The sequence below is a fragment of the Panicum virgatum genome, chromosome 7N (assembly GCF_016808335.1).
Source record: "Panicum virgatum strain AP13 chromosome 7N, P.virgatum_v5, whole genome shotgun sequence".
Classification (NCBI taxonomy): Eukaryota; Viridiplantae; Streptophyta; class Magnoliopsida; order Poales; family Poaceae; genus Panicum; species Panicum virgatum.
The window spans coordinates 212,072-337,500 of record NC_053151.1 but is presented as its reverse complement, the minus strand read 5'-3'; the positions used below and the strand labels follow the sequence as shown (position 1 = coordinate 337,500).

The window sequence follows — 125,429 nt, the reverse complement described above, 5'->3', positions numbered from 1 at the left end:
AGCCGGTGGAATTAAATTTAATGGTGACGATTCTCGTACAACTTGGGAATATGTTAGTCAATATGTCTTGCAGTTAGAAGAAGCCCGTTTTAATGATGCTTTACGTGTATGTTTATTTTCTTTATCTTTGACTGGAATGGCTTTCTCTTGGTTCTTCTCACTTGCTCCTAATTCTATTCGCAATTGGGCTCAATTGGAGCATAAATTTCATGATCACTTCTTTAGTGGGAAAACCAAAGCGAAATTGTTGGATTTAACATTGATTAGGCAAGGACGTGATGAATCTTCTTCGGATTATTTTAAAAGATTTAAAGAAATTAAAAATCGGTGTTTTAGTTTGACAATTTCCGAAAAGGATTTGGCGGATTTGGCATTTAATGGTTTACGTTCTTATTTGAAAGAGAAACTTGAGGGCTTTGAATATCATACCGTGAATTTCTTGCAAGTCAAAGTCATGGGTTTAGAATTTAAACTTAAAAATGCTAAAGATACTTTTAAGCCTCATCGGTCCAACACACACATTCTTGATAATGATTCGGATGGTTCGGACAGTGATAGTAAGGAAGTATATGCCGCTGAATTTGTTTGGTCGTCAAAGGCCAAACCCGGTTCGGTTACGTCTCTCAAGCCGATTCAAAAGAATCGGCAAGAGGAGCCGAAGTTTACTTTTGATGTTTCTAAGTGTGATCAGATTTTTGATGAATTGCTTAAAAATGGTAACATCCGATTGTCACATGCTATTCCAACTCCCGACGAGCTTAAATGACAAGCATATTGTAAGTGGCATAACTCTACATCTCATGCTACTAATGATTGTAATGTTTTTCGTCGACAGGTACAATCGACCATTAATGAAGGACGATTGGTACTTTCTGAGATGCAGATTAACAAAGCCCCTTTCCCTGTTCATACGCTGGAACTGAATAATCCAAAGGTGCTCATTCAGCCGGAACAAGCCGAAGGAGCTAAGGGAAAGCATGTTGTCATCAGTGATCCAAGACCGATGAATACAAGTGATAAGATCCTTGCCCGAGAAGTTATCAAAGAGAAAACTGATGATGGAAAGAGTACACTGAAGATCATTGTCAAGAATCCCAGACTCGGGGGGCAAGAAAGCTCTCCACCAGAAAATCGGTCTGCTGATCAGGCACGACTGGTCAGACCGGTGTCTCCGACCGATCAGACCGGTCCAACCGGTCAGACCGGTTCATCCAACCGGTCAGACCGCCCTGGTGACCGTCCCCGGACCTTCAAACCAAAACGTCCGGAAGTGGGTACTTGGAAGACTAATGAAGTGAAGGTGCAAGGAAGAGCTGCTAATCAGAAGCCCACCTTCAACCAGTTGTTAAACAAGTACACAAAGGCCGTTCAAAATGATCGGCCGCTAAAAAAGAGCACGCGTTGACCACCGCGCCAAGATCGTCCAGCATCCCCAAGGAGGGAATCCAACAGGCGCAGAGGTGATGTTGTCACGTTATATCCTCCTTAGAAGATGTATGCTACCATGCCGTGGATGCCACCGGCTTCAAATGCAACAAATCCGGCATGGGAGCATGGGGGGATATGGATGCAGTGTTTCCCGATGCCTTATCCTCCACATTATCAAGGGGAAAGCTCCAAGATGCCAGTGCATGACTGATTGGGACCACGCCAATCCGGTCCAGTGCAGCAGGCTGCACCGGGCAGACCGGTACACACCGACCGGTCAGACCGGTCTCATCAGAAGCCGGGTCAAGCTCCTGTCCCAAGGTTTGAATATCGTGTCAAAGAAAGGAAGGAGGAGCAGAAAACCGTGGTTGATACAGAAAAGCCTAAAGCCGATGTTGTTCAAATCAGTGAAATCAAAGTGCCCATAAAGGATACGGGTAAGAAACCGATAGATATAGATGCATCGGTTGATGTTCCTTCACAAAAGCCGGTCATGGCCAATGATCATGAGGCCGGTAGCAGCAAGGGCGCAGCGGATAAGTACCATCAGCCTAGGTGGTGCCCTTCGGGATTAACTCATACACAAAAGAGGAAATTGCAGCGCCTTCGCAATAAAGAAAAGAAGGAACAAGAGAAGGAGAAGATGAGGGATGAGGAATTCAATAGATACAGACCTTTGTTCCCTCAAGGCAAGGTGTGGAAAGCTAAGACAGTTGACCAGTCAGATAGACCGGTCGAACCGCCGCAGCCAACCGGTCAGACCGGTCAGGAGGACCGGTCAGACCGGTCGAGCCCGGTGCAGAGGCAACAGCCGAATCGGTGCCAACCATTTCGGTTCCTTCTGTTGATGAAGCCCCAGCAGTTCCTCCGACAGCAGAAGACGAGGAATTGGTGAATTATGAAGCATCTCCAGAGCGCACCAATTTGGAAATCAATGTGGTGCATTTATCTTCTGATTACTTTGTGGTTCCGGAAGAAGACATGGCTCATCTTCAGTTTGGGCCCCGTGAAGCTGTGTTCCAAAAGCCGAGTGAGAAGGACAATCACCTCAAGGCTCTTTACATGAGGGGACACATCAACGGGAAGCCGGTGACTCGCATGCTAGCAGATGGTGGGGCCATTGTGAATCTTATGCCCTATTCATTGTACAAGAAGCTCGGTGGCCAAGACGAAGATTTGATCAAGACAAACATGACTGTCAGCGGAGTTGGAGGGAGCGAGCCCCTTAGCGCCAAAGGAGTTGCTTCCATGGAGCTTACCATTGGGAGTAAGACACTTGCTACGGTTTTCTTCGTCTCGGAGGTGCAAGGTAATTACAATTTGATTCTTGGGAGGGATTGGATTCATGCAAATCAGTGCGTTCCTTCTACCTTGCATCAATTTCTTATTCAGTGGATCGGCGATGAGGTTGAGATTGTCCATGGGAACACTTCATCCTTTGTTGCTTTGGCCGATTCGGATTCCATTAGTGCACACGACAACGTCAAGTGTTTATCGGGCGTGGACTTGTCCGATTATGACTTGATCAGTTGCACTAAGGATGGTTTTGTTTCTGCTGTACTAAAGCCGATGGATAATCGGCTAAATCATTTAATGTAAATCAGATGAGTACAACAGAAACCCCAGAGACGACCGGTCTTTCCGCCAGTGCCGACCGGTCAGACTGGTCCTGTCCCATTCGGTGTACAGGGCTGACCGGTCAGACCAGACACCCCGACCGGTCAGACCGGTCCAACGTAGAGTGGCTGCAGCAGAGGCTAGATCAATATCGGGCGCGTACGAACGATATGTGTGAAGCCATTGAAGATTCTGGTGATCTAGATAAGCTGGGCCAAGGGTTTACATCGGCTGATCCTTTAGAAAAAGTAGATATTGGTGATGGAACTATTCCTAGGCCGACCTTTGTAAACAAAAATTTATCGGCTGAATATAAAGCCGATTTAGTTAATTTATTAAAAGAATATATCGATTGCTTTGCTTGGGAGTATCATGAAATGCCTGGTTTGAGTCGTGATCTTGTTGAACATCGTTTACCGATTAAAGCCGGCTTCAGACCATATAAACAACCGGTTAGGCGTTTCAATCCCATTATTTATGACCGAATTAAAACTGAAATTAATCGTTTACTTGGTGCTGGATTTATTCGGTCTTGTCGTTATGCTGATTGGATCTCTAATATTGTGCCTGTTGAGAAAAAGGATTCGGGGAAAATTACAGTGTGCATTGATTTTAGAGATCTTAATAAAGCTACTCCCAAAGATGAATATCCTATGCCTATAGCCGATATGTTGATCAATGAGGCTTCCGGACATCGTGTCATTAGTTTTCTTAATGGTAATGCCGGTTACAATCAAATATTCATGGCTGAAGAAGATATATCTAAAACGGCCTTTAGATGTCCGGGATTTGTTGGTTTATTTGAGTGGGTGGTTATGACTTTAGGTTTGAAAAATGTGGGTGCTACTTATCAAAGAGCTATGAATTTAATCTTCCATGATTTGATTGGTGTTATCTTGGAAGTGTATATTGATGATATTGTCATTAAATCAGCCGGTTTAGATCATCATTTAGCCGATTTGAGACTTGCTCTTGAGAGGATGCGCCGGTATGGTTTAAAGATGAATCCACTCAAATGTGCTTTTGGTGTATCGGCTGGAAAGTTTCTTGGCTTCATTATTCATGAGAAAGGAATAGAGATTGATCCTAAAAGAGTTGAAGCCATGAAGAAGGTTGAAGCCCCTACATGTAAGAAGGATTTACAAAAGTTCTTGGGCAAGGTAAATTTTTTGAGAAGATTTATATCTAACTTGTCCGGGAAGATCGATACTTTTACTCCTATTCTTCGGTTAAAAGATGAAACCGAATTTACTTGGGGGGCAAAACAGCAAGAAGCGTTTGAGAAAATCAAGTTTTATTTGTCTTCGCCACCCGTGCTTGGAGCGCCTAGAAGAGGAGTACCTTTTAGACTTTATGTGGCTGCTGAAGACAAAGTTATTGGGGCTGTTTTGACTCAAGAAACCGAAGGGAAGGAGTACATTATTACATATTTAAGCCGACGACTTATTGATGCGGAGACAAGGTACACGTTCATTGAGAAATTATGTCTGTCTCTTTATTATGCTTGTACCAAATTGAGGCATTATCTACTATCTAGTACTTGTATAGTAGTATGTCAAACCGATGTGATCAAGCATATGTTGCAAAAGCCAATTTTGAGTGGTCGAATCGGCAAGTGGGCTTATGTTTTGGTTGAATATGATTTGGCTTGTGAACCTTTAAAATCTATGGGAGGCCAAATTGTAGCGTATTTTATTGTTGAGCATCGGATTAATGACAAGCATGATTTGAAAATCGGCTATATGACTTGCACACCATGAAAGTTGTACTTTGATGGATCGGTTTGCAATGATGGTCAAGGGATTGGTGCTGTTCTTATTTCTCCGAATAGTGCCATTTTTGAATTTTCAAACCGATTAGAAGAAGAATGCACAAATAATCAAGTTGAATATGAGGCGTTTCTATTTGGCTTGGAATTTTTGCAATCCATAGGCGTGAAGCATGTTGAAGCCTTTGGAGATTCTCTTCTAGTGGTGCAGCAAGTTTCCAAGGTATGCCAATGCTATAATGGTTCTTTAAATGCGTATCTTGATAAATGCCTTGATATTATTTCCTCCTTCGATGAATTTATTATTAAACATATACCGAGGGAAGAAAATGAAAAGGCAAATACTCTGGCTCAGCAAGCATCTGGTTACAATGTTATGAAAAAATATTTCAACATTCGCAAGCCGATGCAAACGAAAGCTGAGTTTTTGGTTTTGGACACACCGGTCCGACCGGTTGGTGATACCGGTCTGACTGCCCAGATCGGTCTGACCGGTCCAGAGACCGGTCTGACCAGTGGAGCAGCTGTTGATTCTGATTTGGCCAAAAAAGTTGATTTAGGATTGGAGGATCCCTTTTATATTATATTTGAGAGATCCTGGTCGTGGTGCAGAGAGAAATATTCGGCGTTTGGCTTTCAAATATGTTTTAATTGACGATGAACTTTATCGTCGAACTGCCGAAGATTTGCTTCTCAAATGTTTAGACTCGGATCAGGCTCGGGTTGCTATGGGTGAGGTTCATGAAGGTATTTGTGGTACGCATCAATCGGCTCCCAAGATGAAGTGGTTGCTTAGAAGAGTCGGTTTTTATTGGCCCACCATACTATCCGATTGTTTCAAATACTATAAAGGATGTGAAGAATGTCAGCGGTTTGGTGATTTGCAATTGGTGCCTACTGCGTTGATGCATCCTATTATTAAACCATGGCCGTTTCGAGGTTGGGGGTTGGATTTCATTGGACAAATTAATCCTCCATCTTCAAAGAGACATCGCTTCGTGTTGGTTGCTACGGATTATTTCACTAAATGGACCAAAGCGGTTTCTTTGAAAAATATGACACATAGGGAGGTAATTGAGTTTATTACTGAGCATATTATTCATAGATTCGGTATTCCATAGACTTTGACGACGGATCAAGGTACTTCATTTATATCAAAGGAAGTGCGTGCTTTTGCCGAATCTTACAAGATTAAATTGCTCAATTCATCTCCATACTATGCTCAGGCTAATGAACAGGCCGAGTCTAGTAATAAGATTTTGATCAAACTTGTCAAGAAGAAGATAGAAGAAAATCCTAGGAGGTGGCATGAAGTGTTATCCGAAGCATTATGGGCTCATCGTATATCTAGACATGGTGCTACTAAGGTTACTCCTTTTGAGCTTGTTTATGGTCAAGAGACCATTTTACCCGTTGAGGTAAATCTGGGTGCATATAGATTAGCAAGACAAAACGACCTTTCTGCTATTGATTACCATGATATGATGATGGATAATATTGATGAGGTGACCGACAAGCGTTTGAAAGCTTTGAAGGAAATTGAGAAGGATAAGCATCGGGTGGCTAGAGCTTACAACAAGAAGGTAAAACTTAAATCTTTTCAGGTTGGAGATCTAGTTTGGAAGATAATTTTACCTCTTGGGATGAAAAGCAACAAGTTTGGCAAGTGGTCGCCAAGTTGGGAGGGTCCGTACAAGATCGTCAAGGTTATCTCCGGTAATTCATATATGATAGAGACATTGCAAGGTGAGCATCTACCTAGAGCCATCAATGGGAGATACTTGAAGAAATGTTATCCTAGCGTTTGGCAAAGTGCATGAAGACAAAGATGGCCGGTATTAGATATCGCCCTTAGTTTTGTTTTTAAGTTTGTATGCTCTGCGTAAACATGTATATCAGGATAGTTCTTACTTTTTGTCTTGTGAAACTCACCAAAAAGCAGGGGGGGCATATGTTGACAGCCAGATTTGGCATCTGCTAAGGCCGACCGATCAGACCGGTCTGGTCCGTGCAGTCCGAGTAGAATTAGGGTTTTTGTAAAGAGTTCTCATGTAATCCTACTCGTGAAGGGGTACGTCTTCCCCGGCCTATAAATATAAAGGCTAAGGTTGATTGAGGGTATTCCCAATCGAATCAAACAAAATATCGCATTACTTTTGTCTCTCAAACCCTACTCTTTTCCAACCCTAAATTGCTTTCTTCTCTCGTCTCGGCGGCGTTTGAAGACGTTCTGAGTGGACTGCCGACCTCAGAGCAACCCTACATTCACGAGCTCCGACGGGGTCCCTCCCGAGCTCGCTGTTCTAGGCCTTCGCGGTTCTCTACTTCACACCGGTCAGACCGGTCCGCGCAACCGGTCAGACCGGTCCGCCCAGGGCATCGTTGGTTCGGATCGTTTTGACGATCTCCCGCGCGTTCTAGCGCACTCGAGTGTGTTGGCGCGATTCTGTGTCAACATATTTTTTTGCGACTCCGCTGGGGATAGATTAATCTGGTTTTGAAACCGATCTAATCTACTCCATGAAGAAGATGGGCTCTTCTTAAATCAACAAGGAAAACATCATCACGGCTACCATGGAGGAGCTCACTGAGGAGGAACGTTTTCAATTATTTTCGATCTTTATAGTATAGATAGATGGATGGATTCAGATGATTTATGTCGCCTCTTGGCTTACTTGAAGCTCATTTTCGAGTATTTCATTGCTTTTGAAAATTGGACCTTCAGGGCTATCAAATAAAATGAAAAAGAATAAAAAAGCCTAGAGGTACCAAATATAAAAGGTGGTTGAAACATATGATTCGGTGCCTGGTCATCACTACAGCAATCCTAACAATTTTCGGGGGCCAAATACCACTGTAAATAGCCATTTCTCGCCGAAAATAAGCAATTTTTGACGGCTTTTCTTATTTTCGGCGATGCACGGCCGTCGTCCAAAAAGTGCCGAAAATAAGCTTATTTTCGACGGTATACCGCCACAAATTAATTAATTTTCGGCTGCCATGTTCAGCCGCCGAAAATAAAATAATTTCTGCGGCTAAAGTCCAGCCGCTGAAATTAACAAATTTTCGGCGGACACAAAAACAGCCGAAAACGGCCTTCTCAGGTCAATTTTCGGTGGCCTGATCCAGGCCGCCGAAAATTAATTTGGTTAATTTTCGACGGCCTATCCCATGCCGCCGAAAATTATTACGACCAGGGGCTAAAATTTTCTCCAAATTTCATTTTAATTCCAAATTTTCATACAAAATACATATACAATCCATTTACATCCATAATATATCACATGCATTCACATATCTATTCCACTTAAGGATGGCAGTCGGACCCGCGGGTGCCCGCACCCACGGGTCTCACACCCATTGGGTGCAGGTGCGGGTGCGAAAATGCACCTGTGGATTTGCACCCACCCACATCCATACTGTGGCGGGTGCGGGTGTGGATTTAGACCTGTGGGTGACCCATGGGCCCCGTAATTTCCAGCAATTAGGTGTCCTAACAGCACACAGCCCACTTGAATAAGTAGAATCATGTAATAAAGCTTGGCTGTGTATTCAAATGAGTGGTGCTTGGCTGCAAAAAAAAATTCCAGTGACTGGTGCTTGGCTGCAAAAAAAAATTTCCAGTGAGTGCTGCTTGGCTGCAAAAATTTTGGCAACTGAATGTGTGCTTGGCATCTCCTGAAAGCTTGGCTGTGTATTCAAGTGAGTGGTGCTTGACTGCAAAAAAAATTTACAGTGAGTGCTGCTTGGCTGCAAAAATTTTGGCAACTGAATGTGTGCTTCGCATCTCCTGATAGCTTGTGCTTTGTATGTTGTATGCGTGTGTGCGTCCCAGCAAAGCTAGGTTCTGTTCAATTGGAGTGTCCAGGGGGCATGTGTGTAGATGTTACTGACATAGGTTGTGCTTGTTGGATCATATGTCTCCTCCTTTTATCAGTGCTTGACAAGGTAGTTTGATCATGTGCTACTTCTCTAGGATACTGCATCTCCAGGTAGTTGGATTATCTTGTGCTGCCCTATATCAATATCGATCAAATCATAGCAGATAAGTATGCTGATGCTTGATTACAAAAGGTGCAACTGTAATCAGATCGGAAGTTGCTGCCTAATATTGTCACAAGTCTCTCACAAGTATCTCACAGCATTTTACATTGTTCAATAATAAACAACTATCCTAAGCAAATGCGAAAAATACAAGCCGAAGTAGAGGTTTCGATTAATTGCTGCTGCTGCGACCTCCACGGTTGAATCTTTTCTCCAGTATCTCCCTCTGTAGGTTGATGAAGTACTCACGTGCGACCTCTGAGCAAGTGTTGAGATCATCCTTCATCATAATAGATGCTTCCCACTGATCCCTCGCGAAATTGTAATGCTTTTCCTGTAACTCAAGCTGTCTCTCCTGCACAGTGATGAATGTTGATGCTTGATTTCTCTGTTCTTGGCCATCTTCTCAAACAACTCCAGGCAGGCAAAGGTCGATGATGCTGAGCCGCCTTGGCTGCGCCTTTTCTTTGCTACATCCCTCCCAATGGGCCTAGGTATCTCATCTGCACTTCGGATGGTCTGGCATCATCACGCATAAAGTCACCTTGGCTAGCAGCAGCATCTGCACCAGCAGCATCTCCCGAATTAGCTTCTTCACCTGCAGCAGGAACGTGACACTTGCTCTGCAATCGTCCTCCCACTTGCGCGTGTTCCTCAGAATTTCCCAACAAAATTGAACCTGTGTTAATTGCATCATCCTACTGCAATCCGGTGTTATCGAGTACATAAGTATCTTGTCAAACTCACTACTTTCAGCAAAATCAGCAACAACTTTAGGGGTTGCCCTAGCCTTTATGTATATTTTTTGTGTAAGATCATTATCCACAGTCTACATCAAAGGGCACAAGACATGATTAGTGAAAAAACTAGAAAAGTTCCATGTAATTTGGCAAAGTACAGTAAGATTCATGCAATCAATAATCCAGTTCGCTGCACTCCAACTTGTCTTCTGCCAACCAATTTTCCAGAAGATTCTTTTTGTTCTGATTGACGACGAGTGGAGATAGCTCAAGGGACTCGAAGGCATTGAGCTTCCCAGAGTTAGCAGTGTGCCGAAGTACTGCAAGAGCAGGGGCATTTGCCCTGCTTGCCCAGGAACCCTCTACAATTTTAACAAACATAACAAAAATTCAGTCAAACGAATGAACCTAGACTCCAAGGTGATTAACTATATGCGTTTAAATTAATCCTGATAGCAGGAGGCATATGAGAAATTAACTATAGTACTTTTCTACAGTGTCTAAAAAGTCTGAGGAATGGCCAGTAAGCACTAAAGGTTTCTCTTCCGCAATACACAGAAAACTCAACAACTTTAGTCAAAAAAATCCCATGAAATTATCAAGATCCTAGCACAGTAGTTATTTCACCAAATTAACTATGACTTATGAAAATGTCCAAAGGTGACACCTGTTGAAAGGAGGTGCACAAACCCACCAAAAGAATGTGCTGAACCCTCATGGAGCAGAACCTGAGCTCTGAAATTAGCAGTTAGCATCGCCCTCATGGATATGGAAATTTTGCTGCCTCAACCAACCGATGGACAGCCCTGTCGCTAGCCATAACCATCAACTCTTTCTGTTACTAGACTAGAGCTCATAAGATTGCTATGCAGCATAATCGTTTTCAATCACCGGTTGTGTCCGTGTCCCCAAGGCCACAGGTGCCTGCGTCCGCCCAACCTGCGCCATCCGCTGCACGACGACGCCGAACTGGAAGTAGCCGGCGAAGCCCTTCCGCTGCGCAGGCGGACCGCGGAGAGCGCAATGCCGGTGAGGTTGGCGGGGAGGGTGGCGTTGTAGACAATGCCGGTGCGCGGGCGCTCGAAGGCCCGGAACGCGTAGTCCTGCAGCGTCGCGTCGAGGATCCTGGCCGGCGACCCCGGAATCGGCGGTCGAGAGCAGGAGGTGGAGGAGGCAAGCGCAGATCAAGAAGCCCATAGCAAGTGGGGGCGGGCCTCAGAGCTGAGCCGCCGCCGGAGAGCCTGCCCGGGCAAGAGCGGTCAGGACGAGTCTGTCATGTCTGGCAAATAGGATTAGGGAGTGCTGAAATGCTCTTACTTGGGGGAAACAAGGACGGGATTTGGAGCGGAGAAGGCTGGGATCCTCTGCAGGGACGGGCATTTACGCCCCCGGACCGGTCCAAGAAATCAGGCGGCTTGAGCAGAGAGGGAGAGCGGCAATGGCGATGGAAGCGAGGAGGACAGTGGTGGGAGATGACGGCAACACATCAAATCAGGAAGAAGCAAACGCAAATCCGAGAAGGGAGGCGACTGCGAAATCCAAGTGCTAGCATATCCGCAATTTCAGTTGAGCGGGCGACCGCTCAGAACGAGCAGAGCAATCGATGTTAGGTGGGCCAAACTGCTCATTGGTGGTCGTTGTTTGTCTAGTAGGTTAGATGGTGATCCACATTTCCTTTTCTCCAGATTAGTTTCTTTTCAATCATTTTTATTTTATTTTTCTTATTTTCGATATGTTACATATGATGAGTACCTATTATAGGTAGTATACGCTATAATAGTTTTGTCCATTATCTATATAAGTTTGTCTCATAAATGCTATATACAAAGTTATGTGCATAAATTTTTTTTCTACGTTTGCAACGACAATTTTATCCATAAATAATTATGTCTAATGTTATACCAAAAAATTATGATAGTAAGTTTTGTTTCTCTTGATGAAACATATACATAATTTATCATGATATATAAAAATATAGTTTTACCATCTTGACTAATATTATATATATAACTTATGACGCTGATTAATATATTCTGTTGATGACTTACACCTTACGCACATAACTTATAATAACATTTTGTACGCTAAACTTATATTTTTATAACTTAATACTTCTACGTATAACTTATATTTCGTGAGCATAATTTTTGACAGACAAGCTTATAACGATAACTTATCAAACCATAACTTCTAGGCTTAGATACATAATATATTTATAATATACATAATCTATACTTCTAACACAAATACCCCGTGAAAACATAACTATTGCAAAAGGTTGCCCCACCCACACATTTCCTAATTGGGATGGTGTCGATGCCTCACTTTTTAGAAACTTGAAATGAAAAATAAAATTCCCTTCCTAATTGGGATGGTGTCTCACCGATGCCACAAGATAAATCCTTATTCCCCTTGAACCAATCTTCCATACCTAGTTTTCTCTTGTGCGCTAGTAGATCGATCCCTTCGCTAGCACTCCACTTCATGTTGTACTTTTTGTGCCATTTTGCATTGCAATATGTCAATTATTCCACTTCATTTTGTCGGGTGTTACCATGAAAAATTAACTTCTTTTACAACATGAAACAAAACCTTATTGCATCATCACCTAGACTTTCTATGTTTCACATTGACAAATGTACCGTACTATGTTATATCCCATGTGACACCTCCCTTCTATGCCCATGCCCGTGGCATATATTAGTCCATGATATTTTTCATCTCATTATGAAAATTCAGACGTCTCTATCGAGCGCCACTATGATGTAGCCTACTTAATAGCTAGACTTCCAACAAATTAAATAATCACAGATATATGGTCTCAGATTATAGTTAACCATGTACCCTAAAACAAAGATAAGATTTTGGAAAAGATAGGGTAATTTATAGTTGAGTAGAAATTAAATGTAAATGATACCATCCCTAGGCATCCCTCCGGGAGCGGATCCACTGGCCATGTCCAGATCTGGAAGGAGGTGGCGAGGGCTGACAACGAAAAGGTGAGAGAGTGGATGTGTGGAGGAACAGGTGGAGACCAATTTTTTCGAAGGAGGTGGCGGCGAGGGCACCGACACCGGCGGAGAACACAAGGGAATGGATGGCGTGGAGGAACTGGCGTCGAAGCTATCGAGGGAGGGAGGTCGGAGCCGTCGGAGAAGAGGAAGAAGGGGTTAGGGTAGGGCCGGGTCGGGGAAGAAGGGGGTTAGTATTTTATTCAAATACTAGATTTCAAATGTTGAATTTAAAATATTTTTTCAGGATTTTATAGCATTCGAACCGAGCCACAAAATTCTTGCAAAGTTCAAAAACAACCCTTTTGTTCTTTTTGTTGCAACCAATCTACAAAATATTTTTGAGTGATTCTTGTTGCATCATGATCTTGGTGATTTTATCTCCTTCCAGAAAATTTTCCCATGATTTTTGGAGCCCGGGATCATCTCGTTTTTGAATTTCAAACATTGCCCGTTGATTGCGTTCCCCGAGCCCACCTGTCAGCCACCCCTCCCTCCTTTCCCGCATGCTCGCCTGCCGATTGGGCAACAGAGGTGGCGGTGTCCCCTCGGTGGCTGCCAGTTCGGCCAGCGTGGCCAGGGCGCCGAGCCCCCCCTTCCCCTTAAGAACGTGCCCCCTCCCCTTTTACCCCCAAACTCTAGCCCCATTTCTCCACCATAACCGCCACCTCCATTGCCATCCGCCGCCGTCGATTTGGAGCCTCCGGTGGGCCATTCTTCGATTCATCACATCCCGACCTGGGCCAACTGAGAGGTCTGCGCACCCATGATGATGAGGCCCAGCCATAATTCAAAATAAAAGATTTGTATGAACAATCCAAACTCCAATTCCAAAGTAAAACCTGATCCAGTACGTAAATCATTTTGCCTCTTGCGGATGCTCAATTTTTGTTTTTTTTTCCATAGTTCCATTGCCTACTGGGTAGCCGTTAGTTTCACAGAATTTGTGTTCAAGGCATCCCGGTGTCTTGGGTTTTAGGATCTTCTCCTTGTTGTGCCAAAGCAGATCGATCTCGTTATCAATAAAAGCAGATGGAGTCTCTCTTGGCCATTCTCGCCACACAAACCAAAAGCAATTACCTGCGACGCACCCATTTCCTTCCGCAACGTCTGACTTTTTGGGTGGCCCTATTCCCATCAGCCAAGGCAGCAGACGTTGACAACCCCTGTCACGTTACTTTCGGAAAAAAACAACTAAAGGCCGTCGCAGCCGTTTAGCTGGATGCACAGTGCCCAACGACCTTTTCATATGTGTGTCGTGACTCGTGAGTGGTGGCAGGTTGGTGCCGAGCGCACGATCATATGGATAGTCCTTTTCCTCGTTCCATTTTTCGCATTCCCATCGCCTGTTCTAGCTCTTCCTCATCGCTGACCTGACTCGATTCGTGGTGCTTCTCTCCAATACCGGATAGATCCATGTGGTTCTCAAGTCTGAATCAGCTCGCGATCGCCATGGCATTCTCTCTCGTACGCGCTGACGCCCTGACGCTCTCGGAAACGAGCAGCGGGGCGTTGCCCGTTGCGTGCGTCCCCTGACGGGTCGCGGTCACGAAAGTCGCCGCACTTTGGCCCGCATCATTCGCGTGTTGACGCTTCGAGGCCGTGAGCCCGTGACCCCGTTTCTTCAAGATCCGAAAGGAAGAAATGGCCATCTCCGTTTCTGGGAATGGCGAGGCCAAGTGTAGGAGGGCAGATCTTACAAGTGTCCCCCGCTTTTTAGCCCCACTGCTCGCGGAAAAGTTGGTGGACGTGTTTGTTCTTGTAGAACCGATCCATCGATCCTATCATCTTAAGTAAGCGCATAGCGTATCCAGAGAGATGATGTCCGGTTCATGCCGGTAGACCATGCGTGCGAGTCGTGCTCGCCGTAGTGGGCGTTGTGGCTCCGGAAACCTTGCTGAAGGGCTTTGAATTTGAACCTGCTGTTCGAGTTGGGTAGAACGGGTAGCATCGCCCTTCGATGGGCAAGCACTTGTGGCGCCTGCAAAGTCCAACCAACAGGATCGCCTTGCATTGTGTCCCCTCCACCTCCAGATGGAGGTGGCGCCCTGACGCGCTGACGGCCCAACTCTTAAAACACACGGGCACAGCCCACCTCTCTTTCCCCCACAACCCACCCACACATCGCTCGCTGCGCGCGCTCTCTCTCTCTCTCGCCGCCGCCGCGCCGCCGGAACCGCCGTCTCGCCCGCGCCCGCTCCAGAAGGTGAGATCCCCGTCTCTCTCTCTCTCTCTCTCTCTCTCTCTCTCTCTCTCTCTCTCTCTCTCTCTCTCTCTCTCTCTCTCTCGGACTCCTTGCGCCGCCGCCCCTTGCGCCGGCGGCTGGGAGCGAGCACCTCCGCCTGGATCTACAACTGCCGGCCGCCGCCCAGGGGAATCCCAGGTAACTTGCCATCTCAGCTCCCTGACTTCCCTGTGCGAGAGGTAGATAAATGGATTTGAGTTGTTCATGTCTCGCGTTTCGTTGTAGATAATAATACGTAACAAGCATGGCTAGTTCAAGTGCAAGTGCAAGTTCACTTTCTCCGTCACCTAATCCCAGTGCTGCTGGTTTGATTATTGAAGCAGTGTACAGCAGCATCTTTTGGACTCCCTTCAATTGTAGTTTATCTTGCCTCATCGGGACTGCTTGCTATATTTTTGTCTTCCCTGTCTTGAATATTCTGTTTTGTTTATTGAGAAAAGTAGAAAAAAATAATTTATTTATATATATTTGACGTATCGGCGTATCCTGGTTTTTGGAGATTTGCCGTGCCCGTATCGCGTATCGGTGAAACATAGCTCTCGAGTGGGTTTCCACGGATTTCCGTGCAACGTTTCATGCACCCTGAATTTGCTGGGCTTGTTGCGATTGCCGAGCCCTCTGATGTGCTCTGTTTTAACGCATCGCTTTCCACTTGCAGGAAAGCTCAGGTGAGGAGCAGGCTACCACGAAATGGCGGCGTTTCTGAGGTCAAAGTGTTCGTCAGGTATTAGCTTCATCACCTCGGAGGTTTCAATTTTACAATGGGGGGACGTAGCGATAGCATCTGCCTTCAGATACTAAAAGCGATTCAGTTTAAGTAAGATTAGATTAAAGAAACACGCTTCTCTGCTTGTTTTATATACGTCTTTTCACTCTTTAGAAGATCAGAGTTGCTCATGTGCACTGTGGTTGATTTGATGATGTCGGTATGAGAAAAATCGTGCCTGATATTGTGTATCCTAACCTTGGTAAAATAAATAATTAAAAAAGAATTCATGACAACTAGTACAACCTTACCTGGTTCAAGTTCTGGCAATGCGTTGTGCTTGCCTTGTTTCTATATATATGATTCCCCCGCGGCTAGGCGCGCGGCCAGCATGGCCACGTCGGCCCAAATTCTACGTGCCGTTTGATCTGAATCTGAAAGCTGCCAGCTCATCTCCTTCCTCCGCGGTATGGTCGCCACCATCGTTTACATTGCCGGTTCCTTTTCACACGGTCCCCTGCCAAAGCCTGCTGCGTCTTCCTGTGAGCACCTTTCTATTCCTCCCTCCCAACACGACAGTGGTCCGCGCGGGGCCATGGAGCCGCAGGCCGTATTTACAGCGACTCCGGTCCGCCCTTTCCCACCACGCGGCTTCATGAACCTTCCCTTCCCTCTCTCTCTCTCTCTTCTTCTACCGCGTCATTCACGCTTCTTCCCCCGCAGCTGCCTGCGCCGCCACCATCCTCCTCCCTCGCCCCTCCACCACTCCTCTCCCTCTCACCTCCTCGCGCCGAGCTACAACGGCAAGGCCGGACAGGCTGCTCGGCTCAGCTCGGCTCCGGCGGGGCGCGCGAACGTCCTCGTCACCCTCCCGGCCATGGCGCCGCACGGCCATCCTCCCTCTCTCCCCGGCGCGCTGCCGGCCTGCGCGAGCTCGGCTCCATTCCTCCCCACCGCGCGCTCGCCGGCCATGGCGGCAAGGCCGTCCCCCCTCCCCGCGCCATCCCTCTCCCCGGTGGCCGGCCACGACATGACGGCGCACGGCGAGGCTGGCGCCCTCCTCCCTCCAAACGCGGCAGTGGCCCGCGCGGGTCATTGCAGCCGCCGTCGTGCCCCGGACCGGGACCCTACAGGCCGGCCACGACAGGACGGCGCACGACGAGGCTGGCGCCCTCCTCCCTCCAAACGCGGCAGTGGCACAGGTCGATGTTCTCTCCTTTTTTTTTTTGGCAGCGCTGGAGAAGCAGGAGGGTTTCTTTGTGATCTATACACGCTGCCAGTGCCGATTTGTTGGATGGAATTCAGGGAAGATTCAACTAGACTGGACATGCTACTCAGTAGGCATTGGTTGAAATACACTTGGTGCATTGTTTTAGGGTTGGAGACGTTACGATTTATTTCTACAACTGTTGACAGTAGTCATATACATTATCAACAAAAAATCCAACTTACCAATTGAGAATGGCCATTCAGTATTATTTCTATTGTAGATTGTGAGCAACGAATATGGTCTGGCAGCAACAAAAAAATCTTGATATTAGAAATTCATTGCTCACAGCTTATGCCAACAGTTTTTTTTTTTGTACGACTAGCTGCTTTGAGTGACAACAAGTGTAGTGCCTTATTCAGATTTTTAGTATGCTCCTTGAATCATATTGTTCTAACTTCAATTGACTTCTACTGAATCCTTTTTACACAGGCAAGAGTAGTACAAGACGTAAGAACCACTTCAGGGCTTCCGGCACTATCATGGTCCCGAGAACCTGGACAAATATTTGCCATGAAATTAAAGAGAGCTGCGTGTGCTTATTTAAAGTGGTTACCCGGAAATACATGTTAATCCTGCAAGCTGCAATTTCTATTTGATTACACAAAGATAGGCAAAAAAAAAAGTATGTCTTAGCTCTACCATGTTGCAATTAATTTGTGCGCAGCCCCTCTGACGAATCCTGCAAGCTGCAATTTTAATTTGAATGACCCTCTTTAGGGCTTGTACGCAGAGGACGAGGAACTGCATACAATGGAAATGGAACCTAAAGCAAGGCTACATAGAATGCTTACTACAAAGGTAGGGTGTCTGCTCAATGCTCATGGTGTTCACCATCCTTTTCAGCTTCATGGTGCTCAATGCTTACTGAAAACTGGTGCTTGATGCCTGATCTAATTTTTTTATCAACTGGGTATTGATGTCTGCAGATGTGACACCTACTGATATCTATAAACATTGATAAGGACTTTGAGTTTTTGGATACAGCTGCGTGCAATTTTCATTATTTGTTACATTCAGTGCATTGTAAGGGAAATTATTAACTTTACATTGTAAGCCTTCCCAGCACTTCAGAGCAGGCGGCAAGTCGATGCACCGGGCGGAGCGGCGGGCGGGTGGCTCGCGCGAGGCGGCACGCTAGCGGAGTGGGTGTCGGCGGGCTGTGCTGTAGGTTAATCTTACGATTCTATGGAATCCCAGTTTGTACTAGCAAAGATTTTAATGAGGTATCCCTACAAGTTCACCTATCAGTTACATTCATGAACTGAAAATTAGTAATGTACTAATGTGCAATGATTTATCCTTCCCCCGTTACCATATGTATCATTGGTAATTTGCTTTCCTGTTATGTTTTTTTTTTGTTTGTATACACAAGGATTTAATTCGACATGTATGCACACATCATGACATCAAAACAGAGTTGACAGCCAAAAATGTGTTCCTTTGTTCCATTTCCTGATCTGAACTTCATACATTGTGCACTGTTCAGAAGTTAATTAATTGTTTTAGATATTTACAAGGTATCATTCTACTGTGGCCATCCTTTCATCATGCATTCAATCAAATTGACAAAAAAATGCGTTTGCAAAGTGCTAGGTGTTTGTTGCTTGGAACACAGGATGTTTCACATCTTCTGTCCAGTCAAATGCATTTCGGAACTATTTCAGAGCTTCCTGTGTCAAGTGATCTATGGATAGGATATACAAGCTACCTGGATAAGAACTTGAAGGTTCTTATAGAAACTTCTTTGCCAATACATGTTGATTCAATCATGATGATATTCTATCTTTTTAATACCAAGAGATGCTTTTCTCTGCAGGTGCCTTCTGTACTTAGTAGTGTTTATTACAGAACCACAAGAAACTGCACATGGGTTGGTGAGCTATGGGTCCCTTATTCGCTATCTTTGGAGCGAATTCATTCTTCTGAAGAATAGGTACGCCATGTAAGCTCCTTAGTTCTCTCTGCTGACACGTAGCTGGAGATTGTGCATATTAGATTCTTAGATCTTATATGTGTGTGAAATAGATGACACATTTAGTTCTGCCACCATTGTTGAAAAGGTAAACTGATTATAGTTCTGTATAGTTTTTTTAGGTAGCTGTAGATGTTTACTGCTTTTATATAATGGTAGCCCCGTTATAAAGTTGCCAGATATCATATTGCATTGATATAATGAAACAATTCTCTTATCATAAGATTACCTAATATCTGCTAAATGTCCTGAAACATCCTGGCAGTCATCCAGCAGAGTACATTGTGACAGAATTGAATGCCAAATGTTTTCACTGCAGTTTTTCCCTATTTTCCTATCTATTTTGGTGTTTTTGGAAGTCTGTTATTCAGCTTCACCTATTTCTTTTATGTTTATTGCGAGCTAATGATATATTTGTGCCTGTACATTTCAGTTGTTTGAACGGGCAGTGCAGTGCTCTTTTCCAACCATGTAAGAGGTGACATAATTCAACTCTATGTGCATTAATGATAGGCATGCTAATTGAATTGTGCACATTGGAGTGTGCTTTGGCTGCTTAGGAATGTCACAAGTTAACAAAAAAAAAGTGTATAAAAAAAGTGAGTGTTCCTCCCCCCTCCACTTCATGTACCAAATTCTAAACCTGATCTGGTAGTGCTCACTGTGCTTTACAGGTATGCTTTAAAAATCCGCTTTTTAGTTCCTACATTAAATATGAAACGCGAAACAAAAAACTGATCTTTGTGGGGACCCATGCTGCTACTGCTGATTCATGTTTTCTAGGATTATGTTCAGAAAGTTTCTTTTTGCATAGCCACTACCTTTTGTTCAGAACTTGAAACATATTTGACACTACATGCTTGCAAGAGTGCTAGATTTAGACACAGGCATACACAGAAATACTGATGCTCAGAAAGTTAATTTCGCATAGCCAGTAGCTTATGTTCGGAACTTGAAACACATTTGAGACTACATGCTTGCAAGGGTGCTAGATTTACATGCTTGCAAGGGTGCTTGATTGACACAGCCATATATAGAAATGCTGATTTTGTTAGCGCCTTAAAGTGCACCACATAATAACCATATTAGTTCAGAGGCAGTATTTATTTCCATTTGCATCAATTCAAAATAATATTGCTTCTTCCAACGCCTTATTTTTAGTTGAGCCCTGCTACTTCCGATATTAATTCACTGCAACTCTCTATTCCCAAAAGTACCTACAATACTCTCTGCTATTCAATAGACATGACTGCTGTGATGATAGGATATCCTTCCTGATTGCTATAACAAAAACAACTTGCTACAGGACAGAACAACGTCCACAGCCTCCTACCATCAGTTAAATCGTCAACTTCTTAAACATCCTGAACTCAGGAAATTTATACATTTTCCACATGAAAAACAGTTGTTTTGAATACTCCCTTACAATTCTGTGTTTTGCTAACTTCCTTGACAACCCAACTTCAGGAACACCTCCGGCATGAGGCTTTGCGCCCGTCAAATGAATGCAGTCTCCAGCACCTGAAGAACATCCAATGCGGCTAGCTAATCCCTTAATTTTCGTTGTTCTCTTAGTATTGTAAAATATGTGATGGACAAAACTACTCTGGAAGGATTCTGTACTTCATGCATTGTAAAATATGTAATGGATAAAACTACTCTAGAAGGATTCTGTACTTCATGCTTAATTTCTTATGTGCTATTCTCTTTGGATTCTCTTTGCACATAGCATGTTGTCTGCCATCGTTACCTGCTCCATCTGTTAACCACGCTTCTAATAACCAGGTTGATGCCTAGATTGTTCCACAAAGTGATGGCCGTTTTCTAGGTCCGTTAATCCCATCCAGCTTCTTCCAAATTTCATATTCCTCAGATTATATTGTTTGCATTCTACTGAAACTAGGACCACATCCAAAAATACAACTGTTGCATGCCTGGCTCAACAAGACCACAAAACATTAAGTTGACAATAATTCCGTTTCTTTTGAGAGCTAGCTGTACTATAATGGGATAGCTATTTATTTAGGATTGAAATAACCTCATAGTCTGCCAAGAATTGCTCAGATAATGTGGTAGATTAGTTTTCTTATCTTTATAGGTGGCTAATTCATAAGCCTAACTAGCAATCTTTGGCGTTGGCTGTCTCTTATTAGCTACTGTAAGTCTGGTTAGCTCCTCTCCCCGTTTACTTATACTGACTAAAAATTCATGTACCCAGACACATTTGGATGGCCAAGTTCAGTTGCTTTCCGCAACAGTAATAATATGAATTAAGCTCATTGTTGCTTTTTGGTTCTTACTGTTACGACGACATGTGTCCCTAAACCATGTGAGCTATCTCCATGGACATGCAATTTTAAGTTGTAGCAGTAGGGGGAAACAAATCCTATCTGAAATGCGCACACCACATTAGGTTTCGCTTTTCAGCCCTTAATCGCCTTGGTGTTTTGAGCCCCCTATTTTTTTTATGTTACAACTGCTGCCTTCTGATGCCCTCATTGCGGTGTTAAGCTTAATGAGAACCTGCTGTTATTCTTTTTGGGTTGTTTTTCTTCTCAAATTTGCAACAGGCAACATTGTATGTCCTTACACATGAAGTTGATTGTGAACAACAGGAGCAAACAATTCAGTTCCTTTATTGTCCCTACAATACCTTGACATTATTCCTCTTTTATTTAATGAATGTGAGTAATTTTAGTTAGTATTGTTAATTGGGATCTGGAATTTGTCCACCAAATTTTGTTTAGTATGTTTGCACCTTCTCCATGTGATAATTCAGCAGGTTTGTGTTGAATTAAAATTCCATGCAGACAACAACCTTTACACCTGAGCTGCATGTAGATCTGCCTTGGTATCCTTTGTAAATGTTTAGCATTTTGCTAGCTTAACAAAATGACTGAACTGGCTGTTTAATATAAAGTATCATCGAACTATTGTAATCCTCTATGTATGGACCATTTAGTTGTTTTACCTATCTTTTGACAATTATAGCTCTACTACAAATTTATTCATACAGTTACTGTGCTTTCTAAAACAAAAACAGAGGTCATATTTGGCTTGGAACTGCCCCGGGTCTGACAAAAATGATGGCAAGAATTTAACTATTTGACGATTTCAAATACTTCTTGCGCTTCCTAAACTGCTTACAGTGTCATATCTCTGTACTCCTTAACATTTGGGTTACATTTTCTACTTGAGTGTGAGTCCTCTTTAATACTTAGGGTACATATGCTATCTGGGCTGTTTTGCACGAACTGACCCGTTACGATCTTATTAGGTTACACCTGGAAAAAAATAGAAATTTATAAAACTTTAACTCTGACCTTCCTTTATCCATTTTCCTATCAGATCTTACAAAATTTACATACTATTTTTAATTTCCCTACACTTCAAAACATCTACTACTACCATAATAATTACCAGTAAGATTACAAAGGAATTATGCGCGCGCAACACGCGCGTAATCCACTAGTAACCAATTATTGCAAGCTGAATAGACATGATCTAGTGGTGAATGATGATCTGGTCATATTGTTGAAATGCCTACAAAACTAGAACCGCTGATTCTGTGCAGCTGCAGCCGATGTCTAGCTCTATGAAACTGTCTAGTGTTGAGACCTTAGAAAAGTTTCTGATAATGTTTGAATCACTGTGATATGATGCTGTTCTAATCCAAATTGTCGGAATGCTTCTTGATCTATATAGTTGGACGTACTCTGATTGGAAGCCTTGGAAATAATTTGTATGGAGCCACCAGCTCATCTGTGGAGGCAGTGACAAGACCTTCTCATTGTGATGCTATCAGCCAGGTGAACTGAATCTACCATGCAGAAACATTTTATTGTCCTTAAACATATATTCGTTGTTTTGAATAAGCTTCTGGAATGCAAACTGCTGTTTTCTTCTTCTTCTTTAAAGTCATATGATAACTTGCACTGAAACTCTTAATTTCATTAAGGAACAATTGTGTGTTTTTGATTTTTCTCATTATATCTATTATCCAGCTTGTTTGTTTGGTTATCAGTGGTCTTGCTCCATACAGCTGAATACTTGATTAACTTGTATTAATATTAACCTGAGCCTTTTTTCATTGCACACTCTTCATGAGTGTGTTTGCCTGATGGAAACCAGCTAAATCTCTGGAAGGATTTACTGGGTTTTTTTGGCTATGTTATGAAGCTGACACAGGATAATTTCTGGAATATAAAGTTCTCTTGAAACGCTTGCATATATCAGCACTGATGTTTTCAATGAAGAAAAAGAAACATTTCTTGATTTCAGACATGTCGCATTGTTCCAAGTAACTGCTGGTCAGCAAATCAATTTGTTGTTTCTCTTAATCCATATATGGTAGCTTACACCGACATTCTAAGTTTTGATTTATGATCGATTGTTCGTATTTCAATTCTCCCCATGATATCCATGATCCAGTATGTTATTTGGCTGCCTGTAAATTTGCATCATATATCTTGATACTTCAATAACTTTCTTACTACCTGAGCCCTCTTCAGGTTCCTTATTTTTTTTCATTTTAATTACCTCAATTAGGATTGTAAATAGTTCCTAGGACAAGCTATATTGCTTTATGAGGCACTCTTCATATACTCTTCTTGAGAACGTTCAGTTTGATGGAAACCATCTGAGATAAAGTAATTAAAATGCTTTACTGAATGGGAAAGAAGGTTCTCTGTAAGCTGCTATATAGTGTGAAGCTAACAAAATAATTACTGTAATATTGACTTCTCTTAAAATGATTACACATCTCACTTTCTTTATTTTCCGAAAACAAAAAATTGAATGATAACATAAGCTCTTATCCCATTTTCAGCAAATCAGAACATTCATCCAGATGAGAACCAACCTCAAGGTCGTGGACAACTCTGGAGCGAAGCGGGTTATGTGCATTCAGGCCAAGAGGGGCAAGTATGGAGCAAGGCTTGGGGACATGATCATCGGATCTGTCAAGGAAGCACAACCTCGTGGCAAGGTCAAGAAAGGAGACGTCGTGTACGGAGTGGTCGTCCGGGCTGCCATGAAGAAAGGGCGCAGTGATGGCAGCGAGGTCCAGTTCGATGACAACGCGATAGTCCTCGTAAACAACAAGGGCGAGCTGATCGGCACTCGCGTCTTTGGTCCGGTGCCTCATGAGCTCAGGAAGAAGAAGCACCTCAAGATCCTGGCATTGGCTGAGCACATTGTTTGAGATGTCTTCCTGCTTTGGTATTTGCCTGATAGTTCTGCAGAGTGAAATGAATGTGGTGTTTCCCTTAAAGAATGTTTCTAGGGATGTTTTTGTTCTCTGTTGAATCGTGATATTAGTATATTTCACTTTTGGGTTTGGCCGTTTGTATTCGCAATAATGTATCTTGAAAAAAAGTTTGAACTATGGTGAGTCCTTATGTATCACGATTTGGACTTCCATTGAACATGAATAGTAGTGTCCCATTTTCATGACCAACGCATGCGTATGTATCATGTTCTCATATTACGTATGAGCTGGAGCACTTTCAGGGCCGGCCCTGACTTTTTGGTGGTCCGGTGCGAAAATAAAATGGAGGCCCCCCATTCACCATAAAAATATAAGAAGTTAAATTAGCAATCGGGCATGATAAACAGGCGGCGAATCGGTGATCTGCAAACAACGGCGGCGTCTGGCGAGGAAGTCAAATAGGCATTGAGGTACTCCCTCCATATTGGTAAAAGAAGACGTTTAGGACAGGGACACGGTCTCCAAAACACAACTTTGACCTCTAGTTACTAAAAAAATATTTATAGAAAAGTGCTACACGTATACTTTTATGAAAGTATTTTTCTAGACAAATCTATTCATATAATTTTCACATTTGCAAATTCAACAAGTTAAAAGTTATTGATGATTTACATTCCCAATGTTTGACCCAAACCATGTCCAAAACGTCTTCTTTTACCAATACGGAGGGAGTATGCACCTGTGTAGATGGTGCGGGACTTATCGATTGGTCTTCTTCTCTATTAGGTCGACTCTCTATGTAAACCTGCAAGTAGGCTTTGTTGGCACTTGCGACTTTTTTTTTATCCCAACATAGCTCGTTGTTTTATTCATCCAACTAGGCAGAGATGTCACGCCCAACAATACCCCAACAATACGGATTACAAATTTTGGGAGGGGATCATGCCAAATACTTGGTTGATTCAGTTCTTTTCAACACCTAAACAAACTAATTTATAAACATAAATGTTGTTTGTGATTTGACAGATCTTTTAGCATAGTATCTTTGGAGGCCCCTATTTTTTGGAGACCCGGTGCGGTCGCACCGTCCGCACCCCCTCAGGACCGGCCCTGAGCACTTTGTATGTTGTTATCAGGATTCACTACCCATGATTGATTGTGGGGTTTCTTGTTGCTGCCAATAATTGGAGAAAACTTTTCTCATGCAGATCTCCCTTGCAAATTACTCTAGTTTTTAATGGTCTTGCAGGTCAGCAGCAAAGCACATGAGCCGAGCTCAATTGGCCTTTCTGCTGATCCAAGTCTGAAGGCATCTAGTGTTGCCCTTCAACAATGTTTCCCGGGACGGTCTTCTTGTCTGTTTGAACTTTGAATAATGTATTCTGAAATGATAAAAGGGACCGTTTGACCTGCAGTGAGTCCTGGCAGAAAAAAAATTCATATTTTTTAGTTCCATTTAACATTGATGTCCCGTTTTGATGGCCAACATTTGGCACTTTGTTCTAAGTTCTTTTTTTTTTGCAGATTTTTCCCCCTCTGCAGATCTTAGCGAGAGAGGGCAGGAGTGGTGGGTACGAAGAGGAGAGGCGGGGGTAGGAGAGCAGGGTGGAATCGCCCACGCGGGCGCCGGCGACGCCGCCGAGAGTGCCGTGGGCTCTCATTCCTGATCAACAATGGCTGTGTTCGGCTGGCTGGTGCTGGTGGCTGGTGCTAATTTTTTGTGAAAGAAAAGTACTGCTGGCTGGCTGATGCTGGTGGCTGGTGCTGGTTTTGTGTGAGAGAGAAATACTGTTGGCTGAATGCAGCGAAGATGAAGCGAACAGAGTCAATGAATGTCTGTCAATATTGATGTCCCGTTTTGATGGCCAACATTTGGCACTTTGTCACTAGCCATGATTGATTCTATGAGTTCTTTTTTTTTGGCAGAAAATTTTCCCCTATGCAGATCTTCCCTTTCCAATGATTGTTTTTAGTGGTCTTGCTGATTAGTTCCACTGTAGCTGAGCTGTGGTGTATTTGCCACTTGCCACGCTGTTGATCCTGACCTTAAGGCATGGCATGCAGTGTCTTTTATGATGAAATGCTATGTCTGGCCAGGTCAGGGTTAGGACATGGATCCTAGAATCAAGCAGAGCCGGTGAGAGGGAGATGCTCACTGGTAATGCCGATGCATGGTCGCCTTGCGTCTCTCCTCACCTAAACAAAAACAAGGAAGAAGCGCGCCAGGTTCCATTTCTGCAGGAAGCGAGCGGTCTCGTGTCGTTGCATGGCCCGGCTCTGGCGCCGCTGCGGCTTCGGCGGCGGCGCGCGGCGCGGCGGGGGAGGAGGAGGCCGGCGCGGGCGCGTGCTGATGCGCGCGTGCTCGGGGCAGGGGTGCGTGGACGACCCCGCCGAGGCCTGCGCAGCGTTCGTGGCGCGCTCCGCCCGCAGCGTCGCCGGCCGCATCCACGCCGTCTGGAACTCGTCGCCCAGAGCGGTCCCCGCGGTGTACCACCACGCCGACGACTAGCGTCAGGACTCGCCGTCGCCGTTCTCGGCGGCGCGTTAGGAATGGTCCACCAGATGGTAGCACCTTCTCGATCGCGTACGCATACTGACATACTGTTGAGATGCAATCTTGTCATCTCAGATGTAAATGGAAACTGCAAAGTGTTTGTGCTCACTGGCAGCAGCTAATCGATCCATACCTACCAACCGCAAGCCTATTGCCCTATACTGGCTACAGCCTACAGCAGCACGTGCGGGGCCCGCCGCGCCGGGACAAAAATACCCTTTCCGTGGCCGGCGACGGGACACTGACAGCGGGCCCAGCCTCTGTTCGCCGGGGCAAAGCGGGGCTTCAGCCATCCCGCCGCCGCCACCTGGAGGACACGTGTTTCGAAAATTCCTCCCTCCCGGCCCAACGGTCACCTCCTTCCTTTCTCGCCTCCCCGTTCCCCTAATCCAATCCTCCCCCATCCTCGGATCTTCCCGCCCGCCCCCAACGGATCGCGCATTGGGAACTCTAAATTTCTTACGTACTGGGAGAACTCTCAATTTTTTAGTGGTTGATGGTGCTAGATCTGACTGTCAGACAGACCTGGCTCCTCAAAATCAGATTTACGAATTCACGATGTCTTGCGTTGATTTCAATCTTCAGAGGATTCCTATGGTCACTGAAAATTTCACCTACAGGATTAATAAAGATTACAGTGGCATGTCAAATGTTAACCTTTTTCTAAGCTAATCGTATATGCAAGGAGAGAGATGCACATCTAGGGCTATGATTCTACGTTAGGAAAATAGCGAAAACTGTTCAGCGAAGGCAACACGATGATGTGATCATGCGAATTGCCCAGTTAACATTTGAAATGGTCATTAACTTGTGGTCCAATCAAATCATGCAATCACATTGAGTTGCAAAACTTTGTTATGTATAATCGACGACTATCATACATTTCAAATGCATCCAGCTAATGTTTGTGTGCCAGATCTCCAGCTTCAATCCTTCTTTCACGCCCAGTTCTCTCATACCAAATCCGTTATAGGGACTAAACTAAACGTTACAAAGATAAGCACAGCGGCTCTTCAAAGATTTGCTTCATCATTCGCTCTTCACTTGAACTCTGCTACTCCTGCAAAACAACAGAGCCACAGGTCACATTATATGCAATCAACAGACTATATTTCACAAAAGGGAATTAAAACAAAAGAGAATTAACAAACATTTACTTGTAGAAGTTGAATAAAATGCATAAGATATCGTGTATCTTATTGATTTCATATAGGGCACCAATCATAAATGGAAACCTCTACCACTCTTTTTTATTAAAAAAACTAGCACTGTGGGGGGAAGTTTTACCTAAATTTATTTTAAACAACCAAATACAACATTTAATTAAAAGGGGAATAAATATATTGTCCTAAGAAACATAAGTGGAAGACTAAGCTAATACATGTGAAACCACAGCCTCTAACAGATAAAAAAGGATCGTCCATGCAAACTGCATACTATTTATTCTGAAGAAAATAATTGATTAAGACAATGATTTCATATCTTTCTAGCAAGCACAGGAATTATTGCTAACATAATAGAAAGAATAACAGTCAGTGAATGACAAAAAGGAATAAACTGACAGAATAAAAGGAATGTGTTTCCTCAGTAGAGATCTGAATATGAAAATCCAGATTAACATCGTCCTATAGTTTGGCTGTGTATCTAACTCAAGGCATACCCCATACAACATGATTATTTGTATCTTCTCGCTACAAACTTGAAAAGGTATGCCCCATACAACATGTTTATTTGTATCTTCTCGCTACAAACTTGAACAGGTTGAATATGAAGCTTTTAGTACTTACATTTCAATGATGTCCCGGCAAGACAGGTTAGCCTTGCTTTTGTGTTAGCCTCTGCCAATGGGGTAGGCTTTGCATTCCCAATTGTCCGAACATCCCATACCCTTATGACACCATCGGATGAAGCAGAAGCAATTAGATTGCAGAGCTCTGACCCATCCTTCCGAGTATCAAAAACAACAACCCCTTTTACACGAGTTGCATGAGCACCCTCAATGCGTGAGGAGACCTTGCCGCTGGACAAATCCCAAGCAGTGATACCACGGTCCTCTCCTCCAGTGTAAAGGACTCCATTCTGAAAAATACCCAAGAACATGTTAGCAATGTGCAAAAAGTAACTGGGTTTCAATGGAAGACAATAAGCCAATGGAGGTAAATCCAAAGACAAAGAGCTAAGATATGGGCACACAGAGCATCTGAGATGAAATTCAAGCTTACATATCAATCTGGAAATAGTGAGTGTCTAAAATCCTAGCATGAAGCCACATGAGATGTCAATTGAACATATTATGGACAATCAAAAAGCTGAATTTGCATTCACAAGATGTTAAATTTCACCAAATTTTCAGCCCTTGCACACTAATCCACTCGTTATAGCTCAATCCTCAGCATTCATATGACCAACTCAAAAGGATGCAGTGCGATGACAGGCAATGGCAGCAGTAATAGTACCTTGGCAGGCGCCATGGCGAGCACCCTCTTGCTGCAGTCCATCTCATGAATAATCCTTGCATCCTCGGAGTCGTGCACGGTCACCTTCTCCTCGGCGGCCATGACGAAGCGATCCCCGCCATCCTTGTCCTCAGCGTACGAGACCGCCGACGCGGGGCGCTCGAGGCGGCACGCGAAGCTGCGCCGCCCCCGGACGAGGTTGACCATCGCGAGAGCCCCGGCGCGGCCGACGGCGAGCGCGACCCGGCCCGACGGGTGCACGGCGAGGCCCTCGGCGGCCTCGTGGCGGGGGAACGCGCGGAGCGTGGCGAGGAGCGCGAAGCCGTCGGCGTCGTAGAGGTGGAGCGCGCCGTCGTCGCAGGCGGCGAGGAGGTTCCGCGGCACGGGGCCCCGGGAGTAGAAGGCGAGCGCGGAGACGGCGGCGGACGGGTCGAGGAGCGGGCCGAGGTCGGCGGCGGTGGGGAGGTCGTAGAGGCGGACGGAGTCGTCGGCGCCGCCGGAGGCCGCGAGCCCCGCACGCGGCGCCGCGGCCACACAGCGGACCGGGCCCGTGTGGGCCGGGTAGGAGAAGAGCGGCGCGAGGGTGAGAGTTCCGGACGACGAGTCGGTGGCGGCGGCCGGCGAGGTCAGGGTCTTGAGGGAGAAGCCCCAGATGAAGCGCTCGTAGGAGCCGGCGACGAGAGCCATCGGAGCAAGGCAGCAAGCAAAGCCCGCACGCCGCCGCCGCCGCCGCCGCCGGTGTGTAGGGGTTGGTTGGGGAAGAGAAGAGGGGAGGAGGGTTTTGGGGTTGGAGACTTGGGTGGCTTTGTGACGCCGACTTGTGGGGCCCACGACACTACGGTTGGCGCCGCACGAATCTTGACGAGCTCTTTCGCGTGCTGGTAAGCGGGCCCCACAGACCAGCGGCCGACGGTTCATTCGCTGGGCGTCGAGCACGAGAAGGTGGGCGCGCGGCCGCCGCCGGCGAATCTCCCTCAAGCCCGACCGGCACATGGCACTTGAGCTAGCAGAAGCGGATCGGCGTGGCACCCGCAGCAGGCTCCTCCCGGTCTGCTGCGGCCACCGCTGGGCTCAGTCCCCCCCCCCCCGGTTCCCGTCCTCGGCGCTCCATCTCCCCCGAGGCCTCTCTTTCTCGCTCGCGTCGTCTCGCACGGACGCACCATCGCTCGCCACGCCGCCGTGCCGGAGGAGGCGAGGACGGGGAGAAAGCAAGCAGGAAACAGGTGAGCATCTTGCCAGGTAGATTTTCTTGGTGTCCTAGAAATCAACTGTAGTCATGTACGGTTATTTTTCAAGCATTCAATAGAAGGTAGCGCGTTGGTTTAGAGAACCACTACTATTTTCAATTAATAAGAACCGATACATTCAGATCATAATTAGTTTTGGTTTTGTGTCCCTATTTTCCCCCACATTTACAGATTGTCCACGTCGAGGTTCTATTGTATTGTTGATGGAGATGAAGATGGGAGCTTAGAATGTGCCAAATGCTAACTAATTAGGCAGATTCATCCCTGAGCTACCTCTGGCCACCACTGTCAGAGCAGTTACCGACCCCGGTCTAATTGTAACAGCCATGTCAGCGCCATCCAGCAACACCCCGCTCACTGCGGCCAACAACATCCAGCCATTTCTTGTCCTTCACAAGGCTGCTGCATCCTCGCAGCCATCTTCCCGTGCTCGACGCCGGATTCAAACCTCAGAGCCATCCTCCCCCAACCCCTATTTGGCAGACAGATGCCATGATGCAGCCAGTGTGCATTGCGAGGATGAAGGGGATCTGGATCTGTATGAGCAGCTCCGCCTTGAGGCCTTCCACCAAACCTGATCCAAGATTCAGTCTACGATAGATGAGGTCCTCAAGGGCATTAACCTCAAGCTGTTTGACCAGGTGCTGCAGTGGGTGAAGGAGTCCTTCTCTTTGGTCCGTGCCATTGGAAGACCACACCACGCTGAAGTCCAGCAGTCGTACCCTCTCCTGACTGATGTGATCTGCAAAAGGATCCCCACAGCGTTCATTCTCACCAAGAATGCAGAGTTTGTCGATGACATCACGACATTTCGGGATCTTGCAGGGCATCTGGAGTCCAATGGATGTCACCTAGCCAAGCTGTCAGCAATTGAATTATCAGCAAAACATGGAGTTGGTGGTTGCTTTAGGAGCCTGTTGAGGCAGCTATTATCCGATGTTCCAGATGTTGCTGGTGTATCTGCGCTGGTATCTTGGTATTGTGAAGCTGAGAACTATGACCAGCCTATCATTGTTATAATTGATGATTTAGAGCAATGTTCTGGTGATGTGCTGGGAGAGCTTGTGATGATGCTGAGTGAATGGGTAATTAAAATTCCAATCTTCTTTGTAATGGGGATAGCAACTACCCTTGATGCACCAAAGAAGCTTCTCTCATCAGAGGCTCTTCAACGATTAGAGCCCTGTAAACTTACCTTGGGGTCTCCATCGGATAGAATGAATGCACTTGTTGAGGCCATCCTTGTTAAACCATGCACTGGATTCTGCATCGGCCATGAAGTCGCGAAGTTCCTCAGGAATTACTTTTTTAGGCATGATGGAACAATAACTTCTTTTATTAGCGCTCTCAAGCTTGCATGTAGTAAGCACTTCTCCTTGGAACCCCTGAGCTTTCTGTGCGTTGGAATGCTTGAGGAAGTTTGTGAGGAATTTTGGCGTGATAAGTTTGAAGCACTTCCCCAGCAGATACGGAAATATGCTTTTGGTTTTCCCTCATGTGCAAGTGCAAAGATCTCAAGCAATTCTAGCAACAATATTGTAGGAGGACTCTCTAAGCTGTTGAAATTGCAAAACGATTGGGGCTCTGTTCTCTTGTGCCTGTATGAAGCTGGAAGACATGACAAAGTTCAGCTTTTGGATATATTCTGCGAGGCGGTCAACCCAGATCTGCAAACTGAAAATGTCCTATTTGTCTCTGAAGTGACTTGTGAAAACTTGTCAGGATTAAAGTCAGGATGTGGTAAAGGATCTATAGCCCAAGTAATTAATACAATAAGGCACCTGCCAATGGAAACTTTATTACATGTCCTTGAAGTTTGGAGCAACCATTTAAAAGGGATGAGTGAGATCAACGACAAAGTGAAAGAGCTTCAGTCAACCACAATCGGTGCAGATAGTTAGGCCAGCAAAGGAAAAGTGGGCTAGGAGATCAGCAGCCAGTACTGGAAATGGTACAGTTCCACTGAATGAGAAAGCTGCTGTTCTATTACAGAATGTTACTAGTAAATATTTGGTGCCTATTGAGTGTTTACCTTTTCATGAAATCATCTGCTTCAAGAATGTTGACATTCTCCAATCTGCACTAATTGGAAATCCAAGAAGATTGGTTCAACTTTATCTGCTGAAGTCACAGAGCCATCTGAAATGCTCTTGTTGCAGGAGTGGAACTGCTGTATCAGGATCCTTGCATGACACATCAATTATGTGCAATCTAGCCCAAGAATATGGGGACGTAATTAACCTTCATGATTGGTACATGACCTTTGAAGGAATTATCAACAGCAAAAATTCAAAAACCAAACGGAAATCCTACAGTTCTCCCTCGAAGAAGAAATCAAAACCCTCATCTCCGGAGGGTAGAGCTATGAGCCAAGCAAGGTTCTGCAGGGCTGTTACTGAGATGCAAATCACTGGCCTTGTACGGATGCCAAGCAAGAGAAGGCCTAATCTTGTTCAGAGAATCGTATTTGGTCCTTGATGGTTCTGTGACGACGAGGTCCTTGGTCTAGTTTAGGCCTCAGCGCTTGAGAGATAGTTTTTCTAATTCTTTGAGTAAGAGTTTTTTCGTACAAGTTTTGCCCAAAACTAAAACCTGTGCTGTAACTTTGGGTTCTTTACACCCTTTTCTTCTTAATATATTGATACGCAGCTCTCCTGCGTGTTCGAGAAAAAAAAATGGGTTCAAAATGGTTCTGTGGAGATTGGGTTATACTGGTTTGAGGCCATGGTCGCCAATTACAAGGTGACACCACTGATGGTCCATTATGGATGTGTTGTGGACTTATTAGGCCGTGCTGGCCGTTTTATGGATGCCATTCAAGTTATAGAGAGGATGCCCTTCGCGCCCGATGCTTCTGTGTGGGGTGCTCTTCTTGGGGCTTGCAGGCTCCATGGAAATGTGGAGCTTGCAGTGGAGGTTGGGAAGAAACTGATGGCCCTTGGCCCCCAGCAATCAGGTCGATATGTCACTGTTAGGAATGTTTTTTTAGAAGATGGTAATTGGCAGGCTGGTGTGAGAATCGGAGAGGTGATGCAGGAGGCTGGAATCAAGAAGATAGTAGGGCAGAGCAGTGTGGTGCTTCATGGTCATGCCATTCTTTGATTACCGTACATTGCAAAATGCGTTGGTCAAGAACAGATGCTCATTAATGATTCTTAACATATGTTTCTTCACATTGGACCCGTTCCACATGGGTATAATATAGCTTCAAAGAGATGTAAGTACCAAAAATTCATTGCTTGGGTTGCCCTTATTCATGCACCTTATGCCCTTAGGCAATATAAACCATAGTTCTACCGTGAAAATGTTGTGGAAATTTTTGCAACACAGTCATACTTGAACCAGTCTACTGATTATTGAATTTGCAGTATGCATGCATACATTTTTGGCACGCATACATTTTGGAAATGGATGCATGAAGCATTGAAGCTATTGAAAAGTTTCTAGCCACCCATGCGAAGAAGAGACAGATGTGGTGTCAGTGTCTGGGAGCTCCGACTCCAAGCATTGTGACTCCAGGAGTCCATGTGGGCCAAGGAGCTTAAAGAATCACACGCTTCAACCTTCAAACCAGGTAAATTTGCTCCATATGTCCAGATAAACAGTTCCTTCTGTGGTATAGAACTGAAGACATTTTTACTATTTGGAACATTAAGAGTTCCCTACTCTTATTTGCTTGAAACTAAAAGGCTTTCTTTTTGTTATAGAATAATAGAATTGCCTTGATCAGGAAAAACAATCCAAGCTCAGTTTAGTGCGTAGACTGAAGAAACAACCTCCCTCGTGTTTCTACAATTCGCAGATGATAGGGTCTTTGCTGGTTTTCACCTAAAAATGTGTTAAAACTCAAGCTGGGTATCTATGTACAAATTACATACATGTAGATATCATTCATGAATGACAAGTTGACAACATATGCAGTTGTAGGTCTCCAATTATGAAAATGTTGCATTATATCGTAGCGCATTGTTGAAACAGCTTAATAGATATGTACCACTTATATACATCACCAAGTATCATACACAAGTATCCAGTGTAGAAGTATGTTTCAAAAAAATAAAATGTGTAGAAGCACCATCAATGTTGCAAGAGCTATGCAAGGATCAGTGTAGACACCTCCACGCTGCTGTATGTCATTTCATCCAAAGGGGCAGCCATTGATGGTGATCCTGCATGTTTTTTTACATAATAATTGTCTTCACAGTCATTAATTGCATCCATGTGGAGCCGCCTCAACATTTGTAGGCGCTCTGCTACTTCATTGTTGGCCTGTCATCTCCACTTGGGCATAGGCAGTGCACTGCTAGTTGGGCTAGCTTCTCAAGCACCGCCATGACCGCCTCATCTATAATTTCGATGTCCAGCATCAGTTGGTGCTTATTACGTCGAAACATTAAGAGAAAGGTATGCGCCAGTGATTTCTTTTCGTTGAACCTATCCTCAAACATAGCCCTTTTTCTTGTGATCAACTCCAGAAGAACTACTCCAAAACTGTAGACATCACTTTTCTCTGTCAGCTGATGACTGACAAAGCTCTCAGGGTCAAGATAGCCAAGTGTTCCTTGTACAAACATGATGAACTCATTTTCGTCCATTGACTTCTGTGCTGATGCTCCAAAATCTGCAATCTTTGCATTGTGCTGATCATCCAACAGGATATTGGCAGACTTGACATCTCCGTGTAGAATTGTGCAAGATATCGATGAATGTAAATAAGCAAGAGCTTCTGCTGATTGTGTGGCAATCTTCAGACGGAGATCCAAGGGGATTGGTGATGTACGATCAGCACCATGAAGGAACCTGGATAGAGTTCCATTGGAGACAAACTCGTACACCAACATTGGGACATCTACATCCAAGCAACAGCCTAGTAACCTCACGATGTTTCGGTGGTTGATTTGAGACAAAATTATTATCTCATTGACAAATTCTTCCCTACAGTCATCATTTATTACCTTAGACTTTTTTATGGCAACCTCTTTGTGGTCATCCAAAGTTCCTCTATAGACCATTCCATGACCACCACATCCAAGCACTCTATCTTCACTATAGTTGTCTGTGGCTTTCTTTATTTCCTTCTCTGTAAGAATATGAATCGTGTGAACCTTCCTTGCCCTCATTTCATCATATAACTTGAGACCTCCATTTTGTCTGAAATATTCTTCTTTCTCCATCATGTGCCTTTTCCTTTGTAATTGCATGATGTACAAGCATGCCAAGGCCATCAACACGATTGCAGAGACACTGAGGCCTGCAAAATTAATTTTTAACAAAGGGAAACAGATTCTAGTAAACATCGTCTTCTTTTTTGCTTAGGGTGTATAGAAGTCATGATCTTCCCAGGTCCGTAAAACAGAAATTAAAATGGGATTTGTAAAGATTCTCTTTTTCGTAGGAAGTAGAATTTCTTCAAACAGTAGGACATTTGTTATGATATTCATTGGGCTTAATACTTAATTCTTACCTGTGGGTGTTAGATTAAACAAAGGTGAATTGTACACACATAATGCTTTCCTATAACTAGTCCGGTTGAAGCATGTAGAGATTGGCACCCAAAATTTGTGCCATCAGATCTTGTTCCCATTTTGCACTTGCAAAAGTAGCTTCCTGGTGTATTGTGACAAACCCCTTTTCTGCATGGGTACAATTCTTCATACTTGGAATCTTGCGTACGCAGCAAGCACTCATCTATATCTGAAGATACAAATAAACACATAAGCAATCAGATAAGTTAAACTAAGTGCAAATGGATGGAATGTTAGAAAATTTCAACAAGTAAAGAAGGTCAGGTGACTTTGTAATGTTGTAAATTCCCTTTACATAACTGCTCCGGAAATTGAATATTACAACATGAATAAACAACCTACACTAGAGCTGACTGTTTCTGTTTCCAGTTTAGAAGTAAAAACCAAAAAATGATGACATATGTCATGTGTGCCAGCAATTATTTTGGGTGTGCTTTCTAGCAACAGCAGTAGCTGAAGCAAGGTGAAATTTTGATTCAACACTTAATTGATGTCGATTTTGTGGAGGCGTATTAAGACATTTCAACCTCAGCACCAGTAAAACTGGGTAGTATTCAGTATCCCAGAAACTCCAGACCTATTTAAATTTTGGATAAATACTAAACACATACCTTGGCAGCCATTTGGAATATAAGGGTTACCCTCGTATCCTTTGGAGCATTGGCATAGATAGCCTGGACCATTGTTTGCCGCTGTGCAGTAGCTGTTTGCACTGGCACAGGCATAGCCACTGGGTGGTTCCTTCTCCTCTTCTGGGCACGAGCTGTTCCTAATGGCCCAGTCAGCGATGATGGGGGCACCCCTCTTGGCTCTAGAGTCAATGAATCCAAGGTTGCCAACAAGGTCCTGCTTCCTGAAACTGTACCACCCAACCTCCGCGACCATGGCGTAGAAGCATGGGTTGAAGCCCCAGATCTTGCTTTGGTTCATCTCAAACATCACTCCAAAGGCAGTGAGGTTCGCAGGGATTGCAGCCTCGCAACAGCCCATCCCAGCACACGGTGCGCCATCAGATGTAGTGTTGATGCCCTCGCAGTAGGAGTGGCACCCGGCTGCATACTGGCTTGCGGCGCCCTGGTACCCTCCGAAGAGCCCCAGGGTGTTGCAGCCGATGACCATGAAGCGGTTGCGCGACGGTGAGGGGAGGAAGGGCGTGGACTGCAGATTGTAACCTCCACCAAACTTGTTGAACGTGGTGTTTGATGACGCGAAGCAGATGGGGCTGATGGGGCTGAGCACACGCATCTCACCATGCTCCAGTGAGATGTCGGTGACCTCAACCACTGCTTCCTGGTCCCCGATTGTTGGCTGCTGTGGATGGAAGGTGGCGTTGCAGGTGACGATGAAGTAGCTGTTTAAGCTGGTCGCAGCACATTCCTTGCCAATGCCGAAGGGGTAGGGGATGGACACGTTGCCACACTTATCCGGGCAGCCCGGCAATGATACAGAGGGCATAGAAGAGGCTTCATCTGGCATGACCTCTGCGAGAAAGAATATGCATAGAATGAGGAGTACAGGGACCATTGATTCTTTCGTGGTTGGATGCAGGGCGCGATCAGCCGATCACTTCCTTAGGAGGCCTATTCTAACTAGCTACACTACACCTTTTGTGGTGCCATCTGCTCTTAATCCATGTCTGCAAACAGCATATCCGGCTGGCTTAAAGCGGTAAGGACTTTTTCTTGGACATTCTATTGCGGCCAAGTCAATGCAAGCTTTAGTATAATACTAGTATCTGGATAGAGTCGTGTGAAGGATAGTCTTCCTAGCGTGTAAGCTAATTATTATAAGCAGTACTATCAGTATCAGAGTACGTTAACACGTAAAGACTTGCGCAGAAAGAAAGTGTAAAAAAGATAGATGCAGTCAGAATTATGTGTGGAGCCCACTTGCTAACAGAAACAGGATAAGTATTCAACCATGAATGTTTAAGTCAACTGCACAAGGAATGCACATCTCTTGGTTTGGTTTCGTCAGTCGTATGCTGCAAATGGGTAGTTGTTTCTGACTGCTTTGTTTATCATGTTTCAGGAAACCAAGTAACTTGGCGGCAACAGGTTGGAGGAAGAGCTATCACACCCACTTACCTTATGGAAATTGCATCACACTACCATTGCCATTGTGCGAGGGTGGAAATTGCTGCTCTTGCATCGTCGTCTTTTGACAGCGACCACTGCACAAGACGGGGACAGAGTAAGCACGGTTTGCATTGCAGCAGCCGTCGCAAACTCGCTCTTCTTTGTTTGAATTCAGCAAAAAGGAGAGCGCACATGCTGAAACTGTGCCGTGTGCTTCCAGATTACTGGCGCAGGATCGCCTCTCGGCGCTGGAAGTCGAAAGCCAGCACCGCCAGAGCTCAGTACCGGCGCGTTGGAAACAAAAACTGGACGCAGTCTCGCTTCTCAAGTTGTCAACAACAGCTGCGTTGCTTCCATCCTGATCAGACCGTCTCATGTATGTATGTATGTATATATGTAATTCTTGTAGAAAATCCATTCTGATGTAAATCTCTTGTTAGAGGTGCACGAGAAATGGAAACCAGAGATGTTATTTGTCATTTCTGTACCTTTGGGGTCAGGCCAAAATTTGGCCTGCGATGGTCGGACAGAATATGGACTGACAGGAGCTGCCAGGCCGGGCCGTGCTGTGCCGGGCCGGGCCGGGCCGGTTATGATATCTCGGCTGGGCGGGCCAAATTGCAGTCAGGCCGGTTATGATATCTCGGCTGGGCGGGCCAAATTGTGGCCGGGCCGCTGCTGCTCCAGCACTGTTGGTGCGCGCGCCGAGCATCACATGACATCCGGACTCGGACTTTTTTTTTAATCACATACATGTCTGATACTCATAATGCACGCACACATCCCTTTGAACACACGTACTAAACCCTACCCCACACCCCTATGAACACACGTATACGTCAACCCTACCCCCACACCCCTATGAACACACGTATGTAAATTCTACTTCTATGAGCATCTTCGAAGATTGAGTCGGTAAATTCTCGAGATTGATGAAGTCATTACAGACGTTTTGCTGTCGACGAGAACATCGCCTACCACTGAATGCACAATGTCATTAAATTCCAGAATATTCGCTGCTATGAAAAGTCGAATTCAAAATCTTAAATGCTACTGAAGATCTTATAACCACTATACTATATTTCCTTTCGCTCCGGACTCGGACCTGGGTTGCCTTCACAATGGATCGCACAAGCATAGACGACTAGGGGTGATAATGAGTCATGGCTCTAATGACTTTTTCATAGTCCACCATGATCCTTAAATATTTTAGTTTAAAATTATATAGAATTAGAACCCGATTCTTTTAAAACCGGGTCTTTAGATTTTTTTAACAAATTGTAAGGCACTTTACCACCTTTACAGACGACAGCATCCATCACGATCCTACATGCTGACCTCGCGCACTCCCACCTGGGGATTGGCAACGGCCCTGGCCCCCCGCCGCGCGTGCGTACGAACGTGTCACCGGCCGCAGACCGCACAGCCCTAGAGCTTCCCCTGCTGCAGGCGGACGCAGCTTTTCGCCATGGCGAGGCGCAGGGTCCGAGGTCGGGCGTGAGGAGGCGAGACCGAGACGTGCATGCGCCGCAGGCTTTCCGCTGCCCCCTTTCCCTCCGCTCTCCGGCGCGCATGCCGCCCCCCGCTGCGCCTCCAGCTCCAGCTGACCGGTGCTCCTCCTCCACCACTCGCTCACGTAGCCTGCGGCTCCTGCATCCCTAGGCCGGCACGCGTTGCACTGCATGGTGATCCATCGCCGGCGAGCTTCCCATGACGTGCAACAGGGTTCAATTTTTCGGTCGGATTTCGCCGAAATTTCGGTGTTTTTTTCGTTTTCGCTAGTTACCGGGAAGAGAAATTTCGGTATTTTTCGGTATTTTTCGTTTTCAAATTTAAAAATTCGAAAATATTTATAAAAAATTCGAAAAAATATGATAAAAAACTAGGTGTTCTTCTGAGTAAATAGGACTAGAACACACTCAAATCTAAGATCATTTGCTAGGCTAAAATTATATTTTAGTTGAAAAACAAGGTTATTTGTAGTCTAATGAAGTAGAATTTATAGCTTTTTAGTATCCGACACAGCTTGGCATTTCCCCAGACCCCTCCTCGCTCTATACAAATTACATTTTAGGAATTCTCTATACAAATTGAATCAAAAAAAATTCAAACACTGTCACATGAATTGATAACCAATTCAAATCATGTTTGTCCTGGATTTAAAACAACATGTTTGTCCTGGATTTAAAACAACTTTCAATTGGATCAACCAATGTCTCTGAAATTTAATAGGCATATCCGCAATAACAAGAATAATAAAAGTCTAGTTGAGACCTAAGAGAGAAAATGGAAGTTGTCACATGAAATGACAAGACTTTTAATTGGTAGTTTTTGAAATAATTAAATAACTTTCAAACCATTGCTCAAATGAAAAAGTTCCTGAAACAAAAGTTGTAGATCTCGAAAAACTGAACAAAGTTGGTATTCAAAAGTTTTTTATTTGACCTCCGAAACAGTACGAAAATCACAACGGACATCATTTTCCGGTCGAAATCACCGAAATTTCGGTCGGAATTCACCGAAATTTCGTTTTTTGAATTTGAATTCTCTTTTCGTTCGGAATTAGCGAAATTTGGCGAAATTTCGTTTCCGGGAGTTGGCGGGATTCGGTAGAAAAAACGAAAGGCGAACCCTGCGTGCAACTGCAAATGACATCAGGAAGCCGCAATCTAGCGCGTGTCCTTTTCCTCCTACGGGCGCACCAATGAGGCTGCAGAGAAAGTGGCCTGCTCGCCTGCTCTGCTCGTGCCTCGTGCTCGTGCCCGGCCGTGGCCGTGGCCATGGCCATGGCGAACGGCACGGCACCCATGCGATGCCTGCGCCCTGCTCCTGCAGCTAGCTGCCTAGGCGCTCCATGGCGAGCTCACAGCCGGAGTAAAAGTACAGTAAAACTCTACCCGCAGCTTTGATTGCTCCCCTTCGCTGTGTCACGGAGCACCGCATCGCCAGAATTTACAGTGGGGGACGCAACAGTTTTACTACCTCGCCACCGCAGGATCCACTCACACAGAGAGCCCCCCCTTTTTAACCGCGAGGTCAAGTTTCTTTGCCGAGTTTAGGGTCAAAGCCCCACCCTGCAGCTGCAGGTTCCAGGGCGCACACAGACACCAGACGACGTGCTCTGCTCGCATGGATTGGCCGGGGGCCTGGGGCCCGGCCCCTCGCGGTGCAGGCTTTGCTTGCCCTGGTTGCTTCGTGTTGGGACTTGGGAGGAGCGAGCGAGCGAGCCGCGGGTCACGTCACGGCCCCCCTGCTCCAAGCCTCTGCCCGCCCAGACCTGCGCTCCGCTCCCTGGCCGATTAATGGCCTGTGGATGCTCCTGATGTCAGAGCAAGAGCATCATCGCCTTCGCCATGCCCGGGCGTCGTCAGGGCTGCTCGGTGCCCTGGAGCTGCCACAGCCAGTGGCGCTAGAGGATTCCGAGCACACGGTGCATGGGCATGCGCGTGGGCCCAGCTGGCATCCACGGCCGGCGTGGCACGCCGCCGCATGCCGCCCGCGACGCGGGGGGGGGGGGGGGGGGGGGGCTCCCGTGCGGATGCTCCGGCGAGCTGTGTCCGGTCGGTGCTCCGAGGGCGGCGACCCGGCCGGGCCCCCGACAGGGATGGACCGATCGGATCGGGCGGGGAAGGAGGAGGCTCCGCGACTGCGACGAGACGATGAGACCCACCGGCATCGGCAACCTCCCGCTGCTCGATCGGTCCCCGTCCACCGGTCGCGTCCTTCGCGGGCGCCCCTGCAACTCCGCGGAACGTGCAGCTGCAGCAGCAGGCCAGGCCAGCACGCGGACGCGGCAAGCCGATGCGACGCCACACGCAACGGCGGTCGGCGGCACAGCCACCGTGCCGTGGTTGCCACGTGATCGCCACGGCCAAGAAGGCAGGACAGGACGCAGCCCACGGCCAAGTGACAACAAGCTCGTGGAGTCTGGATTCAGCCGGCTTCGTCTGACACCGGTACTGTTTTATCACTGTGCAACACTGTTTAAGTCCTCTAGCGTGAAGCGAGAACGGGAGCCGAGGTGGAAAAATTGAACTAGCACAGTTCTGAACAGTGCGAAGCTGGAGCAGCTTCGCTACAATACGTGAACAGTACTGTTACAGTAGCCAAAGCCGAAGCAGTACCAAACGAGCCCAAAATTTTACGTTGAGCACCGTAGCTCTATCAGTGACAGTGAGATTCAACAATTTGATTATTTGTGCAATAAGCAAACTGTAATTATATCCTATGTTCTCGAAAGATATGGTAATCCTCTTTTCTAATTTTCATTAAGGAAACACGCAATCTTGTCTACTTATTTGGTCGCATGTGATCCTCATTGCTAAGAATAAATATACTGTTGATTTGGATAACCAAATTTTAGTTAAATTCATGTGCCAACGAAGTATCCGATGCACCTCTCTAATCTCGACCCTATCATCCACGCCTTTCATCACATCCTTCGCCCTTTTTTGTTTGCATGAACTCATTTCCTCTAAATTTCCACATCAAGTCCTCTCAAACTACACCACGACTTCCCTTTTGGACCTTCCAAACCTGACATCCATGTAAACCTCTCTGATCATATGGCTGGAACCCTCCTCATCTTAACTACAGTATCACTCTGACTTTCAACTCTCAAACATCTTGGGTGTGTTTAGATCCGCGAAAAGTTGGTAAAAAGTGGATGTGAAAAGTCGCATCGGACACTGTAGCACACTGTAGCACTTTTCGTTTGTTTGTGGTAATTGTTGTTCTACCATGACCTAACTAGGCTCAAAAGATTCGTCTCGTCGTGTACATCAAAACTATGCAATTAGTTTTTTTTATTTATCTACATTTAATGTTTCATGCATACGTCATTTGCTATATTTAATATTTCGATGTGATGTCGATGTGATGGAAAGTTTAGAATTGGGGGGGGAGTTTTTTTTGAACTAAACACAGCCTTTCTAATCTCTCCGGACCCAATGCAACACCCACAACAATCACGAAACCACAGCATGTCAATTTCAGAGAAGACGACCAACAAGTGCAGACACTTTGAGCAAATCTGCAGTAAACTACCCATCCATTGGCCGAGACTGTCACACAGCTCTCCAGCAAGCAAACCCACTCCACTGCAAGCCCGTCTAGTTACCAAAAATTTTCACCTCCCCTTTGAACACATGTATGAAGCACTAAATGTAATTAAATAACAAAACTAATTACACAGTTTGGATGTACACAACGAGACGAATTTTTTTAGCCTAATTAGTGCATGATTAGCCATAAGTGCTATAGTAACCCACATGTGTTAATGATGCGGTCAAAGACCTCAAAAGATTCGTCTCGCGGTTTCCAAGTGAGTTCTGAAATTAGTTTTTTAATTAGTGTCCGAAAAACCCTCCCAACATCTGATCAAACTGTTGACGTGACACCCAAATTTTTTTCCTTTCATAACTAAACGGCACCGACAGCCGCTCAACCAAGCCGGCCGGGACGACGGGAGGCGCGGCTCCGGGAGACAGGTCAACACCCGCCATTAATGTAATCGCCAACCCAAGCGCCCTGCTTTACCGGACAAGCTCCAAACACCCATGGGACCCCTGTTCCAAGCGCTAGATCAACCTCGCGATCACCTGCTGACGGCGTGCCTCGGAATCCAGCCACGGGTTAGATAGAGCTCCAAGGATCAGACTAATGGCGCATTAGTACATGAGATTAAATTAGTGCAAGTGCGCGCTGCTACTAGCTCATTTCATTAAACAGTGTGTACAATGGCGACCGAGTGATGCTGGCTAGCTAGGTCAATGCTGGGGACGTGTCTCCCGGCGGCGGCGGCGGCAACGGTCAGGAGAGGTCGAACCGGGGGTCCGGTGCCGGTGCCGGCGGCTTCTTTGTCTTGGGCGTCGCGGTGACCGGCGCGGCGTGGCAGGACTGCGACCGGTGCAACGGCGATGCGCCGGGGACGAAGGGCGGGCGGGAGGACCGGAGGAGCACGAAGTTGAGGCCCCGGAAGAAGGGGTGCGCCTTCACGTCGGCGGCGCCGCGACGGGACCCGAGGCGCCGGGCCGGGTCCTTGGCGGAGCGTGGACCGTTGTCGGCGCCGGCGAACAGCGTGCGCCCGTGGAGGAGCTCGTAGAGGAACACGCCCAGGGCCCACCAGTCCACGACGGCGCCGTGGGGGCCGCCGCGGGCGACCTCGGGGGCCATCCATTTCCAATCTCATAGACAGATTTCTTCAGTAATGTTGCCTTGTTCAAACGAGTCATGGGCCCTTTTGGATTCTTTCCTCTGTCCCTGCCACATCTCTGTGTGCAAGCAGATGGCTGCTCTTCCATATCTAGTAATGTACAACAAACCAAACATGTAATTCATTAATTCACTCGACAATATCAAAAATATTATACACATGTTTCATAGCTTCATACCGCCCATCTATTTTTAAGTTGAAAAAAAAATTAATTTACTCCCTCCAAGTATAGCCAAAGTTTAAATGACCCCCTAAACTATCATTTGGTTCAATTTACTCCCTAAATTATGCAATTTAGTCCATTTTACCCCTATATAAAATTTATCTTTTTTGTTTCTCCATACACAAGTTGAATTTTAATTTCAAATTTTGCATAGCAATAGTGGACAGCACAATACATATTAAAAAATTTTGTTATAATTTTTTCAGTATTATTTTCATATAATTTTGTTCTTCAATGGTTAATTTATTATTAAATACCCTAACCTACCAAAATAATGATACAAAATTATGATGTATTTCTAAAATGTGTTATGATGTGTACTATCGTCTTGTAAAAGTTCAACTTAAAATTCCACATATGCATGAAGAAATAAAAAAGACAAATTGTATTAGAACCAAAGGGCATAGTTTGAGGTGTAAAAATAACCAAACGATAGTGTATGGGGTTATCCAAACTTTCGCTATAGTTTAGAAGAGTAACTTAGACTTTTTCCTTTTAAGTTTAAAGACTTTTTCCTTTTAAGTTTAAACCTCATGCAGGTAAATGCCGTCATAATGATGCTTGAAAAAGTTCTAAAAAATGTTTAGTGACTAACTTTTGAATTTCATGCATTTTCATGTCTAGAATCTCGTCAGATGTTTCGGACATATATAAAAACAGCCTTGAAAAGAATCTAATATGTTTTCCCACATATGTATAATCATTTTTCACCTAAACAGTAGACGCTAAACGGTCGGTGTGGGTCTGTGTAGTGTAAATTGTGCACACGACATGTATATGATATTACACGGATTACACATTTTTTACCATATTGATAAAAAATAGTTATAATAACTTGTATATATGTATAAAATTAGCTAGAAATAATTTAAATAACAAGATGAAAATAGGCAATTTCAACTGAGAATGACTATTGAGATGTTTTGTATGCACCTTGCACGAATTAAAATTGAATCCTTAAACAAGGCCTACAAAAGACATGCTCTATCTCCTAAATAGCAGCCTACTCACCCCAAACGCTATGTTGCTCACCCATTAGAATCCACGAAAGTGTCAAATAAGGAATAAAAGTTCACGAAAGTGTCAAATAAGGAATAAAAGTTCAACCGTGTTGAATAGTATCAGATAAAGAAGCCTCAGCTTCCCTAGTGACAAATAGAGAAATTTTTTTTCTTTTATCTTTATGCAGTAGTAATCAATGTTGATTATTTTTGCCTACTTATGACAATTTGCATAACTATGTTATTTTCATGTGTTTTGATTAAAAAACATAAAATGGTACCCAAAAGCCAAGTTTCAGCTTGCCAACTTGAAGGGCTACTCCAAGCCATGCATGTGGAGCAATGGGGCATGGTCAAGGGTCTAGATGGCTTTGGTATGATTAGACTTGCCCCGTTTGAAGTCTATTTGAGCCCATCATGACTTAAGTATTACCCATGGTCAAGAAAGTAGGATTTACAGATATCACACAACGATTCATTGAATTAATGTCAGTTTCGGAAACATGGAGGCTACTAATGTATTGATTTGAGCTCAAAGTTAATTCATGGATGTGTTATAGACGGGCCATCTAGAAGTCATGGAATACATTTTAGAAGGCTTCGGAACCAAATTTGGAGAAGAATTAAAGCAATAGACGTGGAAATTTGTGCAAGGCCTAGCGGCAAAAGGAAGAACACAATCTGTCTTGTCCTCCCCTGTTTGCTCTGGCAATGTCCAAGTCTGACTAGTTTCTGATACAAAGTCTCCATCACAAATTTAGGTTTACACGAAACTAGATATTATATGAATGTAATAAAAACCACATCACTGTCTGATAGAGGTTGAATTAGATAGCAGAAAAACATAAACATGACTACACATGGTGAAATGTAAATAACAACAACTAGAGAACTAGAAACATGGAACCCTACATAGGAGTTCATGTAGTCCTTTATTTGTTACCCACATCATCTCATCAAATGTAACTCAGAATACGGGGCACGTCAACAGCACTGAGAGGCTTAATGATATACTCCTTCGCCCCTGCATCCAAGCACCTACATACAAAAGGTGTGCACAATATAAAGTGAATACATATAGTAATAATTGTCTATCTGATGCAATGACTCGATAGTTCTAATCTTCACTCACTTTTTCATCCTTTCAGGGATGTTGTCAGAGGACATGATCACCATAGGAATGTGCTTCAGCTTAGGTGATTCCTTGAGTGAATTAAACAAATTTTGTTAATAAATAATGTTTTCCAATATTTAGAGATGTTAGGTACAAAATTCAACATAACATATGTCAATGAAACTATATGTGGCACAATGAAAACAAATTTTTTTTTTTTAATTTATGAAAGAACTCTACCTTAACCTCCATTAGAAGATCATATCCAATCATATCAGGCATACAATAATCAGTCAGAATCAACTTCACATCATGTTCCTACATAGAATGATTATGTAGAACATGTCAAAAAGTTCATCACCAAATAAACTAATTAAGTAAGTGCATCTGTGTCAATATCATTCGCAAAAACTATATAAAACTATTGATATACCATATGTCGGTACCCTACAACTGGGGTACCCACTCCTACTGTGCCAAGACTCGCGTAGTTATCCGTAACTACGCCCTAAGGAGCTGAGCAGCCGGACTCCTGGGTTCCGACTCCATCTCACCGGACCAACGGTCCCGGACCCGCTTCCCGCTCAGGGACGGGTCCGGTGTCACCACGTGTCCCAGAGGTGGAAATGCTCAGCACCTATGGCCACGTGCCATCCGGACTCCCGCAGATGGGTCCGGGACCTCCACGTGCCATCCGGACTCCCGCAGATGGGTCCGGGACCTCCACGTGCCATCCGGACTCCCGCAGATGGGTCCGGGACCTCCACGTGCCTATCCGGACCCCCCCATGAGCTCTCGGCTTAGCTAGCTGCTCGGGAGGGGTCCGGAGCCGCCACGTGTCACGCAGACGCGGGCGCGGGCGCAAGCCTTCCGCTGGAAGCTCCCTCACCCACCCGCATTAAGTGCGAGTGGTTGAGGCAGGCTCTGCTGTCGCTGGGCACGGGGCAGCTTTTGTCAGTCCACACTGTGGATCGCCAGTTACTGAGGCGGCTCGTCAGTTACCAAGGCAAGCACTAAAGACGCAGCGCCGCGCCCATGGGCGACGAGTCATGATGACCAGCTACTGACTGGAGCAACAGGGCACGCTGCTACAGTGGACTGAGTCAGTAGTTCGGCGCTTCATCATGACCTCGACGCACGGCTGCAGAGGCTAGACTCTACTCTGACAGGACAGCTCAAGACCATCCCTGGTCAGAAGCTACGCACGGAAGCCGACGACAAGATCTCCGGATCTGAGGCATTGAAGGCCAAAATGTAGTTTATAATACATCGCCAGGTCCACATGTCGGGGCCCCGCTCAGTGTACGTGCTCCCCTTGGACATATAAAAGAGAGAGCACGCCCGCTAGAACACATGCTCTCGAGACGGACACAAGCTCTCGCAACTCTCACACTCTCGTGGGAAGGCAATACAACACACAGTGGACGTAGGGTATTACGCTCCAGCGGCCCGAACCACTCTAAATCTTGCTGTGCTCGTCGTGTTCTTGAGAGAGATCGATCTAAGACTAGCTACCCCCTGAGTACACACCCTCTGGGCCAGGGCGGGTGCCTTCCGCCACCCGGCTGTGGTTTGCAGCACCACGACATTTGGCGCGCCAGGTAGGGGACTTCTAGCTGGTCGCAGTTCATCTCTTGCCCATCTCCATGGCTCGGGTGGTTGAGCACTCCCACCACCACCACGACGTGGAGATGACGGAGGGTGTGGCGTCATCCGTGCCACACGCCTCTCGTCTTCCTGCGCCAGGGGCAGCCGTGCCCGTGGAGCAGCCACCGTCGGCAGCGGCGCGCGCTGCACGTCGGCAAGAGTCAGGGCGCCCGTCAAGGGCCCCCTCACAAGATGCGAGCGGCGGAGCGACAAATACCAGCTCGCAACATACCTCACTCATGAGAGGAAGCCCACTCCGGTCGCACTAAGCCGACTCTGGTGGCTCTCTCCGGCGGAAAGCCGACTCCGGTCGCACCCCCGACTCTACATCTCTGTAAGTCCTACCCTTAGAGGCCCAGCAGGGAATAAAACATTTTCCTTTGTAACTAGGTAGTACTTCCGTGTGGTCCAGTCCGGTGAGCCTCCCCCGTGGAGGGGTCCGGACCTCTGCGAACCAGGTTCAGGGAAGCGTACTCACCCTCCGGGGAGGTCCGGAGCCGTGTAGCCGCTTAGCTTGGTTCCGTACCCTAAGCCTGCATGCTCTACCTCTTTAGGGCGAGTACCGTAGTACCTAAGACTGGGGGCCCGGAGGTCCGGACAGCTCCGGCCTCATAAACCCGTGTTCTGCCTTACATCGCACATCTCATGTACATCTAGTTTTAAAGGAAAAAATTATTCCCAGTTCGCCTCTAAGGATGTTACATTCCAATTTCAATCTACACATTCTGTTTGCGCTAACCCCCACGTGGCTTCTTACTCTTGTACGGTGATTGTGGTCCGAATTGAGTTGGCTAGTTAGTGACTTAGCTCGAGACCCCTCATGGAAGAGAGGGGTTCGGACCCCTGGGAACCTGCAGGTTCAGGGAAGCGCACTCATTCTCCGGGGAGGTCCGGAGCCGTGTAGCCGCTTAGCCTGGTTCTGTACCCTAAGCCTGCACGCACCACCTCCTGTGAATGAGTGTCGTATTACCTAGGACTGGGAACCTGGAGGTCCGGACTTTCTCTTAACCTAAAGGCCGGCCCCTTGAGCTCCGTTCACTGAACCTAGCTGTCAATCTCAAAGGATTACAGCCAACAGGATTTGGGACCCGTGGGCACGCTACTAAGCATCTACCTTGAGTCATGTGCAGGTCCAAACGTGATGATGCAGCAGGTGACCCAAAGGATGGACGATGCAGGGCAAGACCCTTGCGGCGCGCACCGCTGGGTGCCAGAAGCAGCCAAGTTGCTCACAGTAGTGGCCCCACCTGCGGGTTCGTTGCCTCTCCCGAGGCGGGCCCGGGGGCCACTGTCGGTACCCTACAACTGGGGTACCCACTCCTACTGTGCCAAGACTCGCGTAGTTATCCGTAACTACGCCCTAAGGAGCTGAGCAGCCGGACTCCTGGGTTCCGACTCCATCTCACCGGACCAACGGTCCCGGACCCGCTTCCCGCTCAGGGACGGGTCCGGTGTCACCACGTGTCCCAGAGGTGGAAATGCTCAGCACCTGTGGCCACGTGCCATCCGGACTCCCGCAGATGGGTCCGGGACCTCCACGTGCCATCCGGACTCCCGCAGATGGGTCCGGGACCTCCACGTGCCATCCGGACTCCCGCAGATGGGTCCGGGACCTCCACGTGCCTATCCGGACCCCCCATGAGCTCTCGGCTCAGCTAGCTGCTCGGGAGGGGTCCGGAGCCGCCACGTGTCACGCAGACGCGGGCGCGGGCGCAAGCCTTCCGCTGGAAGCTCCCTCACCCACCCGCATTAAGTGCGAGTGGTTGAGGCAGGCTCTCCAGACGGACACAAGCTCTCGCAACTCTCACACTCTCGTGGGAAGGCAATACAACACACAGTGGACGTAGGGTATTACGCTCCGGCGGCCCGAACCACTCTAAATCCTGTTGTGTTCCTCGTGTTCTTGAGTGAGATCGATCTAAGACTAGCTACCCCCTGAGTACACACCCTCTGGGCTAGGGCGGGTGCCTTCCGCCACCCGGCTGTGGTTTGCAGCACCACGACACCATATTTAGAAACTCCAAGGCTTGCTTTGGACCCTCCTTAATAGTCACTGCAATATAATAATATTTGTAGCGATAATAAGAATTATTGAACATTGAAACACTTATTTTGGGAACATAAAGAAGACTAGAGACACTGAAATAGCTTGACATTATACCTATTATAAATTTTAAAATTTCCTATTTATTCTATATTTAAAGCCAAATCATGTTACAGTAAGAAAATATCAACCACAACATTACAGAAGTACATCAATGCTAGTATAGAATCGTAAATCCCTACTATGTACTACTTTTATCCAATTTCAAGAAGTGTGAAAAAAATAAACAATAAAACCTGATAAGCAATATAACTAAAAGACTAATTGTAGAATGGAGTAGAAAGATTCATAATAGTCATATTGCACCTTGAATGTTACTACCCTTAAGGACCCGGTATGCCACAAGACGATCAAGAAATGTATCGTCAACTACAAGAACATGAGGGGCATCGGTGGCCATGGTACTCTCTACACAACTTCAGCTTTCTTCCTTTGGGCGAAGAGATTGCAAACCTTTGATATAAGACTGTTTATACTGCAATGTTGTTGACGGAACAAACCGAGAATGGGGTTGTTTATATAGTCATTCGCGGCTGTACTAGCTCTATCTCTAAGATAGATATAGTTACTTGCAGCTTTACCGTCTATATCCTTAAGATATATAATCGAGCTTGAGGCTATACTGGTGCTATCTTTTAAGATAGAGATGAGTTTGTAGCTATGATGATGATATGATTAAGATATATAATCAATTTGCAGGTAAACTTATATCCTCACAGTAGAGAAAAGACATAAATATTAGTGAGAATTTAATGATCAATACATATCTTGCTACACGACAAGTTAGCATATCCTTAAGATATATAATGTATCTCGAATGGACCCTAGCCATATTTTGCCAGCGCATAGAAGTAATTTTTTGTTACTATGTTAAGCAATAGTAATTTGTTTCATCTTAAGGTAGGCGTGGTAAGTAAATCTTGGACCTAGAATTTGAAGGGTTGTAATGGTCTTATGATCCCCAGGAACGTTCTTAAGCAAAGGCAGAGCAGCTCACTGCACACCCACCTACAGCACCAGTGCCCCACACCATTCAGGCTTCAGCCACACCTGGAGCGAACAGCGGCACAGGAGCAGGAGCGTCGTGCTCATGTCCGGCGCGCAAGGAGCTCAGCCGAAGGGGGCCTTCACGGCGACCACCTACACGTCGGCGCCGCCTGCCACCGGCGGCAGCGCCCAGGAGCAGCGGCAGGCTCCGAGGACGGAGCTCCGTTCCGGCAAGGACGAGCGCGGGCTGCCCGTCAGGAAGCTGGAGGACACGGTCGAGGACGCTGCAGGCAAGGGCGAGCCGGTGTTCGGCGCCGGCAAGGAGGACGGCAAGCCCGACCTCAGCGTTACCGGCACCGACGGGGGGTAGCTGTTGATGCGCTCTGTTAACTTACTACCGCGCTCTGTTAACTTAGTACCGTGTGAGCCAGTGAAAGTATGTGCCATGTAAAAACAGTGATGGTGTACTTGATCATGTAATAGTAACAGCAATCGAGGGAATAATAAGATGAAAGGCAGTTGACATTAGCACGCAGTTGCTGAACATCAGATGCATCGAGAGCAGATCTTATTCAGATGCCAAAACGCAAAGAGATCACAGGGGATCAATTCAGACAACAGAATCTTCAATCGTACAGGCGTTCACATCCAGGAACAATGCACATCAAACATTACAGGCACTACACGTAGTCGATGGAATTAGCCCGAGGGTAAAACGTGAAGCCCAGCAGAATCTCTGGATTGTTTCAGCTGATGGTGTTCGGTACAGGTTGAAGCAGGATTTTCATCTGTACAGTAGCCTAGAACTCAAGGTGCCTTTTTCCTTCTATGATCTGGAACGAAAGAGGATGGGCCATGTTGTCATGTTGATGAGGTTGCCATGAAGCATCTTCAGAATTCAGGCAGGCACCTCTCCCTAGAGGATCTTGATCATCTTCAGCCGCTCCTCGTGTTCCGGATCAAGCTTTGGAGCCGTGTAGTTGCCGTGAAGGTCTTCCACCACAGGTCTTCCACCACGTATTCCTGCATATTAGAAATACAAGATTAAGCTGATCCAAAATTTGCTGCGCAACTACAAAGACTGACAGGACTAATAAGTTCTTCTGTATAAGAACTAAAAATTCAAATGCAAATATCAAAAATACAGAGGCATCATGATTATGGACAAGGAAAACAGATGATTTGTGTACCTATGCAATAGTAGAATGGTATTGGGTGCTTTGACAAGAAGCGATCCCAACCATCACTGAAACTGTTCCGGAAACTTCCATCCCTGTCTAGAAAGTATGCAATTGCACCAATAATAGCAATAGTCTGCAACAATGGAAAACAATGCATATAAGTGGTTCTCTTCCTTGAACTTGGATATCAGAACAAATTGACCTAACATTGGAATTGTATTTTCAAGAACAAGTTTCTTTTTATTACATGCTACATATCAGCTATAAGACTTGTATCCAAGAATTGAGTGAAACAGCACTGAAACAAAACAATTTTCTTCATCTAAATGCCCTAATTTCTGTAAAAACTATGTGAATAATGCAGCAAAAAAATGCAGGTTTGGGTGTATTTTCATTGTTTAACAGAACTTGAAAAACTCAACAGATGATGCCTAAGGGGCATAATTGCTTTCAAATGTAGTAACTTTATATAAGTTGCAGATGAAGAATTACAAGGAAAAGATTTCTAGAGATGAAGATGATGAACTTTATTTTGCAAATGGATATTTAGTGCTTACAAGCTGTACGGCAAGAAATACGAGGAGCACATCTCTTGCAACAAATATCCGGAACTTCATTTTACGCCATGAGTTGTCCTCCCAAGTCTCCACCCTAAGATGAAATTGAGCTTTGCACGTTGTGCAGTGGGAAAATGCAAATCCTTCCTACATAGCATAACGAGACACAAGCAAATAACTTTGTTTTTCCTTCCATTATATCTGAACAGGATACAACATAATGAGATAATAGTAAAAGACTTGCATCCATATTCTACAGCATCTAGCTAGCAATGATCACCAAAAGGTTGGTAAAACCGCAAAAATACTCCTAAAAGTAAACAATCAACCTAGACTTAAAATGGAACAGATTGTAATCAACACACTTGTTTTACAGTGTACCCTCCGAACCAAGCTGAAATATGATAGCCTGGAGAGATGCAGCTCAAAATTGGCAGCATATTTGCTGCTACATGTCAAAATTTTATTCTGATAGCATCTTTGCAATATCAGAATCTGCCAATTAAAAAAAATTGTTAATGAAGGAAAAGGCAGGGCTCTTGTGCATTTGAGGAGCATAAACACCTAGGCCGCATTGTTGTTTCCTACTCTTGTACAGTACACAGGATCTGACTAAGATTTTTTTTTTAAAAAAAAACAGGCCTGACTAAGAATAACTGCATGATCATTTCTTCAACCAGTAATGTGCATTTTTGCACGTTTCCTATGTGATACATTTCCTCTATTTAGTGTGGATGTCTTCATGTTGCAACTATACGAACCTAAAGATATGCAGCATTGACAAGACAAAGGGGAAGCAAAAAACATATATCATGTGTTTTGAGTTCAAATTGGTATGCAAAGTATAAGGAAGATTTCAACATACCTTAACAGAATGCCAGTGATCAAGGCATGAACGGTGAACAAACTGCTGAGTTCCTTTGCACATGCAAGGTGATATCAATTCATCACCTGCAGCAAAAAAATGAAACATGCACAGGAGTGCAGAAGATTACATCAGTTCAATTAGTTGTTGATGGGTAGCAAAAGGAAAACTGAAGCATTCAATTAATAATTCAATGAGTCTTGTATAAAAGCAATATTTAGCCCCCAGATGCGAAAGTTCTGACGTATGAAAACAAATTTGTTTGCTTCATACAAGAATGGCAAAAAAAACAAAAAAAAAACAAAATGGCAGCTGTCCATCATGATAAAAAAGGGACTTGTTCATTGTCTTTGGCTGACAGAACTAGAACTTACAGTTGGCTTTAGTCCTCAGATATCACAACAGCATTGCTGAGCTTCTCCAGGACAATCATTAAATTAGTTGCACCCTTGTAAGATGTTGACAACATAACAAGCCAGATTTCAATTTGTATAGCAGCAGCATAGGAAAAGCGATAACGATTTGTAAGCTAGTCAGCTGTGCATCTTGCACATTGTCGTAGGTACTGCTGCAACCTTAACTCGACGTTTGAGCTATCTGGTAATGGTTCAGGTCAGAGATCATTCATAAATCCCATTTGCTAGTGTGTATCCTAAATCATAGCGTATTCAACTAGACACACAAGAAAATGCAGTATATAGAACTGTTTTTGGACTACAATACAAAGTGAGCAAGAACCCAAGAGGTGTGATCATAATTCTTTTTTTTCTTATTGCTACCAATGGGCAGGAAATTAGCAACAGATAAACCATTCCCAAATTGAAACGAGTAATTTAACCGACATAAGAAAACTGAACTGAGGCAGCATACAAGACCATCACCTATCTCAGACTCTGCCTCAAGGCAAATGCGGCAGCATGCAGCAGAAGAACCATCGGTCTCCTCATCTTCGATCTCCAGCGGGGTCACGGTTGCTGGTTGTGGCGCAGACAGCTCCACTGATGATGACTCCGCCTCCTTGCCCTCCCTTCCGAGAAGAGGGTCTGAGTCATTTGGGACCACCTCTTCCAGCTCCTGGTTCGTATCCATTGCTGTTCTTCCCTTCCTCTAGCCCTCACTGCAACAAGTTCAACCAACACAGGGGATGAAGAAACAGAACTGTGAATTAATTACAGTTTCAGCAGGGGGCACAGCAAAGCATTTGCCATATGGAGCCAGAGAATTCGAGCTAAAGGCCAAGGCTCTGAAGTCATAGGTCCAACCAAGTTGAACATTGACTAAGTAATTAGGTACAGGGAAATTGAATTGCACTTGTTGCATTAGACTTGGTCTGACGGACTACACGCAGATCAAAATTACCCATGAGAAACGGTCGAGTTCTACCCAAACTTAATGGAAGCAAACGATTCTAGTTTACACCAAATTCGCACACACCTGAATCGGGGCGTGAAGTAATACCATCTAGAAATTAACCACTCAAAACGTGATGCTTGAACGCTTGAAAACTAGTGCTATGATCGCAGAAGAGTAGTGCTATGTGATTGGGAACAACCGAATGAACTAAGAGAGAATTCCAGGCCGCGAAAGCGGAGGAAATGGGGTTGAACACAACACTGAAAAAAAACGATAATAGCAACTCGCCCGTGAGGAAAGCAAAGCTGGATCCGCGCATCGCAGCAAAACCACCCGGAAATTCCGCCTCAAGAGCACTCGCACACCACAGGAACCGATTCTCTAGAAGCCCACGCGCCCCCCGCACCAGAATGCCACCGATCTCCCCACCCCCAAACGAGAAGCCCGCAGAAACGACCACGAAACTCACCAGGAGGAACCGCGCTCCGGACGCGAGAAGCCAGCGAACGGGGTGGCGAACCGGCGGCGGGCGGCGATCGTACGGACGGGACTCTAGCCCCTCACGCCTCCTCTGCCGCCCTTGGGGTTGGGGGCTCTCGGAGGATTCGAGGATTTTCGTGGGCAGCAGCGAGGGCCAAGGGAGGGACCGGAGCGAGCGGGCGGGCGGAAGGAATAATACCAAACGTGGAGGTGGTGACCGAGAAAGCGCAAAGCGGTCGAATTTTCTGCGAAGAACCCTCGACGGAAAAAACTGTGTGCTACCGTTGTTCCGCTAACAAAGCCCATGGGCTATGCTTCGGCCCTGATGGCTGCATCTGCAGGGCCCATTTTTCTCTCACGCAAAATCAGCCAGCCATCCAGCCAACCAGCCAGCCAACAGTATTTTCCTCTCACGCGAAATCAGCCAGCCAGCCAGCCGAACAAGCCGTTGGTTTGAACACTGAACATGTTTGCTTCTTCTGGTGCTAAAATTAACAGATTTCCCCATCAAAAAAATTAACAGATTTCAGCCAGACTCTTCTGAACACTAGTTTTCAGCCAGACTCTGTGGTATGTGTATGTGTATGTGTAAGAGAAGGGGCATCGGTGATGGAGACCGAAGCGGTGGGTATAAGATTTATGCCTCTGAAAGAAAACACAATGAGAAAAAAGGAAGGTGGTAAATCAAAGGAGCATGCACATTTCAACAAAATCGGATTGATTTTCCGCTGAGAGAGAGAGAGAGAGATAGGAAATCGAAAAGAGCCAAAATCTTCAACACGGAAGAAATGTAGAAATCATAGTCTTCTTCTTCAATTAAATATCAGCTAATGCCCAAGCTGTAGCCAGCAACCCAGTGGAGAACCATTTGTGCATGGGGAATCTTTGTTATGGCATACGGTTATATGGAATACAAATCAATTATAAATATATAAACTAATTATTAGTCAACGTATGATAATGATAATAATAATAATAATAATAATACTCCTACTACTACTACTACTATCCGGTTTAAAGTTGACGTTATCTTAAAACACTAAAACTATCTATTTCATTTCATTTGTGTTTAGTAGCGCTAAAGTTTGCATATTAGCTAATGTATGCATAGTTTTCATGTGAAATGAAATGAGATATGCTCAGTGGTGAAACTAGAACAAATTGGAGGAAGGGGCGCATGACATGCGGATGCATAGAGTTGAATTACGGTAAAAATTTGAATATACCCACTGTTTTTTCCATGTTTAAGGGTGCTTTTTTTCCATTTTTAAGGGTGCATTAGCACCCCTAATCATTGTATAGCTTCGCCCGTGGATATGCATAAAAAAAACTTTGCATGCGAAATACTCAATTTTCTAGACCTTTGATTTTTATCTAACGGTGTTTGCAGCGCCTCCCATTCTTCACAAAGCACTACTTGCTTGCTTGTTAGCACACATAGCTGTGGCAGTACCGCCCTAATTAATCCGGCTCAAGTGCGCTAACCATCATCTTAAAGATAATCCCGGCTAACACGCACTTCAAACGGAGTAATTCGGCAGTGCTGTCGGGTAAAGTCTCGAAGAATCCACCTGAGCGTCGATCGAACCCAAAGCTTACATGTAACCCACACGAAGGTGAGTCCAGAGAGTACAACATTTCACAGATACATTACATTACAGAGTCTTAACTTAATTATTACAAACCAGTTTCGAAACTCCGAAAGGTAATTGAAGTTCGAGATAAAAGTAGTTCAGAGTTCACTGCAGCGGAAATAAACGAGTTCTAAACGACGATACATGATGTCATGATGAAGCCCGTACATGACATCACTCGGCATTGTCATCGTTGGCCGGAGTCGTATCCCACTCCACCGACCAACCAGGAGGCAGAGTACACGGCCAAGTCAAGCTAGCAATCATGTCCTCAAAAGTATCACCTGAAACAAAATTGAGCCACAAGCAAGGCTGAGTATACTAATACTCAGCAAGGCTTACCCGACTAGGATATGATTAGCCCTCTAACTAGACATGCAATCCTTTTGGTTTGAGGGGTTTATCTTTGCCGAAAAGCAATAAAGAGTAAGTCCTTATTTTCCGATTTTAGCTTTCAAGTTCTAGTTTGATTAACCATTCTACATTAGCATCTATCCTAAAGCATACATGGTGAAAACCAATTATTTTTCATCATTCAACAAATTTTCTCATCATCATTGTTCCACTTCTTACTCTATGTGGCAAAAGGGTTAACCAGTCTCAATATCCGTGAGAGACGGACGATTCGAATCGAATTTGTTAACCTGGTCAGGCAGACCTAAACACACGCATGGGGAATACAATCACCCACGCGACTTTTCCCCTTTTTCCCCGGGCATGAAACAGGCCCACCGCCCTAGGGTGCCCTGCACCCGTGCGTGACCATAGACCAGACAGTGGGGAGTATGTTCCACGGCCGGTTCCATCAGGTACTTTAGCTTACCGATTACCATATTCTCGGCATGTGGTTAGTGCGTTCAAACGCTTAACCACCACTACCACACACCGCGGCCTTATCCATTTTCACTAAACAGACGGGGTATCATGAGTACAACAACCCCGCCCGTAAACCTTATATTGCAGTGCGTAGCAGTCATTCAACTCCTATGAGCTCGCGAGTGACAGGAATCACTCGACTTCTACCGAACCATTAGCATAGCCAACTAGCGACCTACCCATACTAGTGTTCAAGCATGGGTACCTAGGATCATACAACGAAGGTTCCAAACAATTCCTGCAACTTAAATGCACAACTAAATAGGAATATAAATAGTTGCATAAATTTAGAATAGGTAGGATATGCTCCGGGGGCTTGCCTTCCTGAGCGGAGCTAGCCTTGGGCTCTTCTGAACTCTGGTTCAGGCCTTCAGTGACTTCAGTTAAATTCACTTGAGCTTCACGCTGCTCACTCTCTGACTCCGGCACCAACTCGTACGTACCATCGGGGAGAGTAGTCGAATCTATATGAAATGCATAAGCATGAGTTACTTTAGTGATAACGATTTATTCAATTCTTCACTATAGAGTTGTAATCCAACGCAACTTAAGATGATTTGTAAAATATTCAGTTACATCATTTTGGGCAATCATTTATAGAGTAATAATCGTTATATCTGACTTCACAAAGTAACTAGGGTGGATTTTACCTTTTCTCCCTATGCAGCAAAAGAATGATTTTTCTCATTTATTACTAGGTTAAGCATGTCCTTATCATAATTAAAGTTTCACAGAGATTCTGGGTTTGAAATTTTTATGTAAGGTACCTATCTGAGTAACTTGCCTACTGTGAAATTTTTAGACCGTTTCATGCAGCCTATTAACCATAAAAAATAAAACAAACAGCTACTGCTAGAAACAAGAATGAAATTTATAGACCAAACTATGCAAGTAATGGCAATGAAATTTTAACTGAGTGTTGTATACCCAAATATTAGCTTGCCATAAATTTTTCACAATTAAACAAGCATTTTACAGGGTATGAAAAATAGTACAAAGCATCTCTGCATGGATCAAAATTAAATTTCACAGACTGTTATAGTAAGTTCCAGAGCCTCATCTTTTACCAGCATGGTTATATACTCAAAGGTAACCCCTAGAAAAATTATTAGAATTTTTCATGTACAGAAACTATTTTTAATGATTTAAAATAGCTATCCTCACCAAAAATCATTTGTTCCATATTGACTTAATTAAAATTTCTCAAACTTTTTCTTTAGACTCTGGGAACTAACATACAAGTACTGTAAAAGTTTGAACCCATAAAACATATCATAACAACTTGAATAAATAAAACTATCTCTCCTAGGCATACATCAAGATTTAAATAAACTGATATCTAGGCATGTCAATTGTCCACGAAACTTTTACACAAGGTTATACATCTAACATGTACCCCACTGACCAAAAATAGCTAATAGCTCATGCTTGTAACTTGAGATCTAATATAAAGTACATTTTCTTTGTATTTTAAATGAAGTAAAAACTATTGAGCAAATGAAAAAGTGTATGTAACAAAAGTTGTAGATATCTTTGTAAAGATTCCAGAACAGTTGAGTTTTCATTTTTATGATTTTTCTACGATTTTTAAACGAATTTACAAGTTTGCTGTTTTTCAAAACAAAAAGAAAAAGGAAATGTAAACTTGCATCTAGGCCCCTGGAACAATTTGGGGGTTCACAGACATGCCCTTGGCCGGAGCCAAGAACAGGGGAGGCGGCGGCGGGGATGGCGTCCAGGGGCGAGAGCTCACCGAGCTCTACCTAGGGGTGGGTGATGTGGTCGACGGGGATGGCCGGAGCAGGGTTGGCGGTGCAGCAGCACAGCCGGCGGCGGTGGCAAGCTGCGACGGCGGCGCTCCGGCGCAACAAGAAGGGCAAGGGCAGGACGGGGAGCTTCACGGCGCCATGAGGAAGCTAGCTCGGGGGTTGCTTGGAGTCGGGGAGGGGCGGAGCAGGGAGTTCCGCGGCGGGCGGGCGGCCGGCGGTGTTCACGACGGCGGCGGCGGTGTTCCGCGGCACTGGGAGGCTCCGGGTGGAGATGGGCGGGCCTGGGAGTTGCCTGGGGGTGAAATTAAGCTCGCTGGGTGCTCGGTGGGGGTGGAGGAGGGGTGAGCTGGGCTCTCCACGAGAGCCGTGGCTCGGCGAGCGGAAATGGGGGCGCGGCGGCGCTGCGCAGTGGCGCGGCGGCGCTGCGCAGTGGCGCGGCGGCGCTGGCTGTTCTGGGCGAAGGGGTGGGGCGCAGGTGCGCGGAATGGGAGACGTGCGCGTGTGCACAAGTGCGGCACGAGCTAAAAGGTGGAGTGAGGGCGTGAGGAGGGGCTGGGCGCAGAAGGAAGGAGCGGCGGCGCGTGCGCGGCGTGCGGTGGCGTGCTTCGCCGAGCGGCCTTGATGGCGGTCAGGGCGCAGCGAGGGGGTTTGGGGGCGTCGGTGGAGTGTGGACGGCAGTGCGACGGTGGCAAGGCGATGATGGCGGGGTGGCGTGCGGACGGGAGGCGAGGCAGCAGCAGTGCTGCAGGCTCGACGGGAGGGGAGGGGAAGGTCAGCGGGCTTGCGGGGCATCCGCACTCGAGCGGGGGTGGGGGTCAGCGGCGCGGCGAGGCCGCAGTACGTAGCGAGCGGCGGCAGCGGCGCACCGAGCCTAGTGCTCGAGTGCCTGCGCACTCGGGCAGGGGAGGGTCAGCGAGGGAGAGAGAGAAAGGAGAGAGAAAGAGGAGTGGAGAGAGAAAAGAAAAGTCAACGTTTTGACTTGATCCAAACTCAAAATTTTCAGTTGAAACTTGAAAATTTTTGAACACGAAAGTTGTTCAAAATTAAATTTCCTACAACTTTCCTTTCAGGCAAAACTGCATTTGAGCGATGATTTGAAAGTTTAGAATTTGAATTCAAGTTTAATGATCCCGCTTGTTTTTCGGGGTTAACTCCAAATTTCATGTTAGAACTTGAAAAACTTTGAACACGAAAGTTGTTTATTTTGTCAAACTCTACAACTTTTGTTTTGGGCAAAAGTTCATTTGAGCAAAAGTGCGAGAGTTGACTTTTTGGTGTATTTAAGCGGAACTCGGTTTTTAAGTAATCACCAAAATAGGGTTTACTGTGTCATTTGATGTTAATGGCATGTTTAAAAAGTGCTAAACACCGGAGGTGTTACAATAGCTATTGTATCAAGTTCTTGTCCTATCTTGCTCTTATCTTTCTTATCCTCTGCACTATCACCTACCGGCTATCCTCCGCCTCCATGGATCAATGTTGTATCCGCTTCTACATCTGATCCTAATCTATAAGTAGCTTGCTGGAGTGCTACCAAAACTTATTAGAGAACCCAACACCTCCACTTCCATGAAACATAGTGATGTTGAAAAGCAACAATCAAGTATAGAAGAAGGAAAAATGAGATCTATATATTATTAAAAGATCCTAAACTTAGATATATATACCATCGTGACCCATATGTTACTGACTCATGTGAGCTCCACATACCAGTAAGGCTGCATTTGGATGTTGATATTGGGAGGCTTGGTATTGAATTGAGCCCAATACCAAATCAGGCCAAGTATTGAAATGGGTTCGGATATGAAAGCAATCGTTTGGATGTATATGACATTGCTGGATGGAATTGAACTGGACTCGCCCTTCTCTCCACTGCTCCTTCTCACGCCGCAGATTTACTCCCTCACGCCGGACTCCACTGCTAGCAGCGCCGCGCCGCGTTGCCTGAGGCGAGGGCCTGGAAGCACTTCCACAGCGGGGGCAGGGCGAGGTCGAGCACGCGGCGCAGGACGTGGCGGAGGGGGCGGCATGAGGCCGAGGGGCGCGACGAAGCGGCGTTGGTGCCGAGAAAGAAGAGGAAGAGGCCGGCGGCCGAGGAAGTGAAGGGGCCGCCGGTGTCGAGGAAGAAGAGGAAGGGGCCGACGGCGAGGAAGAAGAGTAGGGGCCACCGGTGCCGAGGAAGAAGAGGAAGGGGCCGGCGGCGAGGAAGAAGAGTAGGGGCTGTCGGTGCCGAGGAAGAAGAGGAAGGGGCCGGCGGCGAGGAAGAAGTGAAGTGGCCGCCGGTGCCGAGGAAGATGAGTGAGGGGCCGGCGCCGAGGAAGAAGAGTAGGGGCCGCCGGTGCCAAGGAAGAATAGGAAGGGCTGCCGATGTATTGAGGGGAGGGGGCGCTGCACCGTGAGGACGAGCCGACGCTGCCGCCGGCCCGCGAACTCCACATCTGCATCGGCGGGGAGGATGGTGCTGTGGGAGAGAGAGGCGGTCGGGGTGGTGGGCGACAATTCAGCCCAATACGGAGCCGAATGGCTCGGAATCGCGGAAGGCAGGGTGGTGGTAAGCTGAATACCGCTTGGTATTGAACTTAGTTTCCAATGCCAATTCCCTAGCCAACCAAACAACAGATATTGGAGTCACTCAATGCCAATTCCAAATTTAGAGCTTGAATATCGACATCCAAACGGGCTGTAAGATAATTATGGTATATATCTAACTTTGAGATTTTTTAGTGGTACGATACAATTTTTTCCAAAGAATGGTAGTTTAGGATTTCATATATTGGAAAAATATTGTATTAGTAGATCCTTTGCTTACCCTCTGGGTTTTTTCAACCACTGCCGCCGCGGCTCCCTCCCTACCCGACTATAGAAAGGTTTTCTTCATCCGCGGAAAGGAGCTGCGGTAAAAAAGAATTTACCGGAGGAAAATAACAGTCGAGGCCAGAAGAAGCTTTTCTTCCCAATCCGCGGATCCCTGGTGCTGTGGACTGTGACTGCTGTCTGGGAGAGCTACTCATCCAAGGATCTAATCCAATCCCGATCCCCGCGTCGTCCCCACCGCCACCGACCCACTGTGATGGCGGCTACCGCGACCGCGACCGCCACCGAGATGGAGGTCACCGCGACCGGCACCACCACCGAGGCCGCCGCCGTCCCGCCCGGTGAGCGCTCTCCCCTTCCCGTTGCCCGTTCTTCGTTCGCGATGGTTTGGGGGGAAGCGTGTTCGCCTCGCGAGGTAGGAGGCGTTTGGTCGAGAGCACCTTGCCCCGGGGTGTCCTCGCCCCTGAGCGTAGATCCCACCTCTCACGAGGCAGGAGGTTATGGGCCTGGGCGAGGAACTTGGGGGTACTGGATCGAGGCGTGGCGGGTATGCGGAAGAGAACGCGATGTGGAGCCGAGGGTGCATTGGGGAATGGGGAGGGCAAAATTCGTGAGGCCGCAATCCAGAAGTCGCTTCTTCAGTAATCACACGGTTCTTCCCCTCGAGAGGTGTTGTGGGCTATGAAGGAATGCTTGGGATGTTTGCCAGCGTACTCGACGTCGATTGGTCTTGTGACACCTCTGGATTCAACGGATCATGTGAGCTTGGTGAGGAGCTCATGTTACGATTAGGATCAAGTGCCGGTTTAGATGTATTGCAGAGGTGTTTCTTTGCCGCTGAAATGTACTGATTTGATTCCTCCTGTTTCTCTTCCTTTGTTAGTTTTGTGACGGTCTGTGAGTCATCTAGTGAATTCAGCGCTGGTTTCTTTGCCGTTACCTATCGTTGTCGTAAATGTTTTATGGAGTTGTGTGATTTTCTTAAGTTTTGTTAGAGTTGGTTCATTTTGGGTATTAGCAAGTTATTTTTGTTTTACTGGTAAATAGGTGTATGTTCTGAATTCTTAGTACTGTGAATCTTTTATGGAATGTTGGTTTCTGTAACAGCAGGTTTGTATTGTATGTTAGCGTGCGTGCTGACATAATTTAACACTACTTGTCCTTCATCAAGTATTAGTCCTTAGACTGGTTTGGGGTAAGACTGGCAAGTGGTCATTGGCCTGGGTTCCCTGTAGTTGCGCAGAAGGTCGTTTCCCTTCACTCACATGCACTGCGCCACTCCTCATTATGTGATACTGTCTCATCATCGTTGTTTAACTGTATCCACCCCGACTGCAATTGTATTTTTAACCCCTATGGAGTCAAACTTGAGTTTGTTGAAGTCCTGCTTTGTGTAATTCCGCTTAAGTTTATGTCTATATGTTATTTTTCAAATACTTCTAACATTTTCAGTGCCATAATTTTTACTGATGGTATGCATCAGATTTGATGTTCTTAGGCTGTTAGAAGTTGGTGTGCATGGTTGGGCCATGTCAAACAGCATGTCCTGAACGGGATTAAGGTGTTAGAAGGTGGATGGTCATTGGTTGAGATGAGGGAACTGAAGGGGCTGGGACATAAAGAAACAGTGTGAGAGATGTTTCTTTTGAATAAAATTTGCACACACTGCCCAATTTTAGAGTATAACAAGCCTCCTATGAGATGTTCTTCATCTCTTACACTTTCCTAAATTTATCTCAATTCTCAAACTTATCATTTATCAATTTTATTTTTACTGGACACGATCACTAACTCTATCTCAATCCGACTGAACACTTTTAAACTATTGCATAAGCTACTGTCCTTGTCCAACCCACCGACATCTTTATCGGCTACCATTGTTACCTATATTCCAGGCACTATGTAAGAATCTGACTCAGGCTCTGGTATCTGATTCAGCTCGCAAATATCATTTAGAATCCAAGTTAGCAAAAATTTCTTAGATCTCAGGTGTCTGGGTAACACTGACTGCCTGTTGATGCGGCTCACCCACTTAATAACCAATTAGACATCTGGCAGCATTTTGTTACTCCTACCAGCTCACTTGCTGCACCTACTGCTTCCATTGTACTGCTGCAAGGGGCTAGGGCCCAAGCCTACAACATGCAGTGCCAGAGTGTGATCCTTTTTTTGTTTGTGAATTCGAAAAATGGCAGAGAAGACTAGGTGGAATGGATGCATGCATGGTTTATGATTTTCTTGAGAACTGTTCTGTTACGCTTCATTGTCCTTCATTGTACAGTTTACATTTCGATTCCTCTGCAGTGTTGTGAAAAATGTAAAGAGGTTTTGGATCAAACACTTAACTACTACTAATTTACACAGATTTACTTAACTTACATGATTGCTTTTGCGTTTTTTGTATGGTTGACTGACCCAGTATCATTTTGCATAAATCTGTTCTTGTCTATGGCTGATCAAATAAATTATAAGAATTATCTTGCTTTTAGTTTATATACATTGATCTTAAATATCTCAATCTGCCTGTATAATTTCTGTTGGTGAACTGATTCTGAAGAATGAAATTATCTAACTGTTCTTTTATTTTATGGATTGGTGGTTTGTGTTGCACAGAGAAATATATGCATAAAAACCGCTTGCAAGAGTTTTGTGTGCAAACACACAAGAAGCTGCCGATCTACAAGGTTGAGCTTGAGGGCGAGTATCATCAACCTAAGTACAAATGCACAGTGGAAGTGGATGGTAAGCAGTTTTCATCAACTGGTACTTTCAGTCGGAAGAAGGAAGCAGAGCAAGATGCTGCAAGACTGGCTTGTGAGATCTTGGCAACAATTGGAGAGGGTGATATTAAAGAGGTGTTTGGGCTGCTTGATCAGGTATACCTTTTGAAGCTGCTCCCTGTGGTAATAGTTTATCATCTTTTCACCTCATGAACAATGATGTTTATGTATGTAATGTGAATTGTGTTATAGACAATCTTGAGCTAGTATTTTGCCTTCAAAAATAAAACATTATAAAACACGAAGCTGCCTTAAAAACAACAAATACACCTGGGTAATTACAATTCTGCTCTGTTACCTCCTTTCATTGCATTTTATTCATGGATGTAATAGCTTTATGATTTGTGGGCATCAGAAATGACAGCATTAATGACTCTGGAGTTTTTGATTATCTATGTAAATGTGGATACCTATTACCTAACTTATCCGAAGAAACAGTTGACAAGTTTCCTCATTGCTTCCTTATGGCTTAACACCTATGTGCATACTTCTCTGCTTAACACCAATGGTTATCTCACACAGCACTACCCACATCGGTGGCTGTGCGTATCCAAATTCGCCGCCCCACTAAAATCTAGGAATTTGCTTATCCATACTGAACTGTATTATTGTAAGATAGTAACCTGAGGTTTTCAATTAAACTTGCTGCACTCCTTTTTTCCTGTTTGATTTTGGAACTCTCCTTTTTATTTTGTTGTTTATTAATATGCTCATGAACAGAATTTCTTGTAAGCTGGTGGATGGCCTGTGGCCATCTGTTAAGATTGCATATTTTGCACTCAGTCCACTGTGTTCAAGTCCTATAATAGGCACTGGCACCATATTTAAAAGTATGCATGCACCCAGGTCATTTTTCAGTGAGGAAGCACGTGCCCATGCTTTGTGGTTGCTTGGAGATGCCTCCAATAAGTTTCTAGGTTGTGTACTGGATGCACATGTGTGTTTTTGTGTGGCATGTGGTGCAGGCGCGGTGTTTGGAGCAACGGCGGAACCAGGGGGGTGCCAGCAGGCCGTCCCCCCCCCCCCCCCGCCCCCAACTCCAGTAAATTTTTTAGAGCCCCCTGTGCAGTAACAGTTCCACAGTGCATATGTGCAATCCAAGGGGCAAAAAACACAAGTTCGGAGAGAAAGATAGCTAGCTGCCCCAAGTAGATCCCAAATCCTTTAGAGTTACTAATTAATTTTGTCAATCTGCATGGGATTAAAGAGCAATTAATTGCACTGAAAAGATAAGAAGATTTGTAGGAGAGAATAATGGCTTGTATTCCTCCAAACCCTAGAAGAGTGGGATATATAGATCCTATACATGGGCCTATAGATCCTATACATGGGCCGAACGACGCCGGTACACCTGCACCGGTTGAGTGTACCGCGGCGGCGCCGGACGACGCTGGTACACCTGCAACGGCTGAGCGTACCGCACAGGTGCCGGGGGAGGCACCGGGGCCGCGCGTGGCGCAGCAGGAGACACCGGGCCCACGTGCGGCACGACCGGAGGTCCGGGGGCCGCGCGTGGCACAGCAGGGATCACCGGAAGCGGTGCCGGTGTGCCGTGAAAACCTGCAGGGAAAGGAAAGACAGGTAAAGGTGGCTGAACCACCAGGTCAGTCGGAAATAGGGACTCCAGCTCGGTGTCAGGAGAAGGTGTGGAGAAGGTGGAGTAGGGGAAATCCGACTCGTCAAAGATGACGTGTCGGGAGATCAGGACGCGACTAGAGGTGAGGTCAAAGCATCGGTACCCCTTGTGGCCAGGGGAGTAACCAAGGAACACACACCGAGTCGAGCGGGGCGCCAGCTTGTGAGGAGCAGTGGCGGAGGTGTTAGGGTAACACGCACACCCGAAGACCCGAAGGTGGTCGTAGCGAGGAGGGGTGCCGAAGAGAGCGTGGTGTGGAGTGGGAGCAGGAGAAGTAGTGGACGGAAGATGGTTGAGCAAATAGGTGGCGGTGTGGAGGCTCTCAGCCCAGAAGCGCGGGGACAGAGAGGCCTGGATCAGAAGGGTGCGCACGACGTAATGACGTCGTGCAAATCATCAGCTCAGCCATGCTGTTCTGAGGAGAGGTATACGGACAAGACATACACAGCTGAACACCCCGAGAGTGGAAGAAGGAACGGAAGGTGGAGTTATCGAACTCCCGCCCGTTGTCACACTGGACGGCCTTAACGGTGAGGCCGAACTGAGTGGACACACAGGCAAAAAAGTGGAGGAAGGTGGGGAAGGTCTCAGACTTAGCGCGCAAAGGAAAAGTCCAAGAGTAGTGTGAGAAGTCATCAACCACCACCAGATAGTATTTGTAGCCAGAGAGGCTGAGAACAGGAGAGGTCCACAGGTCACAGTGAACAAGATCAAAAGCATGCGTCGCATGCGAAGAAGAAAAAGGGAGCCGAACATGACGATCGAGCTGTCATGCATGGCAGAGGGGCTCAGTAGGAGCCCTAGTACCAGGAACATCGGTACTACAACTGAGCTGAGCCAGAACGTCGCGGCTAGGGTGACCAAGACGGCGGTGCCAGATGGTGGAAGACGGCGTTGCGGCAGACCAAGACGGCCAGGACGAAGAAGAAGGCGAGAGTGATGCAGCGGAAGAAGGAAGGCGAAGGGTGTAAAGGGGCCCCATGCTGTCACACCGAAGTAGCGGACGCCGGGAGGCCGAATCCTTTACAGTGAGGCCAGAAGAATCAAACTCGATGGAACAAGAATTGTCAGCTATAAACTGACGAATGGAAAGAAGGTTATGAACCATCTGAAGAGCAACAAGGACATTGGGAAGACGAAAATAGCCAGGAGCAGAACCCATGGCGGTGACAAGAAGGCAAGACCCGTCACCAACTATGATGGAAGAAGGACAAGAGGGGTGTGCGGGTCGGACAGAGGAGAGGATGCCGACATGTGGGGTGGTGTGGAAGGAGGCACCCGAGTCGGCGATCCACTCGGTGCTGACCGGCGGCGTCAGCCCCATGGTGCTGAGGGACTGCGCCAGTGCGGCCTGGTCCCACCCCCAGGCCAGGTCGGTTGTTGGCTGGGTGGAGCGGGCGGGGTCCAGAACGGCGCAAACAGGGGAGCAGCAGCGGCGAGCATGGCCGCCGGCTGGGCTGAGGACGAGGCCCCCCCTGACCCTGAAACGGCCATATCGGGATGCGCCCTGGCCATGGGGCGCTGAAGGATGGCCAGGGCGTACCTCCAAGGCCAGGAGCAGGAGTGGGAGCCGGAGTCGGGTCCGGAGTGCCTCGAGCACCACCACCACGTCCCCTCCGCCGACGAGTGGCTAATGATACCATGTAGGAGAGAATAATGGCTTGTATTCCTCCAAACCCTAGAAGGGTGGGATATATAGATCCTATACATGGGCCTCTAGGTGGGCCTCTATACATGGGTTCACATATACACCAACAAGATTAATTGTACCGGAAAGACAAGAAGGTCGATTTATATTGAGGAATCAAGTGTTAAGTGGCTATAACTTATCTGCATGTGGCATCTGTCACTTGTAGGATGCCTACGCGCGAACGACCAACCCTGTGGCACGAGTGCACTAGCACAGCTATTTATTGATTGTTCTCTCATGTGAAATTTTCATCTCTATAGGTTTTACTCCCATTATAAGATTTTTATTATCTAAATCCTTAGTAAAACGTCAAAATAAGGGCTTCTCCCAAAGCCGATTCACCAGCGAAACCAAAGAATTTGGCTTCATTTTGCTTCAAGTTCATTTTCATCTCGATTTGTAAAACGATTTTCATTCCCCAGTGCTTTAGTTTGCATAAAACATATGAAGACAGAGTCAATACCTCCCAAACAGGTTCTAAATGTATAAGTAACAAAAAAATTAGCTTAAAGACAATTAGCTTTATGTAGATTTTTTATAGTATATATTGTAAGACACCGATCACGCCCCCCCCCTTCCCTTCATGAAAATTCCTGGTTCCACCACTGGTTTGGAGTGTGTTGCCTCGCACCTCTCCTCTCAGAAAATGAAAAGAAAATCTCTTTTGTATGATATATGCTCGAGATGCTAGTGGGGGTTGCAATTTCTCATCTTTCCAAATATATATTTATAATGTTCAATCCTTTTGCATCTAATTATACATTTTTTTTTGTTTAGGATGCGGTGTTCTGCAAATCAATTCTTTATGAATTTGCTGTCAAGACAAAAACCACTTGGCCCTCTTACTCTGTGTTTCGCATCGAAAAGCCCTTCACCATGTTTGTTGCATCTGTGGTGTTTAATGGGAATACCTATACTGGTGAAGCTGCATCCAACAAGAAGGACGCAGAGCAGAATGCAGCTCGTGCTGCGATCAAGTCAATCTTAGGTGTCTTATGTTCCCTTTGTCATGATTAAAAATCAAGCGCCAATGAATCTTTTGCCTTGTCATCATCTAACTAATAGTTCAATGTTGCAGCTACAGGTAACTCTTGTATGATTGGAATTGTTAGGTCAAAGAAGCAACTCATCACTGCCATCAAATCTTCTGGAAGCACCCCAACTACTTTTACTCCTATAAAGTTTACACGCCCTGTTGCATATGCAGCATATGGTACATCTCCATTTGCATACACTGGATATGCCTTTTCTAATGTTACAGCATGACTACAACCTTCTCAAGCTCAAGTGTTAAATGTTGCTTTACCTCTCCTCTGCAGGCGGACCAGATCATGTAGCACCTGTGTCACAAGATGAATCTTCCTCATTAGGTGTTCAAGGACACAGCATTGTACCAGCAGTTGGCACATCTGCCACTCCATCTGCAAAAGCTGTAACTAGTTCAAAGAACAGAGTTGGAGGAGCAGAGGCCAATGAAACAATGGTTGCCAAGGAGCATTAACTTCTCACCCATCAACGCAAGGTATTTTCAGTTGACAATTTCTAGGTTATGCCATTACAGTGAAGCAAATCAAGGACGAAAATTGCAAGAACTTATTAGTATTACTGGAAGCAGCGTTATATTGCACCATGTACTATCTAGTGAATTATGCTAAGGCCCTGGATCCAAGTGCTAATGGGTGAAAGTGCTAGACTTTAGCACTAGCTCCAAACGGGAGTGCTAATAGGATGAGCTAAACTTTAGCCAAGACTAAAAAATTTTAGCATGTGCATGGATGCTAATATGTGCTAAAGTTTAGCACTCAACTTTAGCTCCTTCAAACAGGCCCTAAGTTTGCATTTGTCCACTACTTGTGCTAAATTTTGTAGGGTTCAGCTTTGCAGAAAATATACTAAGAGCGTGTGGTTTATAATTTGGGCTTCTTTATTTTGTCTAATTTTTCTTGATTTGGCTTGATGTTTGAAATTATCTCCTGATGCCAGACACTTGCACTTCCTTGGCAGTTTACTAAAATTGTTATTTCCAGTTGCATGACATTGTAATGTTTTGTGTTGATGGAAAGTAAAGGGGGAGGGGACTTCTTTCCTCTAATGTGCATTGTTATGCTAACATTTTAAGTACATAATGCGATCTGACTTTTTTCATTTTAGAAGTAGCATTATGTGGATCGAAGTTGTACACTTATTCAATCAAACAGTAGCAGTTTGAGAAAATATCCCCAATAGTTTTTGACATTATTATAGCGGCCCCTGAAAGCCGGAAGAAAACATATTATTAGGACATCGTTATGTTTACCTAGGTATGATAAATCAGTAATATTGCTATGCTAGTAATAGTTAAAAAAGACACTGTATCCTTCTGTTATGTCCTCTTCTGTACAGTTCAGAAAATGATTGTACAAGAATGGCAATTTGTTAATGATGCATGCTGTTATCTTGATCATTATGCACATGCTCCTATCAAATTCAATGAGGTTGACTTCACTGTTTTCAAAAGTTAACTTTTTATGAACTGAACCACACAAGAACCAAGCCTTCTTATGGTGGTCTTAATTTTTTGCCCTGCCCATAATTTGTGTTAAACTATGCACGAGAGAGGTCTGAAAGATGATATAGCTGTTTTGCCATGCCTTTCGATAAAGATGACAAGTGGGTTAGGGAATAGCTCTAACGGTGAGAAAATAGTCAGTGTATCCAATCTGCAGCAACCATGCAAGTCTTCAAAATAAGAAACAAACTTTAAATATTTCCTCAAGGTCTTTTATTGACAATTGATATAAGCATGCTCCCTGCCAACTACTGTGGATTTCCAAAGTTACTTTGCACTCTAGACAATAATCTTATTCAGTGTGTTGGAACTTGGAAAGAGTTAGATCTACTTGCTTGAAACATCCATGTATTCTATTACTTCATTTTTGTTACCTGACTTGTTTGTTTTTGCTAATAATGTTGTTCTGGTTGCTTGAGGCATATTTGCTATGTTTATTATTTGATTAACTAGATGAAATATATTTTCTTATATGTGTAAAGGCGTAAAGAGGTACTGGTTGTGGTAAGAAATATTAGCAATTAATCCTCATGGCTGGCTCTGTTTAGTTTTTTTTTGGTTCTGTCAAGAATGCTGCTATCCTATCTCTTAAAAAATGCACCGAGTTTCAATCGTTGAATCAATTGATAATCTTGTTTTCCTTGGCAGGTTCGTCAAGGCCCACCTCGTTAATGGTGTCGTTTCTTCAGTTGGATATTTCAACTGATTGGATTGTTGGGTTAGGGTTAATCATCTTTGCCATTGCCGAACAAAACTTCGGCCATGTACTTTTGTTCCTCCCACTTAGGACTTCTAGAAGTTAACCAGTTAATGTGGTATCCGACTAATGTATGCGTAGTTTATGTAAAGATATGTCCTGTATCTCTCCGAACGATTGTGCTTGGTCTGTACATGTTAATACAACGTGGTATTCTGGAAAGATGCAAACCTTGTGCTTTCATTCCTACTCATGTGAACAGGTTTTAACGATAAGTGATATGGGAAACCGTCGTTATGATCGCCTTGTGCCTTGTGCATAATGTGTTGATTGGAAAGCATAGCCTATCGATGCAGTTTGATAAGAACTTTTCGACCTTGCCAAATCAACTTGGTAGTGTGTGTGTGTTTTTTAAAGGCAAAGTCTACTTTTCCTCTCTTAGCTATCATAAAAATCTGATTTTCGTTCTTCAACTATAAAACTGGGTATCCACCCTCCAACTATCAAATCCGTTTGTTTGGCCTCCCTTCGTGGTGTTACAAGCAATTTTTACACTTTTTTCATAGATTTTTCTTCGTTCTTTCTTTTTCACTCAATTGAGGTGGCAAACATGGATAAAAAATCATAAAAATTGGCATAGTGGCACAAGAGAGTATAGAGAACCTAATTGTTTAACTTTTTGAAGTTAAAAATACATGAAAGTAAATGCTTGAATGTAAAGAGTGGGCACGAGACAACCAGATTTTTTCCCGTGGTGTCGATGTGTTGGCACACACCCCTAATCTACGTTGTGACACTCACTAAGAGTCTTGTCACCTCCCATGTCACCAAGACGAGGGTGCTCACTAAGAGTCTCCGTTCACCATCCCGGCGTAGTGGAGCTCAAGCCACGTACAATCTTCTTCTTCGGGCTCCCACAATCAACTTGGCAAGCTCCGCAAGAAGCACCTCGATCACCAAGATCGCCTAGGTGATGCCAATCACCAAGAGTAACAAGCTAGGGCCTTCACTTGAGCAAGAACTGATCACTAAGAACGGATACACACAAACTTCTCCCTACTCAAGTCCTTAGCCTTGCTTCTTGGATGATTGAATGATCAAATAAGTGGAATATGAAGCTCAAGGTGACTCTTAACAATAGAATGAGTGTATGAGTGTTGCCTGGTGTCAAGAGTGTGCAAAATGACCCATTGGAGGGGTATATATAGGCAGCTCACATGGATAGAGCCGTTGGAGAAAAGCTGCCAGAAAAATACGTAACGCCGGTTAATCCGACGGCCCTGTCGCCGAACCTCAGTGCCGCCCGCGCCTGTTCGCCACGGCACCACCTCTACCGACCGCCTCAGACCCTCCTAAGGCCATCCAAAGGTTGCTATCGAGCTCCTCTCCTTCCTCCCCCACGGGGCCCTCGCCGCCAGCGAGCCTCCTCGCCGGATTCTGGCCGAGCACCGCCGCCCCTTCCTCTGATTCACGGCCAGAGATGACATTTGCGATGGCTGTTTTCTTTGTAGGGGGTTATGTAACACCCTAATTTAATTTTCCTATTTAAAAATAAATTTAATTGGCTTTATTTAATTTTCTAAGGTTTATTATGTTTAGTCTTGCATTTAATCTAATTTTGTTTCACAAGTAATTAAAAATTTTCTAGGTTAAACTTGTTTGTGCATTCATGCTGGTGCATAATTTTATTTGATTGAGTGTGGTTTGAAAATTTGAATTCAAATAGATTTAGTTTGGTTTGAAATAGGAAATAGAAAAGGAAAGGAGGAAGAAACTAGAAACCAGCACCCAGCCGGCCCTCCTCCTCATTCCTTTCCCTCTCCCAGGCGGCCCAAGTCGCCCCTCCCCGCGTGGCCCGCTCCCGCGGCGATGACTGGATCAGCAGCAGGTCCGGCGCCGACGGAAGCGGTGCCAAGTGCTGCGACGTCCGGCTCGGGGTCAACAGGTGCTGAGGCCCCAGAGGCTGCAGAGGTGCCGGGTGCGTCAGCGGACGCCCCGCCCCTGGCGGATCCGGCACCTACAGGGGTTGTGGCAAGCTCGGCAGCTCCCATAGCTCCAGAGGCATCCGACCCGGTGGTGGACATGGTGGCTTCCGTGCCACCCCGCGCCACTCCTGAGGCCTCTGGAGAAGGCTTCACCTAGGGGTCCATCTTCTGTGGATCCGGTGCCCGGGGATGGCGCGATCCCCTCCGACCCTCAAGGCGCAGGCGAGGAGATACAGGAGGTGTTCGGCGGCCCGGCACTCCTTTCGGATCCTGCACAGGTGAACCGGGTCCCCCTCCCCTGCGTGTTACTCTGGCTCCATCGGTCTGCAGAGGAGGCGGCGGAGGTGGTCCAGCTGGTGTGGGAGGCCCTTGAGGTTGAGCTCCGGCGCCTCGGCGACTGGCACGCCCACCTAGAGGAGCGCACCAAGGCCGAAGCCTCCCGTGCTACCTCCGAGCGGTCCCAACTCCAGACCGACCTGGAGACCTACAAGCGGAACCTCCTGAAGATATACAATCGGGAGGTCGCTGGAGCCGGTTGGGAGAAAATTTGGCGCTGCGGGAGAAGGCCATCACCGAGGAGGAGGTCCGCCTGGTCGGGTTGCAGTCGGAGCTCAAGGTCTGGCGCAAGGACCTTGAGTCGACCTCAGAGTGCCTGCACAGCTAGCACCAAGAGCTGGAGGGGACAGCCAAGAGGCTGGAGACCACCGAGGCGGAGGTTAGGGAGAGGGGCAGCTCCCTAGAGAGGCGGGACCTCGTGGTCACCCAACTGGAGCGCTCCCTGGTGCCAAATTGGAGGCGCTGCAGAAGGAGGAGACACTCCTCAAGGAGTGCCTGGAGGCCAGCGCAACAGAGGAGGCCCGCCTCACAAGGTGGCGCAAGGAGCTGGAGGAGACTGCCACCAAGCAGTCTTTCATCCATGAGGAGATCGAGGAGGAGAAGAGATCCCTTGCCAGGTGGAACTCCACCATGGATGCCATGGAGCGTGTCTTTGAATCCTGTCTAGAGACATGCAAGAAGACGGAGGCGCGCTTGGCGGGAAAAGAGTGCGAGGTGGCTGAGGTTCTCGCGGCGGCGGAGAAGCTGCAGCTGGACTAGCGTGCTGGGCCCAACGGATCGCCAACTGGGCGAGCGAAGCCAGCTCCGCTCTGGTGCCACTCGGGATGAGCCCCATCCAAGTGGCGGAGCCGCTGGCCTCGATTACCGACGCCCTCCCAATGCTGGATACCACCGCGGAGCGCCTCCGTAGCTTGGACCAGACCCTTGGGGCCCGCCTCGAAGAAGAGGGCCGCGAGCTGTGCCGGGTTGTGGTGGAGCATGTCCTAACTTGCTTCTGGAGCCACGACCCGGACGTCTCCCTAGCACCTATCATCGAGGGCCCGGTGGCAGACGCTGAAGCCGCCACCCGGGAAGGAGTGTAGGAGGCCGTCGAGATCGTCTCCGTGCGCTTCCAGCGGGTGTCTACAAATGCGGAAGAGGACCTGCAAGAAGACAATGACCCCGCCGAGCCTACGCAGTAGTAGTGTTTTGTTTCTTGCTTTTTTAATGTAAGAAAAAACTTTGTTATGATGCCAGTTGTAAATAAAATTTCAACTTAGCTGTCTCGCTTGTCTCCTGTTCTATCTTGTTGTATGCAGCACCCGGGCCCCGTGGTAGGTAGGCTCATATGATTGAGTCTGGCTACCACCCGAGCCGGACTTGGCCTGCATACAACCGAAAGCAGATGCTTCGGGCCCCCTGGTAGGCAGGCTCATGTATTTAAGTCTGGCTACCACTGAGCCAGATTACCTTACAATCAGTTTAGAACAGTTTCGAGTGTTTTACCTATGGGACCCACTCTACTACACCCCGTCCGATGGAACGTGCAACCGGACCTATCTTCCACGGTTTAGGGAGCCAGTCTCTCTCACAGAACAAGGTCCGGATCCTTAGAAACACAGTCTAGGTACTAGAGTACTTGTCTTAGGGTGTGGAGTGTACAGGCTTAGGGTACGAAACCAGGCTAAGCTGCTACACAGGGCTCCGGACCACCCCAGAGGACAAGTACCACTTCCTTGGGCCGGGCTCCTAGTGACCCGGACCTCTTCCCGGAGTGAGGAGGTCCCATCCTGCGGATCTGAACGGGTGTCTCGGGTATAGGTGTAGCTCAAATTGTAGGTCCAACCATAGGGTTTTTTCATTGATAAGAACATGATAATGTGCTGGACAAGTTGTTTCCAGATGACTACTAAGGTAAAAATCAAACTTGCTAGGATGGTAGTAATGATACTATAACTTAACTGTTTGATGTGTGCAGTGCGGATCCTTAGCTCTTGGCTCAAAGCTGACGCTCTGGGCCTCCTGAGAGACAGAGCCAAATGTTTGGGTCTGTCTTCCACCGAGCCCAGATCTCGACCTGCAATAAACTTTGTAGCTGATGTCGTGGCCTCCTGGTAGGTTAGGCTCTGGTGTCTGAGGCTGGCTACCACCAGTCAAGGCTTAACCTGCACATAACTTAAAGTTAAAGCTTAGTAGCGCGCCCGTGGGATCCACTGGGATATTCCCTGTGCTAGAACAAGGTCCGGACCTCAAGGTTCGCGGGTCCAGATACTAGGATATGTGTTAAAGAGTGGTGGAGTGTGTGGGCTCAGGGTACGGAACCAGGCTGAGTTGCCACACAGAGCTCCGGACCATCCCTGGAAGCAGGTATCCCCTCTCCAGACCAGGTTTCTAACGGTCCAGAGCCCTCTCTAGTAGCAAGGGGGTCATTTGGTGACAAGCAATCCTTTGAGGTGTACAACCGGACCTGCGATCAGAACTTCAGAACCCACTTCTTGTGCTAGGATGAGGTCCGGGCCGCTGGATACGCCACTCCAGATACTAGGCCACTCGTTACAGGGTGGTGGAGTGCGCAGGCTTAGGGTACGGAACCAGACTAAGCGGCTACGCGGAACTCCGGACCACCCCAGGAAACAAGTACCCCCTCTCCTGGGAGGGTTCCTAAGGGCCCGGACCCCCTTCCAGCGGTAAGGAGGGTCCAGTCTAAATGACAGGCTAGCCTGCTCAATTCGGATTATTGCAGCCAGAAAGTGATCCACACGGGGGTTAGGGAAAAGATTACATAGGTTGAAATTTGAATAGAAATTGACTCAAAGACAGGACTGGGAAAAATCTTTCCTTTATAAGCTGATGTACATGAGTAGTGCGATGGAAGCCAGAGGCTGGGTTTACGAGGGCAGACCTCTACCACTCTGTGCCACACGTGGATGCTATCTTATTACAAAGGAAAGGTTATTCCCGGTCCTGCCTAAGAATAGAACTTACGCAGATGTTCTATGTTCCATGGGTTGGGCAACGTCACTCCGTCTTCCATGGAAAGGCGAACGCATCCGGGCCGGCATACTTCCGTCACCTTGAAGGGTCCTTCCCAGCTGAGAGAGAGTTTGTGGAGCCCTTCTCGGTTTAGGATTCGCCTTAGGACAAGGTCCCCGGCCCGGAGCTCCCTACTATGCACAAACCGTTGATGATAGCACCGGAGCGTCTAGTTGTAACGTGCATTTTGGATTGCTGCTCGCCACCATCATTCATCAACGAGGTCCACATTACTGCGCCATAGTTTTTCCTGTATGGATTCATCAAAAGCTTGGACTCGTGGAGAACCCAAGTGGATTTCCGGGGGAAGGCATGCTTCGGCCCCGTAGACCAGGAAGAATGGGGTCTCCCCGGTGGCTCGGCTGGGTGTGGTCCGGTTGCCCTATAGCATGCTCGAAAGCTCCTCGACCCATTTCACACCATGCTTCTTTAAGCAGTTGTAGGTGCGAGTTTTGAGCCCTCTGAGGATCTCTGCATTTGCTCTCTCAACTTGACCATTGCTCCAGGGATGTGCTACGGATGCAAAGCATAGCTGGATGCCATTGTCCTCGTAGTACCCCTGGAAGAGCCGGCTTTTGAACTGGGTCCCGTTATCCGCAATGATGCAGTTTGGGACTCCAAAGCGGCATACAATGGATTTGAGGAATGCTGCTGCAGTCCCTTTGGTGATGTTCACCACAGGGGTAACCTCCGGCCACTTTGTGAACTTGTCGATGGTGACGTAGAGGAACCGGTACCCGCCAACAGCCTTGGGAAATGGTCCCAGGATGTCCACACCCAACACGGCGAATAGCCACGAGGGTGGGATCATTTGCAGAGCCTGAGCTGGTGTGTGTATCTGCTTTGCAGAGAACTGGCACACTTTGTAGGACTTTACCAGCTTGGCCGCATCCTGGAGCGCTGTCGGCCAATAGAAGCCATGCCGAAAGGCTTTACCGACTAGCGTGCGAGATGAGGAATGACTTCCACACTCGCCTCCATGGATCTCCGTGAGCAACTCGCGGCCCTCTTCCTGGAAAATGCATCGCTTGAGGATGCCATTGGCGTCACGGCGGTAGAGATCCCCTTCTACCACTGCGTAGCATTTAGCCAATCGCACTATGCGCTCAGCGGACACATGATCTTTGGTAAGGATATTGTCTTTCAGGTAGTCTTGGATCTCAGAGATCCATGCATCGGGACTTCCCTGAGTAGTTGGGAGTGGTTCCAAGAGGTCCCCGGGATCCTTAGTGGTGCACACAACCCTTGGCGGGCTCCACAAATGGATTGCCGCCGGGACTGCTAGCTTTGAGGTGCTAGCTTGATCCCCTTTGCCCAGTTCGGCAGACTGGGCGGTGGGTTCCAGTAGCCGTCTTTCGAAGATGCCCTCGGACACGGGTGCCCAAGTTGATGCTCTCGTGGAGAGGTCATCTGCTGCTGAATTGAATTAGCGAGGAACATGTTACAGTTCCAAGGCGTCGAAGTCCTTCTCGAACATCCTCACATGGATGAGGTATACCGCGAGCTGGGGGTTGTTGCAACTGCACTCCCCTCGGACCCGCTTGATGATCCGCTGGGAATCCCCCTTCACCAAGATCCGCTGGGAACTTTCAATGCAGTGTAGACCATGTTATCTAAGTTTACTGTCAATATCTGAAAACAAAGTTCATTATGTTTTGTGCTATTGAAGCCTCAGTTGTTGGTAATGAGTAATGATAACTAAAACCCAAAACAATAACTTCATAGATTCCCAGAGAAACTGTGATCTCAATATCTTTTTCACTTCTGCATATCTATGAAGCTATTGTTTCCGAGTTTCAGTTATCATTACTCTTTGGATAATTTATCCTGTAAATTACATGCTCTTTTTTGTTAGAGGATGCATACTTACATTAGTTTTTTATTTTATTTTTGGATCAGACCTCCAGGTTTCAGTTATCATTACTCATTGGATAATTTATCCTGTAAATTACATGCTCTTTTTTGTTAGTGGATGCATGCTGACATTAGTTTTTTATTTTTATTTTTCAATCAGACCAACTTGAAGTATTAGTGCAGAACTGCTGATCCCTGGTTTATCCTTTTGAACATAATTCAGATTAAAAGAGCGCTGGAGGATTGTTAGGTAAACTCTGATATATTGTGTGCTATAATTTGTTAACTGAAATCAGGGGAGGCAGCTCTAGATACGCTTGAATATGTGTTTGTTAGTTAGATTATTTCTATTTATCAAATACATTGCATACAGATGATTTTCGGTCTCTGATGATTGATCCCAAGGTAGACAGGTGCTGAGACTGTATTTGATACGCAATAGGAGTTACTCCCTTTGTCCCATGAAGGGTGCAATGCTAAAATTTTCCAGATAGATTAGTGTTATTGGCAAATGACCATAGTACCAAGTAGTTCTTTTAATCCCATTGATTTAGGCATAGAAGGTATTCAATTTCCAGAGTTGGTTAAATTAATTCCTAAAATATATATTTGAAAGAAAAAAGGCAGGTAGTTATTGCTAGGATTGCACTCTGTAGTATTTTTTTTTTGAATCTTAGAATTGCACTTTTCATAGGACGTAAGGAGTACTATTTTTGACTATTTTGTTGCATGGGCCTTTCAGATTAGACTTCCGGGTCTCTCTTTTCAATGTTGGATGTTTCCATTTCCTACTCTCTCTTTTTTCCTGTTTTGCAGGAGTGTTTGTGCAACTTTTAGTTTTGTTTCATGGACTTATCCACAACTGTTAGTTTCGTTACAAATGCAATTTGGTTTCAGCATGCCTTATGAATCACCTGCAACTGCTAGGGGTTAGGATACAGATGCAGCGGTTATTGGTAAAGAAACCAATATATGAAAGCTAGGGCAATTGCTCTCAAGTTTGGATGCTACTTTATTGTTAACTTACTTGATAATGATAAGAGCCTGCTGCTTTGTTATGGGTTAGCATTTTGATCTGCAGTCAAAGAGTATTAAAGCACCCTCAGTATTTCCGTGACATTTTCCCCATGATGTCAGGTCTTCAATAGGTGCATCATCCTTTGAGGTGGAATCAGCTGGGTCTGTTGGGAGAGCAGCACCAAACTGTGCTTCTTGAGGCATTGATTTATTTGAAGCAGAATCAACAGTGTCCGTGGAGGATTGGACCTCCTGCTGTCCTCAAACAAACAGCTCTTGTAATTTCTGCCTAACAGCCACTGTGTCATGCTGTTCTTCATATGGTGGATTAATGTGTGGATGGTCATCATTGACAGAATCTTGCGTTTGCTTTCTGTTCAGTGGAGTATCAAAGAGTTTAATTGGGTGCTTTTGTTCTTTTTTTTAAAAAAAAATGGAATCATGCACAGGCTAAAAGGTTAAAGAGACTAGTATATGACTGAGTTTGTTTCATGTGTTGGTTTGAATCCTTGCCTAAACAACCGAACATATTTTTTGATGCAAGGAATGGTTCCTGGGCCAAGAGCCAAACCAGACCAGGATTGAGTTGAACAGCCGGAACCACCCAATCCTGGCCCAGGAACGGTAACCGAACGAGGCCAAATTTTTCTTTCTAGCAGGAATTTTTTCCCTGCTGAAAGTGCATAAGCTTTCCATCCAGTCTGAATTCTGAACTCTAAACTGAACAAGTACAGGAAGTCCTGTTGTATTTGTGCTGCTGCAATAAGCTTTCCATCCTACCCCTTGTTTAGTTATAAATTTAAAATTCCAAATATATCACTCGAGGGACCGTGATATTTTTATGCGAGTTGGATCGAAGTTGAATCGCTTCTTTTTGAGCGGTTCCGCCACACTGTCGGAGCGTAATACCCTACGTCCACTTGTGTGTTGTATTGCTTGAGTTGGAAGGAAGTTTGTGTATGAGCGTTGTCCGGGAAGCGAGCGAGAGTGTGTCCGAAGGGAGTAGATGTCCTAATCTTAGCATGTGCTCTCCCTTTTATAGTCCAAAAGAGGCATGTACATAACCGTTGGGACCCTGACAGGTGGGCCCAGTGTGGATGTATTAAATAACATAACACAAAGAGCATTATGATGCTATGGTCGACGAAGATCTCATCCGGGATTCCTCGTGCTGCCGTCGTGGATTCTCTGACCGGGCAGATCTTCAGACCGGCGTGCTCGTCCCGTCTTGTCGGCGTGGCGCCTGTTGCTAGCGGAGCAGGCTGCGGCACGCATACCAAACCGGCTACGAAGCTTGCGGCGTAGCCGACATGATGGGGCATGCCGTGCCGTCGCCTCCATTTAATGCGGTGGACAGCCGCGCGCGCGGCGCCTGCGGCTTCACTGTGTGCCTCGGTAACTCGTGACCCGCTGTGCGGTCATTCGAGCTTACCTCGGCAACAGGCGAGCGACAGTGTTGTCTGACAAAGGCTGCCCCGCGCGTAGTGGCGCCAGGGCACGCTTCAACCACTTGCATTTAACGCAGTAGGTGGGCGAGCTTCCAGTGGAAGACTCGCGCCCACGCCCGCGATGCGGGACACGTGGCGGCCCCGGACCTCCCCTGGCGGGGAGCTGGCTCTGCGCATCCAGGGGTCTGGATGGGCATGTGGAGGTCCCGGACCCGCCCGCGGGGTCTAGGCCTCCGGCTGCTAGAGCTAAGCGCTCCTTCCAGGGACACGTGGTGACGCCGGACCCTTCCCCGAGCGGAGAGCGGGTCCGTGGCCGTTGTCCCGCTAGTTGGATCTGGACCATTGGGCCCAACTGCTCAGTCTTTTAGGTGTGGTTATGGTTAACCTCCCATGTATTCTTCCTAGACACAGTAGGAGGGGGTACCCCGATCGCGGGATACCGACAGTGGCCCCCGGGCCCACCTCGGGGGAGGTACGAACCCGCAGGTGGGGCCACTATCATGACATGTCTCCGTGTAGCTTGGTTGCATCGGTATACTGCCAGGACAAGGTCCTCAGCCCGGAGCTCCCTATTATGCACAAACCGTTGATGATAACGCCGGAGCGCCTGGTTGTAACATGTGTTTCGGATTGCTGCTCGCCACCTTCGTTCATCAACGAGGTCCACGTCAATGCCCCATAGCTGTTCCTGCATAGACTCATCAAAAGCTTGGACTCGCGGAGAGCACAAGTGGATTTCTAGGGGAAGGCATGCTTCTGCCCCATAGACCAGAAAGAACGGGATCTCTCCGATAGCTCGGCTGGGTGTGGTCCAGTTGCCCCAAAGTACGCACGGAAGCTCCTCGACCCACTTCGCACCATGCTTCTTTACTGAGTTGTAGGTGCGAGTTTTGAGCCCTCTGAGGATTTCTGTATTCGCTCTCTCAACTTGACCATTGTTTCGGGGGTGCACTACGGACGCAAAGCAGAGCTGGATGCCAATGTCCTTGCAGTACCCCTGAAAGAGCCGGCTTTTGAACTGGGTCCCGTTGTCCGCGATGATGAGGTTTGGGACTCCGAAGCGGCACACAATGGACTTGAGGAATGCTACAGCAGTTCCCTTGGTGATGTTCACCACAGGGGTAACTTCCAGCCACTTCGTGAATTTGTCGATGGCGATGTAGAGGAACCGGTACCCGCCGACGGCTTTGGGAAATGGTCTCTGGATGTCCACACCCCATACGGCGAATGACCATGAGGGTGGGATCATCTGCAGAGCCTGAGCCGGTGTGTGTACCTGCTTTGCAAGACTTTACCAACTCGGCCGCATCCTGGAGCGCTGTCGGCTAGTAAAAACCATGCCGGAAGGCTTTACCGACTAGCGTGCGAGATGAGGAATGGCTTCCAAACTAGCCTCCATGGATCTCCGCGAGCAGCTCGCGATCCTCTTCCCGGGAAATGCACAGCATGAGGATGCCATTGGCGCCACGGTTGTAAAGATCCCCTTCTACCACCGCGTAGCGTTTAGCCAACCGCACTATGCGCTCAGCAGACACATGGTCTTCAAGAAGGATGTTGTCCTTCAGGTAGTCCCGGATCTCGGAGATCCATGCATCGAGACTTCCCTGAGCAACTGGGAGTGGCTCTATGAGGTCTCCGGGATCCTCGATAGCGCACACAACCTATGGCGGGCTCCACGGATGGATTGCCGCCAGGACCGCTAGCTTTGAGGTGCTAGCTTGATCCCCTTCGCTCAGTTCGGCAGGCTGGGCGGTGGGCTTTAGCATCCTTCTTTCAAAGATGCCCTCGGGCACGGGTGCCCAGGTTGATGCTCTCGTGGAGAGGTCATCTACTGCTGAGTTGAATTCATGAGAAACATGTTGCAGTTCCAAGGCATCAAAGTCCTTCTCGAGCTTTCTCACATGAATGAGGTATGCCGCGAGCTAGGGATTGTTGCAACTACACTCCCCCCGGACCTTCTTGATGATCAACTGGGAGTCTCCTTTCACCAAAAGCTGCCGGTCCCCTAGGGACAGGGCTGCCGTCAAGCCGAAGATCAAGGCTTCATATTTTGCCATATTGTTGGTGGCCTCGAACTCGATGTGCATGATGTACTTCACTTGACCTTCATTTGGGTCGATGAGAACCACACCGGCTCCAGCCCTTTTCTTGCGGATGGACCCATCAAAGAAGAGTGTCCAGTGGGGCTTGGTGAAGACCAGTGCCTTGACTTCCGTCTCTGGGGGACCTGCATTAGGATCTGGGCCCCTAGGATTACTCGGGGAAGGAGTCTGCTCTGCTATGAAGTCAGCCAGGATCTGGCTTTTGACCACTTGGCGATATTGCCCGTGGCGTTAGAGTTGTGTAGGATGGCTCCTAATGGATAAGAGGTCACCACAACAACCCTGTGAGCTTAGAAATAATGGCACAGTTTCCTAGATGCAATAAGAATAGCGTAAATGAGCTTATGCATCTCAAGATACCTGGCCCTTGCCTCATGGAGGACTTCGCTGATGTAGTAGATAGGCTTCTAGATGGTCCGAACCCTAGCAGCTGAGCCCAGTTCTCCTTTGTCCTCCACGCCAGGTTCCAGAACTGCAGGTCCCTTGGCCCCAGCGCTTCTGACTCTCCGCTGGGTTGGGGCTCATCCGGACCCCTGGACTCAGGGTTCGGACTTCCAGACGCAGGATTGCCCGCAGCCTCCATGATGGTCAGTCCATCATCCTCGGCCGGGGAGGACTCTGGTGTCCCTCTGGACGGCTTGCACCGTCCTCTCAGCAACCAGCACCATGCTGACTGCTTCTGCAGACGCTGCAAGATATAGAAACAAGGTCTCACCTAGCTCTGGAGCTACCAGTACTAGTAGGGTGGCGAGATGCTGCTTCAATTCCTGGAAGGCTTGCTCAGCCTCTTCAGTCTAAGAAAATGGACCGGACCTCCTCAATAACTTGAAGAAGGAAAGTGCCCTCTCTGCCGGCCTTAAAATAAAGCGGCTAAGGGCAGCCAAGGACCCCATGAGCTTCTGCACGTCCTTGATGCGAGTGGGAGGTCTCACTGCCTTGATTGCCTAGATCTTGGCTGGGTTTGCCACGATACCCCAGTGTGATACCAGGAAACCGAGCAACTTCCCAGCTGAGACACCAAAGACGCACTTCTAGGGATTCAGCTTTGTGCGCGTGGCGTGCAGCCGGTCAAAGACTAGAGCCATATCTTCTACCAAGGTTGACTCTTCCCTAGTCTTGACCACGATGTCATCGATATAAACCTCTACTATGTTTCTAATTAAATCAACAAAAGTTTTATTCATGGCACGCACGAACGTAGGCAAGGCATTCCTCATACCATAAGGCATTACAACATAGCAATAAAGCCCATACACAGTTACAAAAGTAGTATATTTGCTATCTTCCCTAGACATTCGAATCTAATGGAAACCAGAGTAAGCATCTAAGAAAAACAAAAGATCGCACCCGGAGGTGGAGTCCACGATCTGATCAATGCGTGGGAGTGGATAGGGGTCTCTAGGACATGCCTTGTTGAGGCTGGTCTAGTCGATGCACAATCGAAGCTTCCCATTTGCCTTGAGGACGACAACCGGATTGGCCAACCACTCGGAGTGGTGGACCTCCTCGATGAAGCCTACGTGCAGCAGCTTGCGGACTTCTTTACGGATGAAGTTTTGCCGCTCCACGTACTGCTTCCAAGGCTTCTGGCGCACCGGCTTGGCGTCAGGGTAGATCTTCAGATGGTGCTCGATCACTTCCCTGGGGATCCCGAGCATCTGTGATGGTTCCCAGGCGAACACATCCATATTTTCCCGGAGGAAAGCGACGAGCGCATCTTCCTATTTCTCTCCCAGGCTTCCCACGATGCGGGTTGTCCGGGAGGGTTCCGCTCCGACCTGGGCAGTCTTCACGAGGATGTCGTCCGGATCGGACAGTTGAATCTTAGGCGCCCTTGTAGGCGCCTTGGCTCGCGAGGTTGAGGGGTCCTTCCCATCAGTGCGTGTAGCCTCTGCCGCTAGGGCATGCAGCTTCTCGACTGCAACGACGGCAGCGGTGCGGTCTCCCCACACAGTGAGGGCCCCGATGGGAGAGGGCATCATCAAGACCAAGTACCCATAGTGGGCAATGGCCATGAAGCGGTATAGGGCCGGCCTGCCAATAATGGCATTGAACGGAAGGTTAACCTCTGCAACATCGAACTGGACGCTCTCCGTGCGGAAGTTCTCCTCAGTTCCGAACGTGACCGGCAGGGTGATGCTCCCCAGGGGGAACACCAGCTGTGTGCCCACTCCGGAGAATGGGCGTGAGGGAGCCAGCTTGGACTCCGGAATCTACAGCTGCTTGAACGCAGCATAGCTGATGACATTGAGGCCAGCCCCGCCATCGATCAGCACGTGATATAGCCTTATGTTGGATATAACAGGTGCGGTGACGATTGGCAGTACGCCGGCCCCACCATGTTCTCTAGGCAGTCGGATGGCCCGAAGGAGATGGTGGTGCTCCGCCACCTCTGATGTGGTGCTGCCTTCGGCGCTCCCGGCTTCACCGAGAGGACTTCTCGGTGAAGGGTCTTCATGTCCCTCCGGGAGGTAAGCTCCCAGCTTCCGCCGTACATGACGTATAGCTTTTTGTGGCGCTCGTCATCACCAGAGATGGAATCATCGTGGCTGAAGACGTTCTTCAGCTCACGGGCGGGGGATTGATACCCTAACTCCTTCGCGATGGCAGCATCGCTGCTGGGGGCCTTCTCCTTGCCAGGCCGCTGGCCAGGGGGAGGAGAGCCATCCTTGGAGGCCTGCTCACGTCACCCACTGACGCGCTTCGCGAGCTTCTGGATCTCGCGGCAGTCAGCGGTGCTGTGCGGGCATTAGGACGGACAAGGCAGGAGCTGCTGTCGCCACCCTATGGGCGCAGGCATTTGCCCCACGCGTTATGGCCCCCGGTTGCTGCCGCAGCGACCGAAGCTCTAAGCTGTGGCCCTTAACGACCGCGGTTCTTGTTCTTCTTCTTTTTGCCACCACCATGGGCGGTGGCACCGGAGCCTCCCGCTTGGGCGGCCCCGTCTTGTGGGGCTGAGTGCCATGCACAGCCCTCAGCGGCCCTGGCGCACTTGTCGGCCAGGGAGAAGAGTGTGGTGATGCTCTCCACCTCGTGCGTCCCTAACTTCTCGAGCATCTTCTCATCATGTACCCCCTGACAGAAAGCAATAATGATAGATGCATCAGAGATACGAGAAATAGTACCCCGTACCTTGGTGAAGCGCAAAATAAATGCCCGGAGCGTCTCTCCGGGTTTTTGCCTCACAGCGTGGAGGTGAGCCTCCACACCGTGTTGCTGATAAGAACTAGTAAAGTTCGTAGTGAACCTTGCACATAGCTCTTCCCAGGACTATGTCAACCCGGTGGTGAGGTTCAAGAGCCAAGTCCGGGCTAGCCGGTCAAGGCTACATGAAAGTAGCTCGCCACGACGGCATCATTACCGCCAGCGGCTATGATAACGGTGATGTAAACCTGCAAGAACTCTGACGGGTTAGTTGTACCATCATACTTCTCCGACAGGTGTGGGTGGAACTTGGATGGCCAGTCCACCACGCTGAGATGATCTGCTAGCGCGGAGCAGCCTACCCCAGCCACTGGGGTGCCCGCTCATGTTCGGACGTTCCCCGGGGACTTGGGTGCTGCTGCGTCCAAGTCGGCGTCGAGGTTGCGACCCTCGAAGTTGAGGCGATGCTCACGCGCCCTCTCCATGGAGATGCGGGCGTCCTCACCCTCACGCCTGCGGTTGAGGTCCGCCCGCAGGTCTTCGGTCCTTGCACTCCTCATCGTGGGGGAGTGCACAGACGCCGACGCTCCGCCCTGGCGCCGCTGGTGGAGCACCAGCTCATTGCCGGCGGAGGCCGAGGCCTGGTCCTTGCTGAGCCGGGAGCGGCCTGTGCCAAGTGGAGGAGCCGGTCAACATCGTCCCTCCACTGCCTCAGGGCATCGGGGGAAGCAACAGCGGTCAGAGGGTTGCGGAGCAACTCTCTAGCTGCTTCCATCGGGGGAAGCAGCAGTGGTCGGAGGGTTGCGGAGCAACTCTCTAGCTGCTGCCAGCGACCCGCTGGAAGCCGCCTAGCACTGGGTGGTGAGAGGCGTTTGGTGCTGATGAAGCCTCACCCTCCCTCATCTCCGCGTTGTCACCGCAGACAGTGTGCTCGACCATGTGAACCATGGAACCAAGCGAAAGAATAGACGAATCTAGCTAAAACCCCCTACCTGGCGCGCCAAATGTTGGAGGTAATCTCCAGCCGGGTGGCGGAGTGCACCCGCCTAACCTTAAGGGTGAGTAACTCGGGGGTAGCTAAAGGGTTTGTCTGATCAGGATGTAAGAACACGAGGAAACACTCAAGGATTTAAAGTGGTTCGGGCTGCCTGTGATACCCTAGGTGTTTAAAAACTTAAATAATTAATTTGGAGGGATTTGGAGAATTTCCGGCACCAGGGAAAAATCTATAAAAACCAGTTAGAATTTTAAAAGCTAGATTTTATACCACCAAAATACCTTTTATGCACCAGATTGAGTAATCATGTGAAGAATTAAATTTTTAGTGCCTAAACAATTATACAAATGTTTAGAGTTAAAAACTACCCCAAATAGTCACATGTGTGGTAGCAGCTAGGGGCAATTTCAATTCAGCCCAAAAACATTTCAAATTGAACCTTTTTGAAGGAATTTGGAAAGTTTAATTCAGTTTTCAAACCTTAGCTCAAATGAAAATCTGCATGAAACAAAAGTTGTAGATCTTGAAAAAAGAACAAAAATGGTATTCAAAAGTTTTTCATTTGAGCCTAGGAACAAGGAGAAATTTTTAGTTTACAGTAGGGTCCCTGGAATTTCAGAAATCGCAAACAAGCCCTCAACTTTGTCTCTCTCCTTCCACTCGAGCACCCCCTCGGCGCCGTACACCGCTGGCGCATGGGAGCTCGAAACCGCTTCGGTTTAGGCCACGCTCGCTGTAACAAAACCGCCCAAATTAAACCGGCTTAAGCACGCTAACTATCAGCTTAATGGTTAATCAAGTTACTGTGCACTTAAAACGGTGTAATCCGGTCGTCTGTCGGGTTAAGGATCGAAAAACACTGGAAGTCTCACACGAAGACGAGCACAGATGATTACAAGCAGACAAAAGTTCTCAAATTCAAGGCTAACATGCAGAGTTTTACAAATAAGTTTGAATAAAAGTTATTTGAGTTCAACCTGTAGCGGAATCTAAAAAGAAGTTTGATTCAACAACCACGATACTACGAAGACGTGAGGATGTCACATCGAGCCCACCGGTGTGAATCCTGGTTAGCTCCAACCAGCAACAAACACCTGAAAATAGGATAACAATAAACACTGAGTATACTAAAACTCAGCAAGGTTTACCCGACTATGGGTATACTTAGCCCATTATCTAGACATGCAAGGCTTTTGGGCTGGTGGGTTGGTTTTGCACAAAAGCATCTAAGGGTGGATCTTTACTTTCAATATTTTAGCTCAAGATTCTATATAGATAAATTATCAGCTAAGATTTGCATAGCTAAAACAAACATGGTAAATATTGAATATTAATTCAGAATAATCATTTCCAAATATCCTTCATGTTCCATTTCATTACTACGATGCGGTGCTGCGATCAAGGTGCTCATATCCGAGAGCGACTGACGGCGAATCGATCCAATTTAACCTTGCAAGGTGGACCTAACACACACGTCACATATAGGCCCCGTCGGACAATACGTGACAACCCTTCACATATGCACACCAAATAGCTGAACTGCCCTGCGACCCGGGACTGCTAGCCCCACAGATACCAACGAAGGGTCAGCCATGAGTTTTTATACTAGCTTCACTGGTGAAGACAATATCAAGTCCGCCTACCGGTGCACATATGGTACTGAGCTTACCGGTTTCGACTACCTCCTACTCCCGGCATGCGGTTAGTACTGTTCAAACTCGATCAGCAGGGCCAGACAATGGTACGGGCCTTAATCGACACAGGCAGAGGCATACTCTTCACCCATTTCATATCCATAATCATATTCATCTCCGCCCGGTTAACACCTGCAGAGTTGGTTAACCAAAATCATATTCATCTTCACCAAAATTCAAAGAAGCTTTTCTAACAGAGTTGGTTAACACCTGCAGCAAAGAATCATTACCTCTCCTAGTGTGTGGGGGGGGGGTGATTTCAACATTATACGAAATTCTAGCGAAAAAAGTAATGACAAATTTAATGGGAAATGGCCTTTCTTATTTAATGCTGTTATAGACAGCTTAAATTTAAGAGAACTCCTAATGTCTGGGCGAAAATTTACATGGGCTAACTCGTTGGAAACTCCTACTTTTGAAAGGTTGGATAGAGTTCTTATGAGCACCGAGTGGGAGCAGAAATTCCCATTGGCCACAGTTGTGGCTCTGAGTCGGGAAATTCCACTACTTCTAAACTCAGGAGCTAAGACTCATCGCACTAGTCAACCGATGTTTCGTTTTGAACTGGGATGGCTATTGCGAAAGGATTTCCATAATTTAGTTGCTGATGTGTGGCATGAAAGAAATAAAGGCTCTAGTGCTATGGAGGTTTGGCAAAATAAGATAAGAAGATTAAGGCAGTTCTTGAGGGGTGGGCTAGGAATGTGAGTGGCACCAACAAAAAAGAGAAGAAAGAACTCATTAAAAAAACAGAAGATTTGGACAAAAAGGCTGAATTAACTTTGCTAAGCCAAGAAGAAATTGAGCTCAAGCATCGCCTTAAAGATAGATTGGTCTCTCTTCTTAGAGAAGAGGAAATCTATTGGTATCAAAGGTCCAAATCAACAAAGCTTTTACAGGGAGATAGGAACACAAGATATTTTCAATTAATAGCAAGTGGAAAACATAGAAAGACGAAGATTTTTCAGTTAGAGCAAGATGGAAAAATTATCAAAGGGGAAGAGAATCTTAAGAAGCATATTACGAGCTATTATAAAACGCTATTTGGATCATCTGGTGGAAATGATTTTTCCCTTGATGAGTCCTATATAGAGGACATCCCACAAGTATCCGCTGAGGAGAATATAATACTAAGTGCTCACTTCACAGAAAAGGAGGTTAGAGATGCAATTTTCCAGATGAAACGCAATAAGGCCCCAGGGCCGGATGGTTTCCCGGCGGAATTTTACCAAGAATTTTGGGGACTCATTAAAGGAGAGTTGTTAGCAATGTTTGAGGAGTTCCATAAGGGTGACATACCTCTATGTAATTTAAACTTTGGAACAATTACTTTGCTTCCAAAGTCAAAAGAGGCCAAACAAATACAGCAATATAGGCCAATCTGCTTACTTAATGTAAGTTTTAAGGTCTTTACCAAGGTCATTGCAAATAGAACTGCTCTAGTAGCTCACAAGGTTGTTAGGCCGTCACAGACAGCTTTCATGTCTAGCAGAAATATCCTAGGAGTGGTCATACTTCATGAGACCCTCCATGAGCTAAAAAGGAAAAAAAACTTAATGGAGTTGTGCTCAAACTTGACTTTGAGAAAGCATATGACAAGGTTAACTGGGACTTCCTCCAGCAAACTCTCCGCATGAAAGGTTTCTCAAGTAGATGGTGTGATTGGATTGAGAAAATAGTTAGCAAAGGAAAGGTGAATGTTAAAATCAACGATGAATTAGGACATTACTTTCAAACTAGGAAAGGGGTACGTCAGGGTGATCCTCTCTCCCCTTTTCTGTTCAACTTGGTAGATGACATGCTTGCTACCTTGATAGCAAGAGCCAAGGAGAATGGTCAGTTTAGAGGGATCATCCCACATTTGGTAGGAGGTTTATCTATTCTACAATATGTGGACGATATAATACTCTTTTTAGAACGTGATCTTAATGAGGCGGTAAATACCCAACTCTTTCCTGTGCTCTTCGCTGCCTGCTGCCTCCTACTACACTAGGCTACCCCACTTGTCTTCCCTCACAGTGGAAAAAGGCAGCCCCACTTTTCAATGCTACTAGTACTACGGATCATGCACCAATGAAGGCAGGCCATTCGCATGGCTCCAGCTATCCTGCACCTTTCAGACAGATGATTTGACTACTTCGTGACATAGTATTCACATGACTCCTCTCCACAGGATCCGTAAGTTAGCATTAGAATCAAATACGAAAGTTAGCAATAGAATCTTAATGGTGTGTCAACCTATGCACTTAACAACTTGACAGAATTTATAACTTCACCAGACAAACATCCTATTTGAAGTATCTTGAAAGATCTTCATAAGCTTGGACCCCATTTATCCTAGGAGGGCAGGATGAAATTCATTGCATTTGCCCATCAAGCTTTGTAGCATTTATTGTTTTTTCACATGCAACAAAAAACTCAACAAAATAGTCCTGGACAAATCTCAAGTTACAAGATACAATAATGTACTTAGCAACACTAGTGTGTGTTGTCCAACCCTCTCTCGGTAACAGGCTAACAGCAGAAGGTTTCAAGTTCACATGCCTATTTGCATACTTTTTCTTCAAATAAAAATAGTCCTACAAAAAAGAAAGAATTATTAAGTACCGTACATCTGAATCAACACATACTGATATGAGTGAGGATGGTCCCGAATGCCATAGGTGCTTGTAGTGTTTCCACCAAAAATATAAAGCTCTTGTTATAAGCTAGCACCATTATTTAACATTATCTAGAAATTAATAATACAAAGAGACAAAAAAAAAACATACCTGTGAATGAATGCTAGATATCTAGAGCCGATTAACAACAATGATTGCAAGCTTATAGCAGACGAGGTCTCCATATGGAACTTTTAAAACTAAGTGCTTTGGTTTTCAGAAATTGTATATACTAGCTAGATAGTTAGGCTTCAAATATTGTTTTTTTAGTAACTAACATATGCAATATAAAGCTACAAATTCTGAATAGATAAATTAAACAACGAGGTCTGATTTCAGTACATGAGCACATTATGGATACAAACTGACTTGCGTGATGGTCATAGACATAGTCTATTTGGTTCAATCAGAACAGCAAAAACAATAAAAGCATCCAAATGGATAGGAAACTGACTTATGTGATTGTTATTGTAAAGTTAGTTCCTTCATACCCTAGTGTCCTAGTAGGTTCAATCTAAACAACGGGAACAATAAAGCATCCAATTTATCAACTATTTTAGTGAATATAGCTGGAGGTGTACAAATGGATTCCTTTTTTTGGTGAGTAAAAATATAAATGGATTCTGGCAGTACTTCTAGCCTAAAAAATGGACCTATTTGTATAATACAACTAGAGGTGTTGCACAACTGCAGAGACTAAAAAAAGTTTCTTTAAAATAGAGGCCGAATGATCTTGATTTTGATAATAGTAACTGTAGAGCTCGGTCCAAATGTAGATGTCAAATCTAAACCTAAATAAAAATACACCAAAGTAATGTTTTCCGTTATTAGGATTGAGGACGACAGATAGGAGGAGCAAAAAATTAGTTTGTTATCTGTTGCACCATGCAGATGTCAAATCTAAACCTAAATACAAATACACCAAAGTAATGTTTTCCGTTATTAGTATTGAGGACAACAGAGAAGAGAAGGAGCAAAATAATTAGTTTGTTATCTGTTGCACCATCTTTTTCTATTTCAACTGTGGACCTAGAACTGGATGCAATGATATATGAAAAAAGAACTTGGGTACAACAATGTTAGTTTTACATCACAACATGACAAGAAACTTGAAACTATAGTTTCACTGGATTCTTTAGAGATAAATGCTTTGTACAATAATTCTACCCATCCCTAAGCTAAGTAACTGGATTGCAAAGGTAACCGGGTGAAGCATCTATTTATTGGGTGCCACATGTTTAAATCCACTATGAAAGGTGATAAAACGTGGCCAACTCAATCAAATTTTACCGAGTTCAAAGGTGTCCACTCCCCCTCAAAGAATGCTCCAACAAATCCCCTAAAATACTAAAGCAGACACGCTATGGAAGATACGCAACAGAAGATCATGTTCCAAAATCAAATAAAATCTTCCTCTTAAACTTCCCATTGTCCGGATCTAAGACTAGTTGCGAAGTAGTTTAAGCAAAGTAAGTTTCAAGGTTCATTGACACATCAAGATAATTGTATCTTGTTATTAATATAACAATACAGATATTACTCATGGATAAAAACATGTGGATAAATTATTCGTCACTTAGATTTTTTTCATGCTACGGTGCTGGACTTAAATGGTTGAACATTGCTGGAATGTAACTGCAATAATTAACAAAAGCATTGCAGACAGTTGTGACAGCTTCAACCTCCGGCAAAACCAATATATATGAAAGAGGATAGTTCTGAAATGGCACATCACTTACACAAAAGATAATTAATGAAAGAGGTCTGACTAAAGGTAGTAAATCTGTGACAACCAATATCTATTAATATTTGTTATTGACAAAATTTGAAATGTTGTTACTACTAGGCTTGTTTTGTGCTGAATTAACTGATCGCAAAATGAATGATTACTGACCAATGTTTTTAGATCTATTCTAGCATTCTTGAGAACTGACTAACTGTGTGACTATTGAGAACTGACCAATTAGTTCACAACAGTAGATATATAAGGTAGATGACTGAAAAGCAAAGCATAAACGGAAAAAGAAAATTATTTTAAAGCAAAAGATCACAGGTTTGAAGGTTTATGGTACAACTGAAATTCAGACATAGGTGCAGATGCATTAGTACTCAATATATTGTGAATTGATCCAATTATGAAATTAAATCCTACTATAGAACAAACTGGGAGACCTTAAGGATTGGAATATCTCTAAAGAGATAGCTTTGGATAGGAGCGCTTGGAGACTAGCTATCAATGTGCCTGAACCTTGAACTTATTTCTTTCGGGTTTCATCTCTAGCCTACCCCAACTTGCCTGGGAAAAAAAGGCTATGTTGTTGTTGTTGTTGTTGTATAGAACAAACTGGGGTGACACTGGAATAAATCAATGATCTGAACTCCATTGTAATTTAAGATGCACTTGCATAAATAAATAAATAAAGCATTGGAGCTATAACAAGTTGATGTGAGACACAACGTTAACTTTATACTCTGAAAATGAATGTTAAGATGCTAAAATTTACAACCTATATTTTTGGGGAGAAGTATGTTGGTTCGACGGACAGGTAAACAATACGTGTAGATTTTCTATGCTACAGTAGCCTAAATTGTTTTAGGCTAGTGCTTGCAGGAAGTCTAAGTTACATGCATAGCATTGGTCACCAAGAGGGCAATATCAAGTATCAACTATCAAGGTACATTGATATGCTTCTCAGCTTGTGTAGATCGTATTACAAATTTGCAGGTATAAATATTTCTATACATAATATAATTATTAGAATTAAATAAAATCCTAGCCGTATCCCCGTGTCGGGGTTTTTTGGAGAATGGCGTATCCGATATGTATCGTATCCAATACACGTATCCGTATCCGGGCAACATAGGCATTAGTCGACAAATAGTTAGCTGTAAATTACACCTTAATCTAAAAGTGAGAGCAAATAAAAGCAAGGCTTGCTGCCTATTATAAAAATGAATGAATTGTATAAATATTTGTATCAGACATGGGAGCAATTATAGAAATAAAAGCAAGGCTTTCTATAGGCCAGTAAATTATAAATGCATTATAGATATGGGAAGGATTTCAATCATAAAAGACCAAGAAAGCAACAAGAAATAATAAAAGTGGCTATGGAGTAAAATAAATAATGAGGAAGATTGCATTAATAAAAACAAAAGTACTATTGCATAGACAATATGAGCTTAATATGAATACATGGAACACTTTTAAAAATAAAAAAATCTCAGTACGTGTTAACAATAAGGATAACTTTATGGTGTCCATGCCTAAACATAATTCTTGAAACTGCACGTTGTTCTAGGCAGGTATACTATATAATACATTTTGGTTGTTTACATGGCAACATGTGCAAGGAATTAATTTTACAGTTTGCTAACTTCTAAAATAGTTTACACTTCATTTATTTTATTTTAAATTAAGCAAGAGATCTACGCATCAATAGGTTAACATTAATAGTGAACAATTAGGGACACAATTTAATCATAAATGTAAATGATTGCCAACCCAGCAACCTCTTATCCTACCATTTTGTGAAGGATATATGCCATGCGTTATCAACAACTAAAACTTAAGTAAAACAATATATGGAAGTCTTTAGTCTTATAGAATGGGCCGAATAATATCAACTTTTATTAAGGGAACACTCTTCGATAAACTCAACTAAAAATTTAAAAACACAAATTTGAGAGAAAGCTTACACATTCATAGCGACCTTGAAGGTTCAACCCTTGGAGTGAAACTAGTCTATTATCTGCATATAGCCATATAGACAATATGTCACCTCTGTTCTACTTCACTTAAACCTAATCTAAATACGACTAAATGAGGTACAAAACACCCATTTAGCATTAAAAACAAATCAGTATCTGATGCACATTTAAATTGGTCCGATGACCTTCTTAAAGTGTACATGAGTTATTTACTATACAAGTAAGGGGGAGGGGAAAGGTCCAAGACTGCTAGTTCCTCTCAAATAAAATAAAGTTGGTTATCATTAGTATGCAATTAGGAGTTATATGATCAGTAATCCAATACTATGTACTGGATGAATAAATACACATGGTGAATATATATATAATAGAGAATAATTTTCTGGAAAGTGTGCAGACTCTATGATAGCTAACAAAAGTTTCACTGTATGTGACATGGACTGTATTTTCAAGCAAATATCTCCAGGCATTTTTGCTGAATGATGCATCTTAGTACTTTGCTTATAGGAGAGGGTCCTAAATTATATGAGCATAGTGTGTATACAGGGCAAAAAAGATAATGAAAGACGTCTGACTAAAAGTAGCAAATCAGTGGCAAGTATTTGTTATCAACAATTTTTTTAAGTGCTATGGTACCTGTTGGGGATTGAACTTTGCAAATAAAAACTTGTTACAAACTTTGGAGTTGTTCTGGAAACTGACTTGCAGAGAATTGAAGCGAAGGTGAAAAATTAACTTCGCACCTTAAAGTTTTGGCTTCGCAAGAACAAAGTCGTTCTGGAAACTGACTTGCAGAGATTTGAAGCGAAGATGAACTTCACACCTAAAGTTTCAGCTTCGCAAAAACAAAGTTCTGAGGTTCAAAAACAGCCCACAAGCGTCAAGAGGCGGAGTCAAAATATCGACTTCGCGACCAAAGTTCTGACTTCGCATTCAAAGGCCAAATCGCAGAATTCGAGTTTCGAGCATGAAGGTTGCAAGCGAAGACCAGAAAGTAACTTCGCACAAACAAGTGCTTGATCAAGTTTCATGAAGCATATATTGAAGAATTAGACTTAAAGAAGGTGGAAATGACCACTTCGCCCTTTGTAATATAAGTTAGCAATTCAGATCAATGTAATAGGCCGAAGGGCATTTTCGTCATTTTGTATGTCCAAAGCGAAGTCAAGGGGCCTATAAATACCCCCTGACACACTGTACGAAAGGACGGATGGTGAATGGAATTTACTTGACTCTTTGAAGTATTTTCTGTTCAACTATCAAATGTTTGGATAAACTTCCCAACAGTACCTTTGGTCAATATTTATAATTCTTAAATATTAGGTATGGAATCACCATAGACACAGTAGAGCACATAATTTTGTACATATGCTTGATGTTTAGCAAATACAAGCAGCAAGTGGAAATATTTTGCATATACACTGGTAGCAAAAGAACTTGTGCCCCTTGCAAAAAGAAGTAGCACCGCAGCACAGTGATGTAGAAGAGTTTGAATAGCATGTAAATGTAATTATGTGGGTAAAAGAACACATACATAAATCCATGTCCAGTAGCACCGATGGTGATTAACTATCTGCTGAGGTGAAGGTTAACTAACAGTGATGTTATGACTTGGACTACGATAATTATAATTAGTTCAACTTAGCCTACCACTCCATTAAAGTATTTAATTAAATGTAAAAACTTTTAGTAAAGCGTAATCACAAAGACTTGATTCCATATAGCTGCTTTTTAAGCATCATGCATAGATGATACACAATGGCAAAGCCATCACCGAGATGCAAAGGTAAAGCTGATGAGTAGAGCAAAAGCGATGGACAGACCAACAGGGAAGAGCTCTCAAGGGTTGTAGCAAGTGGAACACATTTGCAAATGCAGCCAAAACTTGTCACCAATAAATATTGATATATTGATGGTTATATTGCAGATGGTACAATAAAAAGGTCAAATTCACATAATGAAAAATACTTCAAGTTTGGTCAGGCAGCCAACACAACCTGGATGGCTACAAAATAGAAATAGGAAAACACAAAAATCCAACTAAAATAGCTTGTAGTTCTTTGCATCCTTTATAATACCTGAAGAAGTTTGAGAACTCTAGAAGACATATCTATTATCAAATAATCCACTATTAAATAACCACATATGTTACCTAATAAATGGAATAGTACGGCTCTCATAAATATTAAACCAAAATTCTATATTTAATTATCTATCTGTTTAATTCAACATATGCTGGTTCTAGAATCTTCTATGGGGGATTATTGATTAAAAGCATAAAAGATTGCAGTACTCGTCAGTTTTAAAAAATATGATGCAAGCCAACTGATTGCATATGCTAGGTGTGTGACCAGTGGACTAAACATGATATGGGTGTACTTTGAACTCGAGCATATGTATATAAGTGTAGTGTCAGTGATCTAGTTATTGTATTTCAATCTCTTTTATATAATGCAACAATATGCAGGTCTCTATATTTCAGAAAACAGAAAACATGCATGAAACCTAACTGGGAGCATCCTGTGGAAATATGCAATTGCTGACGGGGACACTTCAATGACGGCGGCAAGGCAAATACCATAATTTAACATATTGGACCAAGATTTGCAAGAAAAAAATATTTCTGAGAAGACTATTATATATTGTCACTCTTCGAAAATTGATATAGCAACCCTTGAGGCATTGTCAGAACTGAAAAGTATAAAGATTTATGTAAATTTAGTTTCTTACCATCAACAATGAAACCTGCATCAAAATTCAATTAAATGCTGATTTTTTCTCTCTCAACTATCAAGTCCACGCTTCCTGCAGAAGGGTGATGAAGAAAATCAAGGCAAGGAATATATAAAGTTGATTGTTGTAATTAAATCGATAATTTGTACATAGAATTTTTCTAGCAATCACAGCATAAAAATGTCACTAATGTTTAGAAGATTAGCTGAAAATTTCATGGCTCGCCCTAATGATGATAATAGCAACACAATGCATTCTTAAACATTCCATTTAGTTGCAGAGCCCAGCGTATGGAATCGGGATATATATATATATATGCAAAATAAAATGTCATTTGAGCGTACTACTAAATTGTTCAGTACAAATTTGGTAAATAAAAAAATAAACAGCACATACCATAAGGATTACAATGAACTTCTGATGCTAGCTGGCAATATTACAAACTCAAAAGCCACAGCCTATTCTGAAGTGGTACAGCAATTTGAAGGATTGCAGTATCAATGCTAGGAAATATAGTTTTGATAGCTTAATAATGTTGTCTCAGAGGCACATAACATCAGATAAAAAAATAGAATAGTGATATGATGCAGTGTTAAACAGCTAGTGAAATCCACATATTCGCCACTTAGGATATACAAACTTATGGTAGCAGTTTTTTGACACAGTGTAGAAGAAAACACTTTGCTTGGCAGTCTTTTTGCGGAAGACCGCAAGCACTGTGTTTTATAATGCTCAATGTCAATCAAGTGTAGCTGAAGGGCTATTGGGAACATCAGCAATTAAAACTAATGAATACATTATCCAAAAGACCGCCCTACGTCGTTCTAAACCAATTATAACTAATGAATACATTATAACTAACCGGTGTTTCACGTATTGTCATTTTTAAAACCGTTCATTAACTTAAAAACATTTCACTAGTCGTAGTACATGCATATAAACAGTCACCGACGCTGGAGATACTAACGCGGCCAACAAAATTAAAGAATGAACCAAATAATCATCTGATATTCATCAGATCCGTGCACAAGCCAATATACACCTGATTTTGTTATTGTGCAATTTCGCTAAAGAAAACAAATCGCCAGTGAGATATGAAAAAAGAGGCTCAACAACTCACCATTGCTCAGTATTCTGCCATGCACTTCCTCGCAGTCCCTTCTATATTGAACCTAAAGATGCAAGCTCGAACAATTAGTTCACTCAGTCTCCGAATAGCACCATCAATAAGAGTACATGCATACAAGATGGTTGCATATATACCAACAAAAAAAATACAAATAGCTATCTAATGCAGTTTTCATATGGGTACACATCAGGCACCTAGCACAACAAAGAACAAAAAAAAGGGTACACATCTCAACAAAGAATCATATCACAAATAATATATTCTCAAGAGCAGTAGGAAAATTTCCAAGAGAAGAAACATCAAACCATCAGTAATTCAACAAACAAAACAGTGACTTTGTATGTGAAATGCGTTGTATTTTCAAGTGAATATCTCTAGGCAATTTTGCTGAATAATGCATCAGTACTTTGCTTATAGCATTGAGTAAACAAATACACAACAACGATGTACTATATCAATGGTTAGCTCATTGTCAATAGCAAATAGGAGGGTCCTAAATTATATGAGCATAATGTGTATACGGGTTGCAGGGCACAAAATTATATGTGTTCAACTTAGTCTAATATTAAAATATTTAGTTAAATGTAAAAACTTTTTAGTCAAGCGTAATCACAAGGACTTGCTTCCATATAGCTGCTTTCTAAGCATCATGCAGAGATGATACACAATCGAAACTTGAAGATACCGAGATGCAAAGGTAAAAATGATAAGTACAGCAAAAGTGATTGACAGACCAACAAGCAACAACTCTCCGGGTTGTAGCAAGTAGAACGTATGTTACCAATCAGTATGGATATATTAATGGCTACATTGCATATCGTACAATAAAAAGGTTTAATGCACATAATGAAAAATACCTTGATCAGTCGAATTGCACAAAATATCATTTACCCTTATTTCTACAGCAAATACAAACCAGGACAAGTGGACAACAACAGCAACTAAAATACTTACAATTTCTATTATAGTTACATTTAAATCTCAAGACTAAAATAGTTACATTTTAGAACTATATAACACATGTTCATACAAAGAGAGAAAACTTGATATACAAAAAGAGAAAATTGTTGGCAATCAGCTCATTGCAAGCTTATAGCAGCTTGCTAGGCCTTCATATTGAACTTTTTAACCTGAATTAAAGGACTAATTCAAATTGTATGTGTTAGTTACATAGTTAGGCTTCGAATACTTTTCTTTATTAAAGAACAATGGCAGTAGAAAGCTACAGATTCTGAATAGATAAAACATATGATGCTAGATGCAGAAAGAACAATCTATAACTTCAGATCTAAAACCAAAAAGGTCCTCAAGTCTGCTGGTTTCGCAATAAACTAATAAAGCATATTACATTGTCTATAATGATCTAACCTTTACAGTAGTACCACTGTACGAAACAGGAAGACACCTAAATTAAACATAGAAACATTCGCCTGCAAGATGTCCTGCGAAGATTGAGTCATATAAATCGGAGTACTAAGTAGTGAAATCCACTGTAAAAGAGTGAGAGGTAGCATAAGAATCATTGTGATCTGTTCATTAGGATAAAATAAAAACAAAAAATATTTTCAACAAGGATAAAAAAACAGAGGAGTCACACATACAGAGGTCAAGATGCTGCAGCATCAAGAACAGATTGAATAACCACGGAAAAATCGGAGTGGAAATTGCAACAAGTGAATCATTGTCTTGGCTAACTATGAACATCAAAACTGTAGGTACCCTATATCAGATTTCAAATATAAAATTGAGTTGGAAGTGGCAAACAAATCTTGGATTCTGGGTCAAAACCGTTGCAGGAGAGATGAGAAATTGAATCAAACCTTGGTTACTATGGAAGAAGTCCGGTTGGTCGATGAAAGCTGCCGGCCCGGTTGGAGAGAATGGAGGGGCAAGCTCGGGCTAGGGTTGGGGCACGGGAGAGCGGAAAGAGCTCGATAAATCAGGGTTTGGATCCATGAGAGGCAGGGAAGGGGGCGAGGAAGGCGGAGAGAACCTGAGACGGCGTCGTCTCTCAGCGGCGGTGCCTGTGATTCGAGCTTATTGGTTTTTTTCCACCGCCGAGAAGTGGCTTCTCAAATCGTAAAATTGTCATCGCCGTTGACTTCGCCAAATTGCCATTTATAATATTGGCACCTTGATTATTCTGTCATGTAGTCATTTTAATCTCTACTCCTATTAAGGGTGGAAGGGAGGCGTCCACACCCGTGGACTCGCCCTCGCGTGTCCACGCCCGTGCCCCCGCCCCCGCCCTGACTGTGACCCTGCCCCGTCGCACCCCTCTCCACCTAGGCACCCTGTCCGCAGGACTCTGCACCCAGGTGCCTGCACCGCCGCCAGCACTCCGCCGCCACCACACCCACCCACCCCCGCAGCACCCTCTGCCCAGGCCGACGCGCCCTCCGCAAGCGCCGCCCCAGCCGGCCGCACCTCATCTCCCTCCCTCTCGCGTCGTCCTGCCCCCGAGCAAAAACCGTCGCCCATCCTTATCCTCAACACCCGCTGCCCCGCTTTTCCTGCCTCCCGCGTACCCGGCGCGTCACCCCACGCCTCCGGCCTCCCTGCTCAGGGCCTCCACCTCCCGCACCTCGTGCCGCCCCTCCGCCTCCCCAGCCGCCGCGCCCCGCATCACCGGGCCGCGGCTCCAGCTTCCGTCTCTTGGGACACCAAGCCCCTGCCTCCTGCCCCTATGCCGCCCCTCCGCCTCCCCGGCCGCTCCGCCTCCGCATCGCCAGCCCATCGCCCGTGGTCGTGCCCCCGCCTTCCACGCCGCCAGCCCGCCCATATCCGCAGCTGCGTCCTCCACGCCCCCACCCGCTGCCGAGCCCGCCGCCCCCGCATCGCCGTCCACCTTCGCACCCACCCGCGGTCGCGTCCGCCACCCGATGAGCGATTCCTGTACGGGGACTTGGTGATCTCCGACCATCTCTAGGGACTGGAGGTGATGTGCCAAGGATTTGGTTCTAGCATTAACAACCATGCCACGCTCCACCTGCAGGTTTGTGCCATTTAGTTATGGAAGAAGTCCACATTACCCCCTCAAACTCTTCGTGGAGTCCAAGTTACAACCCCCAAATATGAAACCGGCCAAGGAACGCCCCCGAACTCCTGAATCCGTGCAGGCCACCCCACGCGCGCCCTCCGGCCCGGTTTCCGTCAGCCTCCGTCTTCCGTCTCCATTCGCGCCTTCACCTAGCTCTCTATTTCTCTCTGCATCGTTCTAACGAAGGCGATGCCGCGACGATGTCAGTGGATACAAGGCTGGTGCTTCGGCACATGATGATTTCAGCGAAGGCGCACGCACTTGCGGCGCAGGCGGAGTCGAGACCGAACCCCAGCTCCTTCACCAGGAATCTGCTGACCTCGAGGCGGCCACTGGCCGCGGCGAGGTGCAGGGCGCTCCGCGGCGAGGTCCGCCACCTTGCTCGCCATCTCTAACCGAAGAGAAATCGCCAAAGCAACGGTAAGTAAAGCTAGAGCTGGGACCGAGAGAAGCTGCAACCGACAAGGAAAGGGAATCAGCAGTGCATTAGTGGTTCATCGCACAGTTTATCAGGCGCCAGAAGAACCAGCAGCTACGTCGCCGTGGTGCGCAAGCCGCGCCACTACACCAGCGGGGCGCCCGCGCACCGGCCGGCCGGTTAGCTGACCTTGTTGAGCAGGGCGGTGGCCATGGTGGAGAGATGGTCGAACTCCCGGTTGGCGGCGGCCATCCGGCCAGCCGCGGAGGCGAAGCCCGCGAACGTGGCCTCACACCCGATGCCGGTCTGCCCGGTGAGCAGCAGCAGCGTGCGCGCAGCGCCCCAGCTTCGCGCCGCCGCGTACCCTCGCAGGAGCCGCAGCGCGGGCACAGAGGCCGCGCTGTACAGCATCCCGCACGCCTCCAGCGCGTCCCGCGTGGCCGGGTCGTTGGTCTCAATCCCCGCCCGGCGCGCGCGGCCGCCAGGTCCGCCGCCATAAGGACCTGGCCGGTCCGCTGTGGCCGCCCCCGGCACGGACCGCAGCCGCGACGTGCAGAAGGCCATGTCCACGAAGTCGCGGATCGCGTCGCACGAGTCGGCCAACGGGTCGCCGTCGTTCCCTCTCGTTAGAAGCAGGCAGTCAACGGAAATAGAGAGCTCGGAAGACGGAGGCCGACAGAAACCGGGCCGGAGGGCGCGCGTGGGGTGGCCTGTACGAATTCAGGAGTTCGCTGGGGCGTTCGTTGGCCGGTTTTATATTTGGGGGTTGTAACTTGGACTCCACGAAGAGTTTGAGGGGGTAAACGTGGACTTCTTCCTTTAGCTATCCTTGATTTGCTATTTGGTTTTGAACATTCCATTTGCGTGGTTTCTGATCTGTCTTGTTGCACCTGAGTCACTGGACGTTCTTCCGCTGCCGCCGGTCCCTGCTATTGGCGTGCCCCTCTTGCTCGTTGGATGGACACTACACATTAAGATAGTGGCAGGTGGCCATGGCTCTTGTGTAACCACCCATCCTAGATTTGCTGGACCTGTTTATCTATGTAATATACCCTGCCTAATGTTTGGTTTTTGATGTTTTTTCCGTGTTACTCTAAATTGGTTGAGCAGCTTAGCCATCTAAATTTTATCTGTCTTGTGTAACGAATCACAGAAGACAGAAGGCAACGGAAAGGTAAGATCCCCTTGTCAAACAATAAATTAGTTTGCTAACAACCAAAAGACAATTATGTCTGGTTTGCCAGTTGGGAGAAACCAGCTGAATGTTAAGTAACTCACCCTGAACCTAACCATTTGCCGAACAACTAAAATACCTAAACATTAAGCATACAGAAACCAACCACAGTCCCATAATAGGGTATGAGTAAAACTTGTGCAGAGTAGATCCTTTGAAGAGATTATAGTCTACTTATTTCTCACAGGCATGATATATAGCATATGACATGCCCTGATCACACGCACCTTCACTAAATTGCAGCTAAAATAACTTGCTCAAAATGATTGTGAGCGTCAGGGAGCATTATTTTTCAAATAACATTTTAATTTAGTCTTTTCTTTGACACTCGATAAAAAAATTTCCATGCACTTTAATGTTCATGAAATTCAGCAGATCATTACCGAGTAAAGGCTATGTTGTTGTTGTATAACCGAGTCTTCTCTTCACCTGAAAAACACATTTTCTGAGCTTAGTCAGAGTACAATCTTTATTGGAACAAGGAAATCATCTGGTGCTGCTATATGACACGGTTAAGCAGGCTTAGTTTATACTTCCCATATTCCAAACAGTAAATGTATTTTTACTTATTGCAAACAGTAATGTTGCGCTTTTGACATCCATATTTACACACTGGTTCATGAATTTGATTAGGCTCTTTCATATCTTTATAAATTTTAACTTCTATATTGTTTGTACCCACTCGCAGGCACTGATTATGAACTGGGTCAGAACACTTTCATACTGTGATTTTACCCTTGTAGAAACACATAGGATTTTTGTTTGTAGCAACTCAGTCATTGCTTATGAACTTGGCTGGAACTCTTTATGCTTGACGGAAAAACCATAGAAACCACTTATTACCACTGTTATATTGAATTTTTCACATACCAGTGGTTTAAATTCTGCAGGTAATTGCAGCAGCTGATATCTTCCTGCTGATGGTGGCAACAGATGGTGGTCTATTTGAATGGATAATGCTGTTTATAAAAATTAGGGAGAGATAGAGATTTCATTGTGGCTCCACTATAATTTGAAGTAGTCATTGCTGATAATAGGGTAAATCTGGGCCATTCAAATTACCCCAATTTACTTCAGTTTTTATTTTTTTCTAGCACTACATGGACCTTGAATTTCCATAAATCTTCCAATGATAGACTGTGTTAGGATGTGCCATGGTCTTCTAGCACTACAATATGCTTGAAAATTCCAGTCAAATCTGAATTATGCATTTTTACCTTTTTGCTTGCTAATTATGAGTATTTGGCTTTGTCGTAGGCTTCTTGCTTTGTTTCTTCTTTGTGCCGACAAGGACTTCCATTGTCATGCAGGTACCAGTTGTTTCTGTTTTTCAAGTGAGCAAATGGTTGAATTATTGAGTCACGCTCAGAATGATCGCAAATATAGCTTGAACTTTATTCTTTTACAGAGACCTACTCAGATGGTGGATAATGGTGCGAATTAACCTATTGATAATTAGTTTGGGAGAGACGGTATGGGTACGTAGCAAGAATTCTTTTTTCATGGCTTCATTGAGTGCAGAACACTAATTTTGGAGGCTGAACCAATGAGCGGATCTATTTGGTTGAATTTCTTATCATATGCTTGTTTGCTGGTTCATAGTTTTTTTGAAACACATGCCATGTTACAGTAGAACTCTTTTTTACACTGCTCGGTCGCATAGAAATCATGTTGGATGCTTAGAACTGAAACCTATGTGAAAACAACAGTAAAACTTCAGTCATTTCATTACTGATATTTTTTCCTTTTGTGAAAACTGGCTTATGTGCCACCAAATGGGCCATGCTCGTGCTCCTTGGCCTCACCTCCCACCTCTGGTCAAATGGCAGCTAACCTGTTCTTGGATTATTTCAAACTTCCATTCTGTTTTATACTCTTGAGATCTTGAAGCTTGGGATACAGCAATATGGTAACCCCCAACTCATTCTTATTTTGTTTTGATCTCTGCAAACTGCAAATCATGATTATTTATGTAACTGATGAAATATTTAATTGCAGTGCTATTGGAGCATTTAATGTTAGGTTTGAATTTCTTTTACCTGTTTAGTTTGATTAAATGGATAGTAAGATTCATGCATATACATTTGTGGTAGGTATATATGCCGAGAAAGTAATTAAGCTTTGTAAAATGATATAGAAACAAATTGCCGGTACATATTTGCCTTTGAGCTGACCGTATTTGAGCATTGGCCTGTTGGTACTCATTATCCCCTTCAACTATATAGGAAAGCAGGGATGAAATCGATATGAAGATTGTCACCTATACTATTTATTATTTTGGTGGTTCTTGTCCGCTTCGTACAGTAGACAGACAACAATGTGTCTAATGTACGGGTCCTTTTGGTAATTTGGTGATTGTCGTCCTGTAGGGGCATGAGTTCCTCACTTCCTCTGTTTTCGTCAAATCCAAAAGTAGACTTTAGCATGGTCTAACAATGAACTTCTTTTTATTTTAGGTCTTAACTAACATGTCTTTTGTTTTCCTATCTGTTTATACCAAGAACACAGTGTAACGATTTGTATATATATTCTGGGCCGTTTCAAATTCACTATATGCATAAGGTATCTTTCAGCTTTCTTGTTCTTTCCGCTAAACTGTTATCTTCACTGCAGAGAAAAGAAGTTTCAGCTAACAAGCTCCATTGCTGCTATATCTCCAATTTATAGCTCCAATATGAATTTATGATGGAAACATTTAGCACGAGAAAGGAGGTAGCTTTGGGTCTGTAGGGCCCAGTTTCTACTAGCCATACGGTATTCGTAGCTTAGAGTAGAAGGTGTAGGTTCACAGGAAGCTCAAGATGAAGGTCATGAACTGTCTGACTATGGAAAGTTCTATATGATTGTGTCATTTGTTATTAGTGTCTCAGTTCTATCTGTAGCAAACATTTCAACTCGTGATGAGTGATGAGATACATAGGGTCTTCATATTCCAATGAAGCGTATGTTGCAATTGGGCTATCTTGGTAACATTTTCAGAAGAAATTTCATCAAAGCATATGTTGCTTTCACCTATATGTTCATCTTGTTTTTTTGTATAACAGATCATATATATTTGTTAGATGATTATATTTCTTAAAATTAGTATAAGCCTAGAACAAATATAGAATACAAACATTGTTGAGTGATTAGGTTGATGAATTTTCTAAATATAAAATGTGGTTACCGTAGCAACGCACGGGCCTAGTCCATTTATATTTACTTTTCACATTTACAGCCACGCAAATGGACCACTCTGCCCCTGAGGCCTCATCCATTCCTCCCGTTGGTCCCTGGACGCTTGGCCGGTTGACTCGCTCGGCCCCTGGACTCGCTCAACGGAGAGCTCCTGGACGGCATTGGCTCCCCGACGCTAATATAACTAGGATGGTTGGCGCGCTAAAGCCGCGCCCGCTAATGAGTTACCGGCCGCAAATTACATTTTACATATTGAGCCATATGTGTTTCTGTCATGGTTTGGGTCGCTCATTGTTGAGAATTTAGTCACTAAAAGGGCAACCGGATAGAGCTATTTGGATGCGATGTTTTTTACGGTTTCAACATAATATCGTGGTATTTGAAAATTCTATAGCCCTATTTAGTGGTACAGTATTTTAAAACCGTGTTTTAGAAATGCTATGGTTTACAATTGCTATGACCATACTATGGTTTTACTGCAACTAAGGCATACCAGTACTTGTTTGGTTCTGCTGCATTCTCTGAGATAGTAAAAAATTTTGGTATCTACATTAAAATTTGTAATACTCTAGAAATATTGTAATACTCTAGAAATATTGTAATATTGCAGAAACTATGGTTTTAGGCAAGGTTAATCTAATCGGTCACCCGTCGTTTAGAGAGTAGTCAAACTACACAGCCGATTAAATGGAATACAAACAAATTAGTTGACTATTTAGTAGGGTGCACACGGTGTGTACACGGACTACACGGCCATTTATGGCAACGCTGGTTTTAGGCACTGAGTTTTTCTAGAGCTGCCAAACAACTTTTTGGTAAAATACTATAGTATTTTTCAATACAACAGTATTACCAAGAGACTACAAATATATTGCGCTTTCAAATAAAGCCCGTAGAATCTCAGATCAAGAGATGTTTGGTTGTCATTGGTAAAACATTATTTTGAATATGATAGTATAGCTAAAACTGTAGTACTTTTGCACTGTTAATATATATAGCTTTTACAGTGTTTGGAAACAATAAGAACCGTCCATCCAACGAGATCAAACGGTCGAAAATAGGTGGTACCGAGGAAATAGTACCGGTGGTACCATTTTAGTGGAACCAATACCAAAAATGGTGGGACCAGTACCCATACAATGTTACTAATTAGCCAATAAAATATTGAAATCGTGGTACCGGATGGTATCGGTAGGTATCGTTCCAACCACCGTAAAAGAGTTCTTATTGTTGCTACAGCCGCCTTGTATTCTTGTTTGGTGAGGGCACTTCATCACAGCAAGGCGCCTCTTCATAGACCACCACTTCTACCGCAAACGTCCAGGAGGCCACTAAAAGTCCAGCAAAGAAGAGTACTCCAAAGAAAAAGGCTAAAAAGAGCCCAGCCAAAAAAAATTACTCCAAGGGGAAAGCTGTGAACTCAGCCACTATTAAGTGTTTAAGCTAGTCATGTATCTGTATGGGTATGGAACTCAGCCACTATTAAGCTGTGAACTTGTTCTGATGTGAACTCAAGTATCTGTGTGGAACTCAAGTACTCGCCATAGTGTATCTGTGTTGAACTCAGCCACTATTAAGACCTTAATATATTTGTCTGAGAGTTCTATGATCTCAAGATATTGTTCTGTAATCAGTACATCTACAGGCGTGGGAGTTTTGAGCTCCATCTAGAGCTTCAGCCATCCACTTCCGACGCGTGACTCCAATGGCTGCCAGCCGCACGATGTCGGTGGACGCAGGCTGCTCTTTTATTTAGGCTATCTCCAGCAAGAACTTCTATCTCACCTTCTATCCACTATTCCCTACCCCATCTTACTCTATGCTACAGTGCGCAAACAGTGCATGCACGTCCTTGCTGGAGACAGTCTTAGCAAATGTAAGCCAAAATCGATCTGTTTTGCTGCAGGCACTATATTATATTATAGTAGTATCCAAATAGACTATTTAGTTTAGGAATATATAGGTCTATAGGTACACGTCTGCGTTCGTACTATTTCAAATTATATAAGTCATTGTTGAAGATTTAAAAAATTATTAGTACAAATACTTAAAAATTATAAGTCATTCTAAAAATATTTATGGTGAAAAATCAAATCATAAAAAATGGTATTTACACAAACTTTCAAATAAAATGAATGATTAAATATAAAATTTCAAGAAATCAATTCAATGATCTATAGTTTGAGACGAGGTATATCTATATAACATATATAAGCAAAGCCTACTAACAACCATTAACTCTATTTCTCTCAGCATGCAAGCCATCCACATCATCTCTAAGTCCACTAAGTACAACACTATAAACTTTCCACAGTATAAACATAGGAGAATCAATTATTTAAAAATTTCTCTCAATCATGATAAATTCGTTACAACAATAAACACTTACAAAACCATTAAATGGGAGCAGTCTATAAAATTAGTTCATATTTTACCTTCTAGTCATCCTTCCAGGGCTATCTCGTAGTATCTGGTCCCTAGTTGGCCTTTGTGGAGTACTTACTGAATCTTTTCTTTGCTTTGTTGTATTTTTCCTAGACTTCCTCTTCCTGCAATAAAATAAAATTTTAGAAATAGGGCTATGTGCATGTTACAGCAAGGTTAAAATTAGGTCAACTTGCCTTTTCTTAGTTCCATTGAGTGGGCATTTGGAGCTAGCTTGTCTGTGGCCCTTCTCTCCACATCTCTTGCAAATGACAGGGCCTCTAATCATCTTCTTCCCTTTAGAGTTTGTGAGAGCTGAGTTGTCAGGGTTCCCATCACCATTTGTGGGAGCTGAATTGGTGTCATGATTGTCACCTTTCTTCCTGTGACCTCTTTCAAGGCATGATTTGAACCTTAGTTTTCTTTGCCTCCCCACATTCTTCTTGGTAAGTGGGGCGCACACAGAGAAAGGGAGACGCACACGAGGCCATTGTGACTTGTCTGCCAGTGGCTCAATCTCCCTACCATATGCAGCTTGGAACTTTTCCACTGAGAAATAATGATGCACAAACTGCTCAAGATCAACATTCTTTTGTGTTGTTAGGAATGCCAAAGCTTGTTGACAGGGTTTTCCAATGTGCTGCCACTCTTGACAAGTACAAGTCTTTTCATTGAGCTTCACTCTGTCTTTCACCACCCTTGCTGTAGTCCCAGACCTCTGCACTCCAACTACCAGACTTGACAACCTTCAAATGAGCCAAACCTCTAGTGTTTGCTTTCAGCTGAACCATTACAGCAGGTAGAATCTTGCCTGTTGGCAGCCTTTCTGCAATCCTCCTCCTCTTTCTCCATAGAACTATTATCATCTCCCTCACCTTGTCAGCTAGTTCAGCAACTGGCAAGTCCTTGATACCTCTAATCCAATTATTGAACACCTCGGCTAAATTGTTGGTTATGAAGTCACACTTGATTTCTGGGTTGAAACCACATCTGTAGTTCTGTACCACAAGAGAGGGTGGTACTGTGTCATCCACTTCCATATTTCATCTGGCTCACTGAAAATTGCTGCCATGTGTTCTGTAAACATATCCTCTCTGTAAGCTCTTGCTGCTGGATAAATCCTACCAAATCCTTGAAACCTCTTCTGAAAATTCTTCATCAGGTGGAAGAAACACTCCCTCTGTTCAGCTGTAGGGAATACTTTTTGCACAGAGTTTTCCAGTCCTTTGCAAGCATCTGTGCAGATAGCAAGAAGCGGTGGCTCTCCAATTGCCTGCTTTAATTGTCTCATGAACCAAGTCCAATTATCTTCTGTCTCTGAAGCTATGAATCCAAAAGCCATTGGGTACATCCAAGTGTGCCCATCTACTGCTATAGCTGAAGCTAAATGTCCATTCCACCTTCCATTCAATGCACTGGAATCTATACTCAAGTATGGTCTACATCCTTCTTTGAAGCCATCAATACATGACTTAAGGGCACAGAAAAAACGATGAAAATACACTTGACCATCTACCTCAAAAGTATCAATTTCAACGACACTCCCAGGCATTCTCTTTAGTACCTCAGCCTTCCACCTAAACATCCCAAAACTTTCAGATCATTTTCCATAAACCTTGTCAAGTGCTAATTCTCTACCCCTCCATACAGTATCATAGAAAAGAGTGACATGATATTGTTGTTCCAACTTATCTTGCAGCTCTTTAGCACCCATGTCTGGTGTCACTCTAAGGATACTTTCAGCCTTACTTGCAACCCAATTCTTTGATGGTGTAGTGGTCCTCATCCTGCAGCTTGAGACACAATTATGCTCGTCAACTAAAACTGTCACCTGCATTCAATTCCAAGGCAAGAATAGTTAGTTTAGATAATAGACATAAACATATACATGCAAGTCAGGTAGTACACATCAATTGGTTAGTTAAGGCAGTAGTCACAATTGCACCTTGATGCTTCTGTTATCATCCTGCTGAGTTCCAACAATCCTCCAAGGGCAGTCTGCACTAGACTTGCAGAACCCCCCTGAACCTCTTCTTGTCAGACTTCTCTGTGCCCAGTGCAAATTCATTGTTGATTGCAAATTGCCTCACAGCCAGCCTAAAATCAACCATTGATGGGTACATAGTCCCAAGATCCATACTTGGATGATCCTTATCATAGGCTATCACAACTTCATCTGGAATGCTATCACTAACAGGAATTGCAGCACCTGCAGTATCATCAGTTTGTACAGTCCTGCGCATTGCTCTCACCATCTCATTGTCCTCCTCTTTTTTCTGTGCCCTCTCATCTTCATCCCTCAAACCCAACAGCACATACATCTGCTCTTCACTTACAATTTCCATCCTATCTTCCTCATACTGCCCCGTAATCTGCAGACTGTTCCAATCTACTTGGGGGAGCACAGGTTCTGGTGGAACATTTTGAGGACTAATAATAGGTTCTGCTGCCATATTGTTCCATTCAATATGAGGGAGCACAGGTTCTGCTGCCATATTTTCACGATTTTCAAACCTACTCGAAATCGAGTTGCAAATAATGAAAAGAAACGTTAGGATTTAACTTCGGTTAGTTGCTCCTACTCGCACCGACAACAATCTCAGTTACCAAAAAGGGAAGAAACTTACGTAGCAGGAACAGCCTCTGGGTCACAGTCCATGCCACCAGATCGACCTAGGGTTTGGTGAGAGACCGATTTTAATCCAAATCCGATGCAAAAACAGGAAGGGGAAGGCTTCATGGGACGGATTCAAACCTGGGAGGGCACCTTCTCTTCTTTCGCTGGCCGCCGGGGAGGGCGCCGGTGACGTGCGTCGCCGGCGACGAGAGAGACGAGGAGTCCCCGAGCAAGCCGCGCGAGCGGGTATGAGCGCTCGTGGTCAGCCGTCCAGGGACCAACGAGAGGAAAGGATAAGGCCCCAGGGGCACAGTAGTCCATTCGCGTGGCTGTAAATGGGAAAAGTAAAGGTAAATGAATTAAAATGACCAAATGGCAGAATAATCGAGCTGCCAACGTTGTAAATGGCAATTTGGCGAAGCCAACGACGGCGATGGCAATTTTGCGAAGCCACTTTCTGGCGGTGGCAAAAAAACCAATAAGCTAATTCGCAGGGGGTGGATTGGAGTGGCATGTGGGGTGCGTGTGCGTGCGGATGGAGTCCAAACCGGGGGTGAGACGGAGAGGGTTTGGAAACGGGGAGAGCTAGGGTTGGGAACAGGGAGACCGGTAGCGAGAGACGGAGGGAGAGCGCAGATGGATGGAGCTGCGAGACAGAGAAGCTCTGCAGTTTTCTCGCGAGAAAACGACCTTCTTATCGCAGGCTGGGGCGCGGGGCGGGGCTGGCGCTTGCACGAATCAAGAAGCACCCTCTCCCGTCCGATTATGAGGTGCGGGGTTTTAAGGTTATGTCTACCTCCACCATCTAGGTATCGTGGCAGCTCACTGGAGGAGGAGGAGAGATGACCTTCAGAGTTTATTCTAGCAGATTCTATGGTGCCCTTATCGACAAAACATCCACACGAGCTTCCGTCCTTGGACTCAGAGTAAGCAGTGGCTACCATGAGCACCTTCTTCTTCATGTGGACCTCGACCATGCATCCATGTCGGCTCGTCAGACTTGTAGTGATTGCTGTTCGTCAGAAGAAAGCAGACAACGTCAAGATTATCCATTTTTTTGGAAAGGGAAGCTATATTAAACTTTCAAGAACTATTCATTGAGATGATACAAAGCATTGAAAGAAGCTTCCGGCCTCTGTTTAGCAAGAAACACACGGCCAAGAGAGGGCAAAAAAATCACGCACACTCTAGTGACACTCAATTCTAAGATTAGATCGTCACCCATGTGCCCAGGGAAAGATATCCTTGGCTTCCCGTGCCAAGTGTTGTGAAGCCTTCATAGTTACATCATGCGATTCCGCCTTCTGAAGAGTAGCCCATGATTGAAGCCAGTGGATTATAGAATAGATAGCCTGTAAAGGAGAACAAGATTGCTTTTTTTCGAAGACTAAGTCATTTCTACAAAGCCACAGTGACCAACTAGTTGCAGCCGCACCTAACAAAATGAGAGGCCTAAGATTGCTAGGAAAACTTCCTAACCAAGGGCCAAACATGTGAGACACGCTAGAAGGACTAGACATGCCTGAGGCGATCTTAATTATTGACCACACTGATCTGGCAAAACGGCATTCAAAGAATAAGTGCCTAATTGTTTCATCATTGGGACAAAAAGCAACACACTTTTCTACCATGCCAGTTTCGCTTCGCAAGGTTATCCTTTTGTGAGCAGTACACCTTTACGTAAGTACCAAAGGAAAATTTTGACTTTCAGAGGGGCTTTTAACTTCCATAGTCTTTTGTTTAGGTTGGGAACATCTAAATTAATCAGAGCCGGATAGTGAGATTTCACTGAGAATTGTCCATTTTGAGTCAAATTCCAATGAAATACATCTGGTTCATGTGAGTGTTGTTTCGATCGGGCCGTAGGTTGAGAAAGGATCGCCAAATTAAGCCGTTAAGCTAATGCGCCCGGTGTGTTCAAATGACGGCAATTACGCTTAATTAGAGTTTTAATTTGGCGGTTCCGTCACATTGAACCGCAGAACTTGCAACCTAGTCTGAGTCATTGGTCTCATGACCCCTGCTGGAATACTTGCGTCTTGTGTTTGCAAATGGTTAAGATTGGTGTATCACATGACACGTAAAATAGAAATTTGCTGAATCTTTTTGAAAAATGCATCTGGCACCTTATTTTTTCAAGCTTAGCACAGATCATTTATAGATCGAAATAAGTAGCAAGCAGTCATCACATAAATTTGAACGGAAAAATGCAAGCAATATGGACATCAAACTCGTAGTAAATTATGTTTTTGATTTAGCTATGAGCATGTCCTGCTCGCCATTTAACCAACCATCACAAATCTTAAGAATCATATCATATATGGACAACTTATTTCCGCGTCCAGAATTTGCAGATCAAGAGTAGGCTATGTAGAACACAGCTCCCATATATCTTGTTATACAGACCAATCTTGAAATTTGTCATTTCTAGGTAAGACTCAAATTGTCCTTGATCTAAAATCAAGAGGCACAAAGCAAACAAAACCATGTAAGCTAGAAGTCAAGTAGGTTGTAGAAAGGGACATGTAAACTACTAAACTCAAAAAATAAGAAGTGCATGGAGCCCTCGAGCATGGTGAGAGAAAGACCGTAGCTTACCTAGGAACCTGACGAGCGATGCAGGAGCTAAAGAAAGATGGCCAGTGACTACTACTGCAGGAGTGAACGACCGCGAGAGTCGAGGAGGGCAACTGGGGCAACAAACAGTGAAACACCCATGCAACAGGTTGCCAGTGTGGTTCTGTCGGCCGCTTAAAAAAAAAAGAAATTGTTTTCTTGCCTTCTTGGGCCAAAGGCTGGAAAGCGAAATGTTAAGTAGACACGGAGGACGCACACGGCAGGCGAAGCCCAGCAACACAGAAGCGACTGACGAAGTGGGCGAGCGGAGTTATTATCGGTCCAGCGGTAAAAAAAAATAGAAAAAACTAACACGTGTGAAGCAGCGATAGGCCTAAAGTGGAGAGTTGCTCCCGTTGCTCGGATTTCTTCCAGCATAAGAGGCCAAAGGCTGGAAAGCGAAATGTTAAGTAGACACGGAAGACGCGCACGGCAGGCAAAGCCCAGCAACACAGAAGCGACTGACAAAGTGGGCGAGCGGAGTTATTATCGGTCCAGCGGTAAAAAAATAAAAATAAGAAAAAACTAACACGTGTGAAACAGGGATAGGCCTAAAGTGGAGAGTTGCTCCCGTTGCTCTCGGATTTCTTCTAGCATAAGAGTGTACATATTTTCAGCTCTAGATTCTTTTAGAATAGTGCAAAAAAGTTGAATTCATAACTGGAGTTATCAATAATCCGGATTCTACATTGTGATGCATTGAAAGTGAAACTTTACGTTAGCCAAGCACCTTTTGGTAAGATAAATTAAATAGTAATTAGCAATGAAACTGTGACACTACTGCAAAAAAGATTTTTAGAGGGGGATAAAAATATATTTTTTGAACGAATGTGGTCCCCGGACCTACTTCTCACAGCTAAAAATTGATTTATAGGGCCCGTTCCTATAAATGCATTTGTAGGGGAGGGTCGCAGCGTCACTCGGACGGGTGAGGGGCTCACAGCCCCTACAAAGGGGCGGGTGATGCCATGACCCGCTCCTTCAAATTTCCCTTCTACCGAGGTACAATTTTTTTTGACCAAATATGTACACATGCGTAAACTGGGGTTCAAACCGTTTACCTCAAGCCTCGCGCGTACCTTTCTTTCCACCATACTACACAGTCGCTTGTAACTCTATAGGATATGCTATTTTTTATATTAACTCTGAAATCGATTGTAGGGGCGGATGAGGCCATGATTCGCCCCTACAAATCCATTTTTAAGAGCAGGTGATGCCATCACCCGCCCCTAAAAATATTTTTTTATTTTATCACCAAAATTCATTTAAATCTTTAAATCTAGAAGAAAAAATAAAAAAAATGAAACTTCTACATTATGGTTATTGTAAACTATAGATACGGAAAAATATGTCAGACATATTTTAGTGTATATAAAGGTTAAGATTGTGAAAACTTGAAAAGATTACTTCATTTGTATGAGATACTATATAGTCATAGCTATATATAGGGCACAACTAGTAAATGGCTTAAATGAATAATGTATAAACTATAAATTTAGATCTTACCGGTACAACTTTGATATAGAACTACTTTGCATCCGAGGTTGTTTGAAAACAAATCAAAACTTGTAGACTTTGAAACTAGAGAACTTATAATACTTTTTTGGACTCTTAATGACCTTAAATAAAAAATTATCAACTACAAAATTTTAGATCTTGTCAAGGTCTACAATTTTGGTATAAAGTTTGTCTTCATCCGAAATCATATGAAAAAAATTATGAATTCTATGAGATCCTTTGTAGGAGCGAGTCATGCCACCACCCGCCCCTAATAATGCATTTTAGGGGAGGTGATGTCATCGCTTGCCCCTACAAATACATCATCCGCCCGTAAATTTTGATTTTTAGGGCAGACGATGGTGTTACCTGCCTCTAAAAATGGTGACTATTTATAGAGGCGGATGATGCCATCACTCACCCCTAGAAATACATTTTCAGGGGGAGGGTCAACTGCTATAGTAGCTCTTCTTCCTTTGTAGGAGCGGGTTACCTTTTGACTTATCTCTAGAAAAAATGAGACATTCCTACAAATTATTTTTATAGTACCGTGATGTCCATACGATTACTGTAGTCATTGAATTCGCAAGTGCAGCTTTTATGTATCCAGTAGAAAGAAACATCAAGGATCTTTTCCCGTACTATCTTTTGTGAAAAATGAAGATTTTGGAGCAACAAACTGTCATGGTTGATGACTCATTTTCTTATATCTATAAAAAACTGAAATAATTGAAAACCTTTCTTACCAAGATTAAGCCCACCGTACCCCTCACAAAGGTTTGAAGAAAGGGAGGGGGAGATTGGTTTCATCAATGTTTTCCACCAAAATCCTATTAATTTTTACACCAACAATTTCCTATACCCACATTTTGTACCCACATATTACTTTCCTTTAGCACACACATAATTTCTTTTGCACATACATTGACCCATAATTCACGTCATTTTTTCTTTTGGAAGGATAATAATTGACATGATTGTTTATGTAAAGAAAATAAAGACGTGTATTAACATATTACTTTCCTTTAGTATATACGTACTTTCCTTTGTACATATTCTTACCAAGATTAGGCCTATCGTACCCCTCACGAAGGCCCCACTTGTCAGGCCAAAAGGTTTGACGAAAGGGAGAGGGAGATTGGTTTCGTCAATATTTTCCACCAAAATCCTATTACTTTTTATACCAGCAATTTCGTATACCCACCTCTTGTACCCACGTATTACTTTCCTTTAGCACACACATACTTTTCTTTGCACATACATTGATCCATAATTCACATAATTTTTTCTTTTGGAAGAATAATAATTGATATCATTGTTTATGGAAGGAAAAGAAACACATGTATTATTTTTTAGAAGAAAAATAAATAGCGTCATTGCTTAATGGTTTTGGAAGGATATTAATTGACATCATTATTTTATGGAAAGAAAAAGAAAGATGTGTATTATTTTTTGAAAGAAAATAAATAACATCATTGCTTGATGGAAGAAAAATTAAATACGTGCCGCACTTCCCTAGTAGTGCCAAATAGTAGGATTAAATGTGGGCTAATTGTTGATCTAATTACATAGATAATGGATAATTAGTCATTACAATCTACTCCTTATCCTTTGATTAGGTCTCATTAGCTCATGTTTAGCCCGTTAGCACATCTAGAGCTAAGCTTTAGCGCATCCAAACACCCCAAATCCCGATTGTTTTATGATCGGAGTCTCTTATTACAGAGCTTCAACTTTTGCCAACCTTTTCTGGGGATTGCATGAATAGGTTGGCCCGGGTCCTGCCGATCCTCTTTATCAGTTCACCAGTCATTTGACCCCTGGCCAGCAGAGACAAAGATTCAGCCATCTACAGTAGTACGGTTTCTCCAATCCACAGGAGTGTACCAAACCTTCACCAAATCGAAAAGAGAGCTAGATGGATGTCCAGATCCGCCATTAATTTAATCGGTGGAACTGATGATAGGTCCGCGCGTACCCGTACGTGATGCCAATTAAATCTGCATCGCCTTTGGCCCTTCTTTTTTCGGTTGCAACAGCTTGCTAGCAATCAGCCAGCTTGCTAGAGAGCCCATGCCAAGCGTGAAGGCCCAACATAAATTCGCCGAAAAGATGGAAACTTTTTCTCGATCTGTTGCATGCATACCTTTTTCTCCCCTCCACGCATTCTTCTATCCGGCCGCCGATCTATATCTAAGCTGCAACTACCGTACCGTACCAGAGGGCAGGATTCTTGTTGATTCTACTTGCTATATATATATATATATATATATATATGTTGTATATATTTACACGTCCAAATATCAGCAGATACTTATATATATAGATCTCTCTCTATATATATATGTTGCTTGTGCACTTGTGATTGTTCTTTGCGAGATCCATTCATCCATTTAGGTTCCTTGTGCGTGCGTGCTAACTACCATGGCGGTAGCTCACCTTCTTTTCCAACTCCCCGCCGCCGGCAATGCTGTTAGGAACAGGATGGTTGTTTCTCCTGCCATTCTCCTGGTTCTTCTGCTGCTTCTCTTCACAGGTCTGGAATTCACCTTTCCACATAAGCTTTTGCATCATCATAGTGTTATTGTGTTAATAATAAGGTGTTCTTGGATTCCATGTTTTCCTCCTTGTTGTAACAATGGTTACAGAGAACATATAAGATTCCATAATTAGTTCCGATCTGTGAGTGAAATTGGATTAACAATCAGTTTTGTTAGTTCTAATCTTTTGAGCTTTATTTAGTACGCTTAATTCTCGAATGTTTTCTTTCTTTCGTTTTTTCGAGAATTCTTCCATCAATTATTCCATCATGAACGCAAATACACATTATTTCGCAATTAAAACGCGTCTTTGAATAATTTATGCAGCGCTGGGCGCTGACGGCGCGACGTCGTTCCGCTTCACCAACGCCTGCCAGCACCCGGTGTGGGTGGGCGCGCTCCACGGCGCGAGCTCGCCGCCGCTCGCGCGCTCCGGCTTCTACCTGGCGCCGTCCGCCACGTCCCACCTCGACGCGCCGTCGTCCGGGAGCTGGTCAGGCACGTTCTGGGCGCGCACGGGCTGCGCAGTCGACTCCGCCACGGGCCGCTTCTCCTGCGCCACGGCGGACTGTGGCACGGGCGACGTCGCCTGCGCGGGCCGGCGCCGCCCGTCTCGCTCGTGGAGGTCACCCTCGCCGCGCACGGCAGCGGCGGGCAGGACTTCTACGACGTGAGCCTCGTCGACGGGTTCAACGTGCCGGTGCGCGTGGCGCCCTCGGGCGGCGGCGGCGGGGACTGCCGGCCGGCGGCGTGCGCGGGGGACGTGAACGCCATGTGCCCCGCGGACCTCCGCGTCGTGGCCGCGTCCGGCGGCGGCGTTGTCGTGGCGTGCAAGAGCGCCTGCAACGCCTACGGCAGCGCGCGCTACTGCTGCACGGGGCAGTACGGCACGCCGGCGGCGTGCGGGCCCACCAGCTACTCTCAGGTCTTCAAGAGCGCCTGCCCGGCGGCGTACAGCTACGCCTACGACGACGCCAGCAGCACCTTCACGTGCTCCGGCGCCTCCAGCTATGACGTCACCTTCTGCCCTGGGAGTTAATTATCAAAGTGACGACCAGAGTGAAAAAAAAATTGGTCACAGGAAGATGAGGTTTAATTTGGAGATTATATTCCTTGATATGTTGGTAATAATTGAAGAGCTAGCAGTGTTTAGAGCCAGACTAGATATTTCTTTCAAAACTTCCTACATATGGTGGTGCTTTGAGAATGAATGAAGTCAGTAGGAGCCACAGAAGGCAACACACAAAACACATACTGATAACTTATTCAATACATACTCTTCATGAAAAGGAGGTGGTCCAACGATATCTTGTACTTCGTATTGAGATATTTTGGATGGTGCTACACTTGAACACCATCTATTTATCACAATCGAATATTTTCTTGGCTTGAAATCACTGAAAATTTCTGACCGACATGAAATTGCCAGGCTATGGTGCCTAGAAGAATGTTTGTCTGGCTGAACGATGGCTGAATGTAGAAGATAATAGATCGTTCTGATCAAAATCAAACGGATCACATCCGCACAACATTGCGAAAAGATAAGGAACCAAGGCCCTTCATTTATTTTGCAAACCATACAATACATTCTTGTTTTGATGATCAGCAACATACACATGGCAGCCAAGCATTGGCGACTTGGGCATCTTATTTTTATATAAACTGGCACCTTATTTTTATATATACTAGCCAAGACAGGCCCTTAGCTTCGATCCATCTCTTTATGTATACATATTTAAGGACTCCTATTCTTACACTCACTTTCTTCGATGCCGAAATGCATTTGTTTGCAAAAGGCATCAGCACCTCGGTTCAACAAACACTGCTGTTGTTCTTGTGGGCACAGTGAATCGACCTGTGGTGGAGTCGAATGCAGATTGCCGGACTAAAGCATCTGATGAGTTCACCTGAATCAATTTGCATTAGCCGTCAGATATTCACACAACCTCGTGGTAGTAGCAGTTTGGATCCGTGACTCATTGATGTCTACAGCGAAGTTCTTAACTATAATCTCCCCACAATCAGTGATTATTCCATGCAGTTTGCAGATATACCAGTGTTCAGTTTTTTACAGAAATGACTAATAACGGATATGCAAAGTGTAATCCAGGCATGCAGGCACTGGAAAGACCATACTTACTGTTTTGTATTCAACATGCTACAGAAAATCACTTCCCAAAAGCATTACTAGGTTTCAGGACTGGGTTTCAAGTACAACACTTGCAGAATAATAAAGGGCGTACCCAGTGCCGTAGGCTGAACAATGCTTGTGATTAATGTATTTGGCTGAGGAGAGGATAATTGATGCAGCAAAAACTGAAAAACAGTTAGTTACCTGCACAGGATGCAACTGAAGCTCCATTGACATGAGATCAGGGATTTCCATTGATACTTCGTGTGGACATGCATTGAAGACTGTAACGACACAAGTGAAGCTGCAGAAATGGACACGCTGTTAGCTACTGAACAGAACATTGAAAGATCCTATAACATATATATATGTCAGTGCAGAGACCAAAAAAATACTTTAACTGCTTTTCGATCTCTCAGCTGATAAACAACTGTATGTTTCCAGAGACTGAAATATAACTACATCAATGCTGCTTACTTTTTATCTAACTGGGCCATCTCATACGTATCATTCCGTGCATCTTCAATGCTCATGATATAACTCCTGGAACCAAGGATGGGCCTGTGTTGTGAAAGTGAACACGTTGCTGAAACAAGATAGGAATACAGTCAGATCTGAAGAAAGCACAGGAGATCAAATATCCCTAAACAAGTCAGCTCAAAAAAGATCCTTAAACATACAAAGTAGTAGTTTGTTTGTTTTTATTGTACTTATATGTGGATCCACAAATATCTATATCACACCAGGATTATTCTTCATCTATTTTTCAGGCAATTATTCATGTCCCGCTGCAAGGTGTAGTTAACATACATTTGTGTCCCATTGACAAGTACATAGCTCCAGAGTGCATGAAATTCATAAATTTTACTTAATGCATATATCAAAATGTCCAGAAGAGCAGTTTATGCTTTCCTTGCAACAAACAAAAAAGTGCCCATCTAAGCGATATCACTACAGAAGTCTGGTGAAAGTTAAAAGTAACTTGTTGAAGCAAAGAATTCGTGTACCTCAATGTCACTTGCTGTGGTTAGACGAAATAGCGGCGATGAGTATCTAATCTTCAGTATGTCAACAAAATTGTCTAAGGCAGCAAGAATGTTTGTAGGTTTGAATGACTGGTTCTCCAATCTTTGTTTCATCCTGAAAAATTCTCAGTTGTACAATAAAATGATCACTGAACTCTTTAGTTCAAAAGAAACAATATAATGTGCAACAGGGTGTTGCCTAAAAAAAATGTACAACAGGATGAGTATTAGAGATATATTGTTGTATTTCCTTGTATTGAGTTTACTTGTACTCCAAGCCATACGGCAATATATAATAGAGGTCACCCCCCTCCTTAGGGCGTGTGGTGTTTTCTCAATTCTCTACATGGTATCACGAGTCCGGGCCCTCCTCCTGCCCTGCCGTGCGCCTCCCTCTCCTCCGCTGCCCTAGCCGCCGTCCAGGGGATCCCCCCATCGGCGCCACCCCTCCCTGCGCCCTAACCCTAGGGCGCCTCCCCTTCCCTACGCCCCACCCAGGGACGCCACCCACACCACCGACCGCGGCCTCTCGCGTGCAGCCCCCTCCCTGTTGCGCCCTCCCCTCCTAGGGCGCACCTCCTTCCCCTCAACAGATCAATCTGTTGATGTCCTGTGTCACCAACACCTCTACCAATGCCGGTACACCATCGACGACGGCGATTCCTTCCTCGACGACATCGCTGCTCTCTTCTTCGACGACTCTACACCCCCACCGACTGCAATGGCCGCCTACGCCGCTGTCTCCGTCCAGGCGCACGTCCCCATCAAGTTGGAACTCCGCTCCTCCAACTACACCAAGTGGAGCAACTTCTTCGAGGCCATGTGCGGCAAGTTCGGCCTCCTCCGTCACATCAATGGCACCCCTCCTCCTGATCCGCGCACTGATGCATGGAACGAGGTCGACTGCGCTGTCTGCAGCTGGCTGTACGGCTCCGTCTCCGAGGACGTACTCGACTTCACCATGGCCGCCAACCAGACGGCGGGGCAGCTTTGGGTCGCCATCGCCAACCACTTCCAGGCGAACAAAGCTCCTCGTGCCATCTACTTGAGTCATGCGTTCCATACGCTAACTCAAGGGGACATGTCCATCCACGACTATGCCCAAGCTATGAAGAAGGCTGCCGAGGCGCTTCGAGACGTCGACAAACCTGTCACCGAATCCGAGATGGTGCTGAACTTCATCACCAACGCTGACCCGCGCTACAACACCACTGGAGAGATCATTGCAAGCGAGGCTGGCATGACCTTCTCCAAGGCCGTCGACCGCCTCGCCCTCCAGGAGCTGCGCTTGGCGAATCAGGCAAAGGTGGCCGCCTCCTCTGCCCTAGTCGCCTCCTCGTCTGGGTACGGCCCCTCCTGCCTGTCGGTGACGTCCTCGCCCTCTCCTCTGCAGCAGCAGCAGCCGCGCCCACCCCAGCAGCAGCGTCCACCGCAGTAGCAGCAGCAGCAGGGCAAACAGCAGCAGCAACGCCACCAGAGGAACATGAGGTCCAACGGCGGCCAGCAGCAGCAGCAGCCACCTCGCGCACCTAACCCTAGCGGCCCATGGATTTGCATCAACCCGTGGGCTGCTTTGCAGGGCGCGCAGGGTGGCGCAGGGCGTTCTAGGCACCCCTCAGGCTCACGCGGCGCTCAGTTCGGCTCAGGCACCAGCTCAGTCTCCCACATGGGACCAGACTGGTCTGATCGCTGCCCTTCAGCAGATGGCACTCGAAGGCAATGCATGGGTAATGGATACTGGCGCCTCCACACACATGCACTCTTCTGAAGGTATCCTTCTCTCTCGCCTCCCAGTTGCTCATTCTTTGATTACCGTAGGCAATGGTGCACATATTCCTGTCACGTCCCGATGTTCTTCCGTTCTAGCCACAGACGTCTAGATTCGTTTTGAACAACGTTCTTATCGTTCCATCCATCATTCGCAACCTACTTTCAGTTCGCCAATTCACTCGCGATAATCGTTGTTCTATTGAGTTTGACGCCTCTGGTTTTTCTGTTAAGGACATCAGGACGCCACGAGTGATCCTTCGCTGCGATAGTACCGGCGACCTCTACACCATCCCATCAATCGCCCCCGCAGCAGCACAAGCCCTCCTTGCAGCCTCTTCATCCTTGTGGCATCGCCGTCTTGGTCATCCTGATCCAGCAGTCTTAGCTACTTTAAAACAGAACAATTTAGTTTCATGTAATAAGGTAGATAGCTCGCTCTGTCATGCTTGTCAACTTGGGAAGCACGCGCGCCTTCCTTTCACTGCTTCTACTTCACATACTACTTCACCTTTTGAAATAGTTCATTGTGATGTCTGGACCTCACCGGTTGCTAGTATTTCTGGCTGCTCTTATTACTTAGTCTTGCTGGATGATTTTTCGCACTATTGTTGGCCGTTCCCGCTTAAGCACAAATCCGATGTACAATTGTACATCAGCATATCGTAGATTTTATTGCTTATGCCCGCACACAGCTCGGCCTTCCTGTTAAGTGCTTTCAAGCTGATAACGGGACTGAGTTTGCCAACCACGCCATGCACGCCTCCCTACGCGCCAACGGCATCGTTTTCCACCTTTCATGCCCCTATACCTCTCCACAGAATGGCAAGGCCGAACGTATCCTTCGAACACTTAACAATTCAGTGCGAACTTTACTCATCCATGCTTCTATGCCTCCCAAATATTGGGCTGAGGCACTTGTTGCGGCCACATACTTGCTTAATCGACGACCTTCCTCCGCCATTCGAAACGCGATTCCCTACTTTCGCCTCTACAACTCCTATCCCACTTATGATCACTTGCGCGTCTTTAGCTTCTTGTGTTATCCTAATTTACAGGCCACCTCTCCGCATAAGCTAGC

The 125,429-nt window shown here is 45.3% G+C and overlaps 8 protein-coding genes, 3 long non-coding RNA genes and 4 pseudogenes across 21 annotated transcripts; 6 read left to right on the top strand and 9 right to left on the bottom strand.

The window, feature by feature from the left end:
- Positions 1 to 8,852: 8,852 nt before the first annotated feature.
- Positions 8,853 to 10,447, bottom strand: LOC120681768. Its single transcript, XR_005678076.1, has 2 exons — positions 10,265 to 10,447; positions 8,853 to 9,959 (listed from the first exon to the last, which is right to left on the bottom strand). It is a non-coding gene; the product is annotated as an uncharacterized LOC120681768 (long non-coding RNA).
- Positions 10,448 to 14,717: 4,270 nt separating this feature from the next.
- LOC120681716 (50S ribosomal protein HLP, mitochondrial-like) lies at positions 14,718 to 24,254 on the top strand. Its single transcript, XM_039963338.1, has 4 exons — positions 14,718 to 14,991; positions 15,512 to 15,577; positions 22,507 to 22,610; positions 23,630 to 24,254. Exons 2-4 carry the CDS (start codon positions 15,544 to 15,546, stop codon positions 24,002 to 24,004), a joined length of 513 nt encoding a protein of 170 aa, XP_039819272.1. The 5' UTR covers positions 14,718 to 14,991; positions 15,512 to 15,543; the 3' UTR covers positions 24,005 to 24,254.
- LOC120681735 lies at positions 16,183 to 21,087 on the top strand. 10 transcript variants are annotated; one of them, XR_005678038.1, is made up of 6 exons: positions 16,768 to 17,451; positions 17,547 to 17,627; positions 17,893 to 18,555; positions 18,646 to 18,762; positions 19,235 to 19,279; positions 20,269 to 21,087. It is a non-coding gene; the product is annotated as an uncharacterized LOC120681735 (long non-coding RNA). The 10 variants fall into 10 exon arrangements; XR_005678036.1 differs by adding an exon at positions 16,183 to 16,761 and having other exon boundaries at positions 17,259 to 17,451; positions 18,646 to 21,080; XR_005678039.1 differs by having other exon boundaries at positions 17,893 to 18,052; positions 18,417 to 18,555; positions 18,646 to 20,511.
- A 3,118-nt stretch (positions 24,255 to 27,372) lies between the features above and the next one.
- On the bottom strand, positions 27,373 to 29,791 carry LOC120681701 (p21-activated protein kinase-interacting protein 1-like). Its single transcript, XM_039963321.1, has 3 exons — positions 29,021 to 29,791; positions 28,352 to 28,643; positions 27,373 to 27,624 (listed from the first exon to the last, which is right to left on the bottom strand). Coding segments are annotated over exons 1-3 (981 nt in total). The 5' UTR covers positions 29,708 to 29,791; the 3' UTR covers positions 27,373 to 27,622.
- A 789-nt stretch (positions 29,792 to 30,580) lies between these two features.
- On the top strand, positions 30,581 to 32,745 carry LOC120681674 (annotated as a pseudogene).
- Positions 32,746 to 34,191: 1,446 nt separating this feature from the next.
- Positions 34,192 to 40,658, bottom strand: LOC120682901 (annotated as a pseudogene).
- Positions 40,659 to 43,681: 3,023 nt separating this feature from the next.
- Positions 43,682 to 44,235, bottom strand: LOC120682900 (protein kinase PINOID-like). Its single transcript, XM_039964924.1, has one exon. It carries the CDS (start codon positions 44,042 to 44,044, stop codon positions 43,682 to 43,684), a length of 363 nt encoding a protein of 120 aa, XP_039820858.1. The 5' UTR covers positions 44,045 to 44,235.
- Positions 44,236 to 51,231: 6,996 nt separating this feature from the next.
- On the top strand, positions 51,232 to 51,685 carry LOC120681727. Its single transcript, XM_039963348.1, has one exon. The coding sequence runs from the start codon at positions 51,264 to 51,266 to the stop codon at positions 51,528 to 51,530; it is 267 nt and encodes an 88-aa protein (XP_039819282.1). The 5' UTR covers positions 51,232 to 51,263; the 3' UTR covers positions 51,531 to 51,685.
- Positions 51,686 to 51,696: 11 nt separating this feature from the next.
- LOC120681713 (E3 ubiquitin-protein ligase MARCHF1-like) lies at positions 51,697 to 55,859 on the bottom strand. Its single transcript, XM_039963335.1, has 6 exons — positions 55,586 to 55,859; positions 54,645 to 54,880; positions 53,764 to 53,849; positions 52,899 to 53,045; positions 52,351 to 52,474; positions 51,697 to 52,183 (listed from the first exon to the last, which is right to left on the bottom strand). Exons 2-6 carry the CDS (start codon positions 54,850 to 54,852, stop codon positions 52,077 to 52,079), a joined length of 672 nt encoding a protein of 223 aa, XP_039819269.1. The 5' UTR covers positions 54,853 to 54,880; positions 55,586 to 55,859; the 3' UTR covers positions 51,697 to 52,076.
- Positions 55,860 to 62,796: 6,937 nt separating this feature from the next.
- LOC120681707 (double-stranded RNA-binding protein 4-like) lies at positions 62,797 to 72,277 on the top strand. 2 transcript variants are annotated; one of them, XM_039963329.1, is made up of 6 exons: positions 62,797 to 63,030; positions 65,303 to 65,565; positions 69,573 to 69,783; positions 69,874 to 70,008; positions 70,115 to 70,317; positions 71,992 to 72,277. In XM_039963329.1, exons 1-5 carry the CDS (start codon positions 62,946 to 62,948, stop codon positions 70,294 to 70,296), a joined length of 876 nt encoding a protein of 291 aa, XP_039819263.1. In that variant the 5' UTR covers positions 62,797 to 62,945; the 3' UTR covers positions 70,297 to 70,317; positions 71,992 to 72,277. The 2 variants fall into 2 exon arrangements, with proteins under 2 accessions (XP_039819263.1, XP_039819264.1); XM_039963330.1 differs by lacking the exon at positions 62,797 to 63,030 and adding an exon at positions 63,307 to 63,457.
- A 6,537-nt stretch (positions 72,278 to 78,814) lies between these two features.
- Positions 78,815 to 82,941, bottom strand: LOC120682898. The gene is made up of 2 exons (XM_039964922.1): positions 82,526 to 82,941; positions 78,815 to 78,959 (listed from the first exon to the last, which is right to left on the bottom strand). The coding sequence occupies exons 1-2, from the start codon at positions 82,939 to 82,941 to the stop codon at positions 78,815 to 78,817; spliced, it is 561 nt and encodes a 186-aa protein (XP_039820856.1).
- A 19,597-nt stretch (positions 82,942 to 102,538) lies between these two features.
- LOC120682895 lies at positions 102,539 to 103,965 on the bottom strand (the record flags this gene model as incomplete). The annotated part of the gene is made up of 1 exon (XM_039964920.1): positions 102,539 to 103,965. A coding segment is annotated over one exon (465 nt), but the record flags the coding sequence as incomplete, so codon positions are not given.
- Positions 103,966 to 110,353: 6,388 nt separating this feature from the next.
- On the bottom strand, positions 110,354 to 113,078 carry LOC120681742. The gene is made up of 4 exons (XR_005678047.1): positions 112,911 to 113,078; positions 112,783 to 112,828; positions 112,101 to 112,669; positions 110,354 to 111,986 (listed from the first exon to the last, which is right to left on the bottom strand). It is a non-coding gene; the product is annotated as an uncharacterized LOC120681742 (long non-coding RNA).
- A 6,104-nt stretch (positions 113,079 to 119,182) lies between these two features.
- Positions 119,183 to 120,714, top strand: LOC120681710 (annotated as a pseudogene).
- Positions 120,715 to 120,964: 250 nt separating this feature from the next.
- LOC120681666 overlaps positions 120,965 to 125,429 on the bottom strand; it is a 24,996-nt pseudogene continuing 20,531 nt past the window's right edge.

Coding starts and splice junctions, on each gene's coding strand:
- LOC120681707 (XM_039963329.1), top strand. CDS start 62,946: ATGGCGGCTACCGCGACCGCGACCGCCACCGAGATGGAGGTCACCGCG. Junction 63,031..65,302: donor GGCCGCCGCCGTCCCGCCCG/GTGAGCGCTCTC, acceptor TGTGTTGCACAG/AGAAATATATGCATAAAAAC. Junction 69,784..69,873: donor TGCGATCAAGTCAATCTTAG/GTGTCTTATGTT, acceptor TCAATGTTGCAG/CTACAGGTAACTCTTGTATG.
- LOC120682900 (XM_039964924.1), bottom strand. CDS start 44,044: ATGGCCCCCGAGGTCGCCCGCGGCGGCCCCCACGGCGCCGTCGTGGAC.
- LOC120681701 (XM_039963321.1), bottom strand. CDS start 29,707: ATGGCTCTCGTCGCCGGCTCCTACGAGCGCTTCATCTGGGGCTTCTCC. Junction 28,644..29,020: donor TCGCCATGGCGCCTGCCAAG/GTACTATTACTG, acceptor GGTATTTTTCAG/AATGGAGTCCTTTACACTGG.
- LOC120681727 (XM_039963348.1), top strand. CDS start 51,264: ATGTCCGGCGCGCAAGGAGCTCAGCCGAAGGGGGCCTTCACGGCGACC.
- LOC120682898 (XM_039964922.1), bottom strand. CDS start 82,941: ATGATCCCACCCTCATGGTCATTCGCCGTATGGGGTGTGGACATCCAG. Junction 78,960..82,525: donor AAGTGGGTCGAGGAGCTTCC/GTGCGTACTTTG, acceptor CTGCATTGAAAG/TTCCCAGCGGATCTTGGTGA.
- LOC120681713 (XM_039963335.1), bottom strand. CDS start 54,852: ATGGATACGAACCAGGAGCTGGAAGAGGTGGTCCCAAATGACTCAGAC. Junction 52,475..52,898: donor TATTTCTTGCCGTACAGCTT/GTAAGCACTAAA, acceptor CCATTGTTGCAG/ACTATTGCTATTATTGGTGC. Junction 52,184..52,350: donor ACCATTCTACTATTGCATAG/GTACACAAATCA, acceptor TCTAATATGCAG/GAATACGTGGTGGAAGACCT.
- LOC120681716 (XM_039963338.1), top strand. CDS start 15,544: ATGGCGGCGTTTCTGAGGTCAAAGTGTTCGTCAG. Junction 15,578..22,506: donor GAGGTCAAAGTGTTCGTCAG/GTATTAGCTTCA, acceptor TGATCTATATAG/TTGGACGTACTCTGATTGGA. Junction 22,611..23,629: donor ATTGTGATGCTATCAGCCAG/GTGAACTGAATC, acceptor TCCCATTTTCAG/CAAATCAGAACATTCATCCA.